Raw genomic sequence first — 144,179 nt, 5'->3', positions numbered from 1 at the left:
ACCAGTGAATGAGTATTGCCTGCAGTTAATTAATCTTGCCCCTCGCCTGCTTAACCTCCCTGATACCTCACTCAGCAAGTTACTAGAAGTGCAAAATGGAGAGAGCACAGTGTCATCTGCAGGGCATTTTATGTGAATGAATGGGGCTAGCAGCTGTGATATCTCATGAACAAATAAAATTGAAGGATTGTGAAGTGGAATGTGCAAAGTCTGAACAAGGTGGTGGAAATTAGAACACTGACTTCATTGTCAAACCAAGTAAAGGACGAAAAATATAAGGAGGGAAAGGAAAGCTCGATTAAATAAAAAGAGACAGCGAGAAGAAGTACATTTTTAAAAGTCTATTTTTATGCTTCAATATCTCCTAACAATTAAAACCTGAAGGAATGAGACTGCCAACTTGTTAATTTTCAGTGCCAGAGAAGTTGACTGGCAGTAACATGTACCGCGTCATTGGGAGGGTACTTAAACTTGAAATGACTTGACTTAACTTTCTGTGATGAATTTACTCCCACACACTGTGCCAGTTCAGGAATTTTATACTGATATTGCAGAAGTAAACTTGTGATGCCGACATTTGAGTGAAGTAAGGAAAAAATATTTCAAGTTATAATTTTTAAAAAACATATTCTGACAAAGAAACATGGCTTATTTCCTTCAGTTTACGGATGCAGTCTGACCTGCTTCCACTGTTTCTGTTCAGTTTCAGATTTCTAGCATCTGCCCTTATTTTTTGTTTTTGACATTAAGATATTAGATGTCTTTCACTGGTTATAATTTGATTTTAAAGGACACGTTTTTTAAGATTCATCTATTGTAGAGTTGGACAGCCTTTGAGGTCATACTGTTACTCTGATCTTCCTAGGCTTGGTGTCAAACAGTAATGGAAACCTTCATTGATTAATGACCTTACTCCTTAGCACCTTGGTTGCTTAACAATCATATAAGATAAAAGCAAAATTTCAAGACCCATTATCCACCCACATAAATGCAACAGAGCAAGACATCTGTTTGCCCGATTGGGTTAGGACTAACCTTGCCACAATTCAGTTATTTGGCCACTTACGTCAAGAAACTCATTAGGTATATGGGGAGGGCTTTGGAAGATGTCCTTGTAACAAAATAATTGTTTAAATATGGAGGGATTTTCAACCAGTTCAGTATGCTGTAGCGTGAAACCATGGGTCAGGGAGGAAGCAGGAAAAAGGTGATCTGAATCATAATGGAGAGTGACATGATTTGAACTGAAATTAGACACAGCAATGAAAAGAGATGGTCCCGTGGTATGAGTGTCAAGAGAGCTACTGATATGACCAAAGTCCAAAGATGTGTGGTTAGGTGGATTGGCCATGCTAAATTTACCTAGTGTCAGGGGATTAGCAGGGTAAATGTATGGGGTTACGGGAATAGGGCCTGGATGGAATTGTGATTGGTGCAGACTCGATGGGCTGAATGGCCTCCTTCTGCACTGTAGGGATTCTATGATTCTATGGCAGCTAGGATCATTTAGGATTAGATGATGGGGGAAGAAGTGGGAATTCCTAATACCCAGAATCTTTTTTGGAATCCTATCTTGCACGAAGGGATTGACTGTATTGTAACTAAATTTGCTGATGATATGAAGGTAGATTGGAAAGCAAGTTGTGAGAGGATTCAAAAAGTCTTCAAAAGGAAATCGATAGGTCAAGTCAGTGGCCAAAAAAATTGGAAGTGGAGTATAATGTGGGAAAATATGATTTCGTCTGCTTTGGCAGGAAGAACAGAAAATTAGAATATTACTTAAATAGAAAGCGATAACAGGATACCGCAGTACCCGAAAACTTGTTGGTCATCCAGTGAAAAGAATTGAGCTCGACTGCAGACTGGCACATTCCAAAGCCCAGGACTATTTGCTGTGGGATGCACTAAAGCTTGGGGCTGCTGCCACTAAGGGCGCAATGGAGAAAGGCCTCTGTGTAAGGCCTTTCAGCCAATGTAGACCAAGGGGCCAGTAACTGGGTAAAACCCCTCGGACTCTATGTGTATTTCTAACTGCGAGCAACTTTGTTGAAGCACCACAGGGTACAACATGACCAATGGGTATAGTTTGTGAACAATTTTGGACTTTGTAATGAAAATATTGAAACTGAACACAGCATGAATTTTTGATCTCAGGAGAAAATGTAAATATCATCGAACTTTACATTTGCAATACTTAGGGAGTGCTGAAACTTGGGAAAAATGCTTTGTCTGTGCTGAGTTTTGTCATTAAGTGTTGACTTGCTGACTGAGCCTCTAGATTGCTGATGGCTACCATGTATTTCTCTAGAAAGGGTGATTGAATATATTGGTGTGGAGAAGCAATTATCAGTAGGGAAATAGCATTGAAAATGTGCTTCCACAGCTTCCGGTATGCAGCTTAAACCAACCTGGGAGGAAGCAAGGAACAAAAAGGGAAAGTGTATGTATATATATATATATATATATATATATAATTTATATTATTAAAGTTATATGTAAAGTCATACTAGATCTAAGATGTGAATCATTATATAATTAATGCGAGTTAATTTACATTTCTCATTGTGTTTTAGGTCAGTACACTTCCAGTTCGCTGAAGACATAAATTTGCTCAAACTTATTGGCAAATTTTTTTTGCATGTTGTGGTGAACCATAGATAGTTACCACTATGGGTACTGAACCAGAGATGGTTATCACTATGGGTACTGAACCATAGATGGTTATCACTATGGGTACTGAACCATAGATGGTTATCACTATGGGTACTGAACCATAGATGGTTATCACTATGGGTACTGAACCATAGATGGTTATCACTATGGGTACTGAACCATAGATGGTTACCACTATGGGTACTGAACCATAGATGGTTATCACTATGGGTACTGAACCATAGATGGTTATCACTATGGGTACTGAACCATAGATGGTTATCACTATGGGTACTGAACCATAGATGGTTATCACTATGGGTACTGAACCATAGATGGTTACCACTATGGGTACTGAACCATAGATGGTTATCACTATGGGTACTGAACCATAGATGGTTATCACTATGGGTACTGAACCATAGATGGTTACCACTATGGGTACTGAACCATAGATGGTTATCACTATGGGTACTTGTATATATGTTACCCTTGTTACTGTTGGGGTTAGGGTTGGGGTGTTCCACCTGTTGGTATTGTTCTGTGGTACACTCCGGTTGGCTCTGCCTTCCTATAGGAGTATAAAGAACACTGCACTTCCTAGTGACCCTTTAGTCTGGGATTGTATTGTTAAGCAGTATGCTCCATTCTTGTTGCTAATAAAAGCCTTTATTTCCCGGGTACGATCCAGCCTCCCGAGTGAATTAATCGCGCATCACATGTTTATTTACTTGCAATGGTAACAAACAGTGTGGAAAAATCATAGAATCATACAGTGCAGGAGTCAATTCGGCCCATCGAGTCTGCACTGACCACAATCGCACCCAGGCCCTATCCCCATAACCCCATGCATTTAGCCTCTAGCTAGTCCCCCTGACACTAAGGGGCAATTTAGCATTGCCAATTCACCTAACCTGCACATCTTTGGACTGTGGAGGAAAGCAGGACACCCGGAGGAAACCCACGCAGACACGGGGAGATCATGCAGACTCCGCACAGACAGTGACCCAAGCCGGGAATTGAACCGGGGTCCCTGGCGCTGTGAGGCAGCAGTGTTAACCTCAATGGCACTGGATTTTTCGTTTGATCTTTTGGACAGAGAAATTCAAGGAAACATTGAGAAGGTCTTCAAGCAGCTGCAAGTTTGGACTTATTTTCTAACTGAAAAGAAAGTTGCTATTCAAAGGGAATGCTTTGAAATTGAGAAGCTCAATTTCAAATTCCTCACCATCCTCTTGGCAACTCCTGCAAACTTACGAGTTGGATTGTGCTGATTGTTCTGTTGAAAACCAACACTTGTACAGTGGGGAAATGAGTCCAGCAGAAGCATTAGGATGGTGCCTGCTGGTGCCCTCCACTTAAAGAGTTGGCAGAGTCAGTAGGCATTTAATTTGACTGGAGCAGGTGGATGAAAGCTTACTTTGGGTGCCTCTCTGTTGCCCACATGTTCAATACAGATGGAAAATCTAGCACCTGACCACTGCCTGAATTTCAAAAAGTCAAATCCACTCTCAGTAATTGCATTCTGAGCTTTTTGTCCATGTGCAGAGTGGTAGTTAGATTTAGTGCAGAGTATTGATAATTACTGCAGGTATCGGATTACCTGGAGTTCAGCCTGAGCACGTATGTCAGAATCCATGTTAGCGTCCTGTTGCAGGTAACTATGGGAGAAGCCAAATCTGTCAATGAACTCTGAAGATGCAATAGAAAATGCATATATAAGTACAAACAACAGATTACATTGTGCTTTCAAAGTGTGTGACTTTGGAGCAATGAGTATATATATCGATATAGATATATATTCATATAGTCATAGAGACATAGAGGTTTACAGCATGGGAACAGGCCCTTCGGCCCAACTTGTCCATGCCGCCCTTTTTTTTAAAAACCCCTAAGCTAATCCCAATTGCCCACATTTGGCCCATATCCCTCTATAGCCATCGTACCCATGTAACTATCTAAATGCTTTTTAAAAGACAAAATTGTACCCGCCTCTACTACTACCTCTGGCAGCTTGTTCCAGATACTCACCATCCTCTGTGTGAAAAAATTGCCCCCCTGCACACTTTTGTATCTCTCCCCTCTCACCGTAAACCTATGCCCTCTAGTTTTAGACTCCCCTAACTTTGGGAAAAGATATTGACTATCTCGCTGATCTGTGCCCCTAATTATTTTATAGACCTCCATAAGATCACCCCTCAGCCTCCTACGCTCGAGAGAAAAAAGTCCCAGTCTATCCAGCCTCTCCTTATAACTCAATCCATCAAGTCCCGGTAGCATCCGAGTAAATCTTTTCTGCACTCTTTCTAGTTTAATAATATCCTTTCTATAATTCTGGTGTGCATTTAATTTGACTGGAGCAGGTGGATGAAAGCTTACTTTGGGTGCCTCTCTGTTGCCCACATGTTCAATACAGATGGGCAATGAACAATGTAATCTGTTGTTTGTACTTATATATGCATTTTCTATTGCACCTTCAGAGTTAATTGACAGATTTGGCTTCTCCCATAGTTACCTGCAACAGGACGCTAACATGGATTCTGACATACGTGCTCAGGCTGAACTCCAGGTAATCCGATACCTGCAGTAATTATCAATACTCTGCACTAAATCTAACTACCACTCTGCACATGGACAAAAAGCTCAGAATGCAATTACTGAGAGTGGATTTGACTTTTTGAAATTCAGGCAGTGGTCAGGTGCTAGATTTTCCATCTGTATTGAACATGTGGGCAACAGAGAGGCACCCAAAGTAAGCTTTCATCCACCTGCTCCAGAATTGCACACAGTATTCCAAGTGTGGCCTTACCAATGTCTTGTACAACTTCAACAGGACATTCCAACTCCTGTATTCAATGTTCTGACTGATGAAACCAAGCATGCCTTCTTCACCACTCTGTCCACCTGTGACTCCACTTTCAAGGAGCTATGAACATGTACCCCTAGATCTCTTTGTTCTGTAACTCCCCAACGCCCTATCATTAATTGAGTAAGTCCTGCCCTGATTCAATCCACCAAAATGCATCACCTCACATTTGTCTAAATTAAACTCCATCTGCCATTCGTCAGCCCACTGGCCCAATTGATCAAGATCCCGTTGCAATTGGAGATATCTTTCTTCACTGTCCACTATGCCACCAATCTTAGTGTCATCTGCAAACTTACTAACCATGCCTCCTATATTCTCATCCAAATCATTAATATAAATGACAAACAGCAGCGGACCCAGCACTGATCCCTGAGGCACACCGCTGGTCACAGGCCTTCAGTTTGGAAAACAACTCTCTACAACCAGCCTCTGGCTTCTGTCAAGAAGCCAATTTTGTATCCAGTTAGATACCTCACCCTGGATCCCGTATATATATATATATCGATATATACATATGCATAAGCTTTAATACTTGAGAAACACTGTGATTCTAACAGCAGGAAAAAAGCATTCAGCCACAACCAGAATGGGTGTCTTTTCTGAAAGATATCAGGGGCGATTCTCCCATCCTGCTGTGCATACATTCCCGCCATGATAGCCTCTCCCAGCGCCAGATTTCGGACGCATCTGCTCCATGCTGTAAATCGACGGGGAGGCAGGTTAAGTATTTAAATCATAATTTTAATATAATTTAATTGCTATTATTGGGCCCGGGACTGAAGTCTCTGGGCTCGTTAGCATTTCCTCCCCTGCCAGAGTGTTTCACTCCAACAGTGTTCAGACAAGCTCCACACTTTTGGGGAACGAGCAGCCCGACCCTGCTGGAGTGAAGGGGAAGCAATCCCAGAGGGTTGGGCAGCAGGGAGGGGGGGGGGGGGGGGGAATTCCCCCTGTGCATCGGCACCCTGGCAGTGCCAGCCTGTGCTCCCTGGCACTGCCCAAGGGGCAAAGTGCCAATGCCCAGGAGGCATCTTGGCACTGCCCACCGGGCATGAGGTAGTGTGAACAGGGCGGGGCAAATGGAGGCAGGGTCTGATGGGTCAGAGCCTGATGGGGCAGGGCCTGGTGGCCCAATTGGTGGGGGTAGGGGCTTCCCACTGCCTTTTGCATAGGGATCGGTAGGGGAAGGAGGGAGGCAGCGATCCATGCAGGCTGGGGGCGTCAGCCAGGATGGGGCGGAGGTGGGGGCGGGGGGTTGGCACTCCGTGGGAGGGAGGGCAGTTCCTGTTGGGGGGGGGGGCGGGGAATCAGTGGGGGGAGGGCCCTAGATCACAGCGGGCTAAGGGGGTTGTTGTCAAGGCTGGGCCCGGCAGTGATTGGGCCTTGGGGCGGGGGGTGGGGTCGCAGAGATCCAGCGTTGCAGGGGTTGCAGCAGCAATCAGGCCTTGGGGAGGTCGGGGGCGGGGCGGGGGGTCGCAGAGAGCCAGCGTTGCAGGAGTTGCGGAGATGGCCAGCGATTGAGTCGGCCAGCGATTGGGAGGCCATCAGTGCGTGGCCTCTGCACATGCGCCGAACTCGGCGCTGATAGATCGGCGCATGCGCTGTAGCCTGCTTAGCGCACTGATTTCAGCCTCTGCGGTGGGAATTGGCCCCACCCCTTAGTTTTTAATGATATTCACACTGTTGGCTTCTGCAGTACACAGAGCGAGGGAGATTCTTCTCTGAACTCCCACTGAAAAAAACCCAACGTGAATTACTCCAGTTTTCATGCAAATTTGACACTTAGAATTTTTTTGGGAGAATTCCAGCCTTCCTTACAGACCTAACATCTGAATTGTTAACAACTGAAGTGCAGTCCCCAAAATATGGACAATATAGCCTTTTAATGCAACTTAACAATTCTGCTTGTGCAGGGCCAAAAGATTTACAATGGAGTCAACGCACTGCTGCTGCAGAAGTGCCCAATTTAAATTCCACTGAGTTTCCAGATGTGCTAAGGAGGTTCCTCCTGCCTTCCCAGTGACAGCTGCATCCGACCGATGGAGTTCGAATAGGATGAGGTCACTTGTCCTAAATTCCAGGCTGTGCTTGTTGCCAATGCTGTGCATGCACATTTCTGAAGCTCGGGAAGCATGGATTTCTTTGACTGCCTTTGAGTTTTAACTTCTGTCAGCGTGAAACCACTTTGTGCATAAAATTAGGAAAGGGAAATAATAAATAGGGCATCTAACGTAATGTTAATTGTTATAGGAATGGTGATCTATAACCAGTATAATTTTATGTGATCTTAACACAGTCCACTGTTTCAGCTTCAATGTTAAATAAATTCATATTGTACATTTGCTTCACAAAGCAGCTCAGAAAATTGAAAAGAGATTGACGTTGATGGCTATCAGACAGACACATGAACCTCCTCCCTGTGAACTCCCCATCACTGATTCGACCTCGAGCTGACTCCGACAATGCTCTTCCCTTCAGCTGCAATATTAATATCACTGCTCCTTGGCTGCAGCCTTTCCTGGGATCTACCCTGCCCGAAACGCAGCCCAGACCCCTCTGGGAGAGTTTTCCCAGGCAAGGGAAGGGGGTTTTGTGTCGGTGTGGGGGATTAAATTCTCTGAAATTGATGTTGGCTCTGAATCTTTGTAACATTGTCCTCTGACATCATTGGATTTCTGCACATTCACACATCAATGCACAAGCACTGTTGGGTGTTGGCAGCCCCTGCTCTTGACAATGGGCTCCACTGTTTAAAATACACTCGTCAAGGCAATATACTTGATTAAATGGATATTGTTCAATTGAGATTTGCTTGAGGGAAGGCAATGGCCTAATGGTATTATTACTGGATTATTAATCCAACTAATGTTTTGGGGACCCAAGTTCAAAACCCGCCATGGCAGATGGTGGAATTCAATAAAAAATATCTGGAATTAAGAATGACCATGAAGTAATTGTTGATTGTCGGAAAAACCCATCTGTTCACTAATGTCCTTTAGGGAAGGAAATCTGCTGTCCTTACCTGGTCTGGCCTACATATGACTCCAGAGCCACAGCAATGTGGTTGACTCCCAACGGCCCTCTGAACAAGGGCAACCAGGGATGGGTAATAAATGCTGGCCAGCCAGGGATGCCCATGTCCTACAAATGAGTAAAATAAAACTTGTGGCGATGTTTAGCTAGATCTTGGTACTCCCTTTTGGTTTTGGGAAAAACGCCATTCTTTTATATTTTCTTTCAACAATTATTGAGTTAGGTGCATTTAGCACAATTAGTGAGGTTCCAGATTTCCATAGAATGGTGGTGACTCTGCAGAGCTTCCAAAATGGTGGACCTGGTCCCAGTTCTGACAGATCCCATTTTTGCCAGCGCTGAGTTCAAACAAACTCCTTTTTGTATTGTAGGAAGGTCTAAAACCACTCTGTGGGAGTCATACATTTTTAGAGTAGGTAAAAGCACTCTTGAAGGGTGGAGAGCTCTGTAGAATACTCAAGCTCTGAAGTTATTTAAATTCTTAGCCATTTAAAAATATAATAAAACAGCCTGCCTATGTTTGTGACAGGTAAAAGGAATGTGGTCACTCAATCACAATTGCTGTTTGTTAATATTACCTCAGGGTTATCATTATTTTTTTTTGATTGCTACTTCAATGGCTTCAATGGGGTTTTATTATTTTTACTCTGTGGCGTCAGGTCCTTTCTGGAATTTTTTATGACCTTGCATTGTGAGGGGGAAGATTGATTGACAAATCAAAGTCAAGTGGTTCCTCCCCAGTAAAATCTAAGGATTCATTTTCACTTTTGGTTTAGAAGGGGGTGGTCAGCAGACTGGAAAGTAGAGTTTCTCTCTCTTCCTGGTTTTGGAAATTCTGCTTTTAGCTGGAAACCAGGTCCATGGCCTTCCTGGAGTGGAAAATCTGTTGTTGGTGGTTGGCTTGTGTCTCTCTCTCTCTCTCTCCTTTTTTTGGGAAGCTGTTCTGACTTCAAGCTGTTCTGGGTGTACATCAAGAGAGCTGCAGCATTCAAGCAAAGGACTAAGTCCCAGCATCACGTGAGCATTTGTAGTTCCTGTGATAAACCTGTGGCAAGGGCTTTGTTAATGGGATTTGTTCGATTGGGACATTTTATATTCATTAAGGATTGTACAATATCATGGTTGTTTTTATTCTTGCTTATGATTCGTAAAAGTTGTTGCTAATTCTCTTTCTATACATGTTAACTGTATTCTTAAATAAATATTGTTTGATAAGAGCTCCCTCGTGGGTCATTTGAATCATACCTGAAGTGAAACATATCATGCTCACCCTAGCCAAATTCAAAGTGCAAAACCTATGATCCAGGTGGACTTCATACAGCACTTTGGAGTTTCTGAGCTGAATTATAACACTGATAAACCTACTCTTTGTTTGACTCGAGAAAACCTATAAATAAATATGTTTTGTTTGGAAAAAGCATTTATGGGAAAAATAAATTTTCAAACCTTTGTTGTGACCAACCAAGGGGATTGAATAAAAGGGGAGACAGCTCACTCCTCCTCACCCAGTCAGAACATTTCCTGAATGGGAATTTTAAAAAAAGGCTACAGTAGACATTTAGAAATTTATTTTATTACATCTCAACATGGTTCCTGATGTCTACTCATGATGGGTACCGGATAAGTTGGCATGGAGGGTGCCAGGACAAATGGTGCTGGGTGGCTTGGCATGAGTGGTCATGGGTTGGCATTAAGATACATTTGGTGGCTATTAGGGCCCATCAAGTAGTTTATGGAGATGCATGAGTTGGCATGGGGGTGTAAGGGCCCATAGGGGTGGTGGATGGGAGGGGAGATATCATTGAGGGCATGAGAGGTCATTTGCTGGGGGCTATGAGGTATGAGGGCAACAGGGCCTAGAAAAGATCAAAAAACTGGGATTAAGCCCCAGAGAACATAAGAACATAAGAACATAAGAAATAGGAGCAGGAGTAGGCCATCTAGCCCCTCGAGCCTGCCCCGCCATTCAATAAGATCATGGCTGATCTGACGTGGATCAGTACCACTTACCCGCCTGATCCCCATAACCCTTAATTCCCTTACCGCTCAGGAATCCATCCATCCGCGCTTTAAACATATTCAGCGAGGTAGCCTCCACCACCTCAGTGGGCAGAGAATTCCAGAGATTCACCACCCTCTGGGAGAAGAAGTTCCTCCTCAACTCTGTCTTAAACCGACCCCCCTTTATTTTGAGGCTGTGTCCTCTAGTTTTAACTTCCTTACTAAGTGGAAAGAATCTCTCCGCCTCCACCCTATCCAGCCCCCGCATTATCTTATAAGTCTCCATAAGATCCCCCCTCATCCTTCTAAACTCCAACGAGTACAAACCCAATCTCCTCAGCCTCTCCTCATAATCCAAACCCCTCATCTCCGGTATCAACCTGGTGAACCTTCTCTGCACTCCCTCCAATGCCAATATATCCTTCCTCATATAAGGGGACCAATACTGCACACAGTATTCCAGCTGCGGCCTCACCAATGCCCTGTACAGGTGCATCAAGACATCCCTGCTTTTATATTCTATCCCCCTCGCAATATAGGCCAACATCCCATTTGCCTTCTTGATCACCTGTTGTACCTGCAGACTGGGCTTTTGCGTCTCATGCACAAGGACCCCCAGGTCCCTTTGCACGGTAGCATGTTTTAATTTGTTTCCATTGAGATAGTAATCCCATTTGTTATTATTTCCTCCAAAGTGTATAACCTCGCATTTATCAACGTTATACTCCATTTGCCATATCCTCGCCCACTCACTCAGCCTGTCCAAATCTCTCTGCAGATCTTCTCCGTCCTCCACACGATTCACTTTTCCACTTATCTTTGTGTCGTCTGCAAACTTCGTTACCCTACACTCCGTCCCCTCCTCCAGATCATCTATATAAATGGTAAACAGTTGCGGCCCGAGTACCGATCCCTGCGGCACGCCACTAGTTACCTTCCTCCAACCGGAAAAACACCCATTTATTCCGACTCTTTGCTTCCTGTCGGATAGCCAGTCCCCAATCCACTTTAACACACTACCCCCAACTCCGTGTGCCCTAATCTTCTTCAGCAGCCTTTTATGGGGCACCTTATCAAACGCCTTTTGGAAATCCAAAAACACCGCATCTACCGGTTCTCCTCCATCAACCGCCCTCGTCACATCTTCATAAAAATCCAACATGTTCGTCAAGCACGACTTTCCCCTCATGAATCCATGCTGCGTCTGATTGATCGAACCATTTCTATCCAGATGCCCTGCTATCTCCTCTTTAATAATGGATTCCAGCATTTTCCCTACTACAGACGTTAAGCTGACCGGCCTATAGTTACCCGCCTTTTGTCTCCTTCCTTTTTTAAACAGCGGCGTAACATTAGCCGTTTTCCAATCAACCGGCACTACCCCAGAATGCAACGAGTTTTGATAAATAATCACTAACGCATCCACTATTACCTCTGACATTTCTTTCAATACCCTGGGATGCATTCCATCCGGACCCGGGGAGTTGTCCACCTTCAGTCCCATTAGTCTACCCAGCACTGCCTCTCTGGTAACATTAATCGTATTAAGTATTTCTCCTGCTGCCAACCCTCTATCGTTAATATTTGGCAAACTATTTGTGTCCTCCACCGTGAAGACCGACACAGAAGCAGGCCTTTTAAACAGCCCATCTTGGCACTTCCTGGCAGCTCATCCAAACTGTGTCCAGGGGTGGCGGACCTGACACCATCTTGCACCTGCTCCTCCTGAACTAAGATTCAGGGAGTTTCTCTGAAGGCAGATGGAACCAGCTTAAAAATTTCACAACTTGCGCTACCCACTTTGGGAGCAAAAATCTAGACCTGGATGCGAGGCCTGCACAATAAGCTTCCTAATTAGAATCACACTTCACATGATTTATATGATGAAGGAATAGAAGCAGCGGGAGACTGAAAATTTAACAGGTTAATCAGATGAAACTAGAAGACAGCCACACCATCCCAGCAATACCCCTCCATTTCCATGCAAAAACTCAGGAAAGCTCACAATTCGAGGGCTGTTCTCAGGACACTGTGCTTCAGACATGAGGTGTTTGGATCACTGTTTGTTTTGCACCCGAATTGGAAACAAAAAACCCAGAGCTCAGACTGAGGGAGTGACCACAGCCCTGAGATTTATGCAATTGGCGCTTTGCAGGAAGCGACAAGGGACTTTCAGCATGCTCACTGTGCTTTCAGCAATTCACAGTTCACTTGTGTATAAGGCAAATCACCAAATGCACTCTCTGCTCAAGCAGCTCAATTTATCCAATTTGATGTGTTCGCTGAATTGCCAGAGCCTCCAGGGTTATTGATTGCACCTACTTGCCATTATGTGCCATAATTGTCAGCTCCCACAATTATATGAACTGCAATAAGGCTTCTATTTCCTGCTTCCATTTCCTAAATGTGCAGTTTATTTTCAATGACAGGCACGGTTTTGTGCACGTGGACTCACAACATACTGGGAACTGTTGTGATGCTTTTAAACTCTTGTCAGTCTAATATCACAGACCTATTTCAACGGCAGAGACAAAAGACACGATGGTTCCTGGAAGACGATGATTACTTCTATTCCTGCGGCTCAATGTACCAATTTCCATATGGTGTCAATTCAATATTTCTACCATATGTATCCTAACAAGTGTCAGTCTGTGGGGTGAAAGTGATGAGGTGAATGAATATGCACTAGCGAAAGTGGTAACTGGTGGAGCGATTGAAGAATGCATAAAAACCTTCAAACAAACAAACCCACTAGAGACACAGAAGTTCCCACATCTGCTCAATGACTTGGGTAAGGCAGCTGAGTGTAATATATCCACTGATACAAAAGATAGGTAAGCTGTGAGGAGGACACAAAGAAACTGCAATGGGATATAGGCTTGTTTAATGATTGAACAAGAAGGTAGAAAATGGAGTATAATATGGGTAGGTATGAATTTTTCATTTTGGTATGGCAGGAAGAATGGAAAAGCAGAATAATTTTTAAAAGTTGAGACACTAGTGAATCTTGAGATTTGGGTGCACACAATCACAGAAAATTAACATGCAGGCATTTGGGAAGGTAAATAAGTTTATTGTTATTTTGTAACCCCTTCCTTTTATTGCAGAGGGTTTATAAAATGAAAATGAACCCATGTACTCTCGAGTTGAGGGGAATGAGAGATGATTTCATCAAAAATTATGAAAATTCTGAGAATTAAGACCAATTATTACCATTGCTTCCACTTCATGTGCTGCCTGTCCCAGCAACCTGACACTTTCTAACATTATGCACTGTTTTCTCTAGCAGGCGGATTGATGAATTGATCAACTACTGTCGCCTTTAGATTCTGCAATCAAAATCATTCAGGATTCATGGAGTAAATGGTGGTATTGGTAGGTCTTATGAAGTATCGGGATCTGCCACAGATTACAGAATGTGAATAGGGAGGCACAGATCAGGTTGACAGTCAGAATCTTTTTTCCCGGGGTGAAATGTCAAATTCTAGGGAACATGCACTAAAACGTGAGAGTGGAAAAGTTCAAAGGAGATGTGAGGGGCAAGTGTTTTGCACCGAGAGTCTGGAATCTGCTGCCAGGAATGGTGGTGCAGGCTGATACGATAGGGGCTTTTAGATAAACACATGAATATGCAAGGAATAGAGGGATATGGGCCAAGGAAGGCAGAAGGGATTAGTTTAATTTGATGTCATGTTCATGGGCCATGCTGTCTTGTTCCTATGCTGTCCTGTTCTAATATGGAACTTCTGGGCTGACTATTATTGTGACATGCGACTGCACAATTTGCAACACGCTTGACTGTTGCGCTGGAAAGTACCCATGCGCTTCTCTGTAAATCAATTAGTTGCTCTGAGATCCATCTCAAATCACTTCATTCTTTATGACCTCGTGAAGTCATTAGCTTATTTTGATACCACAAGGGGTGCATTGGAATTGAATAGCAGATCTGCAGTTTCAATAAACAAAGTTCTGTTTTTTCCCCACTTTCATTTCACCTTTCAAGAAAACTTCAGACACCAACCTATTTGTTTCCTCAAGCAGGAAGTGAAATCAGAGCCCTTTGTTCCGAGCAAGCATCAGGTTTCTGAAGAATTGTTGCTCTCTCTGGTTTAACCTTTTTTATATCTAAATCCAATGGGGCAGATAATGGGCACAATCTTACTAAAAAACAGCAGAGTGTTGGGTGACACAGTAATTAGCGCTGCTGCCTTACAGCTCTAGGTGCTTACTGTGCTTACCCCAGTCCAACGCCAGTATCTCCACTTCATGGCCTCACAGCGCCAGGGACCCAGGTTCAATTCCTGCCTCAGGTGACTGTCTGTGTGGAGTTTGCACATTCTCCCCGTGTCTGCGTGAGTTTGCTCTAGTTTCCTCCCACAGTCCAAAGATGCGCAGTTTAGGTGGATTGGCTATGCTAAATTGCTCCTTAGGTTCCTAAGATGTACAGGTTAGCTGGATTAGCCATGGTAAATGTGTGGGGTTAAAGGGCAGGGGAGAGGGCCTGGGTAAGATGTCCTTTCAGAAAGTCGGTTCAGACACAATGGGCCGAATGGCCTCTTCTGCACTGTAGGGATTCTATGATTCTTGCCGACAGCACTGGCATGTTTTTGGGCCAAACCTTATGCCTCATTAGCAATAATTTCTATGCACAAAGTATCATGCTGCACTTGCGGCGTGTTTCATCTGATTCACCCACCCCACAATGGTTTAACTGCTGCCAGCACTGGGGAGTGCCATATAAACAGTTCCATAGCACTTCCCAGCATTTGTTCCACAATAATTACAGGGGATGGCAGGCAAGAAGGCAGCGCTGTGCTTTTCAGAGGGGGCCCTCACCAGGATGCTGGATGGGGTGGAGCAGAGGCGGGACACACTCTATCCCTGCTCCAGGAGACGGCCTTCCAGCAGGGTCACCAACCTATTTGTTTCCTCAAGCAGGAAGTGAAATCGGAGCCCTTTGTTCCGAGCAAGCATCAGGTTTCTGAAGAATTGTTGCTCTCTCTGGTTTAACCTTTTTTATATCTAAATCCAATGGGGCAGATAATGGGCACAATCTTACTAAAAAACAGCAGAGTGTTGGGTGACACAGTAATTAGCGCTGCTGCCTTACAGCTCTAGGTGCCTGGGATGCAGTGGCAGCCCTGGTCAGTGCAAGCACACTGCAGAAGAGGATAGAGCAGCAGTGTCCGAAGAAGGTGAATGATCTTCTTCACTCAGCCAGGGTAAGTGAACTATCCCAAGTCTCCCACTGGACCCCCTCGCACACCCCTCACATCCCCAACCTTTCTCTTACTCAGTCATCTTGGACTTTGCCAACACCAGGCTTCAGATTCCCATCTCCTTCCCACGGTCACCATGTTCTCCCCAGTAGCTGTGATGCTCCTCACATCCCAGCTCCCACCCAAGCCCCATGCCTACCACACCTCATCACCATCTTAAATGTCAACACTCCCACCTATACTCTCCCTATGAGTTCTGCTGACTTTACAAAAATCTAGATAATGGGAAGTCACAAGTCTTCTCACATCAAAATAAGCCATATTGGCAATGAACCATTTTGATCTTTTAAACAAATATACCAGCAATTCAAATCCTGTTACATGATATTATTCTTCTTGGAACCTCCTAGCAGTTGGCCCTCAATGATTTGTCAGATGCGCTCCAGGGTTGCTGCTGATTGTGTGAGACCTGCACGGCCAGAGTTGATGGTCCTGGCACTCAACATTGCAATCAGCCATATTTGCCGAGATTCAGAAGGGTAATTGTAAACCAAAGCAAGAGCCACAAAACTGAGAAATAATATTCAACCATTTGTGCATAGGGAAGCATTTTGTGATTGCAGACTAAGGATCAACTAGCTGATAAATCAACAATTTTCAGATGACTAGTTAAAGCCAATTCTGGTACTAAATAATCATACCTTCCACCTTTAGATAAATTATTGCAGAATGAATATTATCACGATTACTGAAAATGGTGTGATTGGCATTAAGTGTTCAGAAATGTCAAATTATTAACTTCCCTGTTAAAAAGTCTTGAAGACCTCACCAATTAGTGTTTGTATAACGAAAAGAAGAGTAAAATGACTGCACCATGCTGTGTACACTGTGTGTATTACAGAATCCTGATACTTTGGCAATGGAACAGTTATCACAATTGCTGCCATTTAATCTTTTCTCTGCACTATTAACCTTAATTGTAAAAGAATGTTATGCATTGACTGAAACATCAATGAAACCAATCATTAAGGAGATGATCCCTCACCACAATAAGCCAGGCATATCTCAAGTTTCTAATTGATTATACTACCAGGCAGGGAATCTCCTGGGAACTGCATCTGCCCCACCATGATAACTTCACCTGAAGTGGGACAGAAACGCTGTTTATGCAAGGAAAGAAGAATTCTGCTCCACTTCTGGCAGCTCTGAGGAAATTCCTACATTGAGTTGGGAATTAAGGGTTTTGTGTCAGTTGTGGCTCAGTTCGCGTGTTTATGCTTTGGCAACACATGAGAGTGTATTTGGTCAATATGTAGTGTCCCCCCCCCCCAAAAAAAAAGAGTTAATAGAGGTAGAGTAGAAGTGTTCATCTCTGAATCAGAAGGCTGAGGGTTCAATTTCCACTCCAGAGATTTGATCAGCACATCTGGGCTGAGATTGCAATGCCTTACTATGCTTTCAGTGTTATCTTTCCAATGAAGTTGTTAAACCTTGACCCTGTTTGTCCTCTCAAGGGAACATAAAAGACTCTCTGGTACCAGTTAAAGCAAGAGAGTTATGCCCAATATCCTGGCTAATAATTATCTCTCCTAAAACAATTATCTAGCCATTTATCTCATTGCTGCTTGTTGACGCTGTCCCTCTCATATTACAACAGTGACCGCATTTGAAAAGTATTTCATTGGGATGAACTGCTTTGGGATGTACTGAGGCAATAAAAAAGTTACAAACTTGCAAGCCTTTCTTTTTTTCTTCTTCTTGCCTTCTGCTACACATAAATCTTTTAAATATTATACATATTTTCTTTGGTTAAAATGGATATGCTATAAAGTTCCTGATCACCCAGGTCAAGTTTTACTTCACCACAATGCAGGAGAGACTGCATTGCTCGTACATGAACAAAGTGAGATATATTAAAAATGCTTTGATGAAAGATCACAGACCTGAAATGTCAAATCTGTTGCTTTTCTTTCCTCTCGCTCCACAGATTTTTCCTGACCTGCTGAGTATTTCCAGCATTTCCTGTTTTTATCTTAGCTTTCCAGCATCTGCAGTATTTTGCTTTTACATTAACAACACCGTTTAGTTGCATCGGGTGGGATTTTCGGCCATCAATCCCCCCCCCCCCCCCCCCCCCCATCACCCCCAGGTGTATTTTCCAACAACGGAGGCAATCCACCATTGGCCGCTGGCGAGATCTTCTGGTCTCATTGCTATCTGTGGTGTTTTCCGTGGCTCACATCCTTCCCCACCAGAGAACCTGCCGTGAGGTTGGGGGGTGTGGGGGGGGGGGGGGGGGGTGGAGTTGCCATCGGCAGGATTGACAGATCCTGCTGGCAGAAACAGCTGGAAATTTCAACCCCTTATTTTGAGCACTCCATCTAAAGTCTCACCAACACAACTTGGAATTACACATTGGATAGATTATTACAACTGATTGGTTGGCATAAGTTAAAACTCACCTTTTATATGTGACTGTTACAGAAATCAGGACTTGCTGGAGGAAAAAGAAGTGAGAGAAAAGTTGTGCATCCCTCATGTTGTGGAGCATAAATGGAATGGTTTTGATGGAATTTATAATAGATTTTATCATTTTATTCAATGCTTCACAACGCATGAGAAAGGATTTTACAAACAGTCAGTAGTCTTGTAATTTTTGTGAAGAATTAAGGAAGAGAAAGAAAACTCTAAGGATCATCAGTGCAATTCCACTGTTCCCCTCTTCCCCACCCTTCACTCTGCATAGAATGCTCCTTTAAATTATTTGTCCATCAGGACCAAAAGTGCTTTCTGTCAAAGTTACATTTTCAGTTTTGGTCATGCAAAATATGAGGGAGGTGTATGTGAAGATATTAGTGATTACATCAACTGTGGTTCTTTATCATCTGGGCACTGAACAAGGCATTCTGCACCGGTATCAATTATATCAATGCCATAAAGACATCAATGCCACAAGACTTGTGAAAAGCTTATAAAATGTATCCTGCCCAATGTCGAACAAAATGCACTGCTGGTCTTTAGATAAATGCTTAACAAGATCATGTGATCATACGGTCCTTGAGTGAAAGCTAGCTGCAGTCCGTGTTAACTGTGTGTGGCAGAAGATCCAATCTCACTCTAATCAGATAAGTATTTGGAAGGTTATGCCACCAAAGACAAAAAAATTCCGTTCCGAGCATGTAACTAAAAATATAAAGCGGAGCATTCTTATCAGATTTCCCATCATGATGCAAATCGTGATGATAAGAAGCTTCAGTTTACATCTTGGTTAAGTCAGGGGATTTTTAATTTGTACTATCTTTTATTCATTAATTGTAGCCTATGTATGGGTTTTTGTAGAGTGGTAGCAACCATTAAGTTGGGAACCACCTGCTGTGTGAATCAAGCCTTTTTACTGCATCAGCTGGATTACAGAGCATTCATGCCCCAGTGCAATGTACACATCTTGTGATTCTTCCATATACTGAAATACTGATCTGTGATAGCTATAGTCCTCCAATTTTCGCCTCTTGAGCATTGGCAGATGTGCCTGCTGCTGCTGGAGCCCAGAGCTCTGGAATTCCCTTCCTAAACCCTTTCATCCTCTCAATCACTCTTTGCTCTTTTAAAATAGTCCTTAAAATCTATCACTTTGATCAAGATTTTGATCACCTGCCTCCATGTCCTCTGATGTATCTTGGGTATCAAATCGTGTTTGATAGAATGCATTTAAGTAACAGGCATGAATGAGGTTTACAGCAGCAATGAGCTGAGGCACAGGCAAAGTCAGACAATGTTACGGAGGTGAGAATTGGTAGTCTCTGTGATAATGTGGACTGGTGGTTGGAAGCTCATCTCTGGGTTAAATACAGCAACAAGGTTGTGAACACCCCAACTCAGACAGCTGCCAAGAAGAAGGATAGAGGTGGTAGCTAGGGGATGGAGCTTGTGGTGGACTCTAAGGGCAATCACTTTGGTTTTCTCAATATTTAGTTGGAGGAAATTTCTTCCCGCCAGTACTGGATTTAGGAGAGGCGATGGCCAAGTGGTATTATCGCTATTAATCCAGAAACTCAGCTAATGTTCTAGGCACTCGGATTTGAATCCTGCCAGGGCAGATGGTGGAATTTGAATTCAATTAAAAAAAACTCTGGAATTAAGAATCTACCATGAATCCATTGTCATAAAAACCCATCTGGTTCACTAATGTCCTTTTGGGAGGAAATTTGCTGTTTTTACTGGTCTGGCCTACATGTGACTCCAGCGCCACAGCAATGCAGTTGACTCTCAACTGCCCTCCAAGGACAACTAGGGATGGGCAATAGTCGCTGGCCAGCCAGCGCCACCCATGTCCCATGAATGAATAAAAGAAAATTGGACAAGCAATGTGCAGTCTGATCCAACTCGATAATAGAATCATAGAATCCCTACAGCGCAGAAAGAGGCCATTTGGCGCATTGAGCCTGCAGCAACAACAATGCCATCAAGGGCCCTGTAACTCACATACTTACCCTGCTAATCTCCTTGACTCTCAGGTGCAATTGAGCATGGCCAATCAACCTAACCTGCACATCTTTGGAGAAGCGTTGGAAGAGGACAGTATGGTCAACTGTGTCAAAGGCTACAGGCAGGGTGAGAAGGACAGGGAGGTATAATTTACCTTTGTCACAGTCACATAAGATATCATTTGCGACTAATAGCTGTTTTAGCAGTGTGGTGGGCAGAAGTCTGATTGGAGAGATTCAAGATTGGAATCCATATAAGATGGGCATATATTTGATCAGTGAAGGCACCCTCAAGAAATTTGGAGAGGAAAAAGAATTTGGAGATGAGTTGTTGGCAAGGACAGAGGATCAAATGTTGTTTCCTTGAGTAGAGGGGTGAGTAGTAATGGATCCAAATTTGACCAAATTCATAGATTATACTGATGGTAGGAATAAAAGAAAATGTACGTGAATTTTAATTAAATGGACACAAGTAAGGGGATGTGACAATGGGATGGCAAAAGTTTTGAAAGATTTTGGGAAGACTCAAATACTCCTTTATCAGTCTTGATCATGGGGGTGGCATGGTGGCACAGTGCTTAGCGCTGCTGCCTCACAGCACCAGGGACCCGGGTTTGATTCCTGGCTTGGGTCACTGTCTGTGTGGAATCTGCACGTTTTCCCTGTGTCTGCGTGGGGTACCTCCCGGTGCTCTGGTTTCCTCCCACAGTCTGAAAGGCGTGCTGGTTAGGTGCATTGGCCATGCTAAATTCTCCCTCAGTGTACCCGCCAGAGTGTGGCAACTAGGAGATTTTCACAGTAACTTAATTGCAGTGTTAATATAAGCCTACATGTGAGACTAATAAATAAACTTTAACTTTAATAAACTTTAAACCTCAAAGCTGAAGGGAAATCATGAATAAATGACAGGTAAGAACAACATGAAAATAAATTCAAGTTGCACACAGGTGATCTGCTGGCAAATGGTGAATTGATGTTTTCTCAAGTTGAAGCATTACTGCATGAGGTTCTTGTAAGGAGAACTGCTTTTCTTCTCTCTCCACTGATGGTTTCCAGTGAAGAGGTGGAGCTAAACGTACAAACTGTGGCTGGCATTTACAGTCAATGAATACAATTTTTGCCTGGCAGTTCCAGTGTCCTGATGACAGGCAATAATCTGGGACAAAATTATAGGATATTAAGTGGAAGTCAGCACAAGTTACTTAAAGGCAAATAACTTCTGACTGACTTGAATGAGTTATTTGATGAAGTTACATAAAGGGTTGATGAGTTTATTGTGATTGATGTTTTGTATACCGGCTTTTAAGAGGCATTTGACTAAATACCACATGATAAACCTGCTGGCAAAATTAAGCATTTAACCGCACCTCCCTTTGAACTTTAGAATGTCATTGAAATGTGTTTTAACTGGGTCTTAAAATCATAACTCAACTTAATATAAGACTTGGAAGTAGATGGAGATTATTGCTGCTTCACAGACCCTACCACACCCCACCTCGCTCCTAAATAACATTTCTACTTTTAGACAGTAGACATTCAGACAGAACATTTAATGGCATGGACTACAAAACTACTGAACTGGCAACATTTAATATATCTCTCACAGAACAGACATAATTCATACTCCTATTGGTATAGTCCATGATATAGCTCTGCCATCCACACTGATAGAGCCTGGCATAGACCAGGGCTGATGCATTTCTCTTGCTTCCTGATGCAATTTCCTAATTCATAACTCCAGTGACCTTTGAAGTTTGTTTCTCTTCGCGTTCCATGCAGCAGGGTTTTAAAAATAACACTTTAATTGTAAGCCACATTAATATTGTCATCCAGATGCTTTGTTGTAATTCTCTGGATTCTGTTGACTGGCTGAGGTGTTTTGATCTGATTATTTGTACTTTGTTATAATTGTACATTTAAAATGCTCAATAATAGACTCTTAATTGAATCCCTCTGTGGGTACAGACATGCTGCTATTGCATTCAAATAGACAATTTGATTTATCACAGGCAAACAGATTGTTACATTAAAATGTGGGAAATTAATCAAGGAGTTTAATAGCAATTAGCCACTGCAGCAAGATGGTGATTTGCAATACGTTCTCAGAAACATTCTTTTGGCAATGCCTTGCAGCGCCCATTTCCTGGGACATTTGGAGAATTGAGTTACAATTTAAAACAAAACAAATACAAATGTGCCTTGCACTTGCTTGGAAAACCTGGGTTAACCATTTTTAAAAACTTTACACAGCTGCATTTACAACCCAAGATAGTATTATAAGGCAATGTCTCATGTCCTGTGACAGCTCCTAGAATTGTGAACCTAGAACATTAAATCTGCCATCAGAGGTGAGAACCTAAGAAATAGTTTTAGTTTATTTATTACTGTCACACGTAGGCTTATATTAACACTGCAATGAAGTTACTGTGAAAATCCCCTAGTCGCTGCACTCCGGCACCTGTTCTGGTACACCAAGGGAGAATTTAGCATGGCCAATGCATCTAACCAGCACATCTTTCGGACTGTGGGAGGAAACTGGAGCACCCGGAAGAAACCCACGCAGACATGGGGAGAACATGTAGACTCCGCACAGACAGTGACCAAGCCGGGAATCGAACCCGGGTCCCTGGCGCCGTGAGGCAGCAGTACTAACCATTGTGCCACCATGCCATCCCAAAGCTGCAGGATGAGGCCTTTTGGTCCTTTGAGCTTGCTTCACCATTGGACAAGATCATGGATGATGTTCTAACTTAAATTCACGTTTCCGCACTATCCTCACATCCCTTAATTCCCTCATTATCCAAAAATCTTTCAGTCACTAACTTGAATATGTTCAACGACAGAGCATCTATGGTGGAGAGAAATTCAAAGATCCACAATCCTTCGCACCACAACATTTTTTTATTATTCCACTCCTAAATGGCGAATACTTTATTCTGAAATTGTGGGCAAAACCGCCCTCTCCAGCTAGCAGCAGGAAGCCCAGCGGGTGTGGGAACGTAATTTGCCACTAGGGCGAAAATGTTTCCTGACAGTGGTATGAACTTTAGCAATTAAGTTCTTGGGACTTTAAAGACGGGCCAAACGCGAGTTGAGCTCCCTGAGGAACAAGGTCACAAAACTCTTTTGTGTGCATTGATAAGTCATGAATGCTCATTAATAAGCCACCTTTATTCAACAGGCAGCTAGATATAGCACTTGGAGTGATTGGGATCAAAGGTTATGGGGAGAAAGTAGGATTAGGTGACTAAATTGGACGATCAGCCATGATCGTGATGAATGGCGGAGCCGGCTCGAGTGGCCTCCTCCTGCTCCTATCTTCTATGTTTCTATGTTTGCTGGAGGGAAGATCTCCCTCTAAATTAAGTTCCCCGCCAGCGAAAAATTAATACTTTTACTTTTATGACCGCTCATAAGTAGTGTGCGCTTGATGAGGGGGACTTCTTCCAGGATGAGCGGTGAGTTGCCACCTTGTCCTCTTTGGGATGTATCTGTAAATGCCAATTTATGCTTGAGACTGGCTCGTGGAAGTGCAAGTTGTATAGAGGATTACCTAGAAAGGGTCCCTCCCTTCTCCCTCCCTAAGTGCTGGCAGGGAAAGGTGGAAGGGATAGTGTAGGCTGTCTGGGTGACCTTTAAACATGGAACCCAAACCTATGACCGCATGAGGTAATGACTTCCTGCCTTCCCTTTCTGTAGAATTGGTGAACTCCTCGTGGATGCACATGTAATGTGCTGAACAGTATCGGATCATGGTCAGCCATCCCACTCCCAGTGTAAATCACTCCTACCTCTACACCCTCCATCAAGCTTACACTCCACAACAGAAGATCCCGGCCTGTGACTCCTGACTCTAGTCAGGTGACACATCCTCTCAGCACCTACCCTATTAAACCCATAAAAATTGAGAAACTTACCAAATCTCCTAAATAGATCTGATTGAAATTTGTGACAGGTATATTTAGTATTTAACTGCAGTGCTCTGGGACATATTGGCTGTTTGATTCATATGAATTAGGAGCTCAAATCTCCAACTTGCATTAATTATAATTGCATGTTAATACTTAACAAATGTTAACATTTGAAGATATCTTTCCTGTACCATCATTGGATCATTTATAAAATTTAGGCTGTTGCAATGGCATTTCAGTAAGGTTTTCTGGTAACAAACATATTCCGAAAGTATCTAGAATGTGAGGTTATTTAGTTCATTGTAAGGGCTGTCTGCTTAGTATTCAATGTCATCATTTTCATGAGTCTGCTCTGCCCAATGCACATATCAGTAACATATGGGTTACAATAGCAGCCTTAGGCCCTGACATATCACACCAAGAAGGCAGCCACTCACTCCTCTCCTGTAACTGTCCAATGTAGTCACATGGTACCGAGCCACACTCAAAGATATGTTTTAAAACAATGGGTGGAATTTAATGTCCCTTGAAGCAGACTGGGAGGCAGCAAGGTCTAAGGTAATCAGGCAGGAAGATGCAGGTTGGAGAACTTATTGCCTTCCTGACCGCCTGGGAGTCCAGAGGGTGAAGGGTCTCAGACAGGCTTCCCAGCTGGAAGAAAATTGAGACCTTTAAATGGCCACTTAAAGGCCTCTTAGGTGCATCATCCTGTCCCTGCTGGTATTCAACACCCTGATGGGTATGCCTGGGGTCTGGTGTTGAGGATGAGGGAGTCTCTCCTACTTGTGCAGCTTGCCTTCCAACCACGGGGGCTGCAAATATGAGGACTCCCATTTAACTAACACTGTCCCCGTGGTGAGGTGGCAGATCATCGTAGCTGTGAGGGACAGCTCGGTGGATAGGATATTGGTATGTAGATAGGCTGGAAAATTGGGCGGGGATCCTGGATTCAGGATTCAATCCTGGACCGGGGAGCGGCGCGGGCTTGGAGGGCCGAAGGGCCTGTTCCTGTGCTGTATTGTTCTTTGTTCTTTATCACAGATAATTTTTTTCGTGGAGATTTAAAGATGAGGATCTCAATGGAGCAGCACACTGGAGAATGCACATTGAGATGTTGGATGCATTGACCAGCATACCAGACAACAGCTTGTCACTATTACGAAACTTGGTGCAGCCCAGCTCCAAGTTGGCAGAGGACATAATGCAGCCATTGCTCCACCTCTCTGTCATACTGCGGACCCAGAGGCACTACCACAGCCACCTCCATAGCTATTGCAGGTGTTGCATGGACAGGTGACCTACTCTTCTACCATTCCTGTGAGGATGCAACAACAGTCCATGTCAATCCAGGAACTCACCATAACACCTCCAGAAACATACAACAGTACTCCAAAGAACTTGCAACAACAGAAGCTCTTCAAAATCACCTTACCTTCAAGTTGTGTGCCTGGCCCTTTTAAGTAACACCTGGTGCTGAGCCCATCCTTTGGTCCAAATTTAAATGGGCACCACATTAGCTGGCAGAGTTGTGTAACATCATGACAGCATGCACTCAGCTGCTTTAAGTGCTCATAATGCCATTGATCCAAAGCTCCCACCCATCATGTTGTAAGTACACTCTTCTGTCAGTCTATTAATGCAAAGAAATGGTTAAAAGGAGGGGAAGTTGACCAGTTTGGCACTTAATCGGTGTTTGATAAGGTCCCCCATGGTCGGCTTATGATGAAAGTAAGGAGGTGTGGGATAGAGGGAAAGTTGGCCGATTGGATAGGTAACTGGCTGTCTGATCGAAGACAGAGGGTGGTGGTGGATGGAAAATTTTCGGACTGGAGGCAGGTTGCTAGTGGAGTGCCGCAGGGATCGGTGCTTGGTCCTCTGCTCTTTGTGATTTTTATTAATGATTTAGAGGAGGGGGCTGAAGGGTGGATCAGTAAATTTGCTGATGACACCAAGATTGGTGGAGTAGTGGATGAGGTGGAGGGGTGTTGTAGGCTGCAAAGAGACATAGATAGGATGCAAAGCTGGGCTGAAAAATGGCAAATGGAGTTTAACCCTGATAAATGTGATTTGATTCATTTTGGTAGGACTAATTTAAATGTGGATTACAGGGTCAAAGGTAGGGTTCTGAAGACTGTGGAGGAACAGAGAGATCTTGGGGTCCATATCCACAGATCTCTAAAGGTTGCCACTCAAGTGGATAGAGCTGTGAAGAAGGCATATAGTGTGTTAGCTTTTATTAACAGGGGGTTGGAGTTTAAGAGCCGTGGGGTTATGCTGCAACTGTACAGGACCTTGGTGAGACCACATTTGGAATATTGCGTGCAGTTCTGGTCGCCTCACTATAAGAAGGATGTGGAAGCGCTGGAAAGAGTGCAGAGGAGATTTACCAGGATGCTGCCTGGTTTGGAGTGTCGGTCTTATGAGGAAAGGTTGGGGGAGCTGGGGCTGTTCTCTCTGGAGCGGAGGAGGCTGAGGGGAGACTTAATAGAGGTTTATAAAATGATGAAGGGGATAGATCGAGTGAACGTTCAAAGACTATTTCCTCGGGTGGATGGAGCTATTACGAGGGGGCATAACTATAGGGTTCGTGGTGGGAGATATAGGAAGGATATCAGAGGTAGGTTCTTCACGCAGAGAGTGGTTGGGGTGTGGAATGGACTGCCTGCAGTGATAGTGGAGTCAGACACTTTAGGAACATTTAAGCGGTTATTGGATAGGCACATGGAGCACACCAGGATGGTAGGGAGTGGGATAGCTTGATCTTGGTTTCAGATGAAGGTCGGCACAACATCGTGGGCCGAAGGGCCTGTTCTGTGCTGTACTGTTCTATGTTCTATGTTCTATTAAGGAGATCCTCTTCAGAGCACAGTTGCATTTGTACAGCACAGGCGGTTGTAGGCAGGCTGCATGTTGTGTACAGTCCTCATAGAACCTGTGAATTAGTGCACCAGAAGATGACACATTTGAAGTAATTCAGCGTTACTACCAGCTAATAGCATTATGTATGACAGCCTAAGATTACAGTGTTTCATAGTACCTCCCCTGAACCCATATCTCTTCAAAGCAATTAGTCAAATGGGAATTTGTAACTGACAGTCTTGCTGTACTCACTTCTTCTGAAGACTTTACATGTGAAATAATTGTAGCACACTCCAGCTCTACACTGCACAATCACTCATTGACCCATATGGGCTGCATTTGAGCATGTGTCAGTCAAGGTATATGTGCTGATTCAAATGAACAAAAGTTCAAGATGAGTTCTATGTTTACACGAGAGAGATGATGCAAAATGCAGAGAATTGGTTTGGTATGCATTACTGTCTGGTTTGTTACCGGTAATAATATTTTAAGCTACTCAATGGTAATTTCTCTGGAAATGTACAGTACTGCTTTGTAATTTCAATAGCTAGAAATGAACCACTTCACCATTGTAAGTAAACCAGCTTGGTTTCGTTTATTCTGTTGATAAAGTAGTGAAACTGTGGGTGTACAGCCAGATCACCTCTATTATCATTAATCCATCGGAATAGGATATAAGTAGTGCATCAAGAAAAACCTATTATAACTCATGCATGTCATTAATTGTTGAGACTTCAGCAAAACTGTCAGGAAATCTTATACAGGATATTTTTAAAGAGGTATAAAACAAAGTCTACAATTTTGGACAAATAATTGAGAGGCCTGGATTAATGATCCAGAGATAGGAGTTCAAATTCTACCACAGTAGCTGGGGGTGCAAATTTAATTATTTAGTGAATCTGGAATAAAAAGTAGTATCAGTAGTGGTTGTAATGAAGCTAAAAATCTGTTTAGATCACTTAGGCCTTTTAGGAAAGTAAATGGGTCATGCTGATCTGGTCCTGTTTATATTTACCTTGAAATCCACAGCAATGAGGTTGGCTTTGAACTGCCCTCTGAAATGACCTAACAAGACACTATTCAAGAAGGTAGCTCACTCCCACCTTCTCAAGGTCAGTGAGGGTGGGCAATAAAGGCTGGTCTTGTCAGTAACATCCACATCCTGTTAATGAATCAAAAGAAATGTACAGAACTGATTCATTTTCTGAAAAAAAAGCCTTCTAAAGCTGAATGTGGCTGGCACTGATTGTGGCTCCAATCCTCTCTGCTCCCCACAAGGGATACTTTTGGGTCCTAAAATTGCATAATGGTCCAATCAATTTCATTAATCACTATCTTCCTCTGCTAAGTTTTTTTCACTCCGAACAGTGGCCGGAATTTTCCATTCCGGGCCTAAGTCCCATGGCAGGTGTGGGATCTGGAAGAGTTTTCTGCCAGGTACAAAGTCAGAATCCGGAGTGCCAGTGGACCTGGCACTCCTTTACTTATATAGGTGAGGCTCCCTGATTGGGCAGGCAATATTGACCTCAATCAAGGAGCTCAAGCTGCAAGAGACCAACGTCATGGGCCTTGTTGAAGTCATTACACCCCTCCCCTCCTACATCCGAGGAATCTTGGCGGTTCATACGCCTCATGGTTCTCTTGCACAATGTATGAAGCTGTGCTACATCTGGATACTCCAACTCAGTGTCCGATGTGGAAGGACTGTATCTAACAGGTGCCCATCTCTTACAACGTGAGTGCCGGAGTTCTGATTCGCTCCCTCCCCCAGGCAGCAGAGGAGTAGCCGCAGCTTTGTCTGCAGTGTCCATTTTGGACTCCTATGGGTGATGGAGAGGCGGGGCCGGCTGGTCTGAATCGTAGAATCATAGAATCTCTACAGTGCAGAAGAAGACCATTTGGCCCATCTAGCCTGCACCTTCAACAATCCCACGCAGGCCCTGTCCCTGTAACCTCATATATCTATCCTCATGACACTAAGGGGCAATATAGCACGGCCAATCAACCTAAGCCACACATCTTTGGAGTGTGGGAGGAAACCGGAGCACCCGGAGGAAACCCATGCAGACACGAGGAGAATGTGCAAACTCCACACAGACAGTGACCCGAGGCTGGAATTGAACCCAGGTCCCTGACACTGTGAGGCAGCAGTGATAACCACTGTGCCACCACGCTTCCCCCTACGAGTCTGGGAGGACTCTCCTCAGTTCTTGGCCCGCTGGACACAGTTGGCTTCTGAATGAACTACGATTTTGAGGGCCGCAACTGATCCAAATGTTTTTTCAGGATGGCCTCGTCCTGTAGAATCCAGGCCCCATCCTAGAGTCCATTGTTCCTGGTAACTATGCGGGAACCTTGGTGTAATTCTTTACCCAAACTTCTTCACCGGCCTCCAACTGTCACTCCCGGCTGCTGTAATCATGACCTTTGTGTTGGGCTTCTTGTTGCTTTTCCACTTTGGGAAGATCAAACTTAATCTGGTCTGGAGTCGTCTGCCCATGAGCAATTCTGTGGGCGCTATTCCCGTAGTGAGCCTTATCCTTCTATCTGCATGGACTCAGCACTCTGGAGGTGTTGCCCCAAAACGCTGGTGGATGACCTGCAGTATATCGATCACATGACACACAATCCAGTGAGCTATGTGTACGACTGGAAGAATGAGAAGGATACCTGGAACCCAATTGTTCTCAATCCCATCTTCTCTTTTCATACAGGTTATGGCACAGCAAGAGAGAGAGAAGACGGGAGGAGGACAGCCTGAACTGGGGAATATTACAGAGTTCAAGCAGCGAGCATCAGAGTTAGCAATGGAGGAACTGTACTGAGCTTGTGCAGATGTAGAGATTAGCGGGCGACCAAATTTCCAAAAAGTTTCAGGTGTCAGTCAAACCTATTCCACATCCCTGTGCTCCCCATGGGGGGGGGCAATGCTCACAGGTATCACATTGAGGGAAGTCATGGGCACACAACACCACAATTTACTGTTCTTTAAATTAATCACTGTGTACCCATTAGTTCCTGCGATGTATTCTCTTTCTTCTGAGCAGTCTCATGGCTCTCATATCTGCCTCAACATGAGTAACTTTAAATCTAGGATTTTCTATTTCCTTGCCTGTTTCTCCCTACTTTCTTCCACTCAATTTGCCTCTATTTTTGTGTGCATTTCTTTCCAAGTCCTTTAAGCCACAATTTCTAGCTGCTTACAAACTCTTTCATTTTATAATAATCTGATTGCCACACCTGAGTTTTCCTTTCATATATAATTCTTCTATTTTCACTTCTTTCCACTAGTTGAAAAAATCTATTTAAACTCACAAACTGCCTGTTTATGACAGGAGTGATCACTATGGGTGTTTCTTGTTGTTGCCTATTTTGCTCCTCTGTCCTTTCCCACGCCTATTTTGTTCAGTTATATAAAGTGCTTGCTTATCTTCTCATTTCCTGTTCCAACGAAAGGTCCACACCTAAAGTGTTAACTTATCTTTTTCAGATGCTTCATGACCGGCTTGGATATTGTGGTCAGCAGTGAAACAAAAGTGCTTGCTGTTGGCTTCGGAGAAGACCACAAAGCAACATCTGTGGCATGGTGTGGAGTTCCCACTTGCCAGTTTGTACCTGATGTCATGTCCAGGGGATCTCCAGGCATCCAGCAACAGTGATGTCGGCAAGCAGGGTAAGCAGCAAATCACGTTGAAGTATCCTCACAGGCATTATACCAGGAAATGAATCGCACTGAATTTTTAAGTTTTAAATAAAATTTTACAGAGTAAAATAAATGATTGGAATATAGACATGGTATTTCGGTAAAAGCTGAAATATCATTAGAAAAACAATTTTTAGAAATACATAAATTTTTATCATAATTGAGAAACTTGGCATTCTATAAACATTAAGAATCCAGTTACACCTCATTCAACAAGGTGCAACCTTTTGAAACAAGTCCATATCAAGATGAATAGCATAGAAGTGTACGCTCTTGTTGATTCAGTGATTTCTGCTTAATTATGGATTGAGGGGTCTTCAACAGTGTATCCTATGGAGATGTGTAAAATCGTTCATAGCAACTTGTTAATTTCCAGGTTTAATTGTACAATGTTTTGATTTGATTGATTTCTTATTGTCACATGTGATGGGATAGAGTGAAAAGTATTGTTTCTTGCGCACTATGCAGACAAAGCATACTGTTCATAGAGCACGTAGGGGAGAAGGAAAATAGAGGGTGCAGAATATGGTGTTACAGTCATAGCTAGGGTGTAGAGATAGATCTGCTGAATACAAGGTCGGTCCATTCAAAAGTCTGATGGCAGCAGGCTGTTCTTCAGTCAGTTGGTACGTGACCTCAGACTTGTGTATCTTTTCCCCGACAGAAGAAGGTGGAAGAGAATATGCCCGGGGTGTGTGGGTTCCTTGATTATGCTGGCTGCTTTTCTGAGGCAGAGGGAAGCATAGATGGAGTGAATGGAATGTGAGGCTAGTTTGCGTGATGGACTGAGCTACGTTCACGACCCTTTGTAGTTTATTGCGGTCTTGGTCAGAGCAGGAACCATACCAAGCTGTGGTAAATATGGAAAGGATGCTTTCTATGGTGCATCTGTAAACATTGGTGAGAGTTGTAGCGGACATGTCAAATTTCCTGAGCCTTCTGAGAAAGTAGAGGGATGTGGACTCCAGGGTCAGTATTTTCAATCATGTTTGTAGGTGAAAACAGGAATGGGCATGCTCTGAAAATAGCATCCCCCCCCAGATGGTGCATCAATGTCCGATGCATCTGGGACTGGCTAGAATTTTCAAAGCCAGGGTCGCAGTTTGGGGGAGGGGGCAGTGGTGTAGTTGGGAACCTGCTCAGCTCCAGTTAGTTTCTCATTAAGCTCTTTGAGGAGCTTGTTAACGGACCAGGGAGGTCGAGAAGCTGACTTTCTCAATTCTTAAACCACCAAACCTGGACAACATGTTCAACATAAGTTCAATGCGGGAACAATTGAGTGATTATTTTTATGAGGAGAAATATTTGGCCTTAGGAATTTTTTTGCTCCAGATCAGGTATCTTTCAGTTGGCATTTGCATTTGGAGATTGCGCCACATGAGCGACATCGATATGGCACAGGGTCAGAACCAGGAAATTATCCAGGCATTGAATTCCTGACCCTGAATTGAAAATCAAGCCCCCAGAATCTGCGAACAGTCACAAAGGAGTAACGATGGTGCTGCAATAACTATCGAAAAATCTAAGCCCATTATTTCTTTTCTTTAGCCCTGTTACATTGACTGTTGCGAATTCAGACTATGAGCATTATCAGTGCACTGAACATAAAGGGCTTATCAATTTGATCAAGCAGGTGTAATGAACTTTTTTCATTTATTCTGTCATAAAGGTTATATTCTTGTTAGGCAAGGGAACCGTGGGTGGATGGGAATGTAGAACTTGAAACACAAACACAAATCAGCCATGATCTCACCAAGTGACAGAGCAGGCTTGAGAGGCCAACTGGCCTAATTCTGGTCCTGTTTCGTACGTTCATATGCAAGGCGCCAAAGCTGAATTACTGCTCATGGCTTTTCTCTTGTGTATTTCAACTTAATTTGTGAGAGTTTGTGACCCACAAAATGGATTAATGAGACTTGATATGAGGTTCAACTGTACGAAGAGAAACCTATGCTGCTATGTCGTTAGTTATCTCTACACTACAGTCACTCAGTCCTCCTCTTTCTGCTTTTAATTAATTGAGACACATGAAATTATTCTTTTACAAATAGTTTTTCTCTTTACTTTTATCCAGTGGTAAATATGAAAGGGCAGGTATTGCCCTCTACTCAAAAATTACAACTTGCTGCGCTCTCTCTGCCTGCCCTGACCTCCCCCTCCCCGATCTGAGCTCTTGCTCTGATCTCATTCCGCTCACCCTCCTCCCACTCTCTTCCTGTTATTGAACTTCCCACACTTTTCTTTTGTATTCATCCAAATAACTATTTGATTCACCCCGCGTTTCTGCTTCTGTTTGTTCTAAGTACTGTTGCTGTCTCCAATTTCCTTCCCTTCACCTCTACTGACACCCATCTGCAGACCACACTGTCGAACTAACCAATTACCCTATCGTGATTCTCAGAAGAAAATAATTCTATTGAAAAAATTTAAAATCCACAAAATCCTGCAGAAAACATGGTTACAGGAGGACTTTAATATAATTGCAAAATGGGCAAATAATTGGCAAATTAAGTTCAACATAGATAAATGTGAAGTATTACGTTTTGGTTGGAAGATTAGGCAGTGCGTTTATTACTTGTAGGGTGCAAGTCTGTGGCGTAGAGCAACAAAGGAATCAAAGTACAAAGTACAAATACACCAATCATTAAGAGTTGCAAGGCCATAAAAAAGAAAGCAAAAGCAAAAAACAAGTATAGGTTTTATTTCAGTTGAAAAGTAGAAGAATTTGGTCTTTGTTGACACTGGATATGAAATGAAAGACCTGCTCTACGATAAAGGAAAATTGAAGTTAGAATGAACTAACCTAATTTGAATCTTGGTTCGACCCCACTTGGTGTATTGGTTGCAGTTCTAGTTGTCATATTATGAAAAGGATATAAAGGCACTGGGCTGGAATTTTCTAGTCCTTCATGCCAACGGGATCTTCTGGGCCACCGGTGCGAATGGAAATTTCAATGGCTCGCTGTCCCTGCTGTGCCGGTGAGCTATTGAAATCTCTGTTCACACCGGTGGGGAAGCCCTGGAGAGGACGCAGAGACAATTTACAAGGATGAAACCAGAAAATGTTAATTATACATTTCAGGAAAGGATTGAAAGGCTGCGTCACTTTTGTATTGAATAAAGAAGGCAGAGGGTTGACTTAACAGAGGTCTTTAAAATTCTGAAAGGTTTATATTGAGTAGATGCAGAGAGAATGTTTCCTCTTGTGGGGTAAAACATAACTGGAGGCCATCGATATAAGATAGTCACCAAGAGATCCAAACAGGAAATTCAGAATTATTGAGAGTAGTGAGAATGTGGAACTTGTGAGCACAGAGAATAGCTGAAGCGGATAGATGCATTTAAGGGAATGCTGGACAAGCAAATGAGTGAGAGGGGAATAGAGGATTACAATGGTAGATTTAGACACAAAAAGATGGGTAAAAATAAGGAGGAGGCTTGGGTGGAGCATAGCCAGCATGGGCTGGCAAGGCTGAGTGGCCTATTTCTGTGCCATATAGCTTATGTTATCCTATGCATTCCTGTGTATTAGAAGTTATGTGACTCAGCCACATTTGAACAGAATGTTTTGATGGCCTTGGGTCTCATGTGATCTTTGGTCATATCTAGCGTGTGTCTAAATATTTCACAGAGAGTGTGTGATTTTCTTGCCCTCCGCATATAGTTTATGTGTGCATGCGTGTGAAAATACAAGTCCTGCTCTGCTCTCCCTGGCCCCTCAGTTTAGAGGTCAGGCACTAGTTCCAACTGTGAGGTGCTGAACTATCTGCTCCAGTTGGCACGTTTCCATGAGTCAGTAGAAGGGAGACCTGTTCAGAGACGCTCCTTGGATCTGCTTTCGTGATGGACTGTGACGGTAGCCCAACTCCCATTTCCCCTTCACCTTATGTGATGGCAGGTGTATTCTGTTCAATGCCTCTTCAGAGTAGCATGACTGAGGTTAATAAATTAGGGACATAAGAGATTGAAACCATGTCCCTCATTATGGTGGAATAATGCACTGATGTTTCAACACATGTAACTGTGCCCAGTTAAAGTGCCAATATTCGCTCAGTGCTACTTTCTCTAAGCGCTTTTGTGTTGGATATTCACAAGGTTTCAATTATCAGTTTCTTGAAAAGCTGCTTAAAATATAACAAATGGTTTTGAACTCTTTGGAAAATTCTAACATCTTCATTCCGTGTACACTACTGTAACTTAGCAACGTGCTTTTACACAGGCAAATCTCTTTGCTTTGAAATAGCTAAGAGACTGCCAGCAGCAGAAACCAATCATGATATTTCTCGCCAGATAGAATGTATGTTAAGAAATACAGTGGTCTGTGAATCCAGCCGCAATCTGTTTAAAATAAAACCTCAATGATAGAAGATTTATTGGCAGTAAAATGTTAATGTGACAAAGGGAGGGATTTTCTGCCTTGCGTGTGTGTGTTGGGCTTCTTGTGCTTACTGTCAAAATAAAAACAAGGCCACAATTGTCTTGTGCCACTGACCATCATGAAATAACATGTCCAACTCCCAGACTATGGCGTGTTTCTTGACGACCTTGGACTAGCTATTTCAACCGCTTTCCCTTCCCACCCGTATTTCCATTTCATTACTTTCCTGTTGAACTTCAATCTCCCTCTTTCCCCCTGCTCTCCCACTCTCATTCTTTTTTTTTCTAATGGTTTCTCCTGCATGACTTTACAGCCATTGTGAGAGGCAGCAGCAGTATCAGTGTGTACTGTACCTGGGGGTTCTGTGGGAAGGGATGATACTAAGTTTAAAGTTTATTTATTCGTGTCACAAGTAAGGCTTACATTAACAGTGCAATGAAGTTACTGTGAAAATCCCCTTGTCGCCACACTCCGGTGCCTGTTCGGGTACACTGAGGGGGAACTTAGCATGGCCAATGCACCTAACCAGCACGTCTTTCGGAGTGTAGGAGGAAACTGGAGCACCAGGATGAAACCCACGCAGACACGGGGAGAATGTGCAGACAGTGACTCAAGATGAAAGTCGAATCCGGGTCCCTGGCGCTGTGAGGCAGCAGTGCTAACCACTGTGCCACCGTGCTGAGTGCTGTGGGGAGGTGGAGGCAGTGTTGGGTATTCTGATTGGTGGACTGCATTGGCTGCCACCGACTGCCTGCACTCTGCTATTCTCTTCCTCCCTCCCAGTCAAGACCTGCTTTGGGAACCTGCGATCTTGCATAACATAACTGGATGCACGATCCAGCAGTGCCGACTGGTTGTTTTTCTTATTTAGCAGGCCATTGACCGGGTGATTCTACAAAGTGTTGCAGCCAGTGGGTTTGGCACTCTCAGGTGACGTGACAAAGAAACCACAGTACATCAGAAAGAAAGAATTTATTAGATGGAGGATGTCCTTACATAGGGAGTGCTGATTGCAGAGTCATCTCATTCAGTTATTGCTCTGTTGGAATCATAGAATCCTGCAGTGCAGAAGGAGGCCATTTGGCCCATCGAGTCTGTACCGACCACAATCCCACCCAGGCGCTATCCCCATAACCCCATGCATTTACTCTGCTAGTCCCCCTGACTCTAAGGGGCAATTTATCATGGCTAATCAGTGCAACCTGCACATCTTTGGACTGTGGGAGGAAACCGGAGCACCAGAGGAAACCCACGCAGACATGGGGAGAATGTGCAAACTCCACAAAGACAGTCACCCAAATTGGAATCAAACCTGGGTCCCTGGCGCTGTGAGGCAGCTGTGTTAACCACTGTGCTGCTGTGTCGGCCCAAAATGGACAGCACTTGGTATTTAGTACAGTTGCAGCTTTATTTTGCAGAAGCTAAAAACATCTATATAACTTTAATTCAGGGTGAATAGTCATTGCTGAAATTATTCCTGTTTGTAGCCGCTGATGCATCAAGCATGCACATATTAAATAAAACACTACTAGGTCATAAAATGCAAATGCAGAGCAACAATGTACTCCAGCCTAACGTCAGATCTACACCACTTGTGCAACATCTTTTCCATTTCTCTGACAGCCCCTATTTTGGCACTAGTTACTAATAGCCACTGGATTAACAGTGTCCAAACTCATCTCACAAAAGACAGTTAACAGCCAGAAAAAGAAAAGGAAATTTATATCCTCTCTTTTGGGACTGCACGGGATTAACAGAACTAAAAGCTTGATATCTGGCATCCAGGGGCACTAAGGGTGCCAACTTTTGTTGGACATATTCCTGCAGGTTACATCACATAAGCTCCAACCACACACTCCCAGGCAAACAGCCTCTTCTCACATTTCCAAAACTTTAATAACTAAGAAACAAAAATATTTAAAGACAATGAGAAGAACAAAGTGTGTGGCAGCACAGTTTCATCACTCACACACCAGTAATCTTTACCAGGACTCAGGCCTAATGTTCATATATTCCATTTCACCCCCACAAATCTTTCAATGCTGCTAGCATCACTCCCGCCTCTCACTGCTTCCAGATAACTCCAGCTGTTCATTCATTGCAGGCGTATCACCCAAACACACTGACAGACATTCTTCCTCTCTCTCACACAGGGCATAATGGCCCGGAACGAGAAGGAACAGACTGGAGTCTGAGTGTGACCAGCACCCCTGCATCAGGAGTCCTTAGGAGGGTCTGATAGCCCATCATGGAGGTGGCTGTGACTGAGGCTGTTGAACACGACCCCGTTGAGAATATCCAGAGCGGCAGTGTGCCTTATGCCCCCTCTCAAATTCCACCTGACCCTCATCCTGCTATCTGGCTTGTGCAGGTGGTGTGACCACCCAATCTCCCCGCCGCCCCTCTCCCCTCCCTCCCCCGACCCTCACTCCAACCCTCTCAGTCTGTATTTCGGCTTTCAGCTACCCAGGCCCTGCCATTTGGCCATCCTCTATTGCTTCACGAGGAAAGTTCCGAGCTGCTCCAGACCATTGAGGAAGATGCACAGTCACATGAGCTGATAATCGCGGTTCAGATACTGGCGCAGTATTCACCTTGGATGGCAGAATGGAGTTGGGATCCGTACTTGTAGTTGCAGACAGGCCAGGCAGAATGGATAGTGTGTGTGACTGCTCATCCAGAGGGCAAGAACACTGATGGTTATACATAGGAAGATGTTTGATGCATTGACAATTGTGCTGGATCATCCAAGTGGAGGAGTTCAGCTTCAACTTGCCGCAAAGATCCATGCAGCATGTGTAGCCCACCCTTTATATCTCCATGACAGCATTTGCAGATCCAACTGTTTTGCAATATTTTGTACTAGTAGAGGCGGGTACAATTTTGTCTTTTAAAAAGCATTTAGACAGTTACATAGTTAAGATGGGTATAGAGGGATATGGGCCAAATGCGAGAAATTGGGACTAGCTTAGGGGTTTAAAAAAAAAGGGCGGCATGGACAAGTTGGGCTGAAGGGCCTGTTTCCAAGCTGTAAACCTCTGTGACTCTATGACTCTATGCTGTCTCAGCTTTCACTATAGAATGGACAGAAACCACCCAATGTCTCACTGCTGCACTTCAGTGTACTGAGGTCATGCAATTCATGCTTAGTGCCGTACAAACCCAGCTTGGTGTCATACAGGTTCAGACTGCTGTAATCATAGCTGCGAATCTCAGTGTTCAGCATTGGCTTGTACACGCTCAAAGGTCTGTCCTTCAGCGGATTACCGTGAGTGACTCTCCCAGAATGGTCCAGGCAGTGGAACATAGCTTCAGAATGCTGATTATCTGCTCCATGATATTCCAAGTGCCTGTGTGGCTTTTGTCACAGGTTTATTGTATTCCTGTGATTGGATGGCAGATGCCAGTCATGAGCCAGGTGTGTGGAGCGTCCCCAAGTAGCCAACATCTTGGCAGTCCAGGCACTGGGAAAGGCTGACTACCTCATGATGAAGGCATCATGGCTGCTACCAGGATAGCAGGCATGTTTCAATTGATGTTCTAAACATGGTGGCTGAACAACTGCCTGTTGATGGATTCTCTGCCTCTCCCTGTTTATGTGTGGAGTTTGGAGAAGACAAGTGTGTAGTCAATGGTTTCCTGTACCACTGGGAATCTCAATACTCTGACAAAGCAATGTACGTGCGCCCCTGCTTTTGCCTGGCAAGAAATAAAAGCGCCTTTTCTTAGAGTACAGGGTGTCCATCAACTCCCTGGTGGATAACGAATTGGGAAAAGTTGGTAAAGTCACATGCTCCATCCTGGCAGTATCTGTGTCTGTAGAAGTTTGAGGTTGGTAGTAACCTGATGACCACTGTCTGTGCAGTTGTTTGTCCTGTTGAAGGAGGTGACACAGTGGTGACAATCTCCTTGCTGAATCATAGAGGGGCTTCATCCATTTCCCCCGACTGAGCTGGAAGTAGAAAGTGATCTCTGAAGACCTTGAGTGAGTAGAGGATTCCGTGGAGAGCCCTCCTTTTCCTTTTCCCTCTGCATAACGTTTCCCGCCTCTGCAACCTATGCCCCATGTCCGTATCACGTTGCAGGAATGAGTTTTGAATTTAAATTTTAAATGTGTAAAGGCTTAAATGTGAAATTTTTAGTGCATTACTATTAAAAATGTTAACCACAAAAGTTATTTCCTGAACAAGATAAAATAAAAGACCAATCATCCAATAGATGAAGCTTCTCTCATTTCTAGCCTCAAACCTTTCCATCATGACCCTTGATTGACAGATATGTCATCTCACCTTTGAATTTTCTTCTCTGTTTCCCCTTAAGATTCACATATAGATCTGTCATCCTCTTCCTTCTCATGTCATGACTTTATAAAGAGACTGTTCCTGTTATTTCTTACTCAGAACTATGTGACCCGCTTACATTTTTTTTCAGTTCATTTATGGGATGTGGGTGTCGCTGGCTAGGCCAACATTTATTGCTCATCTCTAATTGCCCTTGAGAAAGTGGGGTGAATTGACTTCTTGAACTGCTGCAGGCCCTGTGGGTGTAATGCTGTTAGGGAGGAAGTTGCAAGACTTCGACCCGGCAACAGTGAAAGAACGGCGATATATTTCCAAGTCAGGATGATGAATGACTTGGAGGGGAACTTTCAGGTGGTGGTGTTCTCACATGTCTGCTGCCCTTGTCCTTCTAGATGGTCGTGGTTGTGGGTTTGGAAGGTGCTGCCTAAGGACCCTTGGTGAGTTCCTGATCTTGTAAATGGAACACAATGTTGTTACTGTGCGTCAGTGGTGGAAGGAGATAATGTTTGTGAATGGGATGCCAATTAAAAGGGTGCGTTGGCTTGGATGACGAGTCCAATTCAGTCCTGGTTAATGATAACCCCGAGGATATTGATAGTGGGGGATTCAGCGATAGAAATGTCATTGAATGTCAAGGGGTGATGGTTAGATTCTCTCTTGTTGGGGATGGTCATTGCCTGGCATTTGTGTGATACGAATGTTACTTGTCACTTGTTAGCCCAAGCCTGGATATTGTCCAGGTCTTGCAGCATTTAGACATGGACTGCTTCACTATCAGCATACCATGCTGAACATTGTGCAATCATCAGCAACCATCCCTACTTCTGACGTGATAATAACGAAGCAGCTGAAGATGGTTGGGCCTAGGACACTATCCTGAGAAACTCCTGCAGTGATGACTTGGAACTAGGATGATTGATCTCCGATAACCACAACCATCTTTCTTTGTGCTAGGTATCATTCTGACCAGTAGGGAATTTTCCCCTGAGTCCCATTGCCCTCAGTTTTGCTGGGGTTCTTTGATGCCATAACCAGTCAAAGAATGCTTTGATAGGACAAAGAACAAAGAACAAAGAAAATTACAGCACAGGAACAGGCCCTTCGGCCCTCCAAGCCTGCACCGACCATGCTGCCCAACTTAACTAAAACCCCCTACCCTTCCGGGGACCATATCCCTCTATTCCCATCCTATTCATGCATTTGCCAAGACGCCCCTTAAAAGTCACTACCGTATCCGCTTCCACTACCTCCCCCGGCAACGAGTTCCAGGCACCCACTACTCTCTGTGTAAAATATCTGCCTCGTACATCTCCTTTAAACCTTGCCCCTCACATCTCAAACCTGTGCCCCCTAGTAATTGACTCTTCCACCCTGGGAAAAAGCTTCTGACTATCCACTCTGTCCATGCCTCTCATAATCATGTAGACTTCTATCAGGTCGCCCCTCAACCTCTGTCATTCCAATGAGAACAAACCAAGTTTCTTCAATCTCTCCTCATAGCTAATGCCCTCCTAAATCTTTTCTGTACCCTCTCCAAAGCCTCCACATCCTTCTGGTAGTGTGGCGTCCAGAATTGAACACTATATTCCAAGTGCGGCCTAACTAAAGTTCTACAAAGCTGCAACATGACATGCCAATTTTTAAACTTAATGCCCCGGCCGATGAAGGCAAGCATGCCGTATGCCTTCTTGACTATCTCCTCCACCTGCATTGCCACTTTCAGTGACCTGTGTACCAATACACCCAGATCCCTTTGCCTGTCAATACTCTTAAGGGTTCTGCTATTTACTGTATATTTCCTATCTGTATTAGACCTTCCAAAATGCATTACCTCACATTTGTCTGGATTAAACTCCATCTGCCATCTCTCCGCCCAAGTCTCCAACCAATCTATATCCTGCTGTATCCTCTGATGGTCCTCACCGCTGTCCGCAAATCCACCAACCTTCGTGTCACCGGCAAACTTACTAATCAAACCAGTTACATTTTCCTCAAATCATTTATATATATTACAAACAGCAAAGGTCCCAGCACTGATCCCTGAGGAATGCCACTTGTCACAGCCCTCCATTCAGAAATGCACCCTTCCACTGCTACCCTCTGTCTCCTTTGACCGAGCCAGTTTTGTATCCACCTTGCCAGCTCACCTCTGATCCCATGCGATTCCACCTTCGGCACCCATCTGCCATGAGGGACCTTGTCAAAGGCCTTACTAAAGTCCATGTAGACAACTTCCACTGCCCTACCCTCATCAATCATCTTTGTCACTTCCTTGAAAAACTCGATCAAGTTAGTGAGACACGACCTCCCCTTCACAAAACCATGTTGCGTCTCACTAATACGTCCACTTATTTCCAAGTGGGAATAAATCCTGTCTCGAAGAATCCTCTCCAATAATTTCCCTACCATTGATGTAAGGCTCACCGGCCTGTAATTACCTGGATTATTCTTGCTACCCTTCTTAAACAAAGGAACAACATTGGCTATTCTCCAATCCTCTGGGACCTCCCCTGTAAGAAGTCTCACAACACCAGGTTATATCTGTTTTTCCCAGTCCAACGCTGGCATCTCCACATCATGACATCCCCTGTAGCCAGTGAGGATACAAAGATTTCTCTCAAGACCCCAGCAATTTCCTCCCTTGCCTCTCTCAGTATTCTGGGGTATATCCCATCAGGCCCTGGGGACTTGTCTACCTTAATGTTTCTCAAGAACCCCAATACCTCCTCCTTTTTGATCTTAACATGACTCAAACTATCTACACATCCTTTCCCAGGCTCATCATCCAGCAAGTCCTTCTCTTTGGTGAATACTGAAGCAAAGTATTCATTTAATACCTCACCCATTTCCTCTGGCTTCACGCATAGATTCCCTCCCTTGTCCTTGAGTGGGCCAACCCTCTCCCTGGCTTCCTTCTTGCTCTTTATATATGTATAAAAAGCCTTGGGATTTTCCTTAATCCTGTTGGCCAATGCTTTTTCGTGACCCCTTTTAGCCCTTAAGAGTATTGACAGGCAGGAGCCTTAAGAGTATTGATAGGCAAAGGGATCTGGGTGCACAGGTACACAGGTCACTGAAAGTGGCAATGCAGGTGGAGAAGATAGCCAAGAAGGCATACGGCATGCTTGCCTTCATCGGCCGGGCATTGAGTTTAAAAATTGGCAAGTCATGTTGCAGCTTTATAGAACCTTAGTTAGGCGGCACTTGGAATATAGTGTTCAATTCTGGTCGCCACACTACCAGAAGGATGTGGAGTCTTTGGAGAGGGTACAGAAAAGATTTACCTGGATGTTGCCTGGTATGGAGGGCATTAGCTATGAGGAGAGGTTGGAGAAACTTGGTTTGTTCTCACTGGAGCGACGGAGGTTGAGGGGCGATCTGTTAGAAGTCCACAAGATTATGAGAGGCATGGGCAGAGTAGTCAGAAGTTTTGTCCCAGGATGGAAGAGTCAATTACTAGGGGGCACAGGTTTGAGGTGCGAGGGGCAAGGTTTAAAGGAGATGTACGAGGCAGATTTTTTACACAGAGTGTAGTGGGTGCCTGGAACTCGTTGCCGGGGGAAGTAATGGAAGTGGATATGGTAGTGACTTTTAAGGGGCGTCTTGACAAATACCTGAATAGGATGGGAATAGAGGGATATGGTCCCCGGAAGGGTAGGGGGTTTTAGTTAAGTCGGGCAGCATGGTCGGTGCAGGCTTGGAAGGCCGAAGGGCCCGTTCCTGTGCTGTAATTTTCTTTGTTCTTTGTTCTGGAGAACAGGCTGTCAATACTATTGCTGGAATACTGTCAGGACCCAGAGCCTTTTCAGTATCCAGTGCCTACAGCCATTTCTTGATATCATGTGGAGTGAATCGAATTGGCTGAAGACTGGCATTTGTGATGCGGGGGACCTCTGGAGAAGGCCGAGATGGATCATCTACTCAGCACCTCTGGCTGAAGATTATTGTGAATGCTTCAGCCTTAACTTTCACACTGATGTGCTGGGCTCCTCCATCATTGAGGAAGGGGATATTTGTGGAGCCTTCTTCATTATGTTATTTAATTGTCCACCACCGTTCGCAACTCGATGTGGCAGGACTGCAGAGCTTAGATCTGATCCATTGGTTGTGGAATAACTTAGCTCTATCTATCACTTGCTGCTTATGCTGTTTAGCAGGTAGTACTGTGTTGTAGCTTCACCAGTTGACACTTATTTTTAGGTATGCCTGGTGTTGTTCCTGGCATGCCCTCCTGCACTCCTCATTGAACCAGGGTTAATCACCTGGTGTGGTGGTAATGGTAGAGTGGGAGATATGCCGGACCATGAGGTTACAGATTGTGGTTGAGTACAATTCTGCTGCTGCTTATGGTCCATAGCGTCTCATGGATGCCATGATGTAGAGATGCCGCGTTGGGGTAAGCACAGCAAGAAGTCTCACAACACCAGGTTAAAGTCCAACAGGTTTATTTGGCAGCACTAGCTTTCGGAGTTTCGCTCCTTCTTCAGGTGAGTGAGGAGTTGTGTTCACAAACAGGGCATATATAGACACAGACTCAATTTACAAGATAATGGTTGGAATGCGAGTCTTTGCAGGTAATCAAGTCTGAAAGGTACAGACAATGTGAGTGGAGAGAGGGTTAAGCACAGGTTAAAGAGGTGTGTATTGTCTCCAGCCAGGACTGTTTGTGAACACAAGTCCTCACTCACCTGAAGGAGCTTGAGGCTCCGAAAGCTTGTGCTGCCAAATAAATCTGCTGGACTTTAATCTGGTGTTGTGAGACATCTCATGGATGCCCAATATTGAATTGCTAGATCTATGTGGAATCTATCCCTTTAGCATGGTGATCATAGAATCATAGAATCATAGAAACCCTACAGTACAGAAAGAGGCCATTCAGCCCATCGAGTCTGCACTGACCACAATCTCACTCAGGCCCTACCCCCATATCCCTATATATTTACCCACTAATCCCTCTAACCTATACATCTCAGGACACTAAGGGCAATTTTTAGCACAGCCAATCAACCTAACCCGCACATCTTTGGACTTTGATAATGCCAGACAACACGATGGAGACTTTATCTCTACAAGAACTATGCAACATTCACACCTACCAATATTATCATGGACAGTATACAAGATTTCTCACTCTTTTCCTTTTGAACATCAGTTGTGACTGCATTGAATGCATCCTTGTCTCCGAATTTTAAAGTTCTGGTTTCAAGTCCAAAACTGGAATACAAAATTCCAGGCAGACAATCCGGCCTAAGGTGCCAACTTTCAGATGAAACCTTAAACCAAGGTTGGTTGAATGGATGTAAAAGATCTCATGGCATTATTTCGCAGAAGAGCAGGGAGGTTTTCCTTGGTGTTTTGGCCAATATTTATCCCTCAATCAACATTGTAAAAACAGATTATCTGGTCATTATTACATTGCAGCTTGTGGGAGTTTGTTGTGCTCAGATTGGATGCTGTGTTACTTATATTACTAGAGACTACACTTCAAAGATTTTTTTAATATATTCATTCATGGGCGTCGTTGGCTGGCCAGCATTTATTGCCCATCCCAAGTCGCCCTTGAACTGAATGGCTTGCTAGGCCATTTCAGAGGGCAGTTGAGAGTCAACCACATTGCTGTGCCTCTGGAGTCAATTGAAGGCCAGACCGGGTAAGGATGGCAGATTGCCTTCCGTAAAGGAAGGCAATCTGTTGTCCTTACCATGAATCAGATGGGTTTTTCCGACAATCAACAATGGTTTAATTCCAGATATTTTGTATTGAATTCAAATTCCACCAGCTATTGTGGCGTAATGCAAATCCAGATTCCCAGAACATTAGCTGAGTTTCTGGATTAATAGTCTAGCAATAATACCATTAGGCCATCACCTCCTCTTGCTTGGTTGTAAAGCACTTTGTGATAGAGTATATGATGATCATGAAAAGCACTAAGGTCTTGCAGTATAGTGGGTAGTGTCCCTGCCTCTGAGTCAGGAGCTCCAGGTTACAGTCCCTCAAGCAACAGACCAGCAACCTGTTCCAGGCATTACTGGCTATGGAAACAGTTGAAAGTCTGTCTTTACCAGGTATGAGAAAAGAATTGGAATAAAAAAGCACAATATAAATAGAAATCTTTTCTTTATCTTATATACTGGGGCGGCATGGTGGCACTGCTGCCTCACAGCGCCAAAGACTTGGGTTCAATTCCGGCCTCGGGTGAATGCCTGTATGGAATTTGTACATTCTCCCCGTGTCTGTGCGGGTTTCTTCCGGTTGCTCCGGTTTCCTCCCACAGTCCAAAGATGTGCGGGTTAGGTTGATTGACCATGCTAACTTGAACCTAGTGTCGGGGGATTAGCAGGGTAAATATGTGGGGTTATGGGAATAGGGTGGGATTGTGGTTGGTGCAAACTCAATGGGCTGAATCCTTCTGCACTGTGGGGATTCTATGATTCTATGCTCTGCAGACTTTTAAAACCCAAACTTATCACCGTCTAATCACTTTCTGGTTTACTGCATCGTCTCACTTGTTTGTTTCAACCTTGGTGATGATCTGCACCAAGGGTTTTGTACCCTTTTGGAGTTGGCACAATAAAATTGAAACAAAATCCTGAAGTAAACAAGTGTAGTTAATTTCAAACCATGCGTGATATACAATTGTCATATCTTTTGGCTGCAATTCTGTAGTGATTGCCTCTTTCAGGATCAATCTACAGAGTAACGTAGAAACATAGGAGATAGGAGCAGGAGGAGGCCATTTGGCCCTTCAAGCCTGCTCCGCCATTCATTACGATCATGGCTGATCATCCAACTCAATAGCCTAATCCTGCTTTTTTCCTATAACCTTGTATCCAGCCGCCTCTTGAATACTTTCAATGTTTTGGCATCAACTACTTCCTGTGGTAATGAATTCCACAGGTTCACCACTCTTTGGGTGAAGAAATGTCTCCTCACCTCCGTCCTAAATGGTCTACCCTGAATCCTCAGATTGTGACCCCTGGTTCTGGACTCCCCCACCATCGGGAATATCCTCCCTGCATCTACCATGTAAAGATCACATGACCCAGGGAGCCAATTGGAAGTGAGGTGGGGGCTCGGGTTCCAGGGCCTTCTGAAGAGCTGGTTGCTGCCAGGAGGCTGCAAGTTTCTATATAACCTTTACCTGTAAATAAATGTGTCGCCGTTTTTCCCTTAACTAGAACAAGAATTGTTACTTTGGTGACAAGGGTAAAAGTGAGCCTGGAACTGTAAGAATAGTTTCCATTGAATTTGAGTGAAGTTGAGACAAAGAAGAGTATTTACAAAAATGCCCCTATTTGGATGCCTCCTTGGATCCTTTTGATGCCTCCATCAAGAGCTGGACACAATGTATAGAGAGTTTGGGTTTATACTTTCAGACCACTGTAATAGAGGAGGAGGGGAAGAGAAAGGCAATCCTCCTGAGTGTGTGTGGGACAGAGACTTACAGTTTGATTCACAGTCTCACAACTCCAAGCGCTCCCAACTCCAAGTTATTCAGTAAGATAATTGAATTGGTAAAGTCACATTTCCATCCAAAACCATTGGTCATTTTTTCAGAGATTCAAGTTTAATTCAAGGGGGAGAGCTCCAGGGAAACTATTGCGACTTATATCACCAACTCAAAGCAAATCCCAAGCACTGCAGCTTTGGAGCCAATTTGAATGATATACTATGGGTCAGATCAGTCTTCAGGGTGAATAATGAGGCTATTTAACAGAAGTTATCAGCAGAGGCAGATATAAATTTTAAATAAGCGTTGGAGATAGCACTGGCAATGGAGAGTGCTGGAGAGGGTGAAAAAGAGTTATAAAGCATGCCACTCACCAGTTAGGATGGGAACCTGCAATCAGCAGTGGTGCCAAAAATAAAGATGATGATGTGACCTGGTAAGTGAATTCAGCTACAAATAAAACAAGAACATTTAGAAGAGGAAATTGATTGGTAAAGACTGAAGCAGAATGTTTTTTAAAGTTTATTTATTAGTGTCACAAATAGGCTTACATTAACATTGCAATGAAGTTACTGTGAAAATCCCCGGTCGCCACACTCGGGCACCTATTCGTGTACACTGAGGAAGAATTTAATCATAGAACAAATCATAGAAGCCCAACAGTACAGAAAGAGGCTATTCGGCCCATCGAGTCTGCACCAACCACAATCCCACCCAGGCCCTACCCCCATATCCCTACATATTTTACCCACCAATCCCTCTAACCTACACATCTTAGGACACTAAAGGGCAATTTTAGCATGGCCAATCAACCTAACCCGCACATCTTTGGACTGTGGGAGGAAACCCACGCAGACACGAGGAGAATGTGCAAACTCCACACAGACAGTGACCCAAGACGGGAATCGAACCCAGGTCCCTGGAGCTGTGAAGCAGCAGTGCTAACCACTGTGCCACCGTGCTGCCCAATGTTACCATTGTGGGAGTAACCACTCCTCTGAATCCTGCAGATAAAAAGAGGCCAACTGTTTTTTCTGTGACAGGATAGGCCATTTAAGGCATTTTCGGGAGCTGGCTGCAGCTATGTGGCTGCAAGCCTCTGTATGGCCTTTACTTGTAAATAAACATGTTATTTTTCCCTTAACTGGTGAACAAGAATTATTATAATTTCCAAAAGAAAAATAGTTACCTTCCAATTTAAAACATAATGTATGTAAGTTTTTATTAAAAAGACTGGAATGATAGGAAGTTAAGATGATAAACTAACTTAGATGTTATTTCCCCACAGAATTTGAATAATGAGCAGTTTGTTAGCTTGTCTCTGTGCTGATTAAACAGGTCACAGCCATTGTTTTTGAGAGTCTCTGGTTCCTGGGCAAAGATTCTCACACACCTTCCCTCTCTGGATGTGAATAGCAGGAGATACAGCATATAGATCCAGACACTGGCTGGGAGATTGAGCTAAGACTGCCAAAGGCAACAAGGTCTATGAAACAATTTGCAGTCCAGCTGTAAAGTTGGGAGAATACAATAGCTTGCAGTTAGATAGCACCTTTAACAGAACAAACATCCCCAGCATGTCACAGGAGTGTTATTCGACACAGAACGACACAAGGAGTTACGGGTGGGGATAAGTTTTAAGCAGCATCTTGAAGGAGGAGATGGAGTGAGGTGGAATGCCATCAGGAGCGAATTGTAGAACTGGGGTGGGCCACTATAAGCTATAGTGAAGTGCTTGAAATCGGGAGTTTGCAAGAGACCAGAAGTTAAAGAAAACATGAATCATACAATGTTGTAGGGGTGGAGTAGGTTACAGAGATGGGGAAGGGCCAAGTCAAGGAGAGATTTGAAAAGATGGGTGAGAATTTTAAAATCAAGACGTTGCCAGTCTTGGATTCGATGTAGGTCACTGAGCACAGAGGTGTTTGGGTTAAAGGGATTTGGGTTGGCAACTCTGGCTGGGCATATTCCGGGAAACGTCAGGGGAAGTGACATCACAGAAAGCCAGTGGCATGGCCCGAGCAGGTGAATTTCTTCACTGGCCAAATTTCTCATCCACCCTTCCATCTCACCCCACTTCCCTTGACCATTCTCCCAGATAGAGTTTTATTACATTTATTTCTCTATTTGTGTTCTCCTTCCTCTCCCCTGCAACAACCACCTCAGATTTTTTTAAATGCAAGGAATATGTAAGGAATAGAGGAATATGGACCAAGGGCAGGCAGAAGGGATTAGTTTAATATGGTGTCAAGTTCAGCACAACATCACGGGCCTAAGGGCCTGTTCCTGTGCTGTATTGTTCTCTGTTCAATGTATGTTTAATTCTGGATTCCAACATGAGTTGTGTTTAATGTTGGAAGAGTAGAGGAGAACAAATAAAAACAAGATTGAATTAACTGAGTGACAATAACTGCAACTGATGTGATGCTTAACTTTATAATGTCCTTAAACTCATGTCATTCAATTTTCAGTGATATGAATAATTAAACCAATATCTCTAACTGGCAGACAGATCTCAGCATTGATACAGAAAGCTATGTCTGTCTATCTATGGTTTGGTAGATGGGACATGCTTCTGACTGGTGGATCATATCTAACAGCACACCTTTATGAGGAGACAGTGGGTGACTATTGCCACTGGACTAGTAAGCCAAAGATCCAGGCTAATGCTCCGGGGACCGAGGTTCAAATCACACCGCAGGAGATGGTGAAATTTGAATTCAATAAAAAATCTAATGATGACCGTGAAACTATTGTTGAAAAAACCCATTTGATTCAATAATGCCCCTTCAGGGAAGGAAATCTGCTGTCTTTACCTGACCTGACCTACATATGACTCTAGATCCACAGCAATCTTCTTGGAAGAAATCTTAGAAAGAAATCTTAGAAACCCTACAGCACAGAAAGAGGCCATTCGGCCCATCGAGTCTGCACCGACCACAATCCCACCCAGGCCCTACGCCTATATCTCGACATATTTACCCACTAACCCCTCTAACTTACGCATCCAAGTTCACTAAGGGCAATTTTTAGCATGGCCAATCAACCTAACCCGCACATCTTTGGACTGTGGGAGGAAACCGGAGCACCCGGAGGAAACCCACGCAGACACGAGGAGAATGTGCAAACTCCACACAGACAGTGACCCAAGCCGGGAATCGAACCCAGGTCCCTGGAGCTGTGAAGCAGCAGTGCTAACCACTGTGCTACCGTGCCGCCCCTTAATATGATTGACTCCTAACTGCCCTCTGAAATGGCCCAGCAAGCCACTCAGTTCAAGGGCAATTTGGGATGAGCAACAGATGCTGGCCTTACCAGCAATGCTCACATCCCGGGACAGAATAACAAAAAACATCCCTCTGGCTGTTCACAGCAGGCACGGCTCTGATTGTATCCAATCAGCTTGAGCTTGCAAAAATCAAAACCTAGTGTCCAACATTAGATGTGATTCTAACACTTGCTCAACAATCCTAATTGTGCTAAAAACTACACTGACAACCAATTTAAGATTATCAGTGAGCAGTGCAGCTCACTTAAGCATGCTGTATATATTTACACACAGGGCCCTGTCCTTTGAAGACTAAAGTACACAGATTGTGCCTTTTTCAATTAAATAGTTCCCTGGTCATTCCCCAAGGCAATACCTTGACCAATCAGAGTCAACATGCCTGGTTTGAACTTAAACAACGCTTGATCGTTAACTTTCAGTTATCAGTTACTGGTGCATTCTCCATGGCAACACCCCTACCAATCATACTTCAATTGCCAGCCAATCAGCACTTGCTTCTCATTCTGTATAAATTGTTGTTCCATTTACAATTTGGTATTCTTGCACATTGTCCTGATGGGTGCAAGATAAAAAGCTTTGACAACATGTCTCTTTTTTCAACAATACACTATTATACAGAAGTTGAAGCTCATGGAATTGAAGGAAAATGACTGACCTGGTTCTGAAATTGGCTGAGTGGAAGGAGACAGAGTAAAGATAATAGAGAGGTACTCTAATTGGTAGAATAGGAGTGTTCCATCAGGATCCATGCTGGGGCCTCAGCTATTCACTGTATTTATTCTGGCTCAGATGACAGCTAGAAGATCACACTTCCAAAATTTGCCAATGAACAAAGTAGTGGGTATTTAAGCAGTGTGGAAAGAAGTATAAAATTACAAAGAGATTTTATACATTAAAGGAATAGGCAGAACTGGCAAGTGAATTTCAATATAGGCAAATGTCCTCCACTTTGGACCAAGGCGAGAACAGTGTACTTTCCAAACAGTGAAAATCTAGAATGAGTGGAGGTCCAAAAAGTCTTGGGGATGCACAGGTCATTAAAATGTTATGAACAGGTACAGAAAATAATTAAAAATACAAATTACATGCTGGCCTTCACATCAAAAGGAATAAAATACAAGGGAGTATGAGTCATACTTCAACTATACAAAACCCTGGTCAGACCACACATGGAGTCCTGTTCGCAGTTCTGGGCTGCACACCTTAGGAAGGTTGTATTGGTCTTGGAGGAGTGCAGTACAGGTTTACCAGAATGATACCTGGACTCCAAGAGTCAAATTATGAGCAGAGGTTACAAAAATAGGGTTGTATTCCCTGGCAAAGGAATGATTTGATCAAGGTTTTCAAGGCATTAAGGGAAAGTGATCGGGTAGATTTCGGGAAATTATTTCCACTTGAGGAGTCAAGGGTTAGTGGACATAAATCAGATCTTTCAGGACTGTAATTAGGAAACAAAAGGTAATGGAAGTTTGGAATTCTCTTCTGCAAATGGCTATTGATAGGAGATCAACTATGAATTTTAAAACTGAGATTGATATATTTTTATTGGTCAAAAATATCAAGAGATATAGGGATAAAGGCAGGTATATGGAGATAGGTCACAGATAAACCAAGATCATTTCAAATAGCGGAACAGGCTCAAGGGGCTAAACTGCCCATTCCTATTCGTATATTTCTATGTAGCAGATACCAACCAAGGCATGATCTGAGACTCCACATTCACAGAAACACAGCTCACAATTCTGGTGACAGTAGGTGACATAGTGGACAATGTGTTGTGTGGTGGCTTGCGGACCCTGCTGACTGAGATGCAGGATGTCTTTTACAGGGCCTTTAAAATCTGAGAGTTTCCATTAGTCCAGCCCGTCAGCCGATCACTGGAGACAGGTTCAGGGGCAAATAGAAAGATGATAACTAGAACACACCTGTCTCAAGTTGTTTTCTCTCAGAACAGATGCCAGACTTCTGATTTTCCAAGGAAAGCACCTTGTGAGTGGAAAAAAGCAGGTATCATCATATTGCCTGAGTATAAATTACAGACATGCAGTCAGCGGTGATTCTCTCCCACCGGTGGGTGTAGGTTCAGAAGGCAGGTGTTAAATCACAACCCACGAGCCTTAAAATAACAAGACCTCAGGCAGCATAGGAAAAACACCAGGACAGAAGAAAGAAAGGCACAGTTAACCAGCTAGGATAAGTATTATGACAAAAACGTTGGTTGATTTCTGAGAACCTCTGTGTTTATTTTATTAAAAGAGAACACATACTTATGTTGTGTTCTGCTTTTCATGGAGGTAAAAGCCATCCCAGAAGGGACATTGTTACATTTTGCTGATTTGTTCAATGCGGTGATTGTTATTGTAAGGAGTCTCACAACACCAGGTTAAAGTCCAACAGGTTTATTTGGTAGCACAAGCCACAAGCTTTCAGAGCGCTGCTCCTTCATCAGGTGAGTGGGAGTTCTGTTCACAAACAGGGCATATAAAGACACAAACTCAATTTACAAAATAATAGAACAAGGAACAAAGAAAATTACAGCACAGGAACAGGCCCTTCAGCCCTCCAAACCTGCACCGGCCATGCTGCCCGACTTAATTAAAACCCTCTACCCTTCTGGGGACCATATCCCTCTCTTCCCATCCTATTCATGTATTTGTCAAGATGCCCCTTAAAAGTCTCTATTGTATCCGCTTCCACTACTTGCCCCGGCAACGAGTTCCAGGCACCCACGACTCTTTGTGTAAAAAATCTGCCTCGTACATCTCCTTTAAACCTTGCCCCTCGCACCTTAAACCTGTGCCCTCTAGTAATTGACTCTTCCACCCTGGGAAAAAGCTTCTGACTATCCACTCTGTCCATGCCTCTCATAATCATGTAGACTTCTATCAGGTCTATCAGAAAGATACGAGTTAATTGACATATACATGTCCATATAACACCCTAATAAACATTACAGAAATTATCCCTATCTGTCTGAAGTGGTCCAGTGAAGTAATAGTTCATTGTGATTTATCACCTTCACATGAATGTGGCTATGTGGCAAAGTTCTACCATTCCCCCATACTCTCATAATACACCACTCTTTACTAAGACCCTTATCAGACTTGTCTTCCTTGTATGTGCTTTGGCATTCTGTGATTCATCATCCTTTAATGCTGCTTCAATTTCTTTTCCTTCATCCTCCTCCTACCTCCTCTTCTCCTTCTCGTCCTGCATGATAATGCAGGGAATGTCATGTCTGTTTCTGCTCTGTCATAAGCAGAGGAAGGTGTATCAAAGTCCTCCGGTCATTTCACGCTCCCACAGATAGTAACAAATAGGTCCAAGACTGAAGGAGATAAAATGTCACTTCAAAAAGTCAATCCCAGCTGCAGCAGTTACAGTTCAAACTGTCATTAAGACCCACAACCTCACATCTGCTTGTCTCTGATGACTGGGCTGAATTGGTGATGGTAAACTGGTAAGAACATTGCTCATTAGATCAATTTTTTTCCGGAAATTATGGGAAGGAGCATATGCTGTGGACTCATTTGTGGGACAGAAACTCTTGCAAAAAGTTTCTGCCAATTTTTCTTTTCAAACAAGTCCCGCTCTACTTCTTATTGAAGCCACTTAACGTTATTTAAAAGCTTGTTAAGAGTTTGTCAAGGGGTAATGTTTAAATTTAAAGGGGTGGACAAGTTGCATATGTCTTCAACAATGGACCAGCTGAGGGAAAGTAATAAAGAGTGGAGAGCCAATCATGCCTGACCAAGAGTATTAGTCTGGCCCCATAAGGTGATCAAGGGGCAAAAGGAACAGGACCCTATTGTCCTTTAGAGAAGGCAATCTGCTGTCCTTACCTGCTCTGGCCTATACGTGACTCCAAAGCTACTGCAGTGTGATCGATTCTCAACTGTCTTTGGGCAACTAGGGATAGGTACTAAATGCTGGCCAGCCAGCGACGCCCATGTCCCACAAATGAATATTAAAAGAATTTGGTAAGGATGCCCTTGGCACTGCACAGGTAGTAGGGAGAGTGAGTATTCAGTGCCCAGGTTTTGAAAATGGAATCAAAACGCCCCCTGGCATCACAGGGAAAGTTGAGCTAGGAGCACCACTGGCAAGGACAATTGGATAACCATTTGCACAGAAAAAAAGATTCTAAGCTGGAAATGAGGACGTAACTGTCAATCTTTTGGTGATAAGGAGCAACACCCTCTGCAGGAAGAACAGAACCCCAGATATCAGAGGAGCACAAGAGAGGAAAAAAGAGCAGCAAAGCATCAGACACCAAACTCTCAACACAGGATCAACCACGAAAGACAGAGTTATCGAGGTGAACAGAAACCTGACTGTCCGGGCAGAAGGTCAGAGGCATTTCTGCGCTTATCACAGAAGACCTTGCACCTTGTGGCATTGGTTAACCGGCCCTAACAACAGTTGTCAAAGTTACTGTAGCCTTGAATGGAGGTAGGAAGCTCAAGCAAGAATTACCGATCAGTCTGTGCATATTATTGATTACAACATAGGGCAGGGTGATTTTATTTTTAAATAGGGGAAGGATAGGTAAAGCAATGATTTTAGGACAAAGTAGGAGTAGAAGACATTACACAGGATGTCAATATGAGAGCTCACACCCAGGGGCACGGAAACAAATTTCTGGAAACTGTTAGATTCGAAGAAAAGTACTAAATAAAGAGTAAGATGAGTACAAGTGTGTTTTACAAAGAGGCTAATTATACAGTATTCCTAAAATAGTATATGTATTTAGGCATTGATGACATAAATTATGGCCCCAGTTTTGGTATGGGACAGATGTTGTGCAGATGGGGATTGAGGAAGGAAACAACCATCCTGGTGATAGCAATTTGACATCGAGGAACTTTTGACTCAACTCTCCAGCCTAGCAATAGCTGGAAGCTATAGATCATAGAAATCATAGAAACCCTACAGTACAGAAAGAGGCCATTTGGCCCATCGAGTCTGCACCGACCACAATCCCACCCAGGCCCTACGCCCATATCCCTACATATTTACCCACTAATCCCTCTAACCTACGCATCTCAGGACACTAAGGGCAATTTTTAGCATGGCCAATCAGCCTAACCGCACATCTTTGGACTGTGGGAGGAAACCGGAGCACCCGGAGGAAACCCACGCAGACACGAGGAGAATGTACAAACTCCACACAGACAGTGACCCAAGCCGGGAATCGAACCCAGGTCCCTGGAGCTGTGAAGCAGCATTGTTAACCACTGTGCTACCGTGCCGCCCAGAAGGCTGGTAGTCGCAAAATGCTAGGTGGCACAAGGCTGTCATCAGGGGGACATGAAGGAATGGTTTCTGGCACTCAGGTAAACCACTGGGAGGGGTTTGGGTTATGACCTTGATTTCCCTTGAGGGTCCTGGAGGCACATTCTTTCTCTACCTGACCCACAAAGAAAGTCAACATAAGTAAAACTGCTTATCCTTTCTGGCCTCTCCTTGTGGGTTGGCCAAGTGGAGAAGCTTTCCCACAAGTTTTGCCTCCATAATGAAAATGAAGCCTGATTTGCGTCCTTTCTTGATTATGGCAAGTGCCCTTCCTATTGATTCAGAAGAGCAGCTTAAAGTTGGAACTTTGGAGAAAAGAATGTGTCCATGGTGGGTAAGTCTTTAACTGGCTATTTACTGCTTTCCACCAAATGGACAGATTTTAAATAGTCTCTTATGAGTAACAGGATAGTTTGATTATCTCTGTTTAATGAAAGGGTAGCATGGTGGCACAGCGGTTAGCACTCCTCACAGTGCCAGGGACCTGGGTTCGATTCCGGACTTAGGTGACTGTGCGGAGTTTGCACGTTTGCCCTGTGTCTGCTTGGGTTTCCTCCAGGTGTTCCGGTTTCCTCCCACAGTCCAAAGATGTGTGGGTTAGATGGATTGGCCTTGCAAAATTGCCCCTTTAGTGTCCAGAGAGGATTTGCAGGGTAAATATGTAGGGTTACGGAGATAGGGCCTGGGTGAGGTGCTCTGTCGGAGAGTTGGTGCAGACTCAATGGGCTGAATGGCCTCCTTCTGCATTGTAGGGATTCTACGAAACCAAATGGATCCAGTAACTAGCTGAAAATGCAATGCAATGAAAAAGAGAAGCCCTCAACATGCTTCAAAGCCAGATCAGAAAGGAAGATGCTGCTGACAAAGATTGACGGCAGATTATAATTAAATACAGACACCGCGTTAAAACATGTCAGCTACAATTTGCTCAGTGTTCTAATCATTTCCTTATATTTTCTGTATAAGCGGCACATTTTGAGGGTGAAACTTGTCTTGGGTGACAGAAGAAAATATTTAATAATGCCTATTGACCTGATTTTCTTTCAGGTGGAGATTTAAATGAACTGCCAATTGACTAATGTCTGTTTTGTCCTACTCATCAAGATGAATTTCACTCCCTTTACCTTGAGGTTCACTGGCCTCCTCCTGCTCCTATTTTCTATGTTTCCATGTGGCTAAACCACAGTAATTTACAAGGCCTTTCTTCCAGTCTGCAGCTATTGCTGCACTCATTTACACTGTTTCTCCATAGTTTCCGCTGGTCTCCCACTGAAGTTAAGTCAAGAGGTTGGGAAGCCTTTGCTGATGGATTTATGACAAAGTTGATAGTACTGTGCAGCTGCAGGGCAAAATGTGCACCAGAGAATTAGCATTTATTTAACGTATATCATCTCCTTACAGAAAAAAATTCCTTAAATGAAAGAAAGGCACATCCTGTAGGTAGATGCAGGAAGTCAAACTTAGCAACTCTTTCATAGAGTACCTAATGGCTTGAAATCAGTCCAAAGCATACGTGACTGTACAAACTACAGGAGGGGAATATGATTCAAGTTAATGTCATTATAATTGCATATTCTCCCTGGTTAACATGTGTTTCAGAAAGTGTAAAGCAGTGACTGTTTTGTGCCATAAAATGCACAGTGAACATTTTGTACAGTGTCAAGCTGCCTAATTTTGTGCGCAGGTTTTTGAGTCCATTTCTGCATGGCTTTAGATGTGGCATAACCACATCTAACCACAACAAACCTGCCCCTTCTAGCAATGGACACTCAGTGTTCGCACCGCTTTAAGCACCTTGAGTCATTTTACAATTAAAGGAACCAATGTTAATGCAATTGTTGACGTCACAAAGCCACAGTTCAAAGAAATAAACTGTGGAAGGTTTTAGAAGCAGCAACAGAGGGTGAGTCATTTCTCAAATGGTGTGGAAAAAGCAGAGATGATGGCTAAAGAAGGGCTGCCTGCTACTGGATGGAAATAAAGCATTACCACAGGCACTGCTGAGTCATTTTGTGATTCAAACTCATGGCTGCGACAAAACAGAGGATAATTCAGAATCATGATCAGGTGTACTAGGCTGTATGTTGCAACAGTACACATCAAAATACTTCAGGTGTGTAGTCTAGTGCTTTGGGGCATCTCTCAATAAGGTGCTACTATATTTCTTTCTTTACTTTCTTTCTTTATGGCACGGTGGCACAGTGGTTAGCACTGCTGCCTCACAGCGCTAGGGACCCTGGTTCAATTCCGACCTCGGGTGACTGTGTGGAGTTTGCATGTTCTCCCGGTGTCTGCGTGGGTTTCCTCATGATGCTCTGGTTTCCTCCCACAGTCCAAAGATGTGCGGGTCAGGTTGATTGGCTCTGCTAAATTCTCCCTTAGTGTCAGGGAGACTAGCAGAGTAAATATGTGGGGTTGTGGGGATAGGCCTGGGTGGGATTGTTGTTGGTATAGATTCAATGGGCCAAATCTCCTCTCTGCACTGTTGGGATTCTATGATCTCTGTTTTATACAGCACAGAAACAGGCATTTTGACCCAATTGGCCTGCACGAGTGCAGAATTAGGGTGTTTGGGACTGTAAGGGTTAATGTGGGACTGGGGAACAGTACTGCCCACATTATGATGTAGAGCAGGTTTGACCAACCTTTTCACTTGGGCAGGGGGACCATATTTGCATACTTTTCTCATTCAAGAGGCTGATGAGAAAATTTCGGAAAGATTAGGGTTGGCACAACAATAAACTGAATTTCAAAAATAATTTTGGGGTTTTAAGGAAACAAATGATTGCTGAGCAAATGCACAGCAATGTCATAGCAATAAATTGATAAGTTAAAAAGAATTAAATAATGTAAATGATCAGAGTGTGAGAGGGTCAGTGTATGTGGGTGAGAGAGTGTGTGTCTGTATGGATTGGTGTGTCGTGGTATGAGCGATTGAGAAACCTGAGATTGGCTGCAAGGCAGACTTGAACTCAACTCAACACACTCACTCAGTCTCTCGAACTCACCCAATTCCTCAAACTCATTCAGTCTCTCGCACTCAGTCTCTCAAACTCACTCAGTCTTGCACTCACCTCTGCACACTCACTCAGCTCTCGCACTCACACAGTCTCTCGCACTCACTCAGGCACTCACTCTCCCACACACACTCAGTCATTCACACTCACTCACACATACCATTAGTCCCTCACTCAATCTAACTCCCACACACTCACACACTCAGTCACTCACTCGTTCTCACTCCCACACACACTCAATCACTCACTCGCTCTCACTCCCACACACACACACTCAATCACTCACTCTCACTCCCACACACTCTGTCACCCAAAGATTGGTCACTTAAGGGCCTTAATAGGGGTGGGCGTGAGCAGGCTGCCCTGAGCCTCAACCACCCCTTGTATAATTGTCAACAGGTTGGGTGCAGGAAGGCCACCTGGACAAAATTTACAGAATACCCCACCTACAAAAACTCACCAGTGGAGGAAAATAAAATTCTGCTCCTTGACTTTATTAATAGCTAAATACAGCACAAAAGCAAGGAGGCTTTGGTAAAACCTGATAGAACACCGATGCGGCCTAAGCTGCAAGATTGTGTCAAATTCTGAGCACTGCTCTTTAGGAAGGATGATAAGGATATATAGAGAATGCAGAAGAGATTTACTAGAATCATAACTGAATGGGCAACTTCAATTATGTGCAGAAGTTGGGTTGCTCTCCATTGAGCAGAGAAGGAAGTCTTTTAGCGGTATTCAAAATTACGAAAGACTTACAAAGAGTAAATAAGGAGAAATTATTTCCAGTGGCTAAAGGGCCAATAACCAGAGGACACAGATTTAAGATCATTAGTCAAAGAACAAGTGCAACATATGGAAGTTTTTCTATACAGAGTAAATAGTTATGAGGTGGGATTCAACCAAAGAAATTCTAATACACATAAAAGCTGGAGTAAATTCCCCTGGTTTTTTTCAGCGGGAGTTTCAAAATGAATCTCCCACACTTGCGCATCACAGAGACCTCTAGCATGAATCACGCTAAAAAGCTGTGGGTGGGACCTAGTCCCGCTAAAGAGGCTGGCAGCATAGCGCTGAGCAGGCCCCAGTCCTGACCCCCTCCCAGCCCACACAACCCTTGGCAGGTCGACCCCTCCCCCACCCCGATGGCCAGCCCCGATCAGCCCTTCTCTCCCACTGTCACCGCCGACTGCAGAGTGGCAACGGGACCCCCCACCCCACTGATCCCCCCCCCCACAGGCCCCACCCCCATTAGGCCCCACCCTCACTGGCCCCACTCATTGGCACTTCCCCTGTGCCTGGTGGGCAGTGCCAAAATGCCCCCTTGGGCATTGCCACTTGGCCCCTTGGGTAGTGCCAGGGGGCCAGGCTGGCACTGTCAAGCTGGCAATGCTCAGGAGGCAACCCCCTCACTCCCGAGATCTTGAGGGGGGGGGTCTCTATAGCCACCCCTTCACTCCAGCAGGGTCAGGCCACCAGCTCCCCGCTAGTGGGGAGCTATTGTAAATCCCGCTGGAGTGAAACACTCCTGGCGGGGTGGAGACTCTAGTGGGCCCAGATTTCAGTCTCGGGCCTGCTAATGAGATTCAAATCCTCATTGGAATAAATTATACAGCTCCGCGCTGATTTCTGACGCGGAGCTGACAGTACTGGAAATCTGGCAGCCGGAGACACGTAGAGGTCATGGTGCCCAGCAGGAAGCCTGCCACACGGCCTCCGCTTGCGTCTCTCGGCCTGCTGTGCTGCCACAGTGGCGCCACGGGCTGGCAGAATTGCCCCCATGATCTGGACTGCAGTTGTTTGCACTGGTGGTGGAAGAAGATTCATTTATAACATTCAAAAGAGAATTGGATAGATACCTGAAGGGGGAAAAAATGGGGCTATGGGAAAAAACATGGTAAGTTAGACTAATTGGACAGATGTACCATCACCATATCAGAGTAGTCTCCTTCTATACTGTACGTTACAATGTGTGGTTTTGGTTTTCCTGTGGCTCATACTACAACTCCTGTTCACCCTGTTCTCTGTTGGTAAATTGTCGTGTCAGATAAACACTATTGGCACAGACGTGGGCAGAGTTGTACAGCAAGGGCTTTCTATTTTGCAGATAGCTTATAGCAACTTGCAACAATAGTGGCATTTGCAGGAGGAATCTCAGTCATGGATACGATAAGTGCAGTTGCAGCACTTTCATGATATTCTGACGGTTGCTGAGGCTTTGAGGTCCACATTCTGCACCATTTGATAGCAGCTGCTTTAAGTTTATTTGGAGACAGATTGCAGAGAAATGAGAATGCACAATGCTGAAATAGAAAATGCCCCGCATAAAAGAAAGAAGTTGCATTTGTATAACATTTTTCGTGATCTAAAATCCTTCGCGGCTAATGAATGACTTTAAAATGTAGTCACTTTTGCAATGTAAGGAAAGACGACAGCCAATTTGTACACAGCTAAGCCTCACAGGCAGCAATGAGATCATCTGTTTTAGTGATGTTATTTGAGGGATAAATAATACCTGGAAGAAGTCCTCTACTTGTCTTCAAATAGTACCAAGGGATCTTTTATGTCCACATGAGAAGATCGGCGGGAACTTAGTTTATGCTTCATCTGAGATGGTGGCATGATCATAATGTCACTGCACTACTAATCTAGAGGCCCCTGAGGACTTGGGTTCAAATCCCACCAAGGCAACTGGTGGAATTTAAAAACTCTGTTAATAAAGCCTGGAACTTAAAATAAAAGCTGGTCTCAGTAACGGTGACCATGAACTATGATCGGTTAAAATTGATTTGATTCACTCATGGGCTGGAATTTTACCGTCCCACCCACCACGGGAATGGAGCGGGCGAGGGGCGGACCATGGAAAGGTCCATCGACCTCGGGCGGGATTTTACGGTTTCGGGACGAGTGAAGCCGCAAAATCCCGGCCATGCACTTTAGAAATCTGCCATCATTTCCTGGTCGGGCCTACATGCGACTCCAGACACACGACAATGTGATTGGCCCTTAACCGTCATAGAAATCATAGAATCATAGAACCCCTACAGTACAGAAGGAGGCCATTCGACCCATCGAGTCTGCACCGACCACAATCCCACCCGGCCCTACCCCCACATATTTTACCCGCTAATCCCTCTAACCTATGCATTTTAGAATTCTAAGGGGCAATTTTTAACCTGGCCAATCAACCTAACCCGCACATCTTTGGACTGTGGGAGGAAACCGGAGCACCCGGAGGAAACCCACGCAGACACGAGGAGAATGTGCAAACTCCACATAGACAGTGACCCGAGCATCGAACCCGGGACCCTGGAGCTGTGAAGCAGCTCTGAAATGACAAGGCAAGCCACTCATTTCAAGGACAATTAGGGATGGGCAACAATTGCTGGTCTTGTCCTCAATGCCCAAATCCCATGAGAAAATAAATCTAAGATACAGCACCTCAAATAGTGCAGACTGTGTCATGACTGCACTGAGATGCCAGCTTATGTCACGTTATACACTCAAATGTCTGTAGTGAGGGTGAACTCATGGCCTTCTGTGTCAAAGGTAAGAATGCTACCATTGGGTCAAGACTGACACCTTGGGGTGTAGATCCTCTGGACAGAGGAAGATATCGAAAGGAAACTAACTGCACCACACCAAAACAGGATAAGCTATTTTTGACATAATCCTGCAACGGAAAGTGGTCAACTGAATGACAAATAAACAAGTCCACAAGAGACCACTCAGGAAGCACGCATACATACACATTCTAGTGCTATGTTGTGTCGCAATATTAGATATGCAAATATCATAGTACCTTCATTTAAATACCACAAGGGATTGGCATTGCATTTTACATCATATTCAACATAAACACCCACTTTCATCACTTTATTTTTAATTCAGATATGCAGATCATGTTAACTTTACAGTCCTTGTTATTTTATCAAAGTTAATGGTTTCCAAATAAACAGCACTGTGAAATCGTTGTTTGGGCACGTTTTCAAGGAAACGTAGAAAGAATTGCTCATTCATATTTGGAAAATCCATGCTGCTTTCTGTACTGGCTCCAAAGTTATTTCTAAATTTTTGTCATCACTCTCCTCTATGCACTCTGACCTGTTGCTGATCCTCTTCCATGAACACATGTGTGCCACTTTTGACAGCTTTGTAGTAATGCACACAGCACATCATTACCTTTTCCCTAACTGCTTCACAATAAACTGTAACACACCCTGGTCTAGTTCAGACATTGGAATCACTGTCCGATTATCCAAATGTCTTGCCGCTGATGTCCTTGCCTCTTAAGTGTGCTGCTGTGTGCATTTTGCTGGTGTATTGGTCTCAGGAGCTACATTTGATGTGCTAACCCATACTTCTGATGTTTTCTTGTTAGTAATACATTCTTTTAAATTATCTAGCTTTTTGTTGAAATAAGTCGACCAATCGCAAATTATCTGTACTCTCTTACAGCATTGAAATTGTCTTTTGAAATAGAATAACTGTAACACATCCCGCTATGCTTTTCTATATGATGGTGATAGTTGGATGGTGTGCTTAAATTGAGGAGCAACTCAAAATCCAGTTAATGTTCACAAAAGCAATGACCTGCCATATCTGACACACAAAGAACTTAGGATAGGAGCTTGAGAACGATAGTTTTAATAATCCAAGAAGGATTGAATACAAAGTTCAATAATCTGAAGAAAATACAGTTTAGGTTATTGGTCAGCATGCAGTGATGAATGGGGTGCTGCAGGGATCTTTGCTGGGATCCCAACTTGTTCACATCATATATTAATGATTTGGACGAGGAAACTAAATGTATTATCTCCAAATTTGCAGATGTTGCAAAGTTAGGTGGGAGGGTAAGCTATGAAGGGCATGCAGAGATGTTCCAGCATGATTTGAACAGGCTGAGTGAGTGCGCAGATGCAGTACAATGTGGATAAATGTTACCCACTTTGGTAGCAAAATTAGGAAGGCAGATTTTTATATGAATGGTTGTAAATTGAGAGAGGTGGATCCTCAGTGAGACCTTGGTATCCTCCAGTGAATCAGTCACTGAAAGTAAGCACGCAGGTAGAGCAGGCAGTAAAGAAGGCAAATGGTACGTTGGCCTTCATAGCGAGAGGATTTGAATATAGGAGTAGGAATATTTTACTGCAGTTGTATAGGGCTTTGGTGAGGCTACAACTGGAGCATTGTGTGAAGTTTTGGTGTCCTTATTTTATGAAGGATGTTCTTGTTAAGTTGGTCACTTTGAAGAGTGGGAGGGGATCTTATAGAAACTTACAAAATTCTAACAAGGTTAGAATGGCCAGATTCAGAAATAAGATTCCCGATAGTGGGGGAGTCCAGAACTAGGGGTCATAGTTTGAGGATAAGGTGTAAACTTTTTAGAACTGGGATGAGGAGAAATTTCTTCAACCATAGAGTGGTGAATCTGTGGAATTCATGACCACAGAAAGCAATTGAGGCCAAAACATTGTGTGATTTCAAGAAGAAATTAAATATAACTCTTGGAGCCAAAGGGATCAAAGGATATGGGGAGAAGGCAGGTTCAGGATATTGAATTTGATGATCAGCCATGATCAAAATGAATGGCGGAGCAGGCATAAAGGACTGAATGGCCTCCTCCTGCTTCTAGTTTCCACATATATATGTATATTTTCAGTTTCAGTTTGATGAATGGTCAGAAATTCATGAAAAGGAAAATTGAATGCTTCATTTTTAGTTCCTCTCAGTTAATAGTTTTGCAATCGACTTACATCTGCTTTTCTGCAGGGTTGTTCTATAATTATGTAATTCCTGTTTCCGGAGCTTTGCTTTCATGGATAAAGTGGAGATGGTTTTCAGTTATGTTTTCATGAAACACAGCTTTTGAATTGAGGAATGATCATGTCCGTATGTGAGCTAAGTAATTAACATTATCAGTTCTAAATTCTTTGCTCCAATTATTACGAGAAGGGGAAGGCTGCAGTAAGGCCGAAGAATCCAACAAGGCTGGAGACTGCAATTGGACACATACCCATTCTGTGGTCTGATCCACTACCATCTCTTGATGAGTATATTCAAGAAGTCACTTCACTCTGTTTCATTTCAAGACTTTCTGTTAAGTCCAGTTCCAAAGTCCTGTGGAATGCTGGGAGGTGAAACTTGGCCAATGTCTAAAAATTGTCCATTGCCAACTGCCGTGTTTTGCAGTACCATCTCTTGAACTTTTAACTGTTGGCTTCCTTCAAGCAGAGTGTGATCTTCCTGAAGGACTGGCTATAATCCTGCCGGGTTTAACTGCCGAAACTGTGTTCTCATTCCTCAGATCTGTTCCCTGCCAGGAAGCTCAAATTGAAAGCTTGGTTTGTGGCCAGGAGGGACGGTAAGGTTGGACATTGTGGCATGGGTAGTAGTGGGCGGGAAGGTACATTATTGGCTGAAGGGGAGCATTCTGGGGCAAGGGGTAATTCAGCATTCAGAAGGGGGGAGACAAAGTCTGCAATTGGCAGAGGGGAGACCCGTGAGGAGTTGGTGGAAGCACTTATACTCCTCCTGGCCCAGAAGGAATGTTGAAGAAACGCTGGCCAGCAGCTAAGAACACAAAAAGTGTGTGCAGGATTAGACCAATAGGCCCCTTGTGCTTGCTTCACTATTCAATAAAATCATGGCTGACCTGATTGTGGCCTCAACTCCACGTCCCTGCCTGCTCCTCTGATCAGGGGCGGGGCCATCCAGCCACATTTGCTTTCAAATAAGCAAATTCAGGCCCAATTACATCATTGAGTCGTGACTGCAATTTTAACTGAGCAGGGCCACCTGGGGAATGCAGGAGGAGAATCTGGGACCAGAAGAAGGGGGGGGGGGGGGGGGGGGTGGGACCCAGATCATCCTCTGGTCAGTGGGGGGGAGGTGGGTGGTGGGACCCAGATCATCCTCTGGTTGGGGGGGGGGGTTCCGCTGCCAGTCTGCGGCCGATCGGTGGGGAGGGAGGGGGCAGGGGGGTCCGCCGCCACTCTGTGGGCGATCCCTCCTCCCCACCGAAGTAACGAATCCCTCCTGCCGGAGTGGATGTGCGGCTATGCCATCCCACAAAACCTTCAGGATGAAGTGATTCCTCGCTAAGAGGACGAAGCAGAACCGGCCGATTCCACAGTGGATCCGCATGAAAACCGGCTACAAGGTCAGTACAAGTCCAAGAGGAGACACTGGAGAAGGACCAAGCTGGGCCTGTAAAGGGATACACCATCACTGGTACACTACCAGCCACAGGTTACTCTTCCCTGCAGGGGCAAGAGAGCAGGAGAGATGGCCGTGGGGAGGAGGGATCGCCCACAGAGTGGCGGCGGACCCCCCCTGCCCCCTCCCTCCCCACCGATCGGCCGCAGACTGGCAGCGGAACCACCCCCCACCCCCTGACCAGAGGATGATCTGGGTCCCACCCCCCCCTTCGTCCCACCCCCCGTTCGTCGCACCCCCCACCCCACTTCCTCCCACCTCCCCCCCTCCGCCCCGCCCCCCAAACCAGAGGATGACCTGGGTCAGAGAGCCGTTGCAGGCTCTGAGCCCGCTCTTCGAAAGCTGCAGCGACAACTTCAGACTTTTATTTATCAGGTCGTTAAAAGCGTGGATCCGGATCGGGCCAGAAGATGGTGGGATTTGGCGATAGAGTTGGGCGCGCGGTTCATTAAGTCGATTTAAATGCATGCCGAAAACGGGTGCGAAGTTTTGGTAAAATCAGGCCCAAAGTTTGTAACTTGCATGTCCTTATAAATCTGTGTATATCTGTCAAGGTGTAGCCGGGGTGAAAAGCTAATCTTTTCTTGGTTAATAAACGTTTAATTCTTTTGTTAAAAGTTCCCCATGGATGACAGTCCTGAGACTGTTCATCCATGTCTCTAAACAAAACAAATGAAAGTTACAATCTACTGAGCTGGCATTGTAACACCATGATCTGTTTTGGAAGGATGTATTGCATGTTCTCCTTCATGTAAGTTACTCCCTTCGCATCTGTATCATGGATTCCCATTCCCTTCCTTCCTATTGTGGTATTTTTGCACATTAAATGCTGTACGCACTTGCAAAACTGTTTTGGTTTTGTTGTGGGGTATTGGTTATGTCTCAGTAGGTGAAGTCTTCAGAGGCAGATTCATAGCTAAGTCTTTATTAACTACTCTTTCCAAATATACAGTAAAGGGCACAAGCTTGGAGCTAGATTCATGTTTAGGTCCTAACCTGGTCCTGTCCAACATCACAGTGACCCCGTGGTGTGGGCCATGTGTCTCTTACATTACAATGTGGGTGGTACTGTGCACAGTCCCACATTAACCCTGTATGTGCCAGACCCCTCTCCAGCAGGTTTCATGTTTGCCCAAAGCTTGAGCTGTAAAGAGTTCTTCAAATGAAGTGCAGCACAACTGACACGCTTATCATGCTTTTGGAGAAGTTTGAGAATGTAGTGTAGTCGATCATTTAAGATTTGTGCTTGAAATTCTCTTGCATTTTTTGAAGACTTTGCCACTTTTTGTTCCTGAGGAAGTTTGATTGTAAATAATTTCTTCTGGTTTTACGCCAAAACATCATTGTGTGCAAACTTCCTTGATTCTTCGTGCTGCATCTGGGTTATGCCCACTGAGACCTGCTGTTGTTCTTTCTCCATGTGTTTGTGCCAATGTTGCACTGCGGTGGATTAACCTTGCCCATCATTTAGATACAGCAAAATCAAAGGTTGCCTCATAACAAGAGGGATAACAGTATTCCTCAGGTCTGAAGCAGTCATGTTTTTTTCTAATGAGATACTTTTGTAAGTATTGGTGAATTCTTGTTGAAAAATATAATTTTTTTGTCCTATATAAATAATTTTGTGTTAAATAAAAATTGTAATGTCTGCCCTGACGATTATTACACATCTTCGAGTTTTCATCCAGTATATTATGAACTTACTTAAATGATCATTCATCCTGGACATTTACACCGAAGTATCCAGTACCTGCTGCATGTTTTGGTGTATACTGAAGTATCCAGTGCATGCTGCATGTTTTGGTGTATACTGAAGTATCCAGTGCATGCTGCATGTTTTGGTGTATACTGAAGTATCCAGTACCTGCTGAATGTTTTGGTGTATACTGAAGTATCCAGTGCATGCTGCATGTTCTGGTGTACACTGAAGTATCCAGTGCATGCTGCATGTTTTGGTGTATACTGAAGTATCCAGTACATGCTGCATGTTTTGGTGTATACTGAAGTATCCAGTGCATGCTGCATGTTTTGGTGTACACTGAAGTATCCAGTGCATGCTGCATGTTTTGGTGTATACTGAAGTATCCAGTACATGCTGTATGTTTTGGTGTATACTGAAGTATCCAGTACATGCTGCATGTTTTGGTGTACACTGAAGTATCCAGTACATGCTGCATGTTTTGGTGTACACTGAAGTATCCAGTGCATGCTGCATGTTTTGGTGTATACTGAAGTATCCAGTACATGCTGTATGTTTTGGTGTATACTGAAGTATCCAGTACATGCTGCATGTTTTGGTGTATACTGAAGTATCCAGTACATGCTGCATGTTTTGGTGTACACTGAAGTATCCAGGGCATGCTGCATGTTTTGGTGTATACTGAAGTATCCAGTACATGCTGTATGTTTTGGTGTATACTGAAGTATCCAGTACATGCTGCATGTTTTGGTGTATACTGAAGTATCCAGTACATGCTGCATGTTTTGGTGTATACTGAAGTATCCAGTACATGCTGCATGTTTTGGTGTATACTGAAGTATCCAGTACATGCTGCATGTTTTGGTGTATACTGAAGTATCCAGTGCATGCTGCATGTTTTGGTGTACACTGAAGTATCCAGTGCATGCTGCATGTTTTGGTGTACACTGAAGTATCCAGTACATGCTGTATGTTTTGGTGTATACTGAAGTATCCAGTACATGCTGCATGTTTTGGTGTATACTGAAGTATCCAGTGCATGCTGCATGTTTTGGTGTACACTGAAGTATCCAGTGCATGCTGCATGTTTTGGTGTACACTGAAGTATCCAGTACATGCTGTATGTTTTGGTGTATACTGAAGTATCCAGTACATGCTGCATGTTTTGGTGTATACTGAAGTATCCAGTGCATGCTGCATGTTTTGGTGTACACTGAAGTATCCAGTACATGCTGTATGTTTTGGTGTATACTGAAGTATCCAGTACATGCTGCATGTTTTGGTGTATACTGAAGTATCCAGTACATGCTGCATGTTTTGGTGTATACTGAAGTATCCAGTGCATGCTGCATGTTTTGGTGTATACTGAAGTATCCAATACATGCTGCATGTTTTGGTGTACACTGAAGTATCCAGTACATGCTGCATGTTTTGGTGTACACTGAAGTATCCAGTGCATGCTGCATGTTTTGGTGTACACTGAAGTATCCAGTACATGCTGCATGTTTTGGTGTACACTGAAGTATCCAGTACCTGCTGAATGTTTTGGTGTATACTGAAGTATCCAGTACATGCTGCATGTTTTGGTGTACACTGAAGTATCCAGTACATGCTGCATGTTTTGGTGTACACTGAAGTATCCAGTGCATGCTGCATGTTTTGGTGTACACTGAAGTATCCAGTGCATGCTGCATGTTTTGGTGTATACTGAAGTATCCAGTACATGCTGAATGTTTTGGTGTATACTGAAGTATCCAGTACATGCTGCATGTTTTGGTGTACACTGAAGTATCCAGTACATGCTGCATGTTTTGGTGTACACTGAAGTATCCAGTACATGCTGTATGTTTTGGTGATCACATGCAATTACTAAGGAATTTCTAAGTTATGAGGTTTCATTCTATTAATGCTATTTTGTGAAAAATGAAAGTCCATTACGGAGTTCTTTGAATTACCTACCGTATAAACTTGTGTAAAAGTAGCAGTAATTGCACAGTAGGAAAACTAAATGAGCATCATGCAGTTTATGTCATTAATAATGGGGAAGAAGGAATTTACTGTCAGAACAACTAAACAAATATTTTGGGCCGTAACTTCCAATCGTTATATCCGGCGCAGGAAGGGGCGGAGTGGGGGCAAGCAGTGGTTGTACACCAAAGATATGCTCGGGAACCCTTCCCAAATATTCCCAGGTAAGATTTACATGGCAATTACCTGAGAAGTGAAAACTTTCCATGGACGATTAGCCTGTTCCTGGAGCCATCAGAAATTGCAATTTAAATCCTAAAACAGTGAGTAGGAATAAACAGGTCATTCTCAGGTTGGCAGTGTAACTGTTACTACAAGGATCGGTGCGTTGGGTTGCACGATTCATAGAAACATAGGACTTAGGAGCAGGTATAGGCTATGGCCAGAGTTGCAGTGAGGGGAGGAGAGAAAGCAAGAAATCCCATTTCGACTCTTTACAGCCTGTAAATCAGAAGAGATTGTGGAATGAGGAGATGTCAGATGTAAGAAGGAAGATTAAGTCAAAGTATATATTAGCGTTGATGGGTTGGTCCATCGTTGGCCGTAATCTGAATGATAGTCACTTGAATGATCGCGAGCAGAGGCTGGGAGTGAGGAAAAGCAACCATGCCAGTCCTCCATTGGTCAGGGGCTGGTGCCTCTGGTTATTTGCCACACTGTCCTGCAAGAGAGAAAGAGAAGTGAGTATAGTGCAATGTATGGAGTAATGTTGGCTGACGGGGTCACTGTGATGTTGGACAGGGCCAGGTGAGGACCTAAACATGAATCTAGTTCCCAGCTTGTACCCTTTACTCTATATTTGTAAATAGTAGTTAATAAAGACTTAGCTATGAACCTGCCCCTGAAGACTTCACCCTACTGAGACATAACCAATAACCCACAACAAAACCAAAGCTCATTGTTAAATAGCTCGCAGTGTTTGCAAGCTGTGAGTTGTGGATCTGATGTTTGCGGCAGCGCAAATTACATTAATGTGAGGTGTGAATGTTGGTTAGATTTCATGGTTAAAAGAGATTGTTGGAAGGCCATGAGGAGTGGTTTAATGTGGCACTTGAAGATATATTCACTGACCTTGACCATTCTTGAGGTCATTGAACTTCTTGCAGAACTGCATCCAGATCCTTGGCGCTACACTGCTTACATTAGCCATGATGGCAATCTTCTCCCAGTACCTTTAATTTGCACAGTTTGTCTGGAGGGTCACCTGTTCTCTGTGGATAGGGCACCCCTCTCCTCCTCTCCACCTTATGCACCAAGGCCTCCAGTGCAGTGTCAGAGAACTTTGGGACACTGCTTTGTAGTCTACTGTGTAGTGCCATTTTCAGTGTTCTTCCTGTTTTGACTGTCTTTCCAAGCCACTTCCAGCACCTGCTGTCAAAAATCTTTCCATCTCTGCCTTAAAAATCTTCAAAGACTCTGCTTCCACTAGCTTCTCAGGAAGTAAGTTCCCAAGACTCTCGACCCTCTGAAAGAAAAGCTTTGCCTCATCTCCATTTTAAATGGGTGACCCTTTTTTAAAAAATAGTGACTCCTAGTTCTGGATCCTTCTAAAAGAGTAGAAATCCTCTCCACATCTACCCAGTCAAGACCCCTCAGGATCTTGTACGATTCAATCAAGTCACCTCTTACTCTTCTAAACTGCCTACAAGCCTAGTCATAGAGCAATACAGCATGGAAACAGGCCCTTCAGCCCAAATGGTCCATGGTGCCCTCCCGGCCAGTTCCAATTGCCCGCATTTGGCCCATATCCCTCTAATCCTTTCCCATCCATGTACTTTTCCAAATGCTTTTTAAATGTTGCTATTGAACCTGCCTCAACCACTTTCTCTGGCAGCTCATTCCATGTACACACGACCCTCTGTGTGAAGAAGTTGCCCCTCAGGTCCCTTTGTAAATCTTTCCCCTCTCACCTTAAACCTATGCCCCCTAGTTTTCAATTCCCCTTCTTTGAGAAAAAGACTATGTGCATTCAGCCTATGTATGCCCTCATGATTTTATACACCTTAATAAGGTCACCCCCTCATTCTCCTACATTCCAAGGAATAAAGCCCTAGCCTGGCCAACCGCTCCCCATAATCAGGCCCACTAATCTTGGCAACATCCTCGTACATCTTCTTTGCACTCTGTCCAGTTTATCAATGTCTTTCCTATAACAGGATGACCAAAACTGTACAAAATAGTCTCTGTCCAACCTTTCCTCATAAGAGATCCTGCCCATTCCAGATGTTAGTCTAGTAAACTTTCTCTGAACTTCTTCTAATGCATTTACATCCTTCCTTAAATAAGGTGGCCCAAACTGTACACAGTACTCCAGCTGTGGTCTCACATATAACCTTTTATATTTTTGTATTCAATTCCCCTCACAATAAATGATAACATTTTATTAGCTTTCCAAAGTACTTGCTGTACCTGCATACTAGTATTTTGCTATTCATGCATTAAGTGACCCAGATCCTTCTGTATCTCAAATAATATGCTTCTCTTTTATTCTTCCCGCCAGAATGGACAATTTCACATTTTCCCACATAATACTCCAATCAATGTTTGTGTGTTGCAATAATCAGAAGGAAGAGGTTTAATCATGTTTCATGATTCCTGTGCCCATGTGTGGGCCCTATCATCTTTCAACTAGGAATCTTTTGTCCTATAATGCTGGGTCTATTTACTTACTAGATAAGTGCAGTATTAATTCATACAGACACAGATTTCAAATAAATTCTGTCATGAAGGACAGTGCCACAACTGACTAACCACTCAACCAGAGTTGCTGATCCAACCGGGAAATACTCTACTATTTTGTGAGGAAAGGATAGGGCTGAGTTGCAATGTTCCTCATGAGTGAGAGCTTTGCAAGTATTCACTGTTTTGGCTCACAGTTTAGAACTGGCCTATTGAACAAAGAACAATACAGCACAGGAACAGGCCCTTCGGCCCTCCAAGCCCGCGCCGCTCCCCGGTCCAGGATTGAATCCTGAATCCAGGATCCCCGCCCAATTTTCCAGCCTATCTACATACCAATATCCTATCCACCGAGCTGTCCCTCACAGCTACGATGCTTTGTTCATTACAACCTATTAACTCACCCCCACCCCCCCATTTCAGACCATGTGATCTCCAGGGAGAGGCGAAAACCCAGAGTGAAAACCCCAGGGCCAATATGGGGAAAAAAAAATCTGGGAAATTCCTCTCCGACCCCCTGAGGCGATCGGAACGAGTCCAGGAGATCACACTGGCCCTGATCGGAAAATGCTTCCCAACCCTAGTCATTTCCACTTCCACGAACACCATATGAATTCCCTGCCCCCGAGACAGGTTCCCAACTATCCGCAGACTGGCAGATCATAGAATGAAGCCTTGAAACGAGAAACAAGGAACAATTAGCCCGCGCCGCTCCCTGGTCCAAACTAGACCACTCTTTTGTATCCCTCCATTCCCACTCCGTTCATATAGCTGTCTAGATAAGTCTTAAACGTTCCCAGTGTGTCCGCCTCCACCACCTTGCCCGGCAACACATTCCAGGCCCCCACGACCCTCTGTGTAAAATATGTCCTTCTGATATCTGTGTTAAACCTCCCCCCCTTCACCTTGAACCTATGACCCCTCGTGAACGTCACCACCGACCCGGGGAAAAGCTTCCCACCGTTCACCCTATCTATGCCTTTCATAATTTTATACACCTCTATTAAGTCTCCCCTCATCCTCCGTCTTTCCAAGGAGAACAACCCCAGTTTCCCCAATCTCTCCTCATAACCAAGCCCCTCCATACCAGGCAACATCCTGGTAAACCTCCTCTGTACTCTCTCCAAAGCCTCCACGTCCTTCTGGTAGTGTGGCGACCAGAACTGGACGCAGTATTCCAAATGCGGCCGAACGAACGTTCTATACATCTGCAACATCAGACCCCAACTCTTATACTCTATGCCCGTCCTATAAAGGTAAGCATGCCATATGCCTTCTTCACCACCTTCTCCACCTGTGACGTCACCTTCAAAGATCTGTGGACTTGCACACCCAGGTCCCTCTGCGTCTCTACACCCTTTATGGTTCTTCCATTTATCGTGTAGCTCCTCCCTACATTATTCCCACCAAAATGCATCACTTCGCATTTATCAGGATTGAAGTCCATCTGCCATTTCCTTGCCCAAATTTCCAGCCTATCTATATCCTTCTGTAGCCTCTGACAATGTTCCTCACTATCTGCAAGTCCTGCCAGTTTTGTGTCGTCCACAAACTTACTGATCACCCCAGTTACTCCTTCTTCCAGATCATTTATATAAATCACAAACAGCAGAGGTCCCAATACAGAGCCTGCGGTACACCACTAGTCACAGGCCTCCAGCCGGAAAAAGACCCTTCCACTACCACCCTCTGTCTTCTATGACCAAGCCAGTTCTCCACCCATCTAGCCACCTCCCCCTTTATCCCATGGGATCCAACCTTTTTCACCAGCCTACCATGAGGGAGGTATTGATGAGGTATTCGATTGTCATGGACATTCATAAAACTGGAGGAAAATGAATACCTAAGTACAGTAACCTGAATACTTTGGCAGAGTACAATGAATGCTCTGAGTCTATTGATAAAATAAAATGTCACCCAGCAGACACAAGTTGTCATGGCACAATAGAGGCTCAATCCACTATAAGAGGAGTATAGGATGTTTATATTCACACATGGTGAATTCTCAACCTAGGATGTGCCTTTTTGGGAAAGGTTAGGTATTATTTCTAAGAGAGAAAAAATATAATCAGGATCACCCTCTGGTGCAATGACATTGGTATCATAGAAACTTGTAAGAAGATCATCTGACCACTCTCTTACCTAAAGGTACAACTAGAACATATGGAGTCTTCCGAGAATAACCTTGTACATCCCATATCCCCAGCCTGTTCTGGCCATGTGCATCCTGTTCATTCCCATCTCCTATTATCCCCTCAAGGGGTACAGTGATCCTGTACTCCTATTCCTGCAGTAATATAGTAGTCCTCATATAATTGTTTTGGCAGATAAGGCAAAGGAGAATCCAAAGAGCTTCTACAAACACATAAAGGGCAAAAGAGTAACAAGGGAACAAGTAGGGCTTCTTAAGGATCAACAAGGTCATCTATGTGCTGATCCATAAGAGATGGGTGAGATCCTAAATGAATATTTCTCATCAGTATTTACTGTTGAGAAAAGCATGGATGTTGGGGAACTTGGGGAAATAAATAGTGATGTCTTGAGGAATGTACATATTACAGAGAAAGAGGTGCTGGAAGTCTTAAAGTGCATCAAGGTAGATAAATCCCTGGGACCTGATGACGTGTATCCCAGGACATTGTGGGAAACTAGGGAGGAAATTGCGGGTCCCCTAGCAGAGATATTTGAATCATTGATAGTCATGGGTGACGTGCCTGAAGATTGGAGGGTGGCAAGTGTTGTGCCTTTGTTTAAAAAGGGCTGCAGGGAAAAGCCTGGGAACTACAGGCCAGTGAGGATATAGATAGGCTGGAAAATTGGGCGGAGAGGTGGCAGATGGAGTTTAATCCGGATAAATGCGAAGTGATGCATTTTGGAAGAAATAATGTAGGGAGGAGTTATACAATAAATGGCAGAGTCATCAGGAGTATAGAAACACAGAGGGACCTAGGTGTGCAAATCCACAAATCCTTGAAGGTGGCAACACAGGTGGAGAAGGTGGTGAAGAAGGCATATGGTATGCTTGCCTTTATAGGACGGGGTATAGAGTATAAAAGCTGGAGTCTGATGATGCAGCTGTATAGAACGCTGGTTAGGCCACATTTGGAGTACTGCGTCCAGTTCTGGTCGCCGCACTACCAGAAGGACGTGGAGGCGTTAGAGAGAGTGCAGAGAAGGTTTACCAGGATGATGCCTGGTATGGAGGGTCTTAGCTATGAGGAGCGATTGGGTAAACTGGGGTTGTTCTCCCTGGAAAGACGGAGAATGAGGGGAGATCTAATAGAGGTGTACAAGATTATGAAGGGGATAGATAGGGTGAACGGTGGGAAGCTTTTTCCCAGATCAGAAGTGACGTTCACGAGGGGTCACGGGCTCAAGGTGAGAGGGGCGAAGTATAACTCAGATATTAGAGGGATGTTTTTTACACAGAGGGTGGTGGGGGCCTGGAATGCGCTGCCAAGTAGGGTGGTGGAGGCAGGCACGCTGACATCGTTTAAGACTTACCTGGATAGTCACATGAGCAACCTGGGAATGGAGGAATACAAACGATTGGTCTAGTTGGACCAAGGAGCGGCACAGGCTTGGAGGGCTGAAGGGCCTGTTTCCTGTGCTGTACTGTTCTTTGTTCTTTGTGAGCCTCACATCTGTGGTGGGTAAGTTGTTGGAAGGTATTTTGAGAGATAGGATCGACAGGCATTTAGAGACACAAGGACTGATTAGGGACAGGCAGCATGGCATTGTGAGTGGAAAATCATGTCTCACAAATTTGATTGAGTTTTTTGAAGGGGTAACCAAGAAGGTAGATGAGGGCAGTGCTATTGATGTTGTCTGCATGGACTTTAGCAAGGCCTTTGACAAGGTACTGCATGGTAGGTTGTTGCATAAGGTTAAATCTCACGGGATCCAGGGTGAGGTATCTAAATGGATACAAAATTGGCTTCTTGACAGAAGCCAGAGGGTGGTTGTGGAGGGTTGTTTTTCAAACTGGAGGCCTGCGACCAGCGGTGTGCCTCAGGGATTAGTGCTGGGTCCAATGTTATTTGTCATTTATATTAATGATTTGGATGAGAATATAGGAGGCATGGTTAGTAAGTTTGCAGATGGCACCAAGATTGGTGGTGTAGTGGATAGTGAAGAAAGTTATCTCCGATTGCAATGAGATCTTGATCAATTGGGCCAGTGGGCTGACGAATGGCAGATGGAGTTTAATTTAGATAAAGGTGATGCATTTTGGTAGATTGAACAAGGGCAGGACTTACTCAGTTAATGGTCGGGTGTTGGGAAGAGTTACAGAACAAAGAGATCTAGGGGTATATGTTCATAGCTCCTTGAAAGTGGCGTCACAGGTGGACAGAGTGGTGAGGAAGGCATTCAGCATGCTTGGTCTCATTGGTCAGAACATTAATACAGGAGTTGGGAAGTCTTGTTGAAGTTGTACAAGACATTGGTAAGGCCACACTTGGAATACTGTGTACAGTTCTGGTCACCCTGTTATAGAAAGGATATTATTAAACTAGAAAGAGTGCAGAAAAGATTTACTAGGATGCTACCGGGACATGATGGTTTGAGTTATAAGGAGAGGCTGGATAGGCTGGGACTTTTTTCTTTAGAGCGTAGGAGGCTGAGGGGTGATCTTATAGAGGTCTATAAAATAATGAGGGGCATAGATCAGCTAGATAGTCAATATCTTTTCCCAAAGGTAGGGGAGTCTAAAACTAGAGGGCATAGGTTTAAGGTGAGAGGGGAGAGATACAAAAGTGTCCAGAGGGGCAATTTTTTCACACACAAGGTGGTGAGTGTCTGGAACAACCTGCCAGAGGTAGTAGTAGAGGTGGGTACAATTTTGTCCTTTAAAAAGCATTTGGATAGTTACATGGGTAAGATGAGCATAGGGGGATATGGGCCAAATGCGGGCAGTTGGGATTAGCTGAGGGGTTTAAAAAAAAAGGGCGGCATGGATAAGTTGGGCCGAAGGGCCTGTTTCCACGCTGTAAACCTCTGTGACTCTGTGACTGTAACCTGCTTGTCAAGACTTCAGTGACCCTATGGAGCTTGTTCTATTGGCTGCTAAATGCCATCTATCCTACAGGTAGTAGTGGCCCTTGTAACTTAGTCTCCCTCTCAATTTACTTAAAAGCTGCTTTTATCACTGTGTCCTGTCTTAGGTCACGAACCATTGCATTTTGCACTCAGACACAGGGCTGCTCTCTGGTTTCATTATTTAGAAGGATTGCCACAGGGAGCAATGCAAAGGACTGGATGCCCACATTTATATTTCCTATAACTAGTTCTCTTCACGCAATGTCAGGCGTGTAGATCTGTATTTTGAAACTTTACAGCCAGTTTTATTTGCTCAATCAAATGTAGTTGACAGAAGGGGAGCCATGTGTTTGCAGCCTAGATTGTAAGAACACCTTAAAATATTGGCTGCTCTTTGCTTTTTTGTTCTTCTCCTGGAACAACCTTCAGAATAAATATTAATTTAACTCCAAGCAATTAAATGTGGAAATAAAATATTCAGTGAAGTAAAGAACATTTGAATGTGTGATGTGTGAATTAAACAGTTGATTATTCTAACCAGGTGGGGCTGATTCAATTAGAACGGTAATACTGTAATTACACCCTGATGTCTTGTTTTGTTATCCACTGGAAATCGAGACGGCTCTGAGATTAGCTCTTGGTTAAATTACCAACACATTAAAAGGTCAGCAAAAAGGGAATGAAAATGGGTTAATATACTTGTTCATTGATGCATTCCTTGTTCCTTCAGTCTACATTAGAAAGTTGTAATCTAGCACCAATGGTGCCCTCATTCTCACCACAGCCTATCTCTGAAATGTCACTTTAGATTGTTGGTGTTGGTTAAAAGAGCGGCAGTGAATCCTTATAATCATAGCTATTGGGATGAGGTGGGGAGAAAAGGGGCAGTAAAACAAAAGAGCAATAGGGACCATTGAAACTCCGTTAAAATGATTCTGAAATCTGAACTCACCAACTCTGAACCTCAATGAGCCAATGAAAAAAGTCACAATCCTGTGGACTGAATAAAACAATGATGGCTGAGATTTACATACTACACAAATATGAAGACAATTATAAAACAATTCAATTGTTGAAACATCAAAACAGGCATATATTTAGTTTACACTTGTCTGCAATGTAAAAATATTATCTATCTTTCTCGTTGCCTTTTCAAAAGCTTTCTGAAATTGTGGAAGCTTGCTCTTTCCATTAGAGGCCACAAAGAATCCACTCCATCTGGAATTCCTGAGAGAAACCTCTCCATAGATTTTAAATTCAGGAAATTACATTTTAACTAAAGAAATTGTTCAGGTGAATATTGATTGTACTTATTTGCATTTTATTTATACAGCCAATGCCTTCACAAATTTGGGACTGAGTAACAAGAAGGTGAATACTGAAAAAATGTTCATTTTATTTGTTCAGGAGATGTGTGCAAGACCAGCCCATCCCGAATTGTCCCTCAGGTGGTGAGCTGCCTTTTGGAACCACTACTGTATATGTCGTGAAGGATGGTGTATGACTTGGAGACAATGCAGTTGGTGGTGTTTCCAGGTGCGTGCTACTCTTGTCCATCCAGATAAAAGTTGGTTGACTTGGTTTATTTTCCACCCTTCCCCATGCACTGGTATTCATATTGTTAAGTGGGAAATGTCTGTTTGGATCAGACTTGGTGTTTCTGTAATGACCTGAGATTAGGATGAGCTGAAATGCTATTTATGTTTCTCTCTTCACAGATGTTGCCTAGCCTGCTGAGTGTCTTCAACATGTTTCTATCCTTATTTTTAAGTGTGTCAAATAACTGACACTTAGTGTGTCAAATAACTGACATGCTCAAATCATGGTCTTTGTTCTGCTGGCTGCTACGAAAAGGTCAAAGAGTTCCATTAAGCAGGTGTATCATCCACTCACACAAGGATTGAAATTGTAGATCGCAAAGTGTTGGCGTGTTGAACTTCAGGGACAGATGGAAGTCCAAACTGACCTGAAATGGCACCCCTACGCACAATCCAGATATGACTTGAGATTTGCAGCATCTGTTTCAGAAACTAGACAGCTTCCCAAAGCTATCCTACAACTCAGTAAGAAGTCTCACAACACCAGGTTATTCTACATAACATATTCTACAACTCAGCAGATCAGCAGGAGCCTACCCCACTGCACATTACATATTGAATACAAAGGCAAATGCAGTTTTCTTTTCCAGCCGCTTGAACTGATTAGCCCTCAAGTTTTGCATGGTTCACTCCTCCCACCCCTCCTCTAAAACCACAGTACTCAGTCCAGTCCCTCACCACACCCCACAGCCAGAACAAAGGAACAGCACAGTGGCTGCAGACAGCAGCCTGGCCAGCACTCCGTTAAGGGTTCTACCCCATCCCACAGGGCCAGGGCACAGCACCTGAAGATCTCCAGGAAGCTCCCCACAGCAAGCAGCAAACCTCCAGTCCCTGCCTCCAACCTCCCCAGCATTCCAGGAGTTGCAGCTCCATAAAACTTACCTCCTTACTCCTGTTCAATGATGCCACGTCAACTCCCGACTTTTATATCGCAGTCGTAAACCGCGCCAGAGGGACATCACGCCAGAGAGGGGGGAGATGCTAATGAGGGCGGAGATTGTTGTCATGCACCCACTAATCAGATGGTAAGGTATGTAAATGCATGCAAATGTCCGTCTCGCTGATTTTCAGCGTGGTTCCGTCAGCGCCAAAAAACTTGGGTTGGGAGACGCTATTGGGGCAGGAATGCACTTGCGAATCCCAGGAATTGGCTGACGCGAGAATCTCACGGCCCGCTGCGCTAAAAAATTAGCACAGCGGGATGGGAGAATCGCCCCCATAAATTTACTGTCACGTGACTTAGAGATACAGTTAAATTAAGATGTAGAGCTTGAAGTCGATGGGCACGATCTTATGGACTCATCCCACCCGACTTTCGGTGAGGCGAGTTGGTAAGATTGAGCGGGAGGTAAAAAACGAGAAATGCACCTGATTTGTCGCCTCCCCTGACCATACCGCCAGAGAGGGCGTGAAGCCAATTTAAATATTCATGACATTCTTAACTATCGTCCGGGCACACTTACCTTAACCACGTTGCTAGTCGAGGTGTTCCCCGGCAAGAATCATAGATGGTCTGAAACTCTCCCGTTTTCTCGCTCGTTCGGCACTTAGGATGCGGTTTAATGAAACATTTTCTATGTTTACCAAAGCAGCACAGAAACAAGCCAGCACTGATCCTTGTGGCCTATTACTTTCCACCATGTGCCAATATAAGTATCAACAGTAAGCTGAACTTACTGACTATTGGCAGAATCACGGGTGGTAAACGTAGGCAGTTGGGGGAGGGGGAGAAAATATTTTCTTTTAAAATAAAAATAAAAATTTCCATTCTTATAACGTGGCATATATGGCACAGAAACAGGCCATTTGGCGTAACCAATCCATGCCGGTGTTTATACTTCACTTGAACATTCTCCTATCTTACCTCATCTAAATCTATCATCATTACCCTCGATTCCCTTCTCCCTCAAATGCTTGTGTAGTTTCCCTTAATTTATCTATACCATTTGCTTCAACCATTCCCTGTCCTAACGAGTTGCACACTCTCACCAGTCTTTGTGTGACAAAGTTTTCTTGTGAATTCCCTAATGGATTACTTGGTGAATGTCTTCTGTTGCTGGCCTCTGGTTATGCTTTCGCCCACAAGAGGAAACAGTCTCCCTGTATTCATGCTATCAAAACCTTTCATAAAGACTCCTATTTGGTCTCCCATCTGCCTTATTTTTCTAACAGAAAAGAGACACAGCCTGTCAATTCTTTCCTAACCCACGCATTTCCAGTATCATTCTTGTAAATCGCTCTGCATCCTGTCCAGCACCTCGACATCTGTTTTATAATATGGCAACCAGAACTGCATGGAGTATTCTAAGCGTGATCTAACCAAGACCCTCAAAAAATACACACAATATCCACCTCAAAGCTATCATCAGAAAAATGAGATGAGTCAAATCTGTGATCAAGGAAGGAAATCAAATGCAGGCTCACTTAAGCATCAATGAGTTTCATTTTTCTGTAAACCCATTATATCCATTCATGGGCTGTGGGCATTACCGGCAAGGCCAGCATTTATTGCCCATCCAATTTGTCCTTGAGAAGGTGGTGGTGAGCTGCCTCCTTTAACTGTTGGAGCCCGTGTGGTGTACACACACCCACGGTGTTTAGCTTTGGGTTTTAACCCAACGACAATGAAGGAAGAGCAATATAGTTCCAACATATAATTCCATAATAAAATTTTATCATTAATTGCAAAGGGAATTGAATACAAAAATAGGGAGGTTATACTTCAGCTTGCAGGGCATTGGTGAGACCACATCTGGAGTACTGTGTATGGTATTAGTGGCCTTCTTTATGGAAGGTTTAAATGCATTGGAAGCAGTTCAGAGAATATCTACCAGACTAATATCTGGAACGGGTAGGATGAGGATAGATTGGTCAAGCTAGGCTGGTATCCGCTAGCTGGAGTTTATAACTGGGCGGCACGGTGGCCCAGTAGTTAGCACTGCTGCCTCACAGTGCCAGGGACCCGGGTTCAATTCCCGGCTTGGGTGATTGTCTGTGTGGAGTTTGCACATTCTCCCCGTATTTGCGTTGGTTTCCTCCGGGTGCTCCAGTTCCTCCCATAGTCCAAAGATGTGCAGGTTCGGTGGATTGGCCATGCTAAATTGCTCCTTAGTGTCAGTGGGACTAGCTTGGATAAATGCATAGGGTTGTGGGGATGGGGCCTGGATGGGATTGTGGTCAGTGCAGACTCGATAGGCCGAATGGCCTCCTTCTGCACTGTAGGATTCTATGATAAAAGTAGTCATAGAGGTTTACAGCATGGAAACAGGCCCTTTGGCCCAACTTGTCCATGCCGTCCTTTTTTTTAACAACTAAGCTAGTCCCAAGTGCCTGCGCTTGGGCCCATATCCCTTATTAGCCATCTTATTCATGTAACTGTCTAAACGCTTTTTAAAAGACAAAATTGTACCCACCTCTATTACTACCTCTGTCAGCTTGTTCCAGACACTCACCATCCTCTGTGTGAAAAAATTGCCCCTCTGGACCCTTTTGTATCTCTCCCCTCTCACCTTAAACCAATTCCCTCTAGTTTTGGGCTCCCCTACCTTTAGGAAAATATATTGATTATCTAGCTGATCTATGCCCCTCATTATTTTATAGACCTCAATAAGATCACCCCTGAGCCATCTACACTCCAGAGAAAAAAATTCAAAGTCTATCCAGCTTCTCCTTATAACACAAACCATCAAATCCTGGTAGCATCCCAGTAAATATTTTCTACACCCTTTCTAGTTTAATAATATCCTTTCTATAATAGGGTGACCAGAACTGTACGTAGTATTCCAAGTGTGGCCTTACTAATGTCTTGTACAAATTCAACAAGAGGTTCCAACTCCTATATTCAACGTTTTGACCAATGAAACCAAGCATGCTGAATGCCTTCTTCACCACTCTGTCCATCTGTGACTCCACTTTCAATGATCTATGAACATGTACCCCTAGATCTCTTTGTTCTATGACTCTCCCCAATGCCCTACCATTAACTGAGTAAGTCCTGCCCTGGTTCGATCTATCAAAATGCATCACCTCGCATTTATCTAAATTAAACTCCATCTACCATTCATCAGCCCACTGGCCCAATTGATCAAGATCCCGTTGCAATCTGAGATGCCACCAATCTTGGTGTCATCTGCAAACTTACGAACCATGCCTCCTAAATTCTCATCCAAATCATTAATATAAATGACAAATAACAGGGACCGATCCCTGAGACACACCATTAGTCACAGGCCTCCAGTTTGAAAAACAACCCTCTATAATCACCCTTTGTCTTCTGTCATCAAGCCAATTTTGTATCAATTTGGCTACCTCACCCTGGATCCCGTGAGATTTAATCTTATCCGACCATGCGGCACCTTGTCAAAGGAGGCGACTTGGTTGAAGCATTTAAGATCCTGAGGGGTCTTGATAAGACGGATGTGGAAAGGAGGTTTCTCCCTTGAGGGAGAATCTAGAGCTAGGTGCCGCTGTTTAAAAATAAGGTCATCTATTTACAACTGAGATGAGGGGAAATGTTTTCTCTGAGGATTTTAAGTCTTTGGAACTCTTTTTCTCAAAAGGCATTGGAAGCAGAGCTAGATAGATTCTTGATAAGTAAGCTATCTCGGAAAGGCAGAAATGTGCAGTTGAGGTTACAATTCGCCATGATTTTATTGAATGGCGGAGCAAACTCGAAAAGCTAAATGGCCTACTTCCGCTCCTAGTTCATATATAAGCCACGATGGTATGTGACTTGGATGGGACCTTGCAGGTGGTGGTGTTTTCATGTACCTACTGCCCTTGTCCATTTTTACTCCAATTCTTTCATGGAATATGAGCATTATTGGCAAGGCCAAAATTTATTACCCATCCTTAATTGTCCTTGTGGCAGTGGGCCACCTTGTTGAACAACTGCAGTTCTAGGTGGTAGAGCACGTGCATTTAGAAGATGCTACTGAAGGAGTCTTGACAAGTTATTACAGCGAATTTTATAGATAACACACACTGCACTCACCGTGAGCACGTGCTGGAAAGAGTGAGTATTTAAGGTGATGGATGGAGTGTCAAACGAGTAGGCTGCTTTGGCCTGGATGTTGGCAAGCTTCTCAGGAACTCATCCTGGCAAATGGAGAATATTCCAAAACACTTCTGACTTGTGCCTCCCGGATTGTGGAAAGGCTTTGGAAAGTCAGGAAATGAAATACTCCTGAATATCCAACCTGCTCTTGTTGTCATAGTATTTATTATGGCTGGTCCAACTAAGTTTCTGTTGAAGTATATTTAATTGTGTACAATTCTGCATATACTGGTAATACTGCAATGTATATAATGGGGGGAAATCTTACCAGAAAATGGCAAAGTGTTGGTTCCGGCGAGAAAACTGGCATGTTTCTCTTCAGTTCTTGCCACACTCTGTCATAAAAAACAGCTGGGTGTGTTTCATGCCGTCATGCAGGGGGGCTTGCCTCAGCTGCCAGCAGAGTCTGGTTACACTGAGATCAGGATGCCACGTTTAAAGGGCACCCTGAAAAGACAAAACGGTGACCTCCCCCCTACCTCACCACAGAGGTCTTAGGAGCTCCCCCAACTCCCGTTCCATGTTCAGAGCCAGCACTCACAAGTGAGATGATGGCATCCGTGTCGATGATCCGGCACGTCATTGATGAAGACGAACCTCTCGCCAAGGCCATCCCCACACCCCCACTTCTTGCCTTCAAACAACCACGCAACCTCAAACAGACCATTGTCCGCAGCAAACTACCCAGCTTTCAGGAGAACAGTGACCACGACTCCACACAACCCTGCCACAGCAACCTCTGCAAGATGTACCGGATCATCGACACGGATGCCATCATCTCACGTGAGAACACCATCTACCAGGTACACGGTATCTACTCTTGCAACCCGGCCAACGTTGTCTACCTGATACGCTGCAGGAAAGGATGTCCTGAGGCATGGTACATTGGGGAAACCATGCAGACGCTACGACAACGGATGAATGAACACCGCTCGACAATCCCCAGGCAAGACTGTTCTCTTCCTGTGGGGGAGCACTTCAGCAGTCACGGGCATTCAGCCTTGGATCTTCAGGTAAGCGTTCTCCAAGGCAGCCTTCACGACACATGACAGCGCAGAGTCACTGAGCAGAAACTGATAGCCAAGTTCCGCACACATGAGGACGGCCTAAACCGGGATGTTGGATTTATGTCACATTATCAGTAACCCCCACAGCTTGCCTCCTGGGCTTGTAGAATCTCACTAGCGGTTCTGTCTGGAGACAATACACATCTCTTTAACCTGTGTTGAATGCTCCCTCCACCCACATTGTCTGTACCTTTAAGACCTGGCTGGCTTTAGAGATTCGCATTCTAATTAGTATTCTGTAACTTGATTTCTGTGTCTGTGCACTGTTTGAGAGCAGATATCCACTCCATCTGACGAAGGAGCAGTGCTCCGAAAGCTAATGGTATTTGCTACCAAATAAACCTGTTGGACTTTAACCTGGTGTTGTGAGACTTCTTACTGTGCTTACCCTAGTCCAACGCCGGCATCTCCACATTATCCGAACAGCCATTGCTAAAGTCAAGGCCAGTATCTGAGCTGAAACTATTGAATGTGACAGTATCCATACACCTAATTCACTGCCTTCAATCCTATTTTCCCCTCCTTCCATTATATCTGCTGAAAAACAAGTTGCAGATGATATAAGCATGCACCACAGACATTCCTCTGCCCCTCCCTCCATCCACAACAACCTTACTGTTCTGCCTTTTGCCCATCAGAAACTCATATTGTGTATCCTGTCCAGGCAAGTAGAGGAACACAAAGAAGAGTGTGATGATGAAGACACACAGTCACTTGAATTCAAACTTACAACCACCAGCTGAGAAACTGACACTGCATATATCTTAGGGGATAGTTTAGATGCTGGATCTGCACATGGTGAGACACTGGTGAGACACATCTAGTTGCTGGAGGATAGCGCAGGTGTCCGGTATACAGCCAAGACTGGCGTAAGGAAATCAGATGATTTACTTCCCTTGTCATATGCATATCAAATAATCAGGTTGGAATTTAGTTTATCTCTAATTTTGCATCAAATATGAAGAAGGTATTCCTGGCCATTCCCTCTTCAAAAGGCTTGACCAATATTGACTAAGTAAGATGATCAATTTAGGCAGAGAACTGATTTCAAAGGATGTCTTTCAAATAAACACAAATTCATCAAGTACACTATATTTACCAGACTTTGTTTTACAAAAAACTCAATTACTCCTGCCTATCCTTCTTATTTCCCTGTGTCTGAACCACAATGCAAAGGCAATAACAGTCATCGTGCGGTTTTACATTACAAAAGAATGTGCAAAGTTAAGATAATATAAACCATATGCTAGAAATATACATGCAATGCAAACTTAAACTATGTATATCATGGAGCACAGTCAGAAGATTGCATCCTATAATAACAGCTTTATTTCAGGTCTGGAATATGTCTCTGTCCAAAAATCATACCACACGAGTCTAATATTGCTCTCGAATGGTAACTGGCTGATGTCTGAAGTTGGTATCAATTTGCTAATTTGTTGCTCTGACTGAACTAGACTATAAGTATACCTCTTATGTCTTACAAGAATATTCCAGAATATATAATTCAGAATGTATTTGCATAAATGCCTTTCTGTGCATTTCAACACAAGTCAACAATGATGTTTATCCTCCAGAAACATTATAAACCAAAATACAAAATGTTTGATTGAATTCCATATTTAGACAAGCTAGTAATCAGGAGACAGAAATGACTTGTGTGTGTTGAGTATCCACATAAAAAGCACAAAACACCTTTATAAAAACAATTCTCCAATGCAAGAAAGAACTTCTCAGTTGCATCTATTTCATATAGCTTCCGTCATTATCAACATTTTTCTGGTCATCTGAAACTCTTTGGCAATACATGCCATATTTTAAATACTTGGTACATCCTTAAATTAGCTCTCAATCATGCGCAAATCAAATCAGAAAATTAGCCCTACGCATTATCCAAGTGTTTCCCAGTTAACTGTGCTAAAGTCTGAAACAAATTTGCAACCAAAACCTCCATATGTCTTGGTTTATCTATTTTTGAGAGTCACACATTTTGATAGTTACCATAGCTCACAGCTTTATATAAAACCATTAGAAGTACCATGTCTAGAAAATATGGGGGGCCACCTTACCAGAAAAATTCTGAGTGCTGAACATGTGTGCAAATGGGAGAGTTTCAGACTCATCGTTTCTTGGCAAGGCCAAAAATGAAATCCTATGCCACTTAGTGCAAAAAATGATGCACATCTGATTCCTGCCAGTAGGGGCAGTGACAGAGTCTATTCTTGCTGGAAAGCTGGATGCTCATACCAGAGGGCATTATCGTACATGCACAGATCTCTCGATTCTGTGCAAGAGAATAGAGAGATCTGTCAGTCACATCCGCCCCCCCCCCACCCCCCCCGGATATTACCTGCCCCCCTCTCTGATCACTGTCCTCCTCCTCACCCGATCGCGCCCCCCCCACCACCCTCCTAGATATTGCTCCCCCCACACCCCCAGGTCGATAGCCCCCATGCCAACCCTCCCCCCCCCCCTCCCCCCACCCTAGCCCCTGACCATCCGAGGGATCTCAATAGCCTTTGGTCCGACTGGCAAGGCCACTATGTTAAGTCCCCATTGATGGAGACTATACATGATCCTTGCCTGTGAGGAACTTCACTGGCGAGGCCACTAAGACAAGTGAGCCCGTAGATTGTGTCCCAGGCTCATTAAGCACATGGAAATGCCGATTTTAATTTGTAAATCAGCCTTGCACCCTTCCCGGGCGAGAGGCTGACTACGCTGTAAATCTGGGGCCAGTAGGATTGCGAGAAGTGAGAAACCGGGCAAAAACCTGATTTTTCATCTCTTACACGGTCTTCAAGCCAGTAAGCTTGCCGCATGGTGTATATTGTTCTGGAAGTAAATTCTCGAGGAAACCCACATCTATAACAGAGCCATAATTTGAGCAAATGTACGTGGGAGCGAAAATTCAACATTTTTGTCGCTATTTCGTTATTGCAATGGAGAGGGATAGGGCTGTACGGCAGGGCAAGGTTTATAATTGGGGGAGGGGTAATTATGATGCGATTAGGCAAGAATTAGGGAGCATAAGATGGGAACAGAAACTGTCTGGGAAAGGCACAAATGAAAAGTGGAGTCTGTTCAAGGAACAAATACTGCGTGTCCTTGATAGGTATGTCCCTGTCAGGCAGGGAGGAAATGGCCAAGTGAGGGAACCATGGTTCACAAAAGAGGTTGAATGTCTTGTCAAGAGGAAGAAGGAAGCGTATGTAAGGATGAGAAAACCAGGTTCAGTTGGGTCCATTGAGAGTTACAAGTTAGCAAGGAATGAGCTGAAAAAAGGGCTTAGGAGAGCTAGGAGGGGGCATGAGAAGTCCTTAACGGGTCGGATCAAGGAAAACCCCAAGGCCTTTTACTCTTATGTGAGGAATAAAAGAATGATCAGGGAGAGGTTAGGGCCGGTCAAGGACACTAGTGCATGGAGTCAGAAGAGATAGGAGAGGTGATGAATGAATACTTTTCTTCAGTGTTCACCAAGGAGAGGGGCCATGTTTTTGAGGATGAGAGTGCGATACAGGCTGATAGGCTGGAGGAGGTGGATGTTCTGAGGGAAGATGTATCAGCAATTTTGAAAAACCTGAAGGTCGATAAGTCCCCTGGACCAGATGAGATATATCCTGGGATTCTTTGGGAGGCAAGGGATGAGATTGCAGAGCCTTTGGCTTTGATCTTTGGGTCCTCACTGTCCACGGGGATAGTGCCAGAGGACTGGAGAGTGGTGAATGTTGTTCCTCTGTTCAAGAAAGGAAATAGGAATGACCCTGGTAATTATAGGCCGGTTAGTCTTACTTCGGTGGTCGGCAAGTTAATGGAAAAGGCCCTGAGGGATAGGATTTATGACCATTTAGAAAGATGCAGCTTAATCCGGGATAGTCAACATGGATTCGTGAAGCGTAAGTCGTGCCTCACAAATTTGATTGAATTCTTTGAGGAGGTAACTAAGTGTGTCGATGAAGGTAGAGCAGTTGATGTCATATACATGGATTTTAGTAAGGCGTTTGATAAGGTCCCCCATGGTCGGCTCATGAAGAAATTAAGGAGGTGTGGGATAGAGGGAAATTTGGCCGATTGGATAAGTAACTGGCTATCTCATAGAAGACAGAGGGTGGTGGTGGATGGAAAATTTTCAGACTGGAGACCAGTTACCAGCGGTGTACCACAAGGATCAGTGTTGGGTCCTCTGCTATTTGTGATTTTTATAAATGACTTGGAGGAAGGGGCTGAAGGGTGGATCAGTAAATTTGCAGATGACACCAAGATTGGTGGAGTAGTGGATGAGGTGGAGGGCTGTTGTAGGCTGCAAAAGGGACATTGATAGGATGCAGAGCTGGGCCGAAAAATGGCAGATGGAGTTTAACCCTGATAAGTGCAAGGTGAATCATTTTGGTAGGACAAATTTGAATGCGGATTACAGGGTCAAAGGTAGGGTTCTGAGGAATGTGGAGGAACAGAGAGACCTTGGGGTTCATATCCACAGATCTCTGAAGGTTGCCACTCAAGTGGATAGAGCCATGAAGAAGGCCTACAGTGTGTTAGCGCCTATTAACATGGGGATTGAGTTTAAGAGCCGTGGGGTTATGCTGCAACTGTACAGGACCTTGGTGAGACCACATTTGGAATATTGTGTGCAGTTCTGGTCATCTCACTATAAGAAGGATGTGGAAGCATTGGAGAGAGTGTAAAGGGGATTTACCAGGATGCTGCCTGGTTTGGAGGGTAGGTCTTATGAGCAAAGGTTGAGGGAGCTAGGGCTTTTCTCTTTAGAGCGGAGGAGGTTGAGAGGTGACTTAATAGAGGTTTATAAGATGATGAGGGGGACAGATAGAGTGGACGTTCAGAGACTATTTCCTCGGGTGGATGTAGCTGTTACTAGGGGGCATAACTATAAGGTTCGAGGTGGAAGATATAGGAGGGATGTACGCGGTAGGTTCTTTACTCAGAGAGTGGTTGGGGTGTGGAATGGACTGCCTGCTGTGATAGTGGAGTCGGACACTTTAGGAACTTTCAAGCGGTTAGTGGATAGGCACATGGAGCACACTAGAATGATAGGGAGTGGGATAGCTTGATCTTGGTTTCGGAAAAGGTTCGGCACAACATCGTGGGCCGAAGGGCCTGTTCTGTGCTGTACTGTTCTATGTTCTATATGTTGGTCATCCTAAAAATGTAGGTCAATGTGTGAGCCAAAACGAGTTAAAAGAGTGTATTCTCTGTCACCAAGTAATGTTGATCACAGTTATTACCTTTTGTTCTGATGTCACTGAGGTTTAGTGCTTGATTACTTGGAAGGATAATGGCTGGGATTCTGTTGAGCTGAGGTCAGTTCTGTGAGGGAGGCCTGATGGAATCAACTGCCTTTTAGCCACTTAAGTGGCCAGTGCCAAACCTCCCCCGCAATTGAGGACCCTAATCGCTGAAATCCCACCTGGCAAGAGCAGCAGCCCAATCAGAGGCCAGCACCTTCTCATGCTGCCAATAACAGTGGAGCCACTGACAAACCCAATATGTTTTGCTGAAGGCCTCTCCGAGGGTGTGAAAAAAGCCATGCAGCTCGATTAATCCCTGAGCCACTGTTAAATTGCTGTGGGCTCTGGGATAATGGGTGTCAATTGGCACATGAATGAGCTTCAACTGACATCCCGCTGATAACTGGCAAGAATCCAATGTCAGGCCCCTTCCGCCCTCCGACTTTATCATGGGAAGTTTTCCTGCAACCGGGTGACTGATATGTGGGCCCCACTCACAACTGAATGGCCATGGCCGCCATGTTTCCCGTCACAATGGGCTGCATTAAATCCAGCCCAATGAAACTAATTTGAATCTGTTTCATTAGTGAATCGTTAAATTAGCTTCCGCTTGGCCACACAGCGAAGGCGACTTTTGTTTTGGAACAACAGGTTTTAAACGACACACATTAGGAACATGCTCTTCTCTCGGACAGAAAAAGCCTCGAAAAATCATTGATTTCTCAAGTTGTTTGGAAATATTATCGGGAACATCCACGGAAGTAAGTCCAGTGCTGAACAGCCAGTAGAACGGTACATGAGCCTGAAAAATTAAACCGCACATAAATTAAACGTGCAAAATCTGCACACATTACTGTTTAAATCACTGTGGCATAGCCTTCAGCACAGGAAACAACAATATAGGCTCCAACAATCTGTGTTCACACTGCTGCACACACACTGTTGTTCGGCAGACATTATAATATTCCAACAAGTTCAGATAATCAGATACAAACATGTAAATGTTCCATCTATTCGGCAAATAAATTGGAAATCTTCTAAGGAGCTGTGCTGATGGAAGGACATTTACTTGGATGGAGCTCAGATTTGGCCTTTAGTGTGAAAGGCTGCAGTTGTTCTATTTAAACTGTTATCTGCATGAGCCCAGGATTTGGGATCAGCATGGATTGAATACATACTTAGGTTAGTCATTGTATCTCCTCCAGGAGAATGTCAGGAGATAGATATTCTAAATTAGTCTGAACGATTCACCAAAAAAAAGGGCCAGAGAATCTCACTAGCTGCAACGGTGAGTATGATGCACCTGGTACCGATATGATGGTTATGCACAAAAGGTCAGAGAGTGAGTTAATTGCTTGTCGGATGAATTCATTCGATGCATTTTAGTCACAACATGTCTTTGTGTTATCTCGCCCTGAAACCAAATCTGACCTCCATCTGTTTCTGACTCAGCACGCTGACACAACTGCCAGACTCTTCTCCTAAAACACCGGCATAAGTCAGACTAGTGCAAAAGTATCACTTGCCTTTTTAAATTTTGATAAGCCAAACATGAAGAGATCAGCTTTCCTGGTACGCGAGCTGCATCGCCACCTTCACATCTGATGACTGCATAAAATGAATCCCCAACATTTAGGGGGAGGCGATGGGATAGTAGGTAATGCCACTGGACAAACAGAGAATCAGGGTGATGCTCTCAGGAGCAGGGTTCGAATCCCACCACAGCAGATGGTGAACTTTAAACTTAGTACACCCACCTGGAATTAAAAGTCTAATGATGATCATGAAACCACTGTCGATTGTTGTAAAAGCCCATGGGGTTCACACTAATGTCCTTGAGGGAAGGAAATCTGCCATCCTTACCTGGTCTGGCTTACATGTGACTCCAGACCTACAGCAATGTGGTTGACTCTTAAATGCTCTCTGAAATGGTCTACCTCAAGCCACTTAGTTAAAGAGTGATTAGCGATAGGCAATAAATGCTGGCCCAGTCAGCGACATCCACATCCCATAAATGAGCTTTTGAAAAGTGCAGATTTCAAAGTATTTTCCTCCAGAAATATTATTTTGCTTTAGAATTATGCAGAGCTTCATTGTTTATACACATATTTTTGATACTTGTACTCAGCAAGTGAGAATTGAAATTCATTGTCTATTTAACATAAAGTATCCAATGTGATGGTCATTTCATGCGAATCTGCTCTGCAGTTGCATTGCCTGCTATATTGGTAGATCTCCCACTCACCTGACGAAGGAGCAGCGCTCTGAAAGCTAGTGGCGTTTGCTACCAAATAAACCTGTTGCTTTTTAACCTGGTGTTGTTAGACTCCTTACTATATTGGTAGGTGCCCAGTTTGATATAACTGCCAGGTATGCAGTTGGACTGGGTGCAAAAGTCCCATTTGATTTGTTGGTAGGTGCTATCCATTTAATTTTTGACCTTTGGTCCAGAATTCATTATTAACAAGGTCATTCTTTTCAAAATGTCCTACTTCTAAATGTAATTTATTGGCACCTCCTTCTACAGGATCTACGAATGTTAGTGCAAAGGATAAAATAAGAAAAGGTTAATCGGTGCTGGAATAAACACATTTGAATCTGCAATAAGAAGCATTGGATACAGAACCATGATTTATAAATGGAGACTGATGCTGTGTTTAGATATGATTATTTTCACATCCTCAAACTTTAGTAATCAGTCTAGTTGAATCCAGAGGAGTTTGCTTAACCTGATTTTACACAGAATTTCACAAACCTGTTTGTCGCTCAGAGTACATTGAGTGCAGGTCACACTGACTGGATGTGATGCCACCATGTTTAAACTGAACACTTGTTCCTTCATGTGACTATCCTGTTGCAGGGGAAAGGCTGGGGGAGTGGAAGGTGTTTGTGGGGAGGGTGGGGGGTGCCAGGGGGGAGGTGCTGCCTGGGCAGTGAGGGGACAGGGGAAGACAACTCTGCTGGAGGAATCCCTAAGCACATAATTCTATTCCATATCAATTTCAAAACTGTTGCTTTGTGTGATACGAGCTACAAAGAGCAGAAATCTTAAATTTGATTTCCAGTTGGCGATACACTCTGTAACCGGAGGAGAGGAAGCCTACTTTTCATTGCTATCCAATGACCTTTGCTGTAAAGTGAGCCCTGCTGGAGTCAGAGGGAAGATCGCAGTAACCCTCATATGCAGGTCAAAGAAATAATTCAAGGAGGAAAGAGGAACTGAACTGAGTATCTGAAAGTAACAGGAGGAATTTCTCTCAATTATGTTGTGCAACAAGAGGGGAGTTGGGGGAGAGGTGAGAACTCATAAGATGTTAATGGAAATGAAACTGAGAACAAGGGGGAATAGTTGGTGTGTGAAATGAATACTGATTGAAGTTCTGACTCAACAAGTTTGAAGTAACATGTTATTATATGACAAAAATGATGCACTATTGGAAGCCTGACATCAGTGAGAAGGTGGTTCTAAATGAGTTTAAAGGGTTCAAAATAAACAGATCATTATTGTTAGGTGCTATCTGTGGACAAAAGGTATTCACAAAAATCATGAGGAAACCAATGAATGTTGGGGAGGCCCTACTAGACTGGAAACTAATTAATCCAGTACTCAATTTGAACAGAGGGAATGAATGTAACCAGCCACCACAGATCTCAGTCCAACATTAATATTTTGTAAAATAGGCAATCAAATATCAGAAGAAAAATTAATGATACTTGTATGAGAAATATCTAATAAACACAAGCCAAAAGGAAAAGACCATAAGTGACTTATGTTCCTGACATTTTTGAGGAGTTAGTAATGGAAAATCATATGATGTGATTATCTAGATATCCAAAAACCTTTTGTCAAAGCTTCTCATGAAAGACTGCCAATGAAGCTAAAAGCAGTGGGAATCCACGTTAAATCCTGGCCATAGATAAGGGCAGCACGGTAGCACAGTGGTTAGCACTGCTGCCTCACAGCGCCAGGGACCCGGGTTCAACTCCTGGCTTGGGTCACTATCTGTGTGGAGTTTAGCACATTCTCCCCGTGTCTGCGTGGGTTTCTTCCGGGTGCTCGGGCTTCCTCCCACACTCCAAAGATGTGCAGGTTAGGTGGATTGACCATGCTAAATTGCCCCTTAGTATCAGGACAATTAGCAGGGTAAATGCATGGGGTTATGGAGATAGAGCCTGGGTGGGATTGTCGTCAGTGCAGACTCGATGGGCTGAAAGGCCTCCTTCTGCACTGTAAGGATTCTATGAAGAACGAGGTTAACGGAAAGAAAACAGCTTATATTTGTTGGAGGAGTGATCTTGCGGAGAGGGAGTCTTGCTAGTTATATAGGGCTTTGCTGAGACTACATATGGAGGATTGTGCACAGTTTTAGTCTCCATGTCAAAAGAAGGACATACTGGCCTTGGTGGAAGTCCAGTGAATCTTCACTAAATTGGTTCCTAGGATGAAAGGTTTGTTATGATGAGAGACTGAGTGAACTAGGCTTATATTCTCTGATGCTTAGAAGAGTGAAACATATCAGGTTTCATAGGGGTTTCACAGGATGGACACTGAACGATTGTTTCTTTGGTTGGGGAATCAAGCCTCAGGATAAGGGGAAAATCATTTTGGACTGAGATGAAGAGAAATTTGTTCACTCAGAGAGCTGTGAATCTTTGAAATTTTCTATCTGAGGGAGTTGGGGTTGCTCCATTGTTGAGTACTTTCAAGGCTGAGATAGACAGATTTTTGATCTCAGGGAGTCACAGGATATGGGAGCCGACAGGAAGGTGGAGTTGAGGCTGAAGATCAGCCATGATCATAGCAAATGGCAGGGCCAGCTCAAGCAGTCCGATGGTCTACTGCTTCTCCTATTTCTTACCTTGTGTTTTTGTGTCAGAGCAGAGGAGGGGTCCTGGGTGGAATTGTCACAGGATTCATTGTTGGACCCATATCATTTCTAATTTCTAAATAATGGCTGACATTCATACAAAACTCAATGCAAACTGATCAAATTTTCAGACAATGCTAAACTGGAAAGGGGAGACTCGAGACATATGAAGCAGCCAGTAACCAGGAAAAAACATTATTAAAAATGGAAGAATCACATTTCAGAAATTTCAAAAGAAAGTGTCTGAATCTAATAATAGTTTTTTTTTGTTTCTTAATCAGTGTAACATTCTGTTTGACATAGTGGAAGGAATTTCTTCAAGAATGGTTTATTATTGATTAAATCACTCAAATCGATGTGATTTTTTGAGAAATGTAGGCTCAACGAGTGTAAGCAATAAGATAATCAGAGGTGAAAGAAGAAAAATTAACTTCCCAATTTCACCTATTACATTTAGCTTAGATTTCAAAATATAACACGCAATGTCAGTTAGTGAAGAAAATCACAAAACAAAACCTTGCAAAGTGTACCACCTACTGGATTCAGCAATGAATTACTTTTAAAGCAATAAGCAAGCTTCCTCTGATTCAAATGTTATCACAGTCACCTCCATGGCTTCAAGATCCTTTCTCAGGATTCTTTTCTGAGATGGATCAAAATTTCTTGGGGGGGGGAAAAAAAGGCAATTTAAAGCCTCCTCTTAATCAGCAAAGTGATGAAAGGAGTCGTCCACAGTGCTATCAAGTGATGTTACTTATCAATAAACTGCTTTTGCTCACTGATGCTTGGTTTGGGTTCTGCCAGGACCATCATCACAGCCTTGGTTCAAACATGGACAAAGGAACATAGTTCCAGATGCAAGGTCAGTGTGTCTGGTCTTGGCATCATTTGACCCAGTGTGGCACCAAGGAGCCCTAATTCTCTTGGTGACAGAGTGGGAATAGAGTACCATCTCCCTCCAGATATCTGAAAATTTTAATTTTCTGTGTTTTTCTCCCATGGAGGCCTGACATTTCTCTCTCACTTTTTCCTCTGATCGATCCCCTGAAGCTCCTGAAATGCTTGGATATCAGTTTAATTGAAAATGTTTGACCTTTTATTCTTGCATTGTCTTTGTCCTTTCTTTGACTGTCTTTGCAATTTTGTTTTAAAATGTGGACAAAATTGCACACAAGTTATCCAGGGTAGCTGCAGTACTTAGTTCAAAGCAGAATACTGCGGATGCTGGAATCAGAAACAAAAACAGAAAATGCTGGAAAATCTCAGCAGGTCTGAAAGCATCTGTGGAGAGAGAATAGAGCCAATGTTTTGAGTCGGATGACAATGAGCTTTTATTTTCAGCAAAAATCTTAGATGTGGCATTTTATCAAATGGCTTCTGGAAATCTAAGTACAGTACCTCTACAGTTCCCTTTTATCCACAGCCCATGTTACTTCTTCAAAGAACTCCAAAAAGTTGGTTAAACATGGTTTCCTTTCACAAAACCATGATGACTCTGCCTGACTACTTGAATTTATTCAAGTGCCTGCTATATAATTTATTTAATAATAGCTTCTAACATTTTCCTTATGACAGATGTTAATTACTGGCCTGTAGTTTCTCACTGTCTCCCTCCCTTTCTAAATAATGGAGTTACATTTCTTATTTTCCAATCTAATGGGACCCTCCCCAAATACTGGGATTTTTGGAAGATGACAGTCAGCATGGCTTTCTGAGTGGAAAATCAAGTCTCACGAATTTGATTGAGTTTTTTGACCAAGAAGGTAGATGAGGGCAGTGCAGTTGATATTGTCTACATCGACTTTGACAAGGCCTTTGACAAAGGTACCACATGGTAGCTTGTTGCATTAGGTTAAATCTCACAGGATCCAGGCTGAGGTAGCCATTTGGATACAAATTTGGCTTGATGACAGAAGCCAGAGGGTGGTTGTAGAGGGTTGTTTTTCAAACTGGAGGCCTGAGACCAGCGGTGTGCCTCAGGGATTGGTGCTGGGTCCAATGTTAGTTGTCATTTATATTAATGATTTGGATGGGAATTTAGGAGGCATGAATAGTAAGTTTGCAGATGACACCAAAATTGATGGCATAGTGGACAGTGAAGAAGGTTATCTAGGATTGCAACGGGATGTTGATCAATTGGGCCAGTGGGCTAATGAATAGCAGATGGAGTTTAATTTAGATAAATTTTAGGTGATGCATTTTGGTAGATTGAACCAGGGCAGGACTTACTCAGTTAATGGTAGGGCATTGGGGAGAGTTATAGAACAAAGAGGTCTAGGGGTACAGGTTCATAGCTCCTTGAAAGTGGAGTCACAGATGGACAGGGTGGTGAAGAAGGCATTCGGCATGCTTGGTTTCATTGGTCAGAACATTGAATTCAGTAGTTGGGACTTCTTGTTGAAGTTGTGCAAGACATTGGTAAGACCACACTCGGAATACTGTGTACAGTTCTGATCAGCCTATTATAGAAAGGATATTATTAAACTAGAAAGAGTGCAGAAAAGATTTACTAGGATGCTACCAGGACTTGACGGTTTAAATTATAAGGGGAGGCTGAATAGACTGGGACTTTTTTCCCTGGAGCGTAGGAGGCTTAGAGGTGATCTTATTGAGTCTATAAAATAATGAGAGATATAGAAGAGGTAGATAGTCAACATCTTTTCCCGAAGGTAGGAGAGTGTAAAACTAGAAGGCATAGGTTTATGGTGAGAGGGAAGAGATACAAAAGGGTCCACAGAGGGACACAGAGGGTGGTGAGTGTCTGGAATGAGCTGCCAGAGGTAGTAGTAGAGGCAGGTACAATTTTGTCTTTTAAAAAGCATTTAGACAATTACATGGGTAAGATGGATTTAGAGGGATATGGGCCAAATGCGGACGATTGGGAATAGCTTATTGGTAAAAACTGGGCGGCATGGACAATCATAGAAAGAATCATAGAAACCCTACAGTGCAGAAAGAGGCCATTTGGCCCATCGAGTCTGCACCGACCACAATCCCACCCAGGCCCTATCCCCATATCCCCCCATATTTTACACACTAATCTCTCTAATCTACGCATCTCAGGACACTAAGGGACAATTTTAGCATGGCCAATCAACCTAACCCGCACATCTTTGGATTGTGGGAGGAAACCGGAGCACCCGGAGGAAACCCACACAGACACGAGGAGAATGTGCAAACTCCACACAGACAGTGACCCAAGCCGGGAATCGAACCCAGGTCCTTGGAGCTGTGAAGCAGCAGTGCTAACCACTGTGCTACCGTGCCGCCCCGTTTTGTTGGGCTGAAGGACCTGTTTCCATGCTGTCAAACTCTATGACTCAACGCACCAACTATCTCACCAGCCACTTTTTTTAAGACCCTAGGATGAAGTCCATGAGGACCAGAGCACTTGTCACCTGCTTCACCCTCACCCTGCTATCCAGCATGAAGTGCAAGCTACAGGTGATATGGCAAGTATCTTTTGCCTTCCACCCCACCCAACTTCCTTCACGCCAGCCCTCTGCTCCTCTGCTTTTCAAATTCTCAAGACCTGCCTTCTGGTGAGCCAGTGGAGCCTCACCATTAAGGTTGTGATCAAGAGCAAAGATCTGTCATTTCATTTGACAGGACTTAATCGTATATTCTTTTAACTTTTATTTGGACTCTTTCCTTTTACTTCTTAGACTTGCATGTGTACGTTGTCATGTCTTTTATTTTCTTTCAGGTTTAGTAACTAATAAACTTACTCTTTCTTTGATCCAAGAAAACTTGGTTTGATTGACTCCTTATTTAAAAGTAAGCATATTTGGATTGTAAAAAGGGGAAAATAAATTTTAAAAACCTTTGTTGTAACCAAACGAAGGGGTCTGAATACAGGGGAGTCAATTGACTCTTCCTCACCCAGACGTAACATTATACCTAGCCCACTTCCACTTATAATAGGAGATTTTGTAGTTGTATAGCAGTCAGGCATAACTTACCGCGTGCAGCATGCTGGCACAGTGGTAAGCACTGCTGCCTCACAGCGCCAGGCACCCAGGTTCAATTTCGGGCTTGGGGACTGTCTGTGTGGAGTTTGCATGTTCTCCCCGCGTCAGCATAGGTTTCCTTCGGGTGCTCCGGTTTTCTCCCACACTCCAAAGATGTGCGGGTTAGGTTGACCGGCCATAGTAAATTGCCCCTTAGTGTCAGGGGGATCAGCAGGGTAAACACATGGGGTTAGGCTCTGAATGGATTGTTGTCAGTGCAGCCTCAATGGGCCGAATGGCCTCTTTCTGCACTGTGGGGATGCTATGATCTTATGTGCCTGTAGTCATATAATAAAGTGGACCAACTTCTTTTTGAAATGTCATGTAGGAAATTCCCACCTTTCTCAGGGTGGGGGCATTTGGTTATTTTAATTGCTGTGATTCGTGTATTTGTTTTTAATGATTGGTGGAATAATTAAATCACTAATGCAAGATTAATGGGTTATAGCTACCGGGTTTGCTTCTGAATATCACATCAGGTTGGCTTATTTTTGCTCTGGTAGGTCCCCCACTATACTCATTTAATTCTCTCATGTTGACTGTCAGCTCCTTGTAAATGATGTCCCTAATCTCAATTACCTCTGTCAGTTTAAGTAGTTTGACCCTGGTGATACATCTGTCTTCTTTATTGCTCTTTGCAAATGGTAGCAAGGTCAGTGAGATTAATTGCTGAACCACAAGTAGAATATCAACTGAATACCTTTTCTAGAGAATGTTTCTAAGAAAACAATCATTTAATACACTCCCCATGTTTAGCTAAACTTCAGTTTCAACTATATTTGCATTCTTAAGGTATCTTAATTCTCCTTTCACAATGCTGTTGCCTATTGCTGAAAAGAGAGGCATATTGCCGAAGCTTTTCATCTTGTACTCATCAGGATAAATGGAAGCACGATGGTACAGTGGTTAGTACTGTTGCCTCACTGCTCCAGGGACCTGGGTTCGATTCCCGGCTTGCGTCACTGTATGTGTGGAGTCTGCATGTTCTCCCCATGTCTGCATGGGTTTCCTCTGGGTACTCCAGTTTCCTCCCACAGTCCAAAAGACGTGCTGGTTAGGTGCATTGACCATGCTAAATTCTCCCTCAGTGTACCCGAACAGGCGAGGGTATGTGGTGACTAGGGGATTTCACAGTAACTTCATTGCACTGTAAATGTAAGCCTACTTGTGACACTGATTAACTTAATAAGAATGCCAAACAATCACAACAATTTATAATACAGAAAAGGGTGTTGACTGGTTGACAAATTGACTCTGATTGGCCACAGCAACGGGGAACTATAGGCTCCTGGGTAATTCAAAAAGGTACAAGTCTTGAACATATTCCTTTTATTTGCAGAGAACCGAACCCTGTGTATGAATGAATGTCACTTCTAACAAGCATATATGATCGACTGATTATTTTAAATTGGTTGCGAGTTTAGCTACGAGCAGACTCAGGATTGCTCAACAAGTGCTGCCCAATCATATAATCACATCCAATAGTAGACATCTTGTTTGGGGTTTTATAAATATGGGCCGGTTGAGTACATTAATGTCCCGCGTTTGAGAGCATTATGTTCCGTGAAACCTCGCAAACAGTGAAATTGCAAATGACGAACATACTTTCCAATGGGAATCAATCAGACAGGTTGCAGCCACCCTAAAATTTTACATGTATAAAGGATCAAAAGCTATATAAAGGGAAAGAGAAATTCATTGAAGTAATTGTTTAATAGAACAAGAAAAAAGTAAAATTTGTCCCACTTGCTGTACTTTACTTGAGAGTGGAGGTTTGATTTGATTTATTATTGTCACATGTATTAGCATACAGTGAAAAGTATTGTTTCTTGCGTGCTATATAAAGCATGACGTTCATAGAGAAGGAAACGAGAGAGTGCAGCAGGGAAGAAGTTGTTCTTGAGTCGGTTGGTACGTGACCTCAAACTTTTGTATCTTTTTCCTGATGGAAGAAGGTGGAAGAGAGAATATCCAGGGTGCATGGGGTCCTTAATTAAGCTGGCTGCTTTGCTGTGGCAGCAGGAAGTGTAGACACAGTCAATGGATGGAAGGCTGGTTTGCGTGATGGATTGGGCTAAATTCACAACCTTTTGTAGTTTCTTGCGGTTTTGGGCAGAGCAGGAGCCATACCAAGCTGTGATATAACCAGAAAGAATGCTTTCTATAGTGCATCTGTAAAAATTGGTGAGAGTCATAGCTGACATGCCAAATTTCCTTAGTCTTCTTAGAAAGTAGAGGCATTGGTGGTGGCATGGGGGGACCAGGACAGGTTGTTGGTGCTCTGGACACCTAAAAGCTTGAAGCTCTCAACCCTTTCTACCTCATCCCCGTTGATGTAGACAGGAGGTAGACTGTGAGCAGAATTAAATCACAGCAACAAGACAATGCACGCACAGTGTGCACTTTCCGCTGCAGGAAATATGTGTTGCATCTTTCAAACCTGTGATTTATACCACCTAGAGGGACAAGGGCAACTGAGGAATGGGAACCTCTCTCTGGAAGCTTCCCTCCAAGTCACAAACCACCCTGACTTGGAACTATATCACTGTTCCTTCACTGGCGCTGGATCAGAATTCAGCAACTCTGATCCTTAACAGCACCACATGGACTACAGCGGTTCAAGAAGATAGCTCACCATCTCAAGACCAAATAGGAATGGGCAATACATGCTGGCATTGCCACCGATGCCCACATCCCATGAAAATTAAAAAAAAAGAATTTTAACCACTTCCACACGAGCAACACAGACTTTGGCACTGTGGTCCCACCTCCCCATGAGTTTCAGTTGCACCATTGAAATAAGTTATATTCACAACAGAATGTTATAGCAGGCACTTCATAGTATATCATCATGCTGCAATGTCACTCAAACTCCCAGGTGGTAGGTTTGAACTTTTGATTTGATTTTGATTTGATTTATTATTGTCACATGTATTGGTGTACAGTGAAAAGTATTGTTTCTTTTGCGTTATATAGACCAAGCATACCGTTCATAGAAAAGGAAACGAGAGTGTGCAGAATGTAGTGTTACAGTCATAGCGAGGGTGCAGAGAAAAATCAACTTAAAACAAAGTAGGTCCATTCAAACATCTTGACAGCAGCAGGGAAGAAGCTGTTCTTGAGTCGGTTGCTACGTGACCTCAGACTTTTGTATTTTTTTCCCGATGGAAGAAGGTGAAAGAGAGAATGTCCGGGGTGCATGGGGTCCTTAATTATGCTGGCTGCTTTGTCGAGGCAGCGGGAAGTGTAAACAGAGTCAATGGTTGGGAGGCTGATTTGCGTGATGGATTGGGCTACATTCACAACCTTTTGTAGTTCCTTGCAGTCTTGGGCAGAGCAGGAGCCATACCAAGCTGTGATACAACCAGAAAGAATGCTTTCTATGGCGTATCTGTAAAAGTTGGTGGGAGTCGTAGCTGACATGCCAAACTTCGAGGAACCAGAGATCAAATCACTGATCTTGGAATCATAATGCGCAAAGTCCAAGAACATCAGCCAATATACATGTATATATTAAACCCTGGTTGACAATGTTAGACCTGGGATACCTGCCACATTTAATTGGCTTGCCAGGCAAGCTTTATTGTAAGCAGAGTTGTAGGGTCAGAGTTACTGGCACCCCCTCAGAATTGTTCTTAGTCAAAAACAACATTAGGCAGGGTTAGGTCCCCTCATCATGTTTATTCAATGTCTTAGCAGAAATGGTTGAGAGACAGAGACGCTTGATGATTACAGAAGATAACAAAATATCAAAGTGCAGTAAGATACAATGAAATAAATTAAAGGCTTTGTCTACTATCAAACATTCCATGAGAGAGATTTATGAAAGGAAACAAAAAAAAAACAAGAACACACCAAAGTTAACATGAGTAAAATAATAAATGAAGAAAACAATGACACTAAAGGGTAACAAATCCTTACAATTGGATGGATGCCATTGCGGAGTTTTGGAGGAAGTAGATGATGTTGCAGATACAGCAATATATTCTTCCAAATGAAGTGTCTTAATTCAGAACCACCACTTCAGATTGTAAAATTGTGTACGTCATGTTCCTCTTTAAGAAACGTGATAGAAGGAAACCAGGGGTTTATAGACCGATTAGCCTAATGTCTGTTGTCAGAAAATTGCTGGAGTCTATAGTTAAGGATAAGGCAATTGAACATGTTATGATTTTTAACTGAGCTGAGAAAGTTAGCAAGGCTTTATAAAAGGGAGGTCGTGCCTAATGGACCTGGGTTGCAATTTTTGATGAGATGATGCAATAGTGGAGAGCGGAATGCCTATGGATGTTATTTATATGAACTTGCAGAAGGCATTTGACAAAGTCACTTGTAAGAGATTCTTAACTAAAGTTTAAGATCATGGAATAGATGGAAAATTATTGATTTTGCAGGGAAACTGGCTGAGTGTAAAAAGTAAGGATACTGGGATGAGTACTCTCACTGGCAGATTGTGACATGTGGGTGTCTCAAGAATCTGTGTTTGGGCCTCAGCTATTTAGCACATTTTATTGAAGGTATAAACGACAGGATAGAGAGCTATAAAGCCAAATTTGTTGGCAGAACAGAATTTGCAACAGTTCAAATAGAAGCATAAAATTACACACATTAATGGGCAAAACTGTGGCAAATGGATTTCAATGTAAACAACTGAGAGATCGTCTACTTTGGACCTTGAAAGGTCAGGACAGGGTACTTTGGAAATGGTGAAAAGTGAGAAACAATGGAAGTCCATAGAGACTTGGGGATTCAGGTACACAATAAAATGGCATGAATGGGTACAGAAATCAGGCAACTGGAATGCCGACCTTTATTTCTGGAAGATTAGAATATAAGTGGGTAGAAGTCATGCTTCGGCTTTACAAAGTGGACTACCATGAGTAATAATGGGCACCACATCTTAGGGAGGATATATGGGTCTTGACGGGGTTGCAGAGTGGATTTACCAAAATGATACCATGACTCTTCAGTTATATTACGATTACATAGGTTTTATTCCAGGAACTTAAAATGTTAAAGGATAATTTTACCAAAGCTTTCAAGATATCAAGGGGAACAGATAGGGTAGATAGAAATATTATTTCCATTTTATTACAAATATGAGGTAATGCATTTTGGAAGGTCTAACACAAATAGAAAATATACAGGAAATGGCAGAACCCTTAAGAGTATTGATAGACAAAGGGATCTGTGTGTACAGGTACACAGGTCACTGAAAGTGACAATGCAGGTGGAGAAGGTAGTTAAGAAGGCATACGACATGCTTACCTTCATTGGCTGGGGCATTGAGTTTAAAAATTGGCAAGTCATGTTGCAGCTTTATAGAACCTTAGTTAGGCCGCACTTGGAATACAGTGTTCAATTCTGGTCGCCACACTATCAGAAGGATGTGGAGGCTTTGGAGAGGGCACAGAAAAGATTTATCAGGATGTTGCCTGGTATGGAGGGCATCAGCTATGAGGAGAGGTTGGAGAAACTTGGTTTGTTCTCACTGGAACGATGGAGGTTGAGGGGTGACCTGATAGAAGTCTACAAGATTATGAGGGACATGGACAGAGTGGATAGTCAGAAGCTTTTTCCCAGGGTGGAAGAGTCAATCACTAGGGGACACAGATTTAAGGTGCGAGGGACAAGGTTTAAAGGAGATGTACGAGGCAGATTTTTTTACACAGAAGGTAGTGGGTGCCTGGAACTCGTTGCCGGGGTAGGTAGTGGAAGCAGATACAATAGTGACTTTTAAGGGGCGTCTTGACAAGTACCTGAATAGGATAGAAATAGAGGGATATGGTCCCCAGAAGACCATAAGACTATAAGACATAGGAGCGGAAGTAAGGCCATTCGGCCCATCGAGTCCACTCCACCATTCAATCATGGTTGATTTCAACTCCATTTACCCGCTCTCTCCCCATAGCCCTTAATTCCTCGAGAAATCAAGAATTTATCAATTTCTGTCTTGAAGACGCTCAACGTCTCGGCCTCCACAGCCCTCTGTGGCAATGAATTCCACAGACCTACCACTCTCTGGCTGAAGAAATTTCTCCTCATCTCTGTTCTAAAGTGACTCCCTTTTATTCTAAGGCTGTGCCCCCGCGTCCTAGTCTCCCCTGCTAATGGAAACAACTTCCCTACGTCCATCCTATCTAAGCCGTTCATTATCTTGTAAGTCTCTATCAGATCTCCCCTCAACCTCCTAAACTCCAATGAATATAATCCCACGATCCTCAGACGTTCATCGTATGTCAGGCCTACCATTCCTGGGATCATCCGTGTGAATCTCCGCTGGACCCGCTCCAGTGCCAATATGTCCTTCCTGAGGTGTGGGGCCCAAAATTGCTCACAGTATTCCAAATGGGGCCTAACCAGTGCTTTATAAAGCCTCAGAAGTACATCCCTGCTTTTGTATTCCAAGCCTCTTGAGATAAATGACAACATTACATTTGCTTTCTTAATTACGGACTCAACCTGCAAGTTTACCTTTAGAGAATCCTGGACTAGGACTCCCAAGTCCCTTTGCACTTTAGCATTATGAATTTTGTCACCGTTTAGAAAATAGTCCATGCCTCTATTCTTTTTTCCAAAGTGCACGACCTCGCACTTGCCCACGTTGAATTTCATCAGCCACTTCTTGGACCACTCTCCTAAACTGTCTAAATCTTTCTGCATTTTAGTTAAGGGATTTTAGTTAAGTCGGGTAGCATGGTCGGTGCAGGCTTGGAGGGCCAAAGGGTCTGTTCCTGTGCTGTAATTTTCTTTGTTTTGTTCTTTGTTCTGAGAAAGTAGAGCATTGGTGGGCTTTCTTAACTATAGTGTCTGCATGGGGGGACCAGGACAGGTTGTTGGTGATCAGGGCACCTAAAAACGTGAAGGTCTCGACCCTTTCTACTTTGTTCCTGTTGATGTAGGCAGGAGGTAGACTGTGAGCAGTGGAAGTAAACAGTGATCAGAATTAAATCACAGCAACAAGGAACATTCATGTATAAACCATGGCAGACGATGCATGTGCAGTGTGCACTTTCCGCTGCAGGAAATATGTGTTGCACCTTTCAAACCTGTGATTTATACCACCTAGAAGAACAACGGCAGCAGGAGAATGGGAACACCACTTTCTGGAAGCTTCCCTCCAAGTCACAAACCACCCTGACTTGGAACTATATCACTGTTCCTTCACTGTTGCTGGATCAAAATTCAGGAACTCTGATCTTTAACAGCACACATCGACTACAGCGGTTCAAGAAGATAGCTCACCATCTCAAGACCAAATAGGAATGGTCAATACATGCTGGCATTGCCAGTGATGCCCACATCCCATGAAAGACTAAAAAAATAAAGAATTTCAACCACTTCCACACTAGCAACACAGAAGTTGGCACTGTGCCCCACCTCCCCATGAGTTTCAGCTGTACCATTGAAATGAGTTATATTCACAACAGCAAGTTATGTACTTCACAGTATGTTATCATCCTGAAATGTCACTCAAACTCCCGGGTGGTAGGTTTGTCCTTTTGATTTGATTTGGAGATTTATTATTGTCACATGTATTGGTATACAGTGAAAAGTATTGTTTCTTGTGCGCTACACAGACCAAGCATACCGTACATAGAGAAGGAAAGGAGAGGCTGCAGAATGTAGTGTTACAGTCATAGCTAGGGTGTAGAGAAAGATCAACTTAATACGAGGTAGGTCCATTCAAAATTCTGATGGCAGCAGGGAAGAAGCTGTTCTTGAGTCGGTTGGTACGTGACCTCAGACTTTTGTATCTTTTTTTGAATTTCTTTTCACGTTTTTTACGGTTCCTTTCTGTTGTCTCTCTTTCCCTTAGTCCAATCTTTCTTTCCCATTCTTCATTCACTTTATGTATCTCATTTGAGTCAAATTCATCTTATTTCCTCAATCTCTAAATCTCATTGGTTAATGAGATAAGACTACAGGTCCTGTCATTTATCAAGGTCCCAAATTACTCATTATCAGCTTGCGTTTCCACTAATTATTGGCAGAAAAATTAACTGTGGCTGAAAATTGAGGAAACCTGGGCCATTAAGTGTTATCTCAACAGAGTAGCTTATGTTCATTGCCAGCAGATGGCAGTGCAAGCATAGAGTAGAGATTGACACATTTCCATCTGAATTCAGAGATAGATCAGTATAGTCGTGTCAACCAAGGAAACTGTACATTTCCTCAGCATAGAGTCATAGACTAAATACAGCACAGAAACAGGCCCTTCGGCCCAACTCATCCATGCCGACCAGGTTTCCTCAACTGAACTAGTCTCATTTGCCTGCATTTGGCCCATATCCCTCTAAACCTTTCCTATCCATGTACCTGTCCGAATGTCTTTCAGATGTTGTAAAGCTACCTGCCTCTATCACCTCCTCCAGCATTTAGAATTCAAACAAATATTCAGTTGGGAGCAGCGGAGCTTTCTTTATGTGTGATTGAATGTGGTTGACCTATCTGCAGCCATGGACATGGTTGACCACACTATTCTCCTCCTGGGGCGGCACGGTGGCACAGCGCTTAGTACTGCTGCCTCACAAAGCCAGGAACCCGGGTTCCATTCCAGTCTTGGGTGACTGTCTGTGTGGAGTTTGCACGTTCTCCCCGTGTCTGCGTGGGTTTCCTTTGGTTTCTCACAATCCAAAGAAGTGTAGGTTGGGTGGATTAGTTGTGGTAAATCTACAGGGTTACGGGGATAGGGCGGCGGAGAAGGCCTGGGTAAGGTGCTCTGTCCGAGAGTCGGTGTAGACTTGATGGGCCAAATGGCCTCTTCTGCACTTCTATGATTCAGTGCCTCTCTGTTGTTGTTCAGCTGGATGGGGCTGCACTCATCCGGATCCTTACTTATCTAATCATAGCTGGTGTACCACTAGGGAGGGGAGGTCAGTTCTGGAGTTGGCCAGAAATTAGACTAATTTTTAAGCTGCCTAACATTTCCAGGGTAACTATTTAGTAAAGTACATGAAATCTGTTACTAATCTCCAACTCTAACTCTGAGTAGGAGACATTGTGGAGGGTCACAGGGAGCATAGGAATTGCACAATAGAAAGTTGAAACTTTCCAGGCAATTCTCATGGAGGTCCACACATTGAGACTTCCACAGGGTCCCAATATACATCACAATCATATGTACTCTATGTACTCTAACAATTTGAAGTCCACTATATTTGGCCCATAGATTCCCACACAACAGGCTCCAAGTCCTTTTCCCCTATCATCCTTGAGCACACTGACTTACATCAGTTCCTGCTCAAGCAACATTTTTAACATAAAATTCTTATCCTTGTTTTCAAATTCCTCCGTGGTCTTGCTGTTCCCTATCCCTGTAACCTCCTCCATAGAACCATAGAATCCTACAGTGCAGAAGGAGGCCATTCGGCCCATCGAGTCTGCACCAACCACAAGCCCAGCCAGGCCCTATCCCCATAACCCCATGCATTTACCCTAGCTAGGCCCTCTGAGAGGCAATTTTAGAATGGCCAATCCACCTAACCCGCACATCTTTGGACTGTGGGAGGAAACTGGAGCACCCGGAGGAAACCCACGCAGACACGGGGAGAATGTGCAGACTCCGCACAGATATTGACCCAAGCCGGAAATCAAACCCAGGTCCCTGACACTGTGAGGCAGCAGTGCTAACCACTGTGCCACCGTGTTGCCCAAACAATATGTGATATCTATGCTCCTCTGATTCTGGATTCTTGAACTTCCCTTATTTGAATTGTTCAACAAATGGTGGCCATGCCCTCAGTTGTCTAGGTCTTAAGCTTTCGCTGCACTTCTCTGACCTCACTTTCCTGCTTTAAGACGCTCCTTAAAATCTACATCTTTGACCAAGCTTTGGATATCTGACAAGGAAGGCTCAATGCTGTTTTTGTTTCCAATTACTCCTGTGAAGTGCCTTGGGATATTTTATTCCACTAAAGGCACTACACAAGTATTAGTTTATATTGATATAAAAGGCACACTGAAATGGGCTGATGTACATGTGCTTCTTATTTATTTTTGCAATGGCAACCAAACAGAAGTTATATTGATTGTATCAAATATCACTCACTTCACATGATGTTTTGCCTACTGTGGAATAAAGCAACTGAGGAACTGGACCAGCCATCATCTTTCCTAACGTTAACTTAGTCCACATCAGAGAGACTGAAGAAAGATATACATAAAGCATTGATGTCAAGAACCTTTATTGTTGTACTCCTGGGTCCCACTACCACAGTAATTGTTATAGGGCACTGAACTGAAGGAAGCAACTTCAACAGCAACTTGCATTTATATGGCACACTTAATGTAGTAAAACATTGCAAGGTGCTTCAGAGGAGCATTATTAAACAACATCTGACACTGAGCCACAAAGGGATATATTAGGATAGGTGACCAAAATCTTGGTTCAAATTCATCTTAAAGGAGAGTTTGAGTTTAGCGCCTAAGCAGCAGAAGGCATGGTGGTCAATGGTGGAATGATTAGGACCTAGCATAGGTCAGTGAGCAGAGGGGTGAATGAGACTTGGCGAAAGTTAGGATATGAGCAGCTGACTTCTGGATGAGTTCAAGTTTGTGAAGGGTGGAAAATGGGAAGCTGTCCAAGAGAACACCAGAATAGCAAAGTCTAGAGATAACTAAAGCACAGATCAGGGTTTCGGCAGCTGCTGAGTTGAGGTAGGATGGATGATGGGTGATACTATTGAAGTAGAAGTAGGCGAATTGGTGATGCGGCAGATAGGTTGAAATCTCAACTCATCAGATATCACAGAGCCCTTATAGTGCAGGAGGTGGCCATTCAGCCCTTCGTGTCTGCACTGGTTCTCTGAATGAACAATTAACCCTGGTGGCATGCCCCGTCTTGTCCCTGTAGTGTATAATGATGCAATGATTGTGAGCAATCCGGTTCCGCATTAGACAGTGACCAGTTATGGAGTTAGTGGCTTGGGAAGAATATGGTGAGGACTGAAGAGAATGACGTTATTTTCCTCAATGTTCCAACTAGGCAGATAATAGTGAAACCAGATGAGGGCAGTCCCACACTGCTGGGCAAGGAGGAAAGGTGTTAAGAGGTGGATGGTAGGGTCAACAATGTCAAAGGTTACAGAGAAGAATGGGAAGATTTTTGCTCCACCTTCCTTTTGCATATCTTTTTGAACATTAGCTGAAACAAGTTCTAGATCTGGGCTTTTATTCTTCTTTTAGTTTTTGATAGCTTGTCAATTATTTTCCCCCTTTATATCGCAACTGTAATAAGATAATTTTTCAGGTCATCGGCTCGTGGTGTTTATTCCATTGACTTTAAAAGAAATGGAGGCAAAATAGTTCAACACATCTGCATTTCTTTTACATGGGGCATCATAGTGGTAGAGTGATTAGCACTGCTGGTTCACATCGCCAGGGACGTGGCCCTTGGGTGACTGTGTGGAGTTTGCACATTCTCTCTGTGTCTGCGTGGGTTTCCTCCGGGTGCTCCGGTTTCCTCCCACACTCCAAAGATATGCGGGTTAGGTTGATTGGCCATGGTAAATTGACCCTTAGTGTCAAGGGATTAGCAGGGTAAATAGTTAGAAGTACTTAAGCTCCAGTTCAGTTTATGATCAATGATAATTCTCCAGTCAAATAAAAATAAGTTGTGTTCATTCGACATAACTTACTCCTTACAAATGCTGAAGGCTCTCTGGGCAGCTCATATTTGTCTAAATGCTCAGTTACTCTGTTCAAGAATAGATTCTAGTAACTATTACATTAGACAAATGGGGCTTTAATTTCCTAGTTTAGCTTTCTTTTTAAATAGTGGAGCTGCAGCCGGTGACAATTTCTGAATTGCAAGTGTTTTCAAAGATCATGACCAACACGTCAACAGCTTTCTCAGGTCAACTGGGGTGGAAATCATCGGAATAAAAAAAATGCTGCAGATGCTGGAAATCTGACATAAAAACCGAAAATGCTGGGAAACTCCAGCACAACTGGCAGCATCTGTGAATAGAGAAACAGAGTTAATGTTTTGAGACCATGTGACTGTTCTTCAGAGTTAGAGAGGAAGAATTGTGATGGAATTTATACTATACAAGAGGGGTGGAGTGCTTAAATGCAAACTGGGTGACTGATTTGCAGAGCACCCTTCGCTCAGTCTGAAAGCATAACCTCAACCTTCTTGTTGCTTGCAATTTCACCTCAGTATCTTGCTCGCATGCCTACGTATCTGTCCTCAGCCTGCTGCTATTTCCTGATAAGAGTAGGTGGAGAGCATTCCCTGGTTGCAAAGTTTGATCCCCAACGCCTAAACTGGAGGAGCAGCACATTACAGCCCTTGAGACTCAACATTGAGTTCACCAACTTTAGACTGTGACCTTTCTCTGCCATCTTGAACCTTTTTTAAATCCAAATTTATGTTTGTCCCAATGTAAATGCCCATCACCCTCCCCCACTGGGCCTTCTGTCACTTGTTAAGTTCTACTTTCACTGAGCACTGACCTTTGTTCTCCTATTAACACATTCTTATCTCATTGCATTAACAGCATCTTCCATAGTCCTTCACACTGCCATTAAACATCCTCACTCTTGTATCCTACATAACTTGTTGCAATCTCTCCTAGCTCCTTACTGACCTTCTACTTTGCTCCACCCACTCCACACCCACTTATACAATAAATAATCCATCGCATTTCTCCCTCTGTTTAACTCTGCAGAAGAGTCATATGGACTTGAAACATTAACTGTTTCTCGCCCCAGATACTGTCAGACCTGCTGAGTTTTCCCAGCACCTTCTGTTATTGTATTGGAAATCATCAGGTCCTGGAGCTTCGCCTATGATTGATGACATTAGTTTCTCCATCACCATGTTTTATTTATCATAGAATCATAGAAACCCTACAGCACAGAAAGAGGCCATTCGGCCTATCGAGTCTGCACCGACCACAATCCCACCCAGGCCCTACCCCCATATCCCTACATATTTAACCGCTAATCCCTCTAACCTACGCATCTCAGGACACTAAGGGCAATTTTTAGCATGGTCAATCAACCTAACCCACACATCTTTGGACTGTGGGAGGAAACCGGAGCACCCGGAGGAAACCCAACAGACATGAGAAGAATGTGCAAACTCCACACAGTGACCCAAGCCGGGAATCGAGCCCAGGTCCCTGGAGCTGTGAAGCAGCAGTGCTAACCATTGTGCCAAGTTGGCTATATGTGAACCACTATATTGAATCTGCCCTTGATTTATTTCTGGCTTTCCTGACACCTTTGTTATTTGACCTCTAGCTTTTCTGATAATAAAGCAGGGATTTAGTAGGTGGAGCACATTCCCTGGTTGCAAAGTTTGAGATGTCCAAAATGCAATGGTGAACACCCAGCATGAAAACTTCAAGTTCATCTCCCAGGGAGCCACACACACCTCAGCTACAACCCTCCCTCCACGTCACATATCAGTTGTTTGGATTTAATCTCAGTTGTTTGGGTTTAATCTCAGTTGTTTGGGTTTAATATCAGTTGTTTGGATTTCATATCAGTTGTTTGGGTTTAATCTCAGTTGTTCTGGGTTTAATATCAGTTGTTTGGATTTAATATCAGTTGTTTGGGTTTAATCTCAGTTGTTTGGGTTTAATCTCAGTTGTTTGGGTTTAATATCAGTTGTTTGGGTTTAATATCAGTTGTTTGGGTTTAATCTCAGTTGTTTGGGTTTAATATCAGTTGTTTGGGTTTAATATCAGTTGTTTGGGTTTAATATCAGTTGTTTGGGTTTAATCTCAGTTGTTTGGGTTTAATATCAGTTGTTTGGGTTTAATATCAGTTGTTTGGGTTTAATCTCAGTTGTTTGGGTTTAATCTCAGTTGTTTGGGTTTAATATCAGTTGTTCTGGGTTTAATCTCAGTTGTTCTGGGTTTAATATCAGTTGTTTGGGTTTAATCTCAGTTGTTCTGGGTTTAATATCAGTTGTTCTGGGTTTAATATCAGTTGTTTGGGTTTAATCTCAGTTGTTTGGGTTTAATCTCAGTTGTTTGGGTTTAATCTCAGTTGTTTGGGTTTAATCTCAGTTGTTTGGGTTTAATATCAGTTGTTCTGGGTTTAATCTCAGTTGTTCTGGGTTTAATCTCAGTTGTTTGGGTTTAATCTCAGTTGTTTGGGTTTAATCTCAGTTGTTTGGGTTTAATATCAGTTGTTCTGGGTTTAATCTCAGTTGTTCTGGGTTTAATATCAGTTGTTCTGGGTTTAATATCAGTTGTTTGGGTTTAATCTCAGTTGTTCTGGGTTTAATATCAGTTGTTTGGGTTTAATCTCAGTTGTTTGGTTTTAATATCAGTTGTTAATATCAGGGATTTGTTCCCAGGAGCAGGCTGAGGGTAAGAGAGTGGGTTTTCTGACTTTAATTAATTATTTATTTTTTTGTTTCCTTACACTCTTATTAACTTTTCACTGTCTTACTTGACATAAAGTGTCCAGTATGAGTGTGAAACCAGTGTGTTGTTCCCAGTGTAGGATGTGGGAGGTCCTGGAGGCATCTGGCCTCCCGGACATCCACATCTGTGAGGGGTGTGTCGAGCTGCGGTTCCTGAGGGACCGTGTTAGGGAGCTGGAACTGCAGCTCGAGGATCTTAGGCTGATGAGGGAGAATGAGGAGGTGATAGACAAGAGCTATCATCAGGTGGTCACACCAGGGCAACGGGAGGAGGCCAAGTGGGTGATGGCCAGGAAGGGTAAGGCTAGGGTGGTTGAGAGCACCCCAGTGGATTTGCCCCTGCACAACAAGTACTCCTGCTTGAGTACTGCTGGGGGGGACAGCCCGCCTGGGGGAAGCAGCAGTGGCCGTGTCTCCGCAGTGGAGTCCAGCCCTGTAACTCAGAGGGCTAAGGAAAAGAGGAGGAAGGCGGTATTAATCGGGGACTCGATGGTGAAGGGGACAGACAGGCGTTTCTGCGGAGGTAGGCGGGATTCTCGCATGGTGGTCTGCCTCCCTGGGGCCGGGATCCAGGATGTCGCTAGTCGCGTCCCGGAAATCCTGAGGTGGGAGGGAGAGGAGCCTGAGGTAGCGGTACATATTGGTACCGCTGATGTGGGTAGGAAGGGAGAAGGGGTCATGAAAAGGGAGTACAGGGAATTAGGGAGACAGCTGAGAAAGAGGAAAGCAAAGGTAGTAATCTCAGGATTACTGCCTGTGCCACGGGAAGGTGAGGGCAGGAATGGAGTGAGGTGGAAGATGAATGTGTGGCTGAGGGACTGGTGCAGGGGGCAGGGATTCAGGTTCCTGGACCATTGGGACCTCTTTAGGGGCAGGGGTGATCTGTATACAAAAAACGGGTGGAACTTGAATCACACGGGGACCAATATCCTGGCCGGTAGGTTGGCTAAGGTTACTGGGGAGAATTTAAACTAGATAGGTTGGGGGGAGGGGAGCTAGAAGAGTTGACTAGGATCAAGGAACTAATTGATGGGGTGGAGGATGCAGGGGTAAGGGGAATTACAAAATTAATGGTAGAGGAGAGGGTGCAAGTGAATGAAGGCGGTAATTTAGATAAGGGAGTAGAGAGAGAGGGTGTTCGCGACTCATCAAAGCGGGTCCAGATAAAAGCTGGAATAAGGACACTTTGCCTGAATGCACGAAGCATTCGGAACAAGGTAAATGAGTTGATGGTGCAAATCAGCACGAGTGGGTACGATCTAGTGGCCATTACAGAAACGTGGCTGAAAGGTGACCAGGACTGGGAGATGAATATCCAGGGGTATCAGGCGTTTAGGAAGAATAGACAGGAAGGAAAAGGTGGTGGGGTCGCGCTATTAATAAGAGATAATATCAGGGTAGTACTGAGGGATGACATAGGCTCTGAGGAACAAAACGTGGAATCGTTATGGGTAGAGATGAGGAATAGTAGAGGGAGAAAGACACTAGTAGGTGTGGTATATAGGCCCCCAAATAATAATGTTGAGGTAGGGAGGGCTATAAACAAGCAGATAAGGGATGCGTGTAAAAACGGAACGGCAATAATCATGGGGGACTTCAACATGCACATTGACTGGCAGACTCAAGTCGGTAAGGGTGGAATGGAGGAAGAGTTCTTAGAATGCTGTCGGGATAGTTTCCTTGAACAGCATGTTACGGAACCGACGAGGGAACGAGCTATTTTGGATCTGGTATTGTGTAACGAGGTAGGTAGAATTAAGGATCTTATTGTGAAGGACCCTCTTGGGTCTAGTGACCACAATATGGTCGAATTTCTGATTCAGATGGAAGAGGAGAAAGTTTGGTCCCAAACCAGTGTCCTCTGTTTGAACAGAGGGAAATATGATAGGATGAGGGATGAATTGGCTAAGGTAGACTGGGAGAGCAGGCTGGCAGGTAGGATAGCTGAGGAACAGTGGAGGATTTTTAAGGAGATCCTTTTCAGTTCTCAGCAAAAATATATTCCAGCAAAAAACAAGGATTGTAAGAAAAGGGAGAACCAGCCGTGGATAATGAAGGAAATAAAGGAGAGTATTAAAATAAAAACAGCTGCGTACAGAGTGGCCAAAAATAGTGGAGAAACAAGTGATTGGGAAAAATTTAAGAAACAACAAAGAGAGACTAAGAAAGCGATAAAGAAAGGAAGGATAGACTATGAAGCTAGGCTAGCAATTAATATAAAAAATGATAGTAAAAGTTTTTATAAATATATAAAAAGGAATAGAGTGGCTAGAGTGAATGTTGGACCCTTGGAGGACGAGAGGGGGGAGTTAATAGTGGGAAATGAGGATATGGCTGAGTCTTTAAATAAGTTTTTTGTGTCGGTCTTCACGGTGGAGGACACAAATAGTTTGCCAAATATTAACGATAGAGGGTTGGCAGCAGGAGAAATACTTAATACAATTAATGTTACCAGAGAGGCAGTGCTGGGTAGACTAATGGGACTGAAGGTGGATAAGTCCCCGGGTCCGGATGGAATGCATCCCAGGGTATTGAAAGAAATGTCAGAGGTAATAGTGGATGCGTTAGTGATTATTTATCAAAACTCGTTGCATTCTGGGGTAGTGCCGGTTGATTGGAAAACGGCTAATGTTACGCCGCTGTTTAAAAAAGGAAGGAGACAAAAGGCGGGTAACTATAGGCCGGTCAGCTTAACGTCTGTAGTAGGGAAAATGCTGGAATCCATTATTAAAGAGGAGATAGCAGGGCATCTGGATAGAAATGGTTCGATCAATCAGACGCAGCATGGATTCATGAGGGGAAAGTCGTGCTTGACGAACATGTTGGATTTTTATGAAGATGTGACTAGGGCGGTTGATGGAGGAGAACCGGTGGATGCGGTGTTTTTGGATTTCCAAAAGGCGTTTGATAAGGTGCCCCATAAAAGGCTACTGAAGAAGATTAGGGCACACGGAGTTGGGGGTAGTGTGTTAAAGTGGATTGGGGACTGGCTATCCGACAGGAAGCAAAGAGTCGGAATAAATGGGTGTTTTTCCGGTTGGAGGAAGGTAACTAGTGGCGTGCCGCAGGGATCGGTACTCGGGCCGCAACTATTTACCATTTATATAGATGATCTGGAGGAGGGGACGGAGTGTAGGGTAACGAAGTTTGCAGACGACACAAAGATAAGTGGAAAAGTGAATCGTGTGGAGGACGGAGAAGATCTGCAGAGAGATTTGGACAGGCTGAGTGAGTGGGCGAGGATATGGCAAATGGAGTATAACGTTGAGAAATGCGAGGTTATACACTTTGGAGGAAATAATAACAAATGGGATTACTATCTCAATGGAAACAAATTAAAACATGCTACCGTGCAAAGGGACCTGGGGGTCCTTGTGCATGAGACGCAAAAGCCCAGTCTGCAGGTACAACAGGTGATCAAGAAGGCAAATGGGATGTTGGCCTATATTGCGAGGGGGATAGAATATAAAAGCAGGGATGTCTTGATGCACCTGTACAGGGCATTGGTGAGGCCGCAGCTGGAATACTGTGTGCAGTATTGGTCCCCTTATATGAGGAAGGATATATTGGCATTGGAGGGAGTGCAGAGAAGGTTCACCAGGTTGATACCGGAGATGAGGGGTTTGGATTATGAGGAGAGGCTGAGGAGATTGGGTTTGTACTCGTTGGAGTTTAGAAGGATGAGGGGGGATCTTATGGAGACTTATAAGATAATGCGGGGGCTGGATAGGGTGGAGGCGGAGAGATTCTTTCCACTTAGTAAGGAAGTTAAAACTAGAGGACACAGCCTCAAAATAAAGGGGGGTCGGTTTAAGACAGAGTTGAGGAGGAACTTCTTCTCCCAGAGGGTGGTGAATCTCTGGAATTCTCTGCCCACTGAGGTGGTGGAGGCTACCTCGCTGAATATGTTTAAAGCGCGGATGGATGGATTCCTGAGCGGTAAGGGAATTAAGGGTTATGGGGATCAGGCGGGTAAGTGGTACTGATCCACGTCAGATCAGCCATGATCTTATTGAATGGCGGGGCAGGCTCGAGGGGCTAGATGGCCTACTCCTGCTCCTATTTCTTATGTTCTTATGTCACCCCCGCCTAGATACGCATGCGCAGTCTTGCCATGTCAGACACAGCTGCCGCCTAGACACGCATGCGCAGTCTTGCCAAGTCGGACATCGCTGCGCCTCGACACACATGCGCAGTCTTGCCATTTTGGATCGCCCTTCTGCCTTGACACGCATGCGCCTTCTTGCCATGTCGGGCGTCGCTCCCGCCCGGATGCGCACGCCCAGTCTGGTCGTGGCCTCACATCACGTCCGCCCGAACACGCATGCGCATAGACTCCGGCACGCTTGGAAACTCTCACTTGCGCATGCGTAGCTCGATTACCATCGTTAACCGAGGCCCTCACTTTTTTTTAACAGCGGGGGTTGGGTCCGGTCGTGAATTGCAAACTTGCTCTTTTCTTCGGTGATATTTCTTAATCAGCGCAGTCGCTGTTCGGTGGGATCGCCCAGCTGAGGTGCAGCCGCTGCCACGCAGGCGTGTGACGGGCGGAAGTGATGTGGTGGTGTCGCTGGCAGCAGTCGAGCGGCTTCCTGTGGTCGCTTTGTCCCAGTTTGTAACAAAGTCTCAGAGTGAGCGGAGAGCAGCCAGGTAGGAGCATCACCCCGGCCCTGAGAGAGTGCAGCCAGGTAGGAGCATCACCCCGGCCCTGAGAGAGTGCAGCCAGGTAGGAGCATCACCCCGGCCCTGAGAGAGTGCAGCCAGGTAGGAGCATCACCCCGGCCCTGTGTGAGTGCAGCCAGGTAGGAGCATCACCCCGGCCCTGAGAGAGTGCAGCCAGGTAGGAGCATCACCCCGGCCCTGTGAGAGTGCAGCCAGGTAGGAGCATCACCCCGGCCCAGTGAGAGTGCAGCCAGGTAGGAGCATCACCCCGGCCCAGTGAGAGTGCAGCCAGGTAGGAGCATCACCCCGGCCCAGTGAGAGTGCAGCCAGGTAGGAGCATCACCCCGGCCCTGTGAGAGTGCAGCCAGGTAGGAGCATCACCCCGGCCCTGTGAGAGTGCAGCCAGGTAGGAGCATCACCCCGGCCCAGTGAGAGTGCAGCCAGGTAGGAGCATCACCCCGGCCCTGAGAGAGTGCAGCCAGGTAGGAGCATCACCCCGGCCCTGTGAGAGTGCAGCCAGGTAGGAGCATCACCCCGGCCCTGTGAGAGTGCAGCCAGGTAGGAGCATCACCCCGGCCCTGTGAGAGTGCAGCCAGGTAGGAGCATCACCCCGGCCCAGTGAGAGTGCAGCCAGGTAGGAGCATCACCCCGGCCCAGTGAGAGTGCAGCCAGGTAGGAGCATCACTCCGGCCCTGTGTGAGTGCAGCCAGGTAGGAGCATCACTCCGGCCCTGTGAGAGTGCAGCCAGGTAGGAGCATCACTCCGGCCCTGTGAGAGTGCAGCCAGGTCGGAGCATCACTCCGGCCCTGTGAGTGAGAGTGCAGCCAGGTAGGAGCATCACCCCGGCCCAGTGAGAGTGCAGCCAGGTAGGAGCATCACCCCGGCCCAGTGAGAGTGCAGCCAGGTAGGAGCATCACCCCGGCCCAGTGAGAGTGCAGCCAGGTAGGAGCATCACCCCGGCCCAGTGAGAGTGCAGCCAGGTAGGAGCATCACCCCGGCCCAGTGAGAGTGCAGCCAGGTAGGAGCATCACTCCGGCCCTGTGAGTGAGAGTGCAGCCAGGTAGGAGCATCACTCCGGCCCTGTGAGTGAGAGTGCAGCCAGGTAGGAGCATCACCCCGGCCCTGTGAGAGTGCAGCCAGGTAGGAGCATCACCCCGGCCCTGTGTGAGTGCAGCCAGGTAGGAGCATCACCCCGGCCCTGTGTGAGTGCAGCCAGGTAGGAGCATCACCCCGGCCCTGTGTGAGTGCAGCCAGGTAGGAGCATCACCCCGGCCCTGTGTGAGAGAGTGCAGCCAGGTAGGAGCATCACCCCGGCCCTGTGAGAGTGCAGCCAGGTAGGAGCATCACCCCGGCCCTGTGTGTGAGAGTGCAGCCAGGTAGGAGCATCACCCCGGCCCAGTGAGAGTGCAGCCAGGTAGGAGCATCACCCCGGCGCTGTGAGAGTGCAGCCAGGTAGGAGCATCACCCCGGCCCTGTGAGAGTGCAGCCAGGTAGGAGCACCACCCCGGCCCTGTGAGAGTGCAGCCAGGTAGGAGCATCACCCCGGCCCAGTGAGAGTGCAGCCAGGTAGGAGCATCACCCCGGCCCTGTGTGAGTGCAGCCAGGTAGGAGCATCACCCCGGCCCTGTGTGAGTGCAGTCAGGTAGGAGCATCACCCCGGCCCTGTGTGAGAGAGTGCAGCCAGGTAGGAGCATCACACCGGCCCTGTGTGAGAGAGTGCAGCCAGGTAGGAGCATCACCCCGGCCCAGTGAGAGTGCAGCCAGGTAGGAGCATCACCCCGGCGCTGTGAGAGTGGAGCCAGGTAGGAGCATCACCCCGGCCCTGTGAGAGTGCAGCCAGGTAGGAGCATCACCCCGGCCCTGTGAGAGAGTGCAGCCAGGTCGGAGCATCACCCGGCCCTGTGAGAGAGTGCAGCCAGGTAGGAGCGTCACTCCGGCCCTGTGAGAGAGTGCAGCCAGGTAGGAGAATCACCCCGGCCCTGTGAGAGAGTGCAGCCAGGTAGGAGCATCACCCGGCCCTGTGAGAGAGTGCAGCCAGGTAGGAGCATCACTCCGGCCCTGTGAGAGAGTGCAGCCAGGTAGGAGAATCACCCCGGCCCTGTGAGAGTGCAGCCAGGTAGGAGCATCACCCCGGCCCTGTGTGAGAGAGTGCAGCCAGGTAGGAGCATCACCCCGGCCCTGTGAGAGTGCAGCCAGGTAGGAGCATCACCCCGGCGCTGTGAGAGAGAGTGCAGCCAGGTAGGAGCATCACCCCGGCCCTGTGAGAGTGCAGCCAGGTAGGAGAATCACCCCGGCCCTGTGAGAGAGAGTGCAGCCAGGTAGGAGCATCACCCCGGCCCTGTGAGAGTGCAGCCAGGTAGGAGAATCACCCCGGCCCTGTGAGAGTGCAGCCAGGTAGGAGCATCACCCCGGCCCTGTGAGAGTGCAGCCAGGTAGGAGAATCACCCCGGCCCTGTGAGAGTGCAGCCAGGTAGGAGCATCACCCCGGCCCTGTGAGAGAGAGTGCAGCCAGGTAGGAGCATCACCCCGGCCCTGTGAGTGAGAGTGCCGCCAGGTAGGAGCATCACCCCGGCCCTGTGAGAGAGAGTGCAGCCAGGTAGGAGCATCACCCCAGCCCTGTGAGTGAGAGTGCCAATGTGGAGATGCTGGCGTTGGACTGGGGTAAACACAGTAAGAGTTTTCACAACACCAGGTTAAAGTCCAACAGGTTTATTTGGTAGTAAATGCCATTAGCTTTCGAAGCGCTGCTCCTTCGTCAGATGGAGTGGATATCTGCTCTCAAACAGGGCACAGAGACACAATCATGTTACTGAATACTGATTAGAATGCAAATCTCTACAGCCATCCAGGTCTTAAAGATACAGACAATGTGAGTGGAGGGAGCATTAAGCACAGGTTAAAGAGATGTGTATTGTCTCCAGACAGGACAGCCAGTGAGATTCTGCAAGTCCAGGAGGCAAGCTGTGGGCGTTACTGGTAGTGTGACATAAACCCAAGATCCTGGTTTAGGCCGTCCTCGTGTGTGGAACTTGGCTATCAGTTTCTGCTCAGCGACTCTGCGCTGTCGTATGTCGTGAAGGCCGCCTTGGAGAACGCTTACCCGAAGATCAGAGGCTGAATGCCCGTATCTGCTGAAGTGCTCCCCCACAGGAAGAGAACAGTCTTGCCTGGTGATTGTCGAGCGGTGTTCATTCATCTGTTGTTGTAGCATCTGCATGGTTTCCCCAATGTACCATGCCTCAGGACATCCTTTCCTGCAGCGTATCAGGTAGACAACGTTGGCCGAGTTGCAAGTGTATGTACCGTGTACCTGGTGGATGGTGTTCTCACGTGAGATGATGGCATCCGTGTCGATAATCCGGCATGTCTTGCAGAGGTTGCTGTGGCAGGGTTGTGTGGTGTCGTGGTCACTGTTCTCCTGAAGGCTGGGTAGTTTGCTGCGGACAATGGTCTGTTTGAGGTTGTGCGGTTGTTTGAAGGCAAGAAGTGGGGGTGTGGGGATGGCCTTGGTGAGATGTTCGTCTTCGTCAATGACATGTTGAAGGCTCTGGAGGAGATGCCGTAGCTTCTCCGCTCCGGGGAAGTACTGGATGACAAAGGGTATTTTGTCCACTGTGTCCCGTGTTTGTCTTCTGAGGAGGTTTTCGCTGTGGCGTGTCGGAACTGTCGATCGATGAGTTGAGCGCCATATCCTGTTCTTATGAGGGCATCTTTCAGCGTCTGGAGGTGTCTGTTGCGATCCTCCTCATCCGAGCAGATCCTGTGTCTACGGAGGGCTTGTCCGTAGGGGATGGCTTCTTTAATGTGTTTAGGGTGGAAGCTGGAGAAGTGGAGCATAGTGTGGTTATCCATGGGCTTGCGGTATAGTGAGGTGCTGAGGTGACCGTCCTTAATAGAGGTGCGTGTGTCCAAGAATGCAACAAATTCCGGAGTGTAGTCCATGGTGAGTCTGATGGTGGGATGGAACTTGTTGATGTCATCATATAGTTGATTCAGTGATTGTTCACCAAGAGTCCAAAGGAAGGAAATATCATCGATGTATCTAGTGTATAGCATCGGTTGAAGGTCCTGTGCGGTGAAGAAGTCTTGCTCGAACCTGTGCATGAAGATGTTGGCATATTGAGGTGTGAATTTGGTCCCCATGGCTGTTCCGTGTGTCTGGATGAAGAACTGGTTGTTAAAAGTGAGGACATTGTGGTCCAGGATGAAGCGGATGAGTTGTAAAATTGGATCTGGAAACTGGCAGTTGTCGGCGTTGAGTACTAAGGCCATTGCAGCAATGCCATCGTCGTGGGGAATGCTGGTGTAGAGTGCCGAGACATCCATTGTGACGAGGAGTGCTTCTGGTTCAACTGCTCCATGTGTGCTGACTTTCTGTAGGAAGTCCGTAGTGTCGCAACAAAAGCTGGGGGTTCTTTGTACAATGGGTTTCAGGATGCCCTCGACATAGCCGGAGAGGCTCTCGCACAGGGTCCCATTGCCGATACGATGGGACGGCCGGGTGTGTTTGCCTTGTGTATCTTCGGAAGGCTGTAGAGATCTCCAATGCGGGGAGCCTTCAAGAGAACAGTGATCACAACACCACACAACCCTGCCACAGTAACCTCTGCAAGACGTGCTGGATCATCGACACGGATGCCATCATCTCACGTGAGAACACCATCTACCAGGTATACGATACCTACTCTTGCAACTCGGCCAACATTGTCTACCTGATACGCTGCAGGAAAGGATGTCCTGAGGCATGGTACATTGGGGAAACCATGCAGACGCTATGACAACGGATGAATGAAGACCGCTCGAAAATCACCAGGCAAGACTGTTCTCTTCCTGTGGGGGAGCACTTCAGCGGTCACGGGCATTCAGCCTCTGATCTTCGGGTAAGCGTTCTCCAAGGCGGCCTTCACGACAGCGCAGAGTCGCTGAGCAGAAACTGATAACCAAGTTCCGCACACACGAGGACGGCCTCAACCGGGATCTTGGGTTTATGTCACACTATCAGTAACCCCCACAGCTTGCCTCACTGGCTGTCCTGTCTGGAGACAATACACATCTCTTTAACCTGTGCTTAATGCTCCCGCCACTCACTGTCTGTATCTTTAAGACCTGGTTGGCTGTAGAGATTCGCATTCTAATCAGTATTCTGTAACTTGATTTTGTGTCTCTGTATGCCCTGTTTGAGAGCAGATATCCACTCCATCTGACGAAGGAGCAGCGCTCCAAAAGCTAATGGCATTGCTCCCAAATAAACCTGTTGGACTTTAACCTGGTGTTGTTAAAACTCTTAGTGAGAGTGCAGCCAGGTAGGAGCATCACCCCGTCTCTGTCCCAGTGTGTGAGAGTGCAGCCAGTCTGCCCTGAGTGTACACCCACACTCTGCTAACACCGCTCTCATCCTGTTAAACCTACAGTCTGCAGCACCCAGATAGGCCACTCTAGTCCACGTCTCACACCCAAACCGACCCCTCCTCCCACTCTGCTGCAGCCTTTCAGTCTTATATCCGGGGCAGCTTAGAGCCTGCCAATATTCTCTCCAGTTTACCTTCTAGTCTAATTTCACCTGGGGGTGGGATACATTAGGTAGCGGCGTGTTTGTCTGTTCCTGAGGGCTGTCGGTGCAAATATAGTTTCTGACCTGAAGGTGTTTCTGTGTATGTGGCAAAGTATGTTTCGCTGAATCCTGACAAAGGCCATGTCACTCACTGTTGGTTCAAAATGTTGCTGTGGACAGTACTGCTGGTTAACGCAGTTTACAGTTATGTCTTGTGCGTTTTTGTACTTTACATTTGTTGCAGCTGGGATGAGAAGGAATGCAAATTTTTACTTTCAATTTGCAAATATTAAATTGTGTCTTTAACTATAAATCAATTTAGTAGGCAGAGTTTAGTCCTCACTTATCATTTGTCAACAAGGTTACCTTTGAGTTTGATAAACTACAATTTCTTGTATTGCAAATCTGAGTAAGCTAAAACCCTTTGATAGCTTACATTCACTTTGCAGACTTTGCACCAAACCTGATGCATTAGAAATTATTTACTATGTTGGATGGGGTACAGATATTCCATCCTGCAGTTGATCTGCTATCTTTATAATTGCAAGCATTCACAGACTCCAGGGCAGATGACTGAACCTTTTGTCTCTTAGTACAAGAGTCATTGTTATGAGATATTCAAGTACAATCTAGGCTAACTTCACAGTTGGTGGGGAAGTGCCTTGTATTTGCTTCTGCTTCCTGGAACAACGTGAGATGAGAACAATGTTATCCCCTGGATTAGCTGTTAGCTGCATGTAGTTGATTTGGAATCTCGATATCGCTAATGCATTTTTGATTAAATACAAAATGAGTAAGACACTGTGATCTCGTTTGTATGCATTGTGTACACAATGCATACGGTAGCACAGTGGTTAGCACTGCTGCTTCACAGCTCCAGGGACCTGGGTTCGATTCCCGGCTCGGGTCACTGCCTGTGTGGAGTTTGCGCATTCTCCTCGTGTCTGCGTGGGTTTCCTCCGGGTGCTCCGGTTTCCTCCCACAGTCCAAAGATGTGCGGGTTAGGTTGATTGGCCATTGTAAAATTGCCCCTTAGTGTCCTGAGGTTTGTAGATTAGAGGGATTAGCGGGTAAAAATATGTAGGGATATGGGGGTAGGGCCTGGGTGGGATTGTGGTCGGTGCAGACCCGATGGGCCGAATGGCCTCTTCCTGCACTGTAGGGTTTCTATGATTTCTATACTTTAACGTATTGTTGGTAAGATGAAAAGAAGGGTGTGATTCATGTGTGTACTTTATTTTCTTAGCTAGCCAATATATGGTAACCACTAAAATGGAGTTTGACATGGGTAAAAATGCAACACTTCAGCATCATGGAAGCACCAGCAACACTGCATGGAAAGTGGAGATGTCATTGTTGTTTACTCACTCAATTGCAGAACTTGTTCACAGCCAGTGAAGAAAGCAAATCCAAACAGTAAAGGGAAAACGGTATCCAGTTGCTTTCTAGATGAAGAATAGTGATGGGTCTTGTGTGTCCACATTTTCACCTGTAGGCTGTGATGAAGCTAAATCATTGCTTGCAACTGGTGGACAAAACCATGCAAGATGCATTGAGGTGTGCTCAATTTATGACAAAAGTTCTAAACTTTACTGAATGGGAAATATTGGAAGCTTTCACCAAATGTTGGTGATGTCTATCAAATAAATATACACCTGTATTGCATGTAAGCTAGTTACTAAAATTTGTGCATGTGGCTATTCATGATTTTTAAGAACACCACTGTATTATGAACTTTGCTTATGAAGGATTGTACCTATAGTTCTATCACTCCAAATTTCAGTTGGTTGGGATGTAATGACCTGATCATTATGCCAATGTATTTTATCAGAGCTTCACCAGAGATAACACTTTAATTAGACTTTTTGCTTGCTAGTGTTGAGCCACACACCATATGGTATCTCTTGCAGGTTCCTTCGCTCTTAAGTTGTGATCAGGTTATTCATTTGTTTTTTTTTTAAACTTAGCCTCGTGCGGGCTTAGTTTCAGACATTTACAGAATTATATTAGTTGGAATACTCCTATAGCATTTTAAAAATGCACTTAGTATATCACAGGTCCTTAATTTCTGTGCACTGGGGATTAAGGTGAAAAGATGTGCTAAACTACCACTCTGAATTATCAAAAATATTCAGTTCAATGTCTGTGAAATATCTTAGTAAGAGTTTTAACAACACCAAGTTAAAGCCCAACAGGTTTATTTGGTAGCAAATGCCATTTGCTACCAAATAAACCTGTTGGACTTTAACCTGGTGTTGTTAAAACTCTTACTGTGTTTACCCCAGTCCAACGCCAGCATCTCCACATGTATAATATCTACCAGGAAGAATCTCGATTACTTTGTTCCAAGGGGTTAAAGACTTGTTTCTTTCTCTTTTTCTTGTAGGGAGTTATTACAATGGCTGAGTTTAATAATTTCAACACAGATTTCTTTCAGTCAAGTTATAGCATTGATGACCCAGGACAAGCTGCTTATGACCACAGTGCTGCAGGGGATCCTAACCAGAACAGGTCAGTGGCTGGAACTAACTGTGATAGGCTTACCAGAGGGCTTTAGTATTTTTCGTCCATTTGCTGTTTATAGTGACCTGCATTAGTGAATGTTCCTGTGCAGTACAGGTTGCTGTGACAGGGTTACCACAGAAAAATCCTCATTAATGTGGCTCACTGTTGGGGGCTAGACTCTGGTGCCATTTCTGCTCCTGGCAGTGCAAGCAGGATTTATATGAAGAAGGACAATTTGAATGCTTTGTAATATTTACGGTGGTGTTTGGCCACCTTATGGATCAAATAACTTTTAATTTGCAAACATCATTTCTTCTTAGTCCCTCCTGGGTGTAATAGGCTGAATGGCCTCCTGTGCTGTGTCACTCTGTGATTCATCTGCCATTTGAGGAGACTATTCCCTAATTACAGCACAAGGAATTTCAGTCATTGGCAGTGAAAATTAAGCATAATTAATCTTCATTGGTATTTTCTAATTTTATACTCATAGCATTAAACTAGATGAAATACATGGAGTGCTGGATCTGATCTTTTCTCTTGTGAAATGTCTTTTGAAGCCATGACCTAAATTCCCTCTAAGCTATGTGAGCAAAAATGATTGATCTCTGAATTCTTTCTTTCCCATTTCTGTTAAGTCAAAGATTCAAATGAATTAAAAGAGAAAGTAGCCATAGTGAAGAATTGTGAGAAGTATGATGCCGAAAATAGAATCATAGACTAATATAGTCCAGGAGGCCATTTGGCCCATGCTGCCCACTCTTTGGAAGAGTCCTACTTCCTAACGAAGCTTATCTCCAAATTCTGTGGCCTGGGCCTTGGCTCCTCCCTCTGGGACTGGATCCTGAACTTCCTGACCCACAGACCACAATCAGTAAAGATAGGCACCTCCATGATCATCCTCAACACCGGTGCGCCACAAGGCTGTGTTCTCAGCCCCCTACTATACTCCTTATACACCTATGGCTGTGTGGCTAAATTCCCCTCCAACTCGATTTTCAAGTTTGCTGATGACACCATTGTAGTGGGTCGGATCTCAAACAATGACGAGACAGAGTACAGGAATGAGATAGAGAATCTGGTGAACTAGTGCGGTGACAATAATCTCTCCCTCAATGTCAACAAAACGAAGGAGATTGTCATCAACTTCAGGAAGCGTAGAGGAGAACATGCCCCTGTCCACATTAACGGGGACGAAGTAGAAAGGGTCGAGAGCTTCAAGGTTTTAGGTATCCAGATCACCAACAAATGTCCTGGTCCCCCCCCATGCCGACACTATAGTTGAGAAAGCCCACCAATGCCTCTACTTTCTAAGAAGACTAAGGAAATTTGGCATGTCAGCTACGACTCTCTCCAAGCTTTACAGATGCATTATAGAAAGCATTCTTTCTGGTTTTATCACAGCTTGGTATGGCTCCTGCTCTGCCCAGGACCACAAGAAACTACGAAAAGGTTGTGAATGTAGCCCAATCCATCACGCTATCCAGCCTCCCATCCATTGACTCTGTCTACACTTCCCGCTGCCTCGGCAAAGCAGCCAGCATAATTAAGGACCCCACACACCCCAGATGTTCTCTCTTCCATCAGGAAAGAGATACGAAAGTCTGAGATCACGTACTAACCAACTCAAGAACAGCTTCTTCCCTGTTGCCATCAGACTTTTGAACCTTGCATTAAGTTGATCTTTTTCTACACCTTAGCTAATGACTGTAACACTACATTCTGCACTCTCGTTTCCTTCTCTATGAACAGTATGCTTTGTCTGTATAGCGCGCAAGAAACAATACTTTTCACTGTATACTAATACATGTGACAAATCAAATCAAAAAGCTCGTTTTCCCCCTTTGTCCAGCTCACTTTTTAAAAATAAAATTTCCTCGTCATTTCTCGCGCTTTGGCTAATCACCTCAAATCTGTGTCCTCTGATTGCTGACCCTTCTGTGTTTGCAAGTATGTCTCCTTATTAACTTCATCAAAACCATTGATGATTCTGAACACCACCTGACAAATCACATTTTAACATTCTCTGCTCTGGAAATAATCCCATTTTCAGTCTCTCCATGTAAATGAAGGCTCTGAGGGCACCGTTTTTAGCACCTTCAAAAAATAGAATCTCTGAGCAGGAGGTGGATACAAGTTGGAAGCAAAGAGGAATGGAATTTTTCTTTTATTTGGCTGATAGAAACTTGATATCTTAATTGTTATGATGGTCAGAAAGTGTGATAGGTAGGATGTCTAATGATTTTTATTATCCTTTTTTTTGCGTACAGGCAGTATGATAGTCACACGCAGCAAGCTGGATATTTTTATCCAACAGGGTCACAACAGCCATACACAGGACAAATCTATCAACCTACACCAACCTTCACTCCTAGCTCTCCACAGTCAGTATACGGTAACAGTTTTGAGGACGAAGCACCATTACTAGAAGGTAAAAAAGCGGCATTGCCTTTTTACTTCTGTAAGGAACTTGCAACAAGATGTAGAACTGCTGTAAAAGTACATTGTGTGACCTGTGGTTTTTATATTTACCAATCCAATGGGATGTGGCTAGATTCCAACTGCATAAATCTTCGACTTAACATGCAAGAATAATGTTTACCAAATATTTTTAAATTTGTGTGCTTTGTGCCTGACGGTTTGCTTAGCAGTGATCTGTCTCCCCCAGCTAAAGGATAGTATATTTGTGGCACTTATACATGTCTGAGTTTCTTATTATATGTTAATGTTACCTGTGTTTCCAACTTATTTCAATCTTAACTCTGGGAGTGAAGAAGAGTAAATTGTGGCTGGTGTAGCACTTTGCATCTATGTACAAAGTATTGAGTTTGAAAAGTATTTTGTAAAACAAAATTAATGCTTCTTGAAGTATTGCAAATTCCTTTACTACTCCATCCTTGATTGGTGTCAATGTGCAATTGCATAGCTAAGGAGCTGACTGGTTTCCAAACCTTTGAGTCCTGGAGGTTTACAGCATGGAAGCAGGCCCTTCGGCCCAACTTGTCCATGCTGCCCTTTTTTTTAAAACCCCGAAGCTAGTCCCAATTGGCCACATTTGGCCCATATCCCTCTATACCCATCTTACCCATGTAAATGTCTAAATGCTTTTTAAAAGGCAAAATTGTACCCGCCTCTACTCAACCTCTGGCAGCTTGTTCCAGTCACTCACCACCCTCTGTGTGAAAAAATTGCCCCTTTGGACACTTTTGTATCTCTCCCCTCTCACCTTAAACCTATGCCCCCTAGTTTTAGACTCCTCTATCTTTGGGAAAAGATATTGACTATCTAGCTGATCAATGGCCCTCATTATTTTACAGACCTCTATAAGATCACCCCTCAGCCTTCTATGCTCCAGAGAAAAAAGTCCCAGTCTATCCAGCCTCTCCTTATAACTCAAAACCATCAAGTCCCGGTAGCCTCCGAGTAAATCTTTTCTGCACTCTTTCTAGTTTAATAATATCCTTTCTATAATGTGACCAGAACTGTACACAGTATTCCAAGTGTGGCCTTACCAATGTCTTGTACAACTTCAACAAGACATCCCAATTCCTGTATTCAATGTTCTGATCAATGAAACCAAATATGCTGAATGCCTTCTTCACCACTCTGTCCACCTGTGATTCCACTTTCAAGGAGCTATGAACATATACCCCTAGATCTCTTTGTTCTGTAACACTCCCCAATGCCCTACCATTAATGAGTACGTCCTGCTCTAGTTTGCTATAAACTGATGTGGAGATGCCGGCGTTGGACTGAGGTAAACACAGTAAGAGTTTTAACAACACCAGGTTAAAGTCCAACAGGTTTATTTGGTAGCAAATGCCATTAGCTTTCGGAGCGCTGCTCCTTCGTCAGATGGAGTGGAAATCTGCTCTCAAACAGGGCACAGACACAAAATCAAGTTACAGAATACTGATTAGAATGCGAATCTCTACAGCCAACCAGGTACTTGCTATAAACTAACAGCTTAGTACTGTGAAATAAGGAACAGTAAGCACACCCACTAACCTTTGTGACCTAATAGTTGGTGTGTTTGGACCTGATTAGCATACCTATCTAATTGCATGCTTCAGGCTGCAGCCACCACCCCCACCACCACGCCCATCTCTGACCTTCCAACCTTCATTAGTTGCTGATATACCAGTAGGGATTTGGTCTAGTTATTTCTCTCTGCCCATTACCGGAAAAAAATCACATACATTTACATTGTTAACTTTTCAATGTAACCTGCAGGAAAGTAACATTTATGTTGAATGTTTGCCTCACAAGCATAATGTCCATGCAATTGATTTGATTTAATTATATGGGGTTTCTGTTTAAAACTTTCATCATGTTTGTGTTATTTTTCCAAGTAGTATTCATGTTAGTACTTAACTGGAAAGTACATTCATCAGTCACTTATTCCATGGTTTTATTTTCTTGCTTTTAATGCCCTGTTTGACTTTGATTTTCTTTTAAATTCTATAATTCTGTAGAACTGGGAATTAACTTTGACCACATCTGGCAGAAAACACTGACTGTCCTCCATCCACTGAAAGCAGCAGATGGAAGCATTATGAATGAAACTGACCTGGCTGGGCCCATGGTTTTCTGTTTGGCATTCGGAGCCACTTTATTACTGGTATGCAGTGTTTGGTATTTTGCTGATAAACTAATCGCATTACGCTGCTTTGGGCCTAACTGTTATGCTGATAGCATGCTGCTTGTCTGACACCCAAAGCAGAAATTTCCTTTAGTTACATATTAAAAACATTGAAGGCATTGTCTTTGACCCTTGCCACCAACTCCAACCCTTAAATAAAAGCTGGAATCACAGGAAATACTTAACAGGTCAGACAGTGTATATGGAGAAAGAACAAGAGTTTTAGGTTGGTGAAGTTCGGTCAGAAATCATTGACTTGAAACATTAGCTGTTTCTCATTCCACGCATGCTACCTGAGCGAGTATTTCCAACATGTTTTCTTTTATTTCAAATTTCCAGCATCCAGGAATATAGTTTTTGGACTATATCCCTTTCCCTGGCCACTGTCTGAGGCTGAAACAGTTGTTTTCAACCATGGTTCCTTATTTGATACTGAACTAAATTCCATCCCCATATCCATTCCATAGCCATGATGGCCAATTTCAGTCAGTGCCTCTACACATCTGTTGCTGAAACTTTCATCTGTTGTTGCTAATTCCTAGACTCATCTAATCCAATATTTTCCTGCACTCTCCATAAACTGACGTTAATTGCAAACTATTGCTCATATGCTAACTCGAGCCTTGGTATATACATCTATTAATTTTACCCATCTCTGCATCACCTTAATTCAGAAAAGATTCCTGATGTTAAGAAGTACTTCTGCAATAGCTTGACCTCTGGTACTTCCTTTGCCATTTTCTAAAAAGTTATTGGCGTTATCCTGACTGAAATTGCCTTGTGATCCAAAATTACTTTTTTTAATGTCCTTTTAAGCTCACGGAAGCAACCCAGCTTCGTGCTTCTGATTCTCACCCAGTGACCCTTGCTGAAAGTGTTTCCATCAGCATTAACTGAGGGTAAAAACCACATGGCTACACTTAGCCATGGTAACTCTTTGGTTGAACCATCCCTCCCCCTTCAACACTTGCTTACTGACGAAGACTATCCACTTTTGCGAAGTACCAGAGGTCAAGCTATTGCAGAAGTACTTCTTAACATCAGGATTCTTTTCTGAATTAAGGTGATGTAGAGATGAGTAAAATTAATAGATTATCCTTGAGCTTTTGTATATACCAAGGTGGCACTGCAGTCCTGAGAATAAGAACATTTTGTAGCATCCAAGTTCAGCATTAAGCTCAAAATCAGGTGTAGTGTGGGTTTAGTGCAGTGAAAGTTTGTAAGCTGCCCAAAGCGTCCATTTGAACTGCAAGACAAATTTGCAGCAACATTTTTATGCTTTGCTACTAATTTGCCTGGGGGGTTGCCCAGGGCCTGTTGATGTTTAAATATATATCATATACGTAAGAACTAGGAGCAGGAGTAGGCTATTTGGCTCCTCGAGCCTGCTCTGCCATTCAATAAGACCATTGCGGATCTTTTCATGGACTCCGCTCCACTTGCCTGCCACCACAACCCTTAATCCCTTTACTGTTCAAAAATCTATCTATCTTTGTCTTAAAAAGATTCAACGAGTTAGCCTCAACTGCTTCACTGGGCAGGGAATTCCACAGGTTCACAACTCTTTGGGTGAAGAAGTTCCTCCTCAGCTCAGTCCTAAATCTGCTCCCCCTTATTTTGAGGTTATGCCTCCTAATTTTAGTTTCACCCACCAGTGGAAACAACCTCCCTGCTTATCTTATCTATTCCCTTCATAATTTTATGTTTCTATAAGATCCCTCCTCATTCTTCTAAATTCCAATGAGTATATCCCAGTCTACTCGGTCTCTCCTCATAAGCCAACCCTCTCAACTCCGGAATCAACCTAGTGAATCTCCTCTGCATCCCCTCCAGTGCCAGTACATCCTTTTTCGAGCAAGGAGACTAAAACAGTACTTGAGGTGTGGCCTCACCAGCTCCTTATACAGCTGCAACATAACCTCCCTGTTTGTAAACTCCACCCCTCTGGCAATGAAGGACAAAATTCCATTTGCCTTCTTAATTACCTGCTGCACCTGTGATTCATGTGCTAGGACACCCGGGTTCCTCTGCACAGCAGCATGCTGCAATTTTTTACTATTTAAATAATAGTCCATTTTGCTGCTCTTCCTACCAAAATGGTGACCTCATATTTACCAACATTGTACTCCATCTGCCAGACTCTTGCCCACTCAAACTGTTTATATCCCTTTGCAGACTTTGTGTCCTCTGCACACTTTGCTCACCAATCATCTTAGTGTCATCTGCAAACTTTGACGCACTACACTTGGCCCCCAACTCCAAATCATCTATGTAAATTGTAAACAATTGCGGTCCCAACACTGATCACTGAGGCACATTACTAGTCGTTGATAGCCAACCAGAAAAACACCCATTTGTCCCCACTCTTTGCTTTCTGTTAGTATATATACACATTCAATAGTAACAAACCTCAGGAAAATTTTTACAGTAAAGAAGAAAATACTTCTCAGGGTCACATAATAGCCAGAGTATATTAACTACGTTGTGTAGGAAATGTTGATTTTCAATTTACTGTAGAAAATGTTATCAAACAGTTGCAACAAGGGAATAAAGTTAGTGGCAAGGAGTGCGTGCACTGTGATGTTCTGGTAAATAATCTGAAATTTTATGCCCTATATAGTTGGTTGTAAATTTCGCAGCATGGAGAAGACATTCCATCATAAATACTGAATCTGAGATCTGAGGAAACCATTAGATCCATACCAATACTGATTTTTCATGGCTGCGAGCCTGTTGTTTTGATCGCAGTATTTTACCATAGTTCATCTTATAAATGTGATGCTTTCTGTACTGCCTCAAAGACAACATAGAAACCAGCTATATGGTACTTAGTAATTATGTAAGATATTTCTATATCAGAATAAACATTGCCTTTTTAATTCCCTCTAGGTTGGTAAAATCCAGTTTGGCTATGTGTATGGCATCAGTGCTATTGGGTGTCTCGGTATGTACTGTCTGTTGAACTTGATGAGTATGACTGGTGTGTCCTTTGGCTGTGTGGCCAGCGTCCTTGGATATTGCCTGCTTCCAATGATTATCCTGTCAAGTTTTGCTGTAATTTTCTCCTTGCAGTAAGTATCCAACCATTTAAATGCTAACATAAACTTTTTAATTAAACGTCGCAGCGACACAATTTCATTTTTAAATGTAAGAACAAGGAAAAGATTTGTCTTGTATAATTTTGTTGGAAATATTCTTGTGTGAACCCTATCATTTTATTATATACATGATGATGGATAGATATTTTGAATATACATATGCTTTCCTACATGTGTGATTATGAACCCTGCTGATGCTCAGTGCAAAGGCATCCCAAATCCCAGAAGGGAAACTTGGAATGCCAATTCTTAACTTTTTTCACTATTTGGAGAAGAAATGTGAGAAAAGAGATGAATCCTGATGAGGAACAGGGGTCAGTCTTCTTGTAAATTATTCAAATAACAAAATGTTTATTAAACTTTAAAACACACAATACGAAAGGCAACAGTAAAGAACAGCATTTGCAATTAACTACACTAATGATTATACTTAAATTACCCCCAATTCAAATCTATCTACTTACCTAAACTCTGAGAATACCGAAAGCAACACCCCCATAAGTTTTAACACTATGAATTAAATCCAGCAAATAATTACCACACTGTAGCTTTCTTTTGGAAAACATTTCTTCTCGTCTGGGGTAGAACTTATGGGGGTCTGACACTGACTTCTGCTTTTTTTCTCTGCACAGCAGCTTGATTCTGAGAGAGAGCTCTTCTTTGCAACTAGGCATGGTTGTGATCTAGGTCCCTCGACTGCTAGTTTCCACTTTGCTTAATAAAGTGTCTGTTGCACCCTGCTACTCAGTTATTCTGCATCTCTCAATTCTTTAGTGCAGCTAAATCCCTATCAGTTTCTTTTTTTTTAATCCAATTCTTTGCTTTTCATTCATTCCGACTTCCCAACGGTGCAGATAGTTCTGTTCCAGAATAGAATAGGCATTTGCTCAGTAGTGTGTACTTTGTGTATACTGGTATGAACAATATGCTGATCTGATGTTTCAATTAATTTATTCTGTGAGAGCGGTCTGACCTCTTGTGGGAGAACTGACTGAATTCATGAATGTTTTTGTATTTGCATTTTCATTACCATGTGCCACCTTCAACTGTGTGCTCATATTGAAGGAGCGTGAGGACGAATACGGAAAAACTTGAATCTGTCTACTTTAGCTTGTTTAGTTTAGCTTGATATTGACGGCTGTCAGCCTTGTTAAAATTCTAAGTGATTTGGTGGAGGAGGAGATCAGAAATCAGTCTTTACTCAGATTAGATTTATTCACAAAGTGAAACATTTACAAGTGGATAGCTCTTAATCCTACTCGCTACCCCAGTATCAGTAAGTGTCTCTTTATATATGCTCAAATAATGAATGCCCTCCACCTGTTCTTGTTTCACTTTAATTTATAAAATTAACAGATTTTTTTCCCCTTTAAACAAATCTTAATGCTCACAACAGTATTTTGAAACAAATTGAATGATTTTCCATATTCTATATATAATAAAAAGACACCTGTTTTCTCAGACCCCCAATACTCTTGGTTCAGACACTCCTTTTCATGAAACAATCATAATTGATGACTTGCATCAACCCATTTAATCTTGAGATTTTCTTCTTCGTGCTAGCCAGATCAATGGTTAAATATTTTTCACTTTTGCTTTTTGTAGAGTAGTATGTTATCCACCAAGGAATGATTATTGATATAACATTCAATGGACAAACTGTTTTCCGTACACTACTTGTATCGAATTTGCCAAATAGAATCCCTAATAAATTAATTCCACAGGACCCAATGTTTCTGCAGCTAAAGTATTTTTAACAACCCTTTTTATTTTCTTAGCTTCCCTGGCTAAAAGACAACATTTTTCAGTTTAACTCACCAAAAATGTTAGATAACCAGCTGCACCCGAATACCCATCAGGAAGACTAGCATAGGGGCATCACTAAAATTTCATTTTCTCCGAGCCACCTAAGGATGGCAACTTAGCATGCATTTCTCTATTTTTTTTAATGTTTCTTTTGCCCTTTCCCTTAGGAGGCTTCATCGTTCTATTTTGTTCCAATATCAGATAAGCAGGTCTTGTCTGAGTGCATAACCAATCCAACTGACCAATCAAGCTTTGTACCTGCTTTGTTTGTTCTTTATTTAGATGTGACATCATCTTTCTGTGTTGACTAAGCATGACTAAACAGGATAGAAATAACCCCCTCTAAATACGATTGCTGATTTTACAGTTACTCCAGACCCATTCTGATTTATTTGATTTATTATTGTCACATGTATTAACATACAATGAAAAGTATTGTTTCTTGTGTGCTATACAGACAAAACATACCGTTCATAGAGAAGGGAATGAGAGGGGGCAGAATGTAGTGTTGCAGCCATAGCTAGGGTGTAGAGAAAGATCAACTTAATGCAAGGTTCAAAAGTCTGATGGCAGCAGGGAAGAAGCTGTTCTTGAGTCGTTTGATATGTGACCTCAGACTTTCGTATCTTTTTCCTGATGGAAGAAGGTGGAAGAGAGAATGTCCGGGGTGCGTGGGGTCCTTAATTATGCTGGCTGCTTTGCCGAGGCAACGGGAAGTGTAGACAGTCAATGGATGGGAGACTGGATTGCGTGATGGATTGGGCTACATTCACAACCATTTGTAGTTCCTTGTGGCCTTGGGCAGAGCAGGAGCCATACCAAGCTGTGATACAACTAGAAAGAATGCTTTCCAAGGTGCATCTGTAAAAGTTGGTGAGCGTCATAGCTGTCATGCCAAATTTCCTTAGTCTTCTGAGAAAGTAGAGGCGTTGGTGGGCTTTCTTAATTATAATGTCGGCATGGGGGAACCAGGGCAGGTTGTTGGTGATCTGGACATCTAAAAACTTGAAGCTCTCAACCCTTTCTACTTCGTCCCCGTTGATGTGGACAGTGGCATGTTCTCCTTTATGTTTCCTGAAGTAGATGACAATCTCTTTCGTTTTGTTGACATTGAGGGAGAGATTATTGTTGCCGCACCAGTTCACCAGAACTTTGTCTTTATGTCTGAACCAATATATTAAAAAGCCACTGAAGCCTGACTTCAACCTTAAATTTCACTTTATTTATTAATAATGCACTTTTCAAATTCCACAGTAGCACCCAAACATCTGTACCTCTCAGCTGCTCTACAAAGTTCAAAGCAATAGCCTCACTTTAGCTTTATAAAACCCATCTGCAAGGACCTTTTCTGTACAAATCCAGGCTGGGTATCCCCTCTCTGGTACATCAGAATAAACAAAATCCTTTCACCTATATATTTCCTGTTGTTTTGCCTTTCATTAGTTCATCGTCTAGTTTATTGGTAACCATCCTCAGAATAAAGGGGCTCCAATTTAAGATTAAGATGAGGAATATCTTCTCTGAGGGATGAGTGTCTTTGGAACTACTTGTCACAGGGAGAGCTGTGGGAGGGGCTTGTCCTTGTGTATATTTAAGGCTCAAAGAGAGAAATCTTTAATTAGTTAGGGGAATCAAGGGTAATGAGGAAAGGACACGAAACTGTCGCATCAGTCATGATCCTATTCAATGGGGGAGCAGGCTCGAGGGGCCAAATGGCCTACTCCTGTTCCTGTTTCTTATGGTCACCAAAACTTTATAGTCATGAGGATTCCTAAGTATTATCTCAAGACTGTTCTGTCGTCTTTTCATTATATAAACTGTTCAAGCTGCAGATTCTGCTTGCATTTTGTCTTTCGGGACTTTTCGAGATCTCTCTCTCGCATGTTCAATGACTCTTTGGTGCGCGAGTGTTTTCGAACACGAGTAGTTCTCAGACCCACCATTGGAACTTGCACTGCACTTTCCTATTTTCCATTCTTTTACTCCATTCATTCGGTCCATGAACTTCATGTCTTTACCATCATCTTGGACATTTAACCAATATTTATTGGTAGAGGGATTGAGTTTCGGAGCCAGGAGGTCATGCTGCAACTGTACAAAACTCTGGTGCGGCCGCATTTGGAGTATTGCGTACAGTTCTGGTCGCCGTATTATAGGAAAGATGTGGAAGTGTTGGAAAGGGTGCAGAGGAGATTTACCAGGATGTTGCCTGGTATGGTGGGAAAATCGTATGAGGAAAGGCTGAGGAGCTTGAGGTTGTTTTCGTTAGAGAGAAGAAGGTTAAGAGGTGACTTAATAGAGACATACAAGATGATCAGAGGACTAGATAGGGTGGATAGTGAGAGCCTTTTTCCTCGGATGGTGATGGCTAGCATGAGGGACATGGCTTTAAATTGAGGGGTGAGAGATATAGGACAGATGTTAGAGGTAGGTTCTTTACTCAGAGTAGTATGGGCGTGGAATGCCCTGCCTGCAACAATAGTGGACTCGTCAACATTAAGAGCATTCAAATGGTTATTGGATAAACATATGGATGATATTGGAACAGTGTAGATTAGAGGGGCTTTAGATTGGTTCCACTGGTCGGCGCAACATCGAGGGCCGAAGGGCCTGTACTGTGCTGTAATGTTTTATGTTCTAATATTTAAACTGTCCATTAGCTTTTCCTGCACATCCTAAAATAGTTTCATCCCTCCAATCACTGGACCCTTTTGGAACATTTGTCACTTCAGTGACCACTTTAGACGATTGGTTTGTGGATGTGATAGCTGTCCTGTGTATTGTGATCACGTAGCTACCACCATCCAGCACCTGAACTATTGTGTTCTGTCCCTCAGAACTATTATCACAAAACACATGAGTGTGAGGTAGAGATGCCTCGTCGCTTTCTATCAAGTGCTCAGGTTCTCAGAGTTTGAAATCAATTCCAACTAACCATGACAAATGAATGCTCATTGTTTGGTCACCATGTTAGATCATCACTCCCTTATCATTAGACCCTGAAGCCTCACCAGCCAGGCCTTGTGTCCCTCCGTTTGAAATACACTATGTCCCTGGAATTAAAGTCTTATCTCAGAAGGTCCTGTATGTTCCCATAGAACTCTCCAATTTTTTTTCTGAGACCTTCGCTTCAATGAAAGCATTTCACTCTGTGTAAAACTTTCAAATGTGCAGAAGAAGTAGAACTAATAGTCAGCTCTGTAGGCAAGCTGAATATTGCCCAACACAGGAAGCAATTTGGAATTCCTCCCAAATTGGTGGGGACATCCAACCATCTGAAGCAAATTCTTTTCATGAATCGCCCATTCTAGTGTAGCTGTCAACTTGCATTTTTCTTGATCTATTATTTTATGTAGCATTTCATCCATCATCTTGAGATTCGTTTCAGAATCCATTGCTGAGAGGACTTTCAGCTGCAGTATTCATGATTTCACACCCATCACTCAATGTCATTGGCAAATTCCCCAACATTATCAGCCAGAAGCTTAGCTGGTGTCCCAAGTCCGGTCCCTAATCCATTTCTCCATTTGTCAACCATCGCCTTTTGTCCTTCCCATGTATTTCTGTAAAAGACTGAATCTGGTTGCTGTTTCTATAAAAATGTAAAATAAAAATATTTCTGTCTTTGTCCAAATGAGACCATTTCTGAAATATAGTTTTGACCTCCCTAATTGTGTTAGAAGCAATTCCTATAAGGCTCGCTCGACTCATTCCTGGAAAGAAGGGATTACCCTGTGAAGGAAGGTTGGGCCTATACCTATTGGAATTGAGAAGAATGAAGGCAGTTATGGGGGAGGCACACAATGAAGTGAAACCACAACCAGATCAGCCATGATCTTGTAGAATAGGAGCTCATATGGCTGAATGGCTTACTCCTGCTTCTATGTCCTATGTTCCTAAAAGGGAATTTATTTTCCCACAACTGAACTCCAGTTAAGACCAGGAGACTGTCCATATGACACACCTTATCAGAATCCAGCAACTTAAATGTGGGCATTTAGGTAATCATTCGGATAAATTTCATCCTTGAAACCTAATAGGCGAGTCAATTCTTCCTCCGAATCCAGCTGACAAAATACTCAGGTTCTGATTTTACCTTTGTTGGGAAGCGTCGATTCTCAGGTCGTACCAGGTTTCCAGTTTAGTAGATGTAACCACATATCCACTTCATTCTTTGGCCAGTCATAAAGTTCAGACTTTGAACCTTATGCCCTGACAATTTGCACTCGCTTTCAGCCATTCTTCATGAAACTACTCACGTTGTTATCTTCTGTCTTTTTTTTTGTTTGCAACATTCATCTTTAGGCAACTATTCTCTGCCACCTTGTTAAACTTCTTGTTGAAGGAGGAGACCAGAAGTCAGTCTTTGCGCCGCTTAGATTGATTCACAAAGTGTAAATTATACGTGTAAAGCGCCTAAACTTACTCTCTACCCCAATATCAATAAGTGCCCCTTTATATGCTCTTAATTGATTTAGGGTTTTATTTAAGTAAAGTGACAGCCCCTGATGGGGTATTGAACAAAAATAGAATTTAAAGTGTACTTATCTAATTAAATTACAATGGCGTTCCTGGGGCTGATGATGCACTCCATGAGTGCCTCTTTATATGTGCTTGAGTAATGAATGCCCTCCACCTGTTTATCCTTGCCCTTAGTTTATACAGTTGGCAAGACTCACTGCTGTTGTTTGTTGGGTTTGTAGATGCTTACAAGCAGAGATGAAAGACGTGGAACAAATTTCAAAATGGAAGTTCTAGAATAGATCCAAATGCTGTGCTTTTTCTGCTTCAGAGTACAGATCTGTTATCGAAACAATGGTAGAATTTAAAGCCAAATTCACAACGATAAGCAAAGGCTTATTGTTGAATGCTGTAACAGGTTGAATGCTGTAACTATTTACTGGTTTCCATCTGCGCCTTCAAAAGCAATACCATATTTTTCTGCACACCAAAGGACAAAAGATGAATGTGCTGGCTTTGACTCTCTTTCCAACAAAATGGTTCAGGCTTACGGGATTAGATTAAACTGTGTAAACACCAAGATAGGCTGCTGGATGATGGAAACATGGAATTCAAGCTCTTCGTTGTTGATGCACAGATCCTGTGTTCTTAGCACAACTGTACAGCAAAGTAAAAGAAGCTTGAAATCAAATCAATGGATGGAAAGTTAAAGACTACCGCAGCTTTTTTAAAATCGGTGTCAGACCTGTTAAACGATACTGCATTGCAAAATGGTGCATTTGTACAAATTATTGGTGTAAAATTAATTTTACAGTATTAAATAATCTTGCATCAGCTCTTTTGCCACCTTCATTCCACGACAGTGGCATTTTACTTTGAAAATGATATTTCTACGATGTGTTTGTGGAAGGGAGAATTCTGAACTCTCATTATGCTCAAAATGGATCAAAACTTGCCTTCTTTCGCTGTGTTTCCCCCCCCCCATGAAAGGTAGATGAGGTGAAAGACAAGTGGAAGGAGCAATAGGGCAATAAAAATTGCATGAGTTACACTTGCTAAGACAGCACTTGGAGGACAAAAGTGTTTCGAACATTTTCATTTTTACTCCAGTTAGAGTCTGATTCGAAGTAAAAAGAAATCTCCATACTCCTGAGGATTTCTGGTCCCACTTTTTGAAGTACCTATACTCTCTGTAGTGACACCTCACTGAAACCAAAATACAGAATGCTGATGGGTAGATTGGCAGAGCCAGATCTCAGGTGTGCATAGGTACTGCTGAAATTTAACCAGCTAAATCCATACAAGCTCACCAGACCTGTGACTTATCCCACTAGGACCACGCTGCCAATTAGAGGTTTAACTTGCAGGATTATCTAAAGCAAGTCAGAAGAATCCTCACCTCCATGATAGGTGGAACCTGAAGGGTTACAGCTGTGACCAGTTAGCTTGGCACAAAGATATGTAGTGTTCTGGTGTATCAAGTACCTATTTGGCTCAAATATTTAATGACTAATTGTGCCCCAGGGAGTTTATCTGGATTTTAGGTTCCATAATAGAGCAGTGGTTCTTTTAATGTCTTTGGTACCTCATCTTTATTCAAAGAATAGGTTATGATTTATCTCCAGCAAAGACAGTTTTATATATCTATGTCAAAATGAAAACTTGTTTTGTGAATTGCTGAACCTTTACCCAAGTTTATATGCAACAATGTGATTAGCATATTAAATGCTTTATCTGAAAAGTTGTCAACACTGCTTAATTGCTCCCTGATTGGTTCTGCTGTAAAATAAATGTGCTGATTTAAAGGAGCTTTATGTTCACAAGTAAGAAACATTTTAGTGTAAAGTTTGAACAATTTATATCTGGAAGCTATGTACATGAAAGGTATGATTTGATTTAAATGTTTAGTTGCACCTTGGTGCTGCTTCACAAGTTGCCTTAACTACCTTAATTAGCTAATCATAAGCTGCAGATGCTAATGTGATCGTGCATCTGTTTTATGGTGAAATGTGTTAATGGCAGACGGTAAATGAAGATCAGCACATCTCTCGTTAAGATTTTACAATCATCATTTCACTACTGTTTTAAAAAAGTCTGAATATTTGTCTCAATTCAAAATGCTCCTGAATTGTATCAAATCTGTTTTTACACAACTTTCTAGTTTTCAAATTCCTATCATGGAACTCAGCGAGGAATTGTGCTCTTCTTTACACCATGCTTGTACTGCCATCTACTGGAAATGGCCAAAGCTAAGTGACCTGCCTGATTTAACCTGGATTTGAATTCTTCCATGTGTTCAATTTTATTATGGGAAATCCTACATTTTAAACTTGTTCTTCGAAATATGATAACAAGAAAATTAGGTGCAATGAAATGTTTGGTGTATTTAAGGAAACTTAACTTGAGACAGGCATTTATTTAGAAATGTTTCACATGGACTACCTAATGTTTGTTTTTTTCCCACCAGAGGAATGCTGGGCGTAATCATTGCTGCTATGATTATTGGCTGGTGCAGTTTGTCGGCGTCTAAAATCTTCATCTCTGCCTTGGCAATGGAGGGACAGCAATTACTGGTGGCATATCCTTGTGCTTTGTTATATGGAGTTTTTGCTCTGATCTCGGTTTTCTAAATGGTATTGCGAACAGAGTATGGCTCCACGTTCTGAACTCAAAACTGAAACGGGATGCAAGCGGTTTAAACACTTTCCAGCTTCCTGCCAACAAAATAGTTGAAACTCTTCTGATTCCAAGTTTCTGGGGAAGCAATTGGACAAAACGCCTTGTATTCTTAAATTTCCACTTTAAATGCTACAGAAAAAAAATACCCATTTCAGTGGTCGAAGATGTCATGAGTACAGACTGGAAATCAAAATATTTTGTCTTTACTTTTGACAGCAGGTTTCACTGATGGGGATTATAATAATATATTAAGTGGTTTCTCCTCTACCTTGTAATGCATTTTCACCATAATGTGGGCACAAAATCGCTTCTGGTTCAGACAAAATGTTTCTTTTTATTGTGAGCTGGGCTGTTGGGACCACTGCAAAGTATTCCTTCAAGACCTGTTTAAATAGAGAAATTAACTGTCCTCGGTGGTATTTATAACTCTAGCGAGAGCTGAGTGCAGTACTGAAAAGCAAAATTCAATATTTAAATCCAATTTTATCCATCTGGTAGATGGACCAAAATAAACTTCTCTCTCAAGGGAGAGAAATTTAATACTGGGAAGGAAGAGGTACAAAATGAGTTGCACACCTATATGTTGTCAAAGAAGATTCCTCGTGCTGCAGAGAGCAACTTCATGTCTTGCTTTGCAGCATAGTTAAGATTTGCAAATTATAGTCATCATTTGACCACAGTGTTTATCTGGGAAGGGAAGAAATAATCTCATTCCAGCTCCATTCTATAAATTTCAGATATTTTAATTTTTTTTTTGTTGCCTGTGTTTTTTTCTGTTCTCCTGTTTAAGCATCTTGTCCTATCCAGTACATTTGTAATAAACTGGTTAATTTCTTGTTCAACATGTGGGTATTGCTGTTATTTTGTCAGTAACTTTGTGGAACAAACACTGCCCTGAACTAAACAGAATAACATTTTCCTTTGCTGGAAGTACTAATGCTATCCTGTCATAGCACTAGGATTTAAAACCGTATTCCTAAAAATCTTAAATTGGGTTTCAATATCCAGACTCTTCACAATGGTATCTAGATTTGTATTGAGGCTGGAATTTCTGCTGGGACAAACCTCTGTTCTAATGGGAGTTTAAAAATGAGGTTTATTATTACTAGGTGTATAATATTAGAAATATATAATACTACACCTTTGCTGCCATTCATTGCTATAATTATAGACAATGATTGTTACTGAATCATTGAAGGTTTTCAACTCCTATTTTGAACAGATCACCAAAGCATGAATTCCAATTTATTGCACAGAACTGGAACACAAACCCTGTTCATGATTAAGTCTCCACCATGCAGATCTGATGAATCCAATGAAACATAGCTGTTGATTATTAAACATGTGAGAGCAAACAAGAAGGCAATTTGTCCATCCAGGATTTTGACACCAACCTGCAAATCCATCATGAAGTCCTTGCAT

At 43.8% G+C, this 144,179-nt stretch overlaps 1 protein-coding gene across 7 annotated transcripts; it reads left to right on the top strand.

The window, feature by feature from the left end:
• Nucleotides 1-30,573: 30,573 nt before the first annotated feature.
• Nucleotides 30,574-143,603, top strand: LOC144505093 (protein YIPF5-like). Of its 7 annotated transcripts, none has more exons than XM_078230897.1 (7): nucleotides 30,574-30,701; nucleotides 78,530-78,658; nucleotides 125,956-126,080; nucleotides 128,342-128,502; nucleotides 130,547-130,692; nucleotides 133,603-133,784; nucleotides 142,546-143,593. In XM_078230897.1, exons 2-7 carry the CDS (start codon nucleotides 78,623-78,625, stop codon nucleotides 142,706-142,708), a joined length of 813 nt encoding a protein of 270 aa, XP_078087023.1. In that variant the 5' UTR covers nucleotides 30,574-30,701; nucleotides 78,530-78,622; the 3' UTR covers nucleotides 142,709-143,593. The 7 variants fall into 7 exon arrangements, with proteins under 7 accessions (XP_078087023.1, XP_078087024.1, XP_078087022.1 ...); XM_078230896.1 differs by lacking the exons at nucleotides 30,574-30,701; nucleotides 78,530-78,658 and adding exons at nucleotides 117,754-118,006; nucleotides 124,816-125,126; XM_078230899.1 differs by lacking the exons at nucleotides 30,574-30,701; nucleotides 78,530-78,658 and adding exons at nucleotides 117,925-118,006; nucleotides 123,750-123,783.
• The last annotated feature ends 576 nt before the right edge of the window (nucleotides 143,604-144,179 follow it).

Source organism: Mustelus asterias, chromosome 16, assembly GCF_964213995.1.
Source record: "Mustelus asterias chromosome 16, sMusAst1.hap1.1, whole genome shotgun sequence".
NCBI classification, from domain to species: Eukaryota; Metazoa; Chordata; class Chondrichthyes; order Carcharhiniformes; family Triakidae; genus Mustelus; species Mustelus asterias.
This window is presented reverse-complemented; position numbering and strand designations above follow the sequence as displayed.

Coding starts and splice junctions, on each gene's coding strand:
- LOC144505093 (XM_078230896.1), top strand. CDS start 125,019: ATGAAGAATAGTGATGGGTCTTGTGTGTCCACATTTTCACCTGTAGGC. Junction 126,081..128,341: donor GGGGATCCTAACCAGAACAG/GTCAGTGGCTGG, acceptor TTTTGCGTACAG/GCAGTATGATAGTCACACGC. Junction 130,693..133,602: donor TCGGAGCCACTTTATTACTG/GTATGCAGTGTT, acceptor AATTCCCTCTAG/GTTGGTAAAATCCAGTTTGG.